At 38.3% G+C, this 125,119-nt stretch overlaps 8 protein-coding genes and 1 long non-coding RNA gene across 20 annotated transcripts; 4 read left to right on the top strand and 5 right to left on the bottom strand.

The window, feature by feature from the left end:
- Positions 1-7,104: 7,104 nt before the first annotated feature.
- LOC114358970 (uncharacterized) lies at positions 7,105-22,213 on the top strand (the record flags this gene model as incomplete). Its single annotated transcript, XM_028313176.1, has 12 exons — positions 7,105-7,248; positions 7,703-7,930; positions 8,188-9,584; positions 10,152-10,344; positions 10,843-10,916; positions 14,443-14,605; positions 15,604-15,750; positions 16,997-17,117; positions 18,097-18,228; positions 19,659-19,895; positions 20,413-20,560; positions 21,244-22,213. Coding segments are annotated over 12 exons (3,033 nt in total), but the record flags the coding sequence as incomplete, so codon positions are not given.
- Positions 22,214-22,820: 607 nt separating this feature from the next.
- On the bottom strand, positions 22,821-28,734 carry LOC114358972 (fanconi-associated nuclease 1). Its single transcript, XM_028313180.1, has 10 exons — positions 28,465-28,734; positions 28,087-28,285; positions 27,111-27,338; positions 26,810-26,932; positions 26,504-26,726; positions 26,170-26,366; positions 25,742-25,860; positions 25,245-25,496; positions 24,449-24,621; positions 22,821-23,506 (listed from the first exon to the last, which is right to left on the bottom strand). The coding sequence occupies exons 1-10, from the start codon at positions 28,637-28,639 to the stop codon at positions 23,357-23,359; spliced, it is 1,839 nt and encodes a 612-aa protein (XP_028168981.1). The 5' UTR covers positions 28,640-28,734; the 3' UTR covers positions 22,821-23,356.
- A 331-nt stretch (positions 28,735-29,065) lies between these two features.
- Positions 29,066-31,801, top strand: LOC114358973 (tctex1 domain-containing protein 1). Of its 4 annotated transcripts, XM_028313182.1 has the most exons (4): positions 29,066-29,992; positions 30,348-30,541; positions 31,366-31,458; positions 31,676-31,801. In XM_028313182.1, exons 1-4 carry the CDS (start codon positions 29,915-29,917, stop codon positions 31,746-31,748), a joined length of 438 nt encoding a protein of 145 aa, XP_028168983.1. In that variant the 5' UTR covers positions 29,066-29,914; the 3' UTR covers positions 31,749-31,801. The 4 variants fall into 4 exon arrangements, 3 of the variants coding, with proteins under 3 accessions (XP_028168983.1, XP_028168982.1, XP_028168984.1); XM_028313181.1 differs by lacking the exon at positions 31,676-31,801 and having other exon boundaries at positions 31,366-31,563; XM_028313183.1 differs by lacking the exons at positions 29,066-29,992; positions 31,676-31,801 and having other exon boundaries at positions 30,306-30,541; positions 31,366-31,563.
- A 1,703-nt stretch (positions 31,802-33,504) lies between these two features.
- On the bottom strand, positions 33,505-73,489 carry LOC114358975 (synaptic vesicle membrane protein VAT-1 homolog-like). The gene is made up of 9 exons (XM_028313186.1): positions 73,158-73,489; positions 53,656-53,785; positions 50,397-50,612; positions 46,294-46,445; positions 42,439-42,542; positions 41,914-41,969; positions 41,182-41,376; positions 37,085-37,331; positions 33,505-35,511 (listed from the first exon to the last, which is right to left on the bottom strand). Exons 1-9 carry the CDS (start codon positions 73,400-73,402, stop codon positions 35,486-35,488), a joined length of 1,371 nt encoding a protein of 456 aa, XP_028168987.1. The 5' UTR covers positions 73,403-73,489; the 3' UTR covers positions 33,505-35,485.
- Positions 73,490-74,621: 1,132 nt separating this feature from the next.
- Positions 74,622-84,289, bottom strand: LOC114358974 (putative ribosome-binding factor A, mitochondrial). Its single transcript, XM_028313184.1, has 6 exons — positions 84,035-84,289; positions 83,752-83,953; positions 83,064-83,232; positions 78,646-78,785; positions 77,501-77,758; positions 74,622-74,875 (listed from the first exon to the last, which is right to left on the bottom strand). The coding sequence occupies exons 1-6, from the start codon at positions 84,133-84,135 to the stop codon at positions 74,678-74,680; spliced, it is 1,068 nt and encodes a 355-aa protein (XP_028168985.1). The 5' UTR covers positions 84,136-84,289; the 3' UTR covers positions 74,622-74,677.
- A 199-nt stretch (positions 84,290-84,488) lies between these two features.
- On the top strand, positions 84,489-103,787 carry LOC114358967 (retinoblastoma-like protein 1). 4 transcript variants are annotated; one of them, XM_028313166.1, is made up of 18 exons: positions 84,489-84,742; positions 85,037-85,173; positions 85,493-85,699; positions 85,900-86,087; positions 86,232-86,392; positions 86,595-86,730; positions 86,999-87,087; positions 88,416-88,582; positions 89,804-90,014; positions 90,485-90,827; positions 90,907-91,020; positions 91,132-91,241; positions 92,782-92,961; positions 93,395-93,521; positions 93,609-93,706; positions 94,609-94,770; positions 95,888-96,045; positions 97,238-98,196. In XM_028313166.1, exons 1-17 carry the CDS (start codon positions 84,605-84,607, stop codon positions 96,041-96,043), a joined length of 2,724 nt encoding a protein of 907 aa, XP_028168967.1. In that variant the 5' UTR covers positions 84,489-84,604; the 3' UTR covers positions 96,044-96,045; positions 97,238-98,196. The 4 variants fall into 4 exon arrangements, with proteins under 4 accessions (XP_028168967.1, XP_028168968.1, XP_028168969.1 ...); XM_028313167.1 differs by having other exon boundaries at positions 84,490-84,742; positions 90,934-91,020; XM_028313168.1 differs by lacking the exons at positions 92,782-92,961; positions 93,395-93,521; positions 93,609-93,706; ... (1 more) ...; positions 95,888-96,045; positions 97,238-98,196 and adding exons at positions 102,604-102,783; positions 103,430-103,556; positions 103,639-103,787 and having other exon boundaries at positions 84,490-84,742.
- LOC114358969 (uncharacterized) lies at positions 91,625-92,335 on the top strand. The gene is made up of 2 exons (XR_003656404.1): positions 91,625-91,754; positions 92,266-92,335. It is a non-coding gene; the product is annotated as an uncharacterized LOC114358969 (long non-coding RNA).
- Sgf29 (SAGA-associated factor 29) lies at positions 100,189-111,536 on the bottom strand. 5 transcript variants are annotated; one of them, XM_028313174.1, is made up of 8 exons: positions 111,424-111,510; positions 111,097-111,264; positions 110,670-110,816; positions 110,403-110,528; positions 109,477-109,701; positions 104,977-105,112; positions 104,685-104,806; positions 100,193-100,415 (listed from the first exon to the last, which is right to left on the bottom strand). In XM_028313174.1, the coding sequence occupies exons 2-8, from the start codon at positions 111,133-111,135 to the stop codon at positions 100,323-100,325; spliced, it is 888 nt and encodes a 295-aa protein (XP_028168975.1). In that variant the 5' UTR covers positions 111,136-111,264; positions 111,424-111,510; the 3' UTR covers positions 100,193-100,322. The 5 variants fall into 5 exon arrangements, with proteins under 5 accessions (XP_028168976.1, XP_028168975.1, XP_028168974.1 ...); XM_028313173.1 differs by lacking the exon at positions 111,424-111,510 and adding an exon at positions 111,282-111,398 and having other exon boundaries at positions 111,097-111,205; XM_028313171.1 differs by having other exon boundaries at positions 100,194-100,415; positions 111,097-111,205; positions 111,424-111,536.
- Positions 111,537-114,546: 3,010 nt separating this feature from the next.
- On the bottom strand, positions 114,547-122,301 carry Pabp2 (poly(A) binding protein nuclear 1). Of its 2 annotated transcripts, none has more exons than XM_028313179.1 (7): positions 122,087-122,301; positions 121,832-121,983; positions 121,401-121,548; positions 120,137-120,269; positions 119,655-119,784; positions 117,790-117,929; positions 114,547-116,403 (listed from the first exon to the last, which is right to left on the bottom strand). In XM_028313179.1, the coding sequence occupies exons 2-7, from the start codon at positions 121,922-121,924 to the stop codon at positions 116,367-116,369; spliced, it is 681 nt and encodes a 226-aa protein (XP_028168980.1). In that variant the 5' UTR covers positions 121,925-121,983; positions 122,087-122,301; the 3' UTR covers positions 114,547-116,366. The 2 variants fall into 2 exon arrangements, with proteins under 2 accessions (XP_028168980.1, XP_028168979.1); XM_028313178.1 differs by lacking the exons at positions 119,655-119,784; positions 120,137-120,269 and adding exons at positions 118,593-118,722; positions 118,973-119,105.
- Between the last annotated feature and the right edge of the window lie 2,818 nt (positions 122,302-125,119).

The raw sequence follows: 125,119 nt of genomic DNA, 5'->3' as shown, positions 1-125,119 counted from the left end.
TTATTTTCTTTATCTTCCAATATGCCTCTAGTAGTACAAGCATGTGTATCTTCTATTTCTTCATCAAGTACCACCAATTCATATTGGATTTCTTCATTATTTATCAATTCCTGATCTTGCGTATTTTGAGTTGATTCCTCCTCTNCCGAATATTCGGCCGCCGAATATTCGGCGCTTCGGCCGACAGCGTTGCCGAATATTCGGTATTCGGTATTCGGCCAAATCACTATTCGTGGCAACTCTACAGTAAACATAACAATTTAAAAGGTTATGGAAAGGTAAAAAAAAACTGAAAACTATTTTGTCGTCAAACGATCTTGTTTTTTACGAATGTATTGAAAGATTTAATTAATAAATTACTCAAAATTGAATTTAAAGCTTTTAATGTTGTTACATGTCTGTGAGCGAGAGCGATTTTCATCGTATTCAGGATAACTACTACTTTTGTCTGAAACCTTGTATTTCTTGTTTTGATACGATGGGCAAGTTAGGGTTGACAGTTGCTGTACTGCTTCATGTTATTATTAACTAGCTGTTGCCCGCGGCTTCACCCGCGTGAAATTTATTTTGTCACATTATCGTCATAAATTATAGCCTGTGTGTTATTCTGAGTTATAATAAACAATAATATTGTAAAGTTTCATCAAAATCCGTTCAGTAGTATTTGCGTGAAAGAGTAACAAACATCCAGACATCCAAATTTTCGCATTTATAATTNAACGTTTTTTATCAGAGGTTTATAAGAGTGTTTTAAGCCTATCAAACGTTTTAGCTAATGTAGGTTTTAAACCTATATTAGCATTTTATTATGAATAAGACCGTTAAAATATTATCTCTAGGAACTTTTCTTGATTCCCTTTTTCAGGAATTATTTCAAACTCGGGGCGAACTGAATGTTTTTAATATTTTTAAGGACAGGATGTCTGTTGTTGTGAAACCCTATTTAATGCAAATAAATTATATTTGATTTGATTTGATTTGATTTGATTTGGGTATGCTAGAAATATTCGTTTAATAGGTCCATGGAAATTCCCTTGACTCTTTTTACGAAGAGAAAAATTAGAAAAAAATCCTAGAATCATTTCAAATAAGAAACAAATTTCAGAATAACAAATTACAGAATTTAGATATTTTTTAAAGGTAAGTACACGTCCACTGTCTGAATGCTGGCATTACACTCTCCTATGTTCTTCTCATTAATTTCGTTGCGGGTCCAGTGATGATTGACCTTCACTGGTTGGGTTTTTAGACAAGCTGTAGATCCTGGCTACACAGGAGTTGCAGCGGTGGGAACGAGAGGTGGGAATAGTCTCGAATGTGAAATCGTACAAAGAAAACTAAAATTTCGTGCCGTGCGTGCGGTGATTCCAGCGCTGGCCAAAAAGATATTTGGCTAAGCCAGCGGTTCCCAAACTTAGGTATTTTGTCTACTGCCCACTTTGAGAATAAATTATTTTGAGCGCCCCCATTAAATTTTCAAGAGTCAAATGCTCAGTCGGTGTCTAAGAGTCCTCCTAGTACATGATATTATAAATCGCCTCCCAAGCCTCTACACAATGCCCCGAGTTCTTCCGGGGTCTCTTAACGCCCCCCTTTATGCCTGCAGCGCCCACAAGGGGGCGTTATCGCCCACTTTGGGAAAGACTGATTTAGGTCCATGGAAATTCCCTTGACTCTTTTTACGAAGAGAAAAATTAGAAAAAAATCCTGGAATCATTTCAAATAAGTAACAAATTACAGAATTTAGATATTTTTTAAAGGTACACGTCCAGTGTCTGAATGCTGGCATTACACTCCTCCTTTGTTCTTCTCATTAATTTCGTTGCGAGTCCAGTGATGATTGACCTTCACTGGTTGGGTTTTTAGACAAGCTGTAGATCCTGGCTACACAGGAGTTGCAGCTGGGAACGAGAGGTGGGAATAGTCTCGAATGTGAAATCATACAAAGAAAACTAAAATCCGTTTCTTGCGTGCGGTGATTCCAGCGCGGGCCAAAAAGATATTTGGTTAAGCCAGCGGTTCCCAAACTTATTTTGTCTACTGCCCACTTTGAGAATAAATTCTTTTGAGCGCCCCCATTAAATTTTCAAGAGTCNCCCCCCCCCATGGGCATTTTCTCATTTCCGAAAGGAATTTAAAATGAAAAAGAAATATTTGACGAAAGAAAAGTTTTAAAATTAACAGGCATTAATTAAGCAATCTTATTTGCTAGATTTTAACGGGAACAGAAAATAGAATTAAATAATATATTGTAACACACACACACAGCATTATGAGTAGGTACTACCCTCAGGTACTACCCTCAGGTACTACCCTCAGGTACTACCTAACGCCCGTATTCACAAACATTACTATGAGGTGTCACAGTGCGCTTGGACGTATAGGGTGACACACGAACCATTTGACCATTTGCTGCGTCACTTAAGTAAGCAAGCATCGTTTGTGAATACGGGCGTAAGTAGGTATTTAATTTTGTGTTAAGTAGTGCCAAACAAGATAATGTTTTCTCCCATATTTTATTTTATTTATTTATACTTCAGCACACAAAGTAACAAATGCACTGTGGCCACGAGTCAACCACGGGTCATGCAGAAAGAGTAAGGCGGTGCAAAAAAAAATACATTTTTGATAATAAACCTACTTACATAAGATTACATAAAATAAATAACATAATACAAATAAATATAATAGACATACACATAAATACATAAAAATAATAATATTATAGATGTACACATCACTCATGTCTGAGATAGCGCGAAAATGGAGAAAAAAGGTCATTCCTTGAAATGTTTGCGCAGAGCCTTTTTGAAAGTAAATTTGGAAGAAGGTTTGCGTAATTTGGCCAGAAGGCCGTTCCAGAGCTGTACAGCGTATTTTCACGCTATATCGCTTCCCTTTACACCACCCCCCAAAACGTTGGTCCGAATGTTACACAGATGTTTGTAAAATAGTGTAAATCCACTAACGTTTCCACACTATTAAGATTTATATGCTTACTTGACCACAAACGGTGTTAATGGGACCATAGGCATCGAAATTAGACATTAAAATGCTACACAATAAAGTTAAGCGTAGAAGCCTCTGTCCAATAAGCCTAGTTAGTTTTCCCTCGATTTCGTACGCGTGGATCCCGTTTTACCCCCTAAGGAGTGGAGTTTCGTAAAATCCTTTCTTAGCGGATGCCTACGTCATAACATCTAACCTGCATGCCAAATTTCAGCCCGATCCGTCCATTGGTTTGGGCTGTGCGTTGGTTGATAGATCACTATGTCAGTCAGTCAGTCACCTTTAAGTTATATAGGTATATTTTAGATTAGCCTACTTTTAGTTGGCCGATAGTTGGGTCGGGCTGTTAATCAGTAAGGACATGGATGAAAGTGCGCACATTACACCGATTTGGTATCGGCTGATTCTTCATACAAATTAGAATCGGGCCCAACTATCGGCCAACAAAAAATCGGTGGTCTACGCATAGGCTTTAATGCGATAAAGTTCAACTCAAAACTCGATTAAATTAAATAAACAATTATGTTAAAATTGATGGAGAAATCGGTGAACATACAAATAAATGAATTTAAAACTTCTTCCTTTGTTTGAAGTTGATTTGAGAGCAATTACTGCCTTTTTAAACTAACTACTGAGAACCTCTGTCCTAAGGTGACAGCTTTGATAGGAAATTGTAGAGAGCCTACTGTCTGATTCTATATTATTCCACCTATAGGATTATTAATTCTAAATATTGAGACTATTTAGATATGGTATCGATATAATAAGAGAAAAGATTTGACTGTTTGTTTATAATGGTTCTGGAACTACTGGACCGATTGATCCTACAATATACAGTACGACGAAGTTTGCCTTGTGTTTTACAAATAAATAATCCAGCGTTCAGAAAAGAACCTTTTAAAAACAGTTTCTGCTTTAAAAGCATAAATAAACCCACCGCGAAAGCATTTTAATTTAATCTTTTATTTATTAAGTACTTTTTAGCCGTCGCCTTATCTCCTGTCAGTGACAACGTAGCGCCGAAAGAAAGCGCCGAATGCAATCTCCACATTTCAAGCATTAGCTTTGAAAGCGTCCATTAGGTGTTTTCATAGACAAACTAGAGCCATAGAGTTAGCAAGCTGAAGGGGCAATGGACAGGGCACATAGTACGCAGAACTGACGGCCGATGGGGCAGCAAGGTTCTGGAGTGGAGGCCTTACTGGAAAGCGCAGCGTAGGACACCCTGACGACCTCACAAAGGTAGCAGGAAGGCGCTGGATGCAGGCCGCTACCAAACGGCCATTGTGGAAATCATTGGGGGAGGCCTATGTTCAGCAGTGGACGTCCTAGGGCTGAAATGGTGATGATGATAAAGATGAGATAGAGTTTGGCAGTCTTCCAACAGGGAGAGAAGGCGGGAGATCGTGTGGAGAGCTGTATCAGCCTCTACAACCGACGTGAACGCTACGACGTGATCACGACCGCTCTACTAAGAACAAAACGACTAAGAAGTAGGTATAGCCAAAGTGCGAAGACAGTAAATAAAATTGGGACTTGGTAAAGGAGGTTCTGTTTTCTTTGGAACAGAAAAAATATAAGTTTTCAAGAATATGATATGGTTGTAGCTCTTGGTTGTAGTCTCCCAGGATTTCAATTTCCTGGGAAGTCGGAGTGGAAAATGGGAAAGATGGACCTACAGTAGTCCTGAGTTCCTGACTACACAAGAGTTGCAGTGTAGGGAACTCACTCTTTTTCATGTACTTATAAATCCACGAGAGACAAGCCGCGGATTCGTAGAAAAATTCCCATCACTTCTTTTAGTAAACTCAAATGTTTTTCATGCTATATCTTGTCAAATAGTACCCCGCATGTGGCGTCTATGTAAAAGTTAGTGGTCTGTATTCGATTCCATCGAATGTTTTCGCGGGAAACCTTAAAAACACATCAATTCTGGCGCAAAGACCCAGTTTAGATTCGATTCTGATAAAATTAGTTTCGCTAGAGTTGCTAGTTTGACAGTTAAAATGTTTGTGGCTTTCCAGAAAGTTTTCGAATGGATTTTAATTTTGGAGAGAATATTTCCGAGAAAGTAAAAAAACAAACCTCAATTGACTTCGGAGCCAATAATATAATTGGCTCGAACCAATAATATTAAAGCCAGAAGTAAGTATTTAAGCCATGAAAGCACAGAAGTAATATAATCCATGTAGGTTTTGGCAATTTTGTTAGGTGCTAAGTTATACGTATTAGTTATATCTATTCACGTTTTATATTTTTAGCCTAGGCGCAGTCGGGCTGTTAATCAGTATGGAGATGTATGAAAGTGCGCACATTATACCGATTTAGTATTGGCCGATTCTTCATACAAATTAAAATCGGGCCCAACTATCGGCCAACTAAAAGTCGGTGGTCTGCCCGTAGGCAAATCAATCCTTTTTGTTTGATCACCTATAAAAAACACCCTGTATATTGCACCCTTATCATTCATTTACATTGTAAATGTAACCTAACATGATAGCGTCACCTCAAAAACCTTATTCCAAATATTTGGAGCTGACCAGCAACACCGTGTCTCTCAAAAATATCTTCTAATCCCTATAAATAAAGTCTAAAGTCCGATATCAATATGAAATGACAGTTCTCGTGATATGTCACATAATTGAAATAGGTTCGGTAGGTTCATTTTCTATAGAAAACTATCAAATGAGTGGCCCTAATATAATATGACATGGTCTTAATAAATAACTTGCATATACACTCGCGAGCAAAAATATGGAATCACCATATTTGTTTCGAGCGATCACAAAAACTAAATAACTTATAGAATACAAATAAAAATGGTACCATTTTAAAGGTAATATTATAATCTTTAAATTGATACCACAGATACATCATACAATATAGTCATTCAGTTTTTAAGATCGCTTGGAACAAAACACAAGGGGGTGATTCCATACTTTTGCTCGTAATTAAGTATAGAAATAGAGTCTATTTTGCAACAAAAATGTAGAGCTGAAATGGTTTAATTACCTAGATTATTCAATTTACTGGATTTTCAGCTTGATTTTAAAATAAATACTATACATAAGACAGGAATTGTTAAAATACTACAAACAAATCGCTAAAAACATTTTACTTAATATAGGATTCTAGACTAGGTTTGTAAGGTTTCAAAATACGGATTATTAATAAAACCCCATTAAAACAGTACAGTCTTTTTTGATTTGTTGATCATCATCATCATTTTCAGCAACAGGACGTCCACTGCTGAACATAGGCCTCCCCCAATTATTTCCACATCGTTCGGTTAGTAGCGGCCTGCATCTAGCGCCTTCCTGCTACCTTTATGATTTTTTTTATGCCTTATACTAAATAAAAAATAAGTGAGGTTACTGCGTTTATGTCTACTACGTATCAAAGGACGATTTTGCGCGCGTTTTGAATGTCAATTCAAAGTTCTATTGTCTATAAAAGCGATGCGCGTGAGCAATACAACAAGCGAAAGTGACCGAAAATGAAGGTGATTACACGTTTGTGATTTGTGGCTGTGTGAATTTAAAGTTTTTTTTGGATGTGCTAATTTTGGGACTGCTGAGTTTGGTTGGAGCTGTGGCAATTTTTGGGATTTTTTTAGTTTGTGTTTTGTTAATTTGAAGGGCTTTACGATCCATAAATCCATTGGATACCTAAACTAACATAATTTACCATTTACCGATATTAAAATTTTGACTCTATATTTTGGTCTTAATTCGTGTAGGATAATATAAGTCAGACAAACTTTTATAATGCAAATTGTTTATTTGCATACTTTAAAAATTTATTCACATAATTTCAAATGAATGCCAAAAGAAATTAACAATTTTCCATGCCCTTTTGATTCAAAATAATAATGTAGTTTCAACACAAATAACTTTGTAATGTAAGCCAGTGGACCTTTATTTATACTTTAACCAGGCTTAATTTAATACCCAATGAAAATATCATTGGTTTTCAAACGTATATGTACCGATGTGGGAAACATATTATTATTATTATTTCCGCGGCTTGTCATAGCTTAATAAGGCCATCAAGGCAGTCTTTGTTAAACAATTAGGTAAATTTTGATGTCTGATAAAACAAGTGCTGACCCTGGTCTCTCCCCAGGAACTGTTGGCTGTGATACCACTCCTGCTGAGCGCAGTGTGGGCGGAGGCGCCCGCTCCCTACCCTCCCAGCGGGTTCAGACCTGCTGGTCCGGCTTTTGAGCTCCCTCAAAAGGTTAGTATTATGGAAATTGTCTACCTTTCTGTTATTTAATCACTGTGTGTAAGAAGTCAGTGTGCTAGTCAAAGTGTGCCAATCAAAGAGAGCCAGTCAAAGTGCACCAGTCAAAGTGCGCCAGTCAAAGAGAGCCAGTCAAAGGGCGCCAGTCAAAGCTTAGGGCGCCAGTCAAAGTGCACTCTAGTCAAAGTACGCCAGTCACACTCTATAGAAAAACACTGACTGAGCAAATAATTACCTAGTTTTATATCCACGTTAAAGAACTATCAAAATGTAATTCATTTTCTTCTAATTGAGTAAACCAATCAATTCACAGGCAGAATTTCATGTAGTTTTATAAACTGCGAAATAAGATTTCTATCTTCGAAATCATTAAAAGCCAATGATTTATCGAAAAACCGACACCACATTTCATATTTACCAGACACAATTGAAAGATCTCGTCTTCCAGAACATCCAGAAACAACAGCAAGAGTACCTACCACCAGTGGAACCCAGAAGGCCCCAACCCCCAAGCACTTCCTACGGCATCCCCGAAGAAGATGTCTCAGTCCAGGGCCTGCCTACCTTGGAACAGCAGCCAATCTTCCAGGTATCCCCGATCAATGGTCAGGAGTATGTTGGACAGAACTTCAACACCGATATTAGGAACTTAGACGACAGTTACAAGCAAGCGCAGGTCGGTTTCATGATTAAAACAATAGCATTTTCTTTCCCTTGGCATTTACACTACCTAGATAAGTAAATAATAGTATTTAGCAGAAACTAGATGCAATAAGCCGAAGATAGGGCAAAATGGAAGATAGGGTAAATGAGGCCTATGTCCAAAATGGGCTGGTATAAGTTAATAATGATGAAATAGATGATACAGCAGACATTCTTATTAAATCAGCTCCTCTTATTCTAAAAATTATTTGCGATTTCAATTTGTTACAGTACCAATACCAGCAAGAACAATACCGCGAATACGAAAGACAGAGACAGCTAGAAGCAGCTCAAGCAAGGAATCGGGCTAATCAGTTCACTACTCCTCAAGTCCCCAGACAATTCGCTACAGAAAGTTCTACCAGCACCACTGAACCGACCTCTACTGAATCTACCACTGAACTTGATCTCAATGAGGGAGAAACTCTAGATGACAAGAAAGCCGATGACAAAAAAGAAAAGGTCTCGGTTGAAGTAACAAAGCAGAAGATTCAAGAATACCCAGGAGAACTGTTCCTTAGTTCGTTAGCTCAGTTGCAACTTCAGCCCCAGTTTGTTCCTTTCCAACAATTCAGTCAGATCAGAGCACCTTTATACTACCAGCCAATTGAGCAGGAGCCTTCCCAAAAGCAAGTGGCTGGGTATGACGCGCAAACCCATTTTGCTGCTCTCCCGTCAGTTTTAGCTCAACAACAATATTTGCAGGGAATCCAAAGCCAAGGCTTCGCTGCACAGAACCCTGCACTGTTAGTCGCAAGTCAACAGGAGCCAGCTAACATTGGTTTTATTCCTCAAAACCCTCAACCGTTCATCAATAACCACTACCAGCCAATCGTCGCTCAGAATCCCCAAAGCTTCTCTCAAGGTCAACCTGTTGTGGTACAGCCACAGAATATTAACCAGGATCAGTATAATCAGCCCAAACAAGAAGCTGAAGAAGATGATGAGCAGAATACCCAACAGCAACCTCAATTTGTTTACCAACAAAGTTATCAACCGCAAGAAGTGGTCTACCAACCCCCTCAAGCACAACCCCAGGAACAGCAGAATGTATTCCTACCCCAGGCTCAACTAGTAAATTATCCAAACCCTCTTGTTCAGTATCAAAATCCTCAGCAAATAGCTCAACCTCAGAACAGTTATGCTCAACCCCAGTTTGTTAATCCTCAGCAATACCAAAACGGCTACGTCCAACAGCAGTTTGTGGACCAAAACCAATTCCAGAATGGTCAGCAGCAAGTGCAGATTCCCCAGCAAGCTTACCAAAACCCACAGCAATTCCAGAACGATCAGCAACAAGCGCAAATACCTCAGCAAGTGTACGTAGATCCGCAGCAATACCAAAACACTCAACAAGGTCAAATACCCCAGCAAATGTATTTGGCTCCACAACAATTCCAAAATCCTCAACAGCAGATACCTCAGCAAGTGTACCAGGGTCAGCAATTCATGATTGGTCAGCAGCAGCAAATACCTCAGTTCCAAGGACAGGACTCCCTGCAAAGTGGTCTTGACATCAACCAGCAAGGCAATGATGTAAACCAGAATGACAAAGAGGACTCTGATGATGAAAACAACGAGGATGATGGTGCCACATCAGTAGCAGTGGCTACGGCATTTGGTGCAAGGTCAGTGGAAACTCTATTGAATTTAAATGATCTAACCATGTTTTCGGTCACGTAACTAAAGGATATGTTAATGGGACACAACAAAGGTCTCGAATTAGCATTTGTGGACATGCATCGGTTGAACAATGATAATTATGAATCATCTTGTGCAGCCAATGATCAAATGTTCGATATGATAGATGTAATTTGATGTATTATTAGAATGTGTTCGTGATCTGATTCTCTAATATTGCCAGACATAAATAAGAAGTTTAATTTTGAAGTGAAATCTGAAATTGAGATTTGCATTAGGTACGCTATTCGATTGTATTCTTTAATTTAATATTGCAAGTTTTGCAAGATTGAACTTTTACTGTGCTTACCAACTAGCAAAATTTGTTAATATTTTAAAGAACCCTTATGCGCTTTTTACGATATCCACGGTAAAAGTGAGAGAGGTCCTAATTCTACTATGCTGGAACCAAAAGTACGTTTCAAATAGGAGTGACGATTTGGTAAATTAGAGAGGGTCGCGCTCCTGCAGTTAAGACCAAATGACCTGATAATCCAAGCCCTTCTTTTGTCCAGGACCCAGCCTCGCATGTTCACGAGGTACGGAGCACCAGTGCCAGTGCCGAGTCAGTCTGCCGACCCTCAAGCCCCCNTGATAATCCAAGCCCTTCTGTCCAGGACCCAGCCTCGCATGTTCACGAGGTACGGAGCACCAGTGCCAGTGCCGAGTCAGTCTGCCGACCCTCAAGCCCCCACCGACGCAGAGGAGGTTAGTATCTATGATGATGTACGGGACTATTCCCACCTCTCGTTCCCACCGCTGCAACCCCTGTGTAGCCAGGATCTACAGCTTGACCGCCAATAAAAACCCAACCAATGAAGGTCAAGTTGATGATAATGTAGTGGAATATGCTAAGTGAATCTGGAAACTCATGATTGAAACCGTTTGATTTGTCTTGACTTGCAATTTTCATACAATTCAAACTAAGCCTTCGTGTTCTACGTTTTAGAAGTCATATTTCATTCAAAGATTAAGATTGGGCACCTGCTTTAAAGTTTTGGCATGCAAGATAGTCTAGCATCAAACTGTGATATCTTCCCAATAGCAAAGCCGTTGGAAATTCCCACTAAGCACACGTCTTTTAAGTTGTATGGTCAGTTTGGTTACACAATAAATAAAGTTTTCCACTTGTTACCATTATATGAAAAACTGAAGTTATTTTCTTTGATGTAGGAACCTAATTAAAATAAATATTTATCTTTTTAGCAATCCGAAGACAATGGTTCCGTCGCAGTGGCTAACGCGTTTTCCTCTGGCAGAAGAAAAAGTGCTAAATTGAGGTAAGAAAACTTATTACGACCTAATTAAAAAAATATAACTTTGTGTGGGGTACTTACAAATACTGTAGTTAGTTTTAATCTGCCTAAAATCTTATGAGTGTAATTACATACAGGTTGACTATTAATATTAAAGGAAAGTTCGTCCTTATAATTTTAGTTTAATCTGCCTAAAATCATAAGAGTGTAATAAAATTACAATATAGGCTGGCTATTATTATAGGAAAGTTCGTCCTTAGTTAGATCGATCGATTTATCAATTTTATTCATAAGAACATGATGAGAAGACAAATTTCTCTATTATTATAGTTAGTACGCAAGATGCCGTAGTGTTGTTTTATTTTTTGTTTGTTCAATTAAAAAAACCGGTTTAGAAAAATATTTTCCTATCCAAACCAAGCTTTGAAAAACCGCAGTGCAAGCGACTAACGAATTTATTTTCGTTGCGGGAAAAAGCTAATATTTTACATCCGGAAAATTCCTTTGGGCGATTTAAATATTGAAGTAAGCTTCCAAGTTAGTGGGCAGAAGCTCGAAGCTCACACGCGGCCAAAAAAGCTTTCTTCGATCGTTAACTTCTGTCTGTGTATACTGGGTGTGGAAATAATTTTATAAACTTACGTTTTCCCGAAAATTATCCGAAATTTTTCTCGCCGTAAAAACCATCCTTGGACTTCAAAGAACATTATAAAAAAAGTTAAATTTTGGTCCAGGCGTTGTTGAGTTATGCGCTTACCCTACTTTTTGCGATTCATTTTTATTATAGGTATTATTAATATTAAATTCCATAAAACTCGAGTAACTAGTGTACTTTTTCTATTATCCCTGGTACCTATGGTATTTGAAAGCAAGAAAAAAATCTCGATAGTTAAAAATATACAGCTTTTTTTATGAAACCTTGGTAGAGTCAATATTACTTACCTAACACCCTGTATATGAATGGAGGTTAGCTATCTAAAATTGCAGAATATTTTTCCGAAACATTTCTATCGATGTAATAGTGATGCACGACTCATTGAAANACTGCGGCTTACCTTAGATAATTCAATATCCACATCATACTTACACCACTTATACACACATAATACCTAAATACCTATAGCAATAAAGATTTTAAACAGATCTCAAAATCGGAACATATTGTACAGCCTTACTTAATAAAACTTTAGAAGAAACTAGGATCAGTCAAGAGATTAAATGGATATACTTATTCAATAATATTTATCCATACTCTAACAACAACTTTAAGTCAATATGTAAGTAAGCCAATATTTTAACAGTTGCTTTGACATCTAAAGGAAAATCTCGTAACTATTTGTCCTTCAAGTTATTATTTTATTTATCAGCCGGTCTCAGTGATAATCTCATTATATCATTTGCCTACCTGCTATTTTTATCAATCTTATCTTTTTAATCCGCAAACACACCTTTTCTGCCGCAAACATTTTCATATGAATGTCAATTGGCACTAATATTGTTTACACCTATTTATGTATAAAATAGCTTTTCGCCCGCGGCTTCGTCCGCCTGAAATTAGACAAAATTCATTAGTCACAGAAAACCTTTATCGCGCGCGTCCCTGTTTCTAAAACCGGGATAAAAGCCCAGGACTCAACTATGTCTCATCAAAATCAGCTCAGTGGTTTAGGCGTGAAAGCGACACAGACAGACAGAGTTACTTTCGCGTTTATAATATGAGTAGGGAAAACAACCCAATTAAGTGTTGCTTCCCTTTGTCTGATAACATTCTTAGCTCCCGTTACTGTGAAGTTCACCAACCGACGTTATCGGGAATACTGGGCATGCATTAATTACTCAACTAACTTAATTACTCATACAACATTGGTTTCGTCACTCGATACGTCGCGTTTACATTTTCCAAAGAATTCGATTTCCCTGTTATTATTTGCCTGAAATGAAACCTGACACACGCAAATTCAGCTTTATACGTTATTTATAATACTACGTACGTCCAAATATGCTAAGGTGGCAACCTCAAAATTTTGAATTGCAGGTCTAAATCTAGAATGCACTATAAAATGGAACTGCATAATTGTAAAACACAACTAGAAACAATCAATTACACATCACAATATTATCCATCACTTGAATTGCATAATCAAGGATTTATTCTGAAAATAAACAATACCTGAGATTCGTAGTAACGGAGACTTTTTCTATAAAGCAATAAGTCCGGATATTACTAAAAATAAATATCAAGGACAACCTTTTTTTATAGCATGTCCTGTGAAACCAAAACCACAGAATAAATAATAGTAGTACCCCAAAACGTATGGCGACCTTATATTAAGCCATATCCGACGCCTTAGGTCGTAATTATAGTCCGTTAATAACTAACAACACAAAAAGGAAAATTGTGTATGTCATATTATGACAGTACACAAAGCGACATAATCTATATTTGAGTGCACTGGGTGACGAAAACGGACACTTTCTATTGTACTCGTATGGTAGAAAGTTTTAGTTGCGAATCTATATTTTATTATTATTATTTATTATGTATTTGGACAGTGTATCATCATTGTATTTCTTTAATCTTTAAGTTTTACAACATTCTAGTGTCTTAATTTCTCAAAATTTGAGTTTGAATATTCTAATGCACGGGTGAAATTTTTCCCCGTGACAAAATATCTCTCTTTTATACTTTTATTTAAAAAGGGAGACGTCGTAGTACTTATTCTTACCTATGGAGAGACATACTGTCAAAAGAAACCCATGCGCGCGCGCCTCATAGATTATTATCAATCTATGATAATTCAATCCGAATTTCCAATGTCAACTAATGAATATGGTAGAATGATAAAACGTAATTATTTCGCCATAATACAACACTGATGGCGCATTGTGCTTACATACTTAATTATCATGATGATAGCAATTTGCTTTATCAACAAAATTACTAGCATCGCGAAAAATATGTTATTTTGCGTTTTATGATATCCGCTTTGGTACTTTTTGAAATGACGGCTTTTTTCATGATATTAGTACAACTGGTGAAAAACAAACCTTTACCTACAACTTATAACAATTTCCTGATTAATATTGTACTTTATAACTAACACATCTCATATTATTTTGAGCATAATTAATATTCTTGTTAAAAATGTACAACAGTAACTATTTTCATGAAATAATATTTTCAAATAGTATTACATGCTTAGTCAAGTGTCTAGTTTACATGCTCTTTGGTTATAGAAACATGTAGATTGTTTTCAACAATTTTTAGAAATCTATCTTGGAATCCCTTTACCTGTCTTCAAATAGTACAGGTACACCACGTTGTAACTTATAGATCGTTTCATCCACGAAGACGCACTCCACCATTGTTCCGCTAATTTTTTAGTGTTATCGGTACACGCTAAATTATCCATGAGTGCACACGCACACTACAATAATGACGCTCTAATTGCTCGGATCAAACTCCCCGCACCCCGCGCTTCCGTCGACCAAAAAGTGGTGGGGCGTGTCTTCATGGATGAAATGATCTATAACCACCGTCAATTTTTAGAGACAACTTCTTATTCCTTAAATGTTTGTTCCCAGCCGTTCAGAACGAGAGAGACAGAATCAACTGCAGAAGGCCGTCGTACGAAGAACCAACGCAAGCCAACGGGCTGTCCGTCGTGTCGCTGCTCAACGCGGAACTTCTCAGCAGAAAGGTCATAGATGAGGTAATATCATTAATTTATGTTACCTCATAAACCCTCTTGACTAGTACTCATACTCATAAACCCTCTAGTCAAAGAGCCCGATTATCGAATAGTCTGTTTCATCTTCCAGCGACTTAAATTTTTTTTGTTATAATTCTTAAATGTTCCTTATCATTTATGTCATTAGTTCCGGTATTCTTCTTTAAACCTAGATTATTTTAAAGCTAGATCATTTTACGATATTAATGTGAATTACACGGGATAATAATCTGACTTATAGACCAGGGTGAGAGACATCCCTTATCATTTCGAGACTTTAAAGTTCGTATTAAAATTCGTGTCATTACAACAAAACATAAACCAAGTCTGATAATAAAATTGGTCTCATAAGACGGCTTAAAACCGTGTTTTGACTAGATTCAATATTCTGAAATTTTCCACTATTATTTACTACAAAGTCATTGACTGACGTGGCACTTCGTCGAGTCTATTTTTCTCGACTTTTTTTCAATTTCATATCGCAGCAGGACATGTCATCGCTAAATTCGGCGACGCGTCTAGCCATGTTAATCTGTATGACTTTTGACACCTCGTCGCACTTCCACCTATTGTAGACATACCATAATTACATTTAAAATAACTTACAACACCTCTTCTTCATCTTTTTACAAACGGCTTCGTCATTCTCCGTCTGCTGGTAAATTTATTTTTATTTTATTTTATTTATTACGGTATACGGTAATGAATTTTAATGTTTTTAGTTGAACTTGACTAATTTTTCATTTTTGAACTAAATATTTTCCTACCTACGTAAATCATATGCTGATACAATATTGTGGTGTCACTAAGGTAGCCGGGGATCGGGTTGGAAGATAAAAATCTACTTAAATAGTGTACATAATACAGTTACTTTTCTCTTGGCATAAACGATCAAACGCGGAGCTGAGTAACCGCAAGCGAAAAGGTGGAATATGTGCTTAAAAACTATACTTATTAGAACTCCTTTTCTCTTGGCACAGACGATAAACGTATCTGACGCGGAACTCAGCAACCGAAAGCTAGCGAAGATCAATGACGTGTGCGACTCCATCAAGCAGCAGCTACTGATCCTGGTCGAGTGGGCCAAGTACATCCCTGCCTTTACGGAGCTGCATCTAGATGACCAGGTGAGAATGTAGTCTTTATGTCGTTGTGATAGATGTTACTTTGCAATAAAAAGTATAATGTGATGTGTTGTTGACTGTACCATAATGATTGTAAAATAACCTTTACTGATTTTACTCATGGAGAGTGACGAAATTCACAGGGTAAATTGTGTAGTATTACGTCTAATCTCGGAGTGCAATGTACTGCGGAATTCGTGCCAAATTGAAATAATGTAATGTGCCAAAAGTACTAGAATGTTTATAAGAAGAAATTGTTTACATGGAAAAAGTGACTCATTTTAGTTGCCTAGTTTTTTAAACTGGAACGTTTTAAGACAAATATAAACAGTCATGTGTGTATTTTTCCGCCATTTCTCTGCACTGAGTTTGAACAAGCACTTAGCTATTGAGGAGCAGCCACCGTCCTCCTATCGTTCAAGGCACACGATCCATTTTGAAACGTGTCGCGATTATGCGGATTGCTCCCGTGCCGACTATTTGATTGTCGTCATCAACTATCGGTCAACTAAAAGTCTGTGTCTGCGGGGAGTCTAAGCCGTGTGTCGATATTACCAGGCTGCTCGCGTAGATATTTTGACTTTGCTAGATTGATGGACCGCTAAGTATGCACGAGCAAGCTCACATTTTTTTTACTTATTAAAGCCATATGCATATTCTTTATTACAATGAGTTAGGTATTACTTTGGTGTATCAAAGCTTGGTAGTTCCCATAGAGATATAGTAGAGAGATGGCAACTAATGCACTGGGTTCGAAACTCAGTGTCGCATTACAAATTCACGCACACAAAGTAATCAAAATATGTGCTCATTATCAACTGCGGTATCAGTACTCAACGTTCGAATAATCTTTAGTACTACGCAAGCAATGTATGACGTCAGTGCTGTCACGAGCAATGTGTTCTGTTTTTGGGCATATTGCTGCGACACCGGCCCCGCCCCCTTGTCACATCTCCCTTTAGTTACTGTGATCTGTGGTATAGTCTGGTCCGTGAGCACGTAGAATTTTGTCCAATGACCCCAAGCTACCCATCCTTATCGCTCGCGCGTAATTATGTTGCTGTCGCGCTCGCACACTCACTGCGGGCGCCCGTCGCACAGTCGCGACAGCATTATAATTCCGCGCGAGCGATAAGGATGGGTAGCTTGGGGTCATTGGATAAAATTCTACGTGCTCACGGACCAGGCTTTAGTTCCTTATTACAATGGCAGTAGCGTCTTGACATTAAAGTTTCCCTGTCGCCTGCAGGTGGCGTTGCTTCGCGCGCACGCGGGCGAGCACCTGCTGCTAGGCTGCGCGCGGCGCTCGCTGCACCTCAGCGACGTGCTGCTGCTCAGCAACAACTGCATCATCGCCAAGCACAACATCGGTCAGTAGTAGTATTCCCAGGAAAATAGCCTATACTTGACGCTCGGAGCAGGTAATGTGGGGCTCGAGGCCGCCGAACCCATTAGGCCTCAGCCTCGAACTTAGCGGGCGGCGGGGCGGCGGCGGCGGCGGCGCGGGAGCGGCAGGATCTTATGCGTAAAATCAAATAGACCGGTTCTCGAAAACAGCGGCGCCGGAGCGGGCAACGAGCGGGCAGCGGCGAGCGAGCGGGCAACGAGCGGGGAGCGCACTCCTTCTTTTGCCCACAATAAATCGAGCGTTAGGAATAAATTTGAATCGAAATAAAATTGTCGCCGTTGTTCAGACATTTCGTTTGCGAATAAAAACAAATATCTCGACAACACAACCCCGAACACAACACTTCGCCGCTAAAGCGCCGCGCGAGCTGCCCGCTTGTTTCGAGAACGGGTCTGCGTTGCCCGCCCCGCTCCCGCGCCGCCGCCGCTCCCGCCCCGCTGCCCGCTAAGTTCGAGGCTGAGGCCTTAAAGATCGCTTTCGTCAATGACTTGTGGTTGTGGTTGACGCCACGAGTACTACAAACGAACAAAATACCCTTCACGGTTATCCCACCCTCACTCAAGGAGGACCGATAGGATTAACCGAAACCACAGAGTAATAATACCGTTCGATGTCAGTATTCACTTAAGTTCTTTATAAAGGGGATTAAATCATATTTTAAAAAATATCTGCCAATGACATTCTTTGCATTTATTAAGCTAATAACTTTAACTCGGTCGGCCAGCAATAGATTATGGGTTGAAGCTAACCTGAGGCAGTTGATTTATTTAAATCGTATTTGATTTACGTTTAAGGTAAACTTTGCAACAGGATTTTCCTTTTATCTCACAAACTTTATCATTTTTTTATCTCGTGTACAGCTCACTAAAATGGGAACTCCCCACTCCCATGTTTGTGTATCATTTTCTCCTCAAATTCATCAAAGCAACTATTGTTTACAGACGGGCGAATGGACATCGACATCAGCATGATCGGCATGCGCGTGATGGACGAAATCGTGAAGCCTCTGCGCGAAATCGACATCGACGACACAGAGTTCGCGTGTCTCAAGGCCATCATATTCTTTGACCCCAGTAAGTGTTATATCACAGAATAATAATAAGTACTACGTACAGAAGTTTTACTTCGCGAAGGCATTTAAAAAAATGTATGCTCAATGTCATTAACAATATGGTGTAATTTAGCTTGTCTCAAGAGTCAAGCAACATTTTGTTGACAAACGTCAGTGATCGGTACTGCGCCGAAGCTATAGGGCTGACTTCGGTAAAATGATGTGACGTGAGGTACCAAACCGCAGAAAATGGCGGAGGAAATACATGATTTAGCATGAATTATCATGAATAATATTAACTACTTATTTACCTATCAGTGTCTTGAGGCAACTTAAAAAAGTACATTCTGTGTTTTTATTATTATTTAGGCAGTTAAATACTGCACAGTATTTAGTACACCATTTTCTTTATTTTTTTTTCCATCTTAAACAAGAATACGCGTGCGTGAGTCAATGTTCGCTCGTATGTGAGGCCTTGTCAAATAGTAATCCTGTAGGGGGCCATCTTGCGTGTTTTGTTTTCGATGTAAACTCGCGGAGATGAACAGACCTGATAAAACCAAGTTCTACAACGGGACTATTCCCACCTCTAGTTCCCACCGCTGGCTGTGTAGCCAGGATCTACAGCTTGACCGCCAATAAAAACCCAACCAGTGAAGGTCAAGTTTGTCCCGGGGGAAAGTTAAACTGTCATTGGACCCGCAACGAAATTAATCAGAACATATGAGGTGTTCGAAGTTAAGGTTCGACTTCTCTCCATTGCAAAGCGGACAGACAACAGTTCTACAGAATGATTGGGATTTCGCTTTTTCTGTGGCTCTTAAAATGCACTTATTATTCAAACCGATATTTACATACCTTCACGTGTCTTCAGTCAGCGAAAATCAGTGTATTTTTGCAAATTAGTTTTTTGTCTGTTTTTACCAAACGTTTTACGTCTTTGACCCGAAATTAGTTTAAATGTTTAATTAATAATACGTTTTTTGTGAGTTGCCTCTAGTAAAATATGTTAATAATTTGGTGCTATTTGACAAAAGGATTATTTTTAGCACGTTTCACACCACAATATTATTGTCTTCTACTATTATTTGTATTAACTAAGGTCACAACTCACAATCCACGTGTAAACTCAGCATATTATTAGCATATGCTTAATCAGAATGATAAAACAGATACTTTTAAAAGGCATACCTAATACGGTCAGTCATTTGCACGACGGACTGATCTGACATGGCTTAACATGGCCTCCGATGTCCGAATCATTATTGTATTTCTTTTTGGACATTAACAGCTTACTGTTCACTCTAGGACTTCACCGCATTGTCTGCATTTATAATGTTCCACCCACGTAGTTAGCAGGGCTAGTCTGGATTAAATCAAAAGTTCACACAGTTTATAAATCTCGTGGAATACAACTGAGCTACATTTCTAAGTAGACATTTCTCTCCGCAGACGCCAAAGGCCTGTCCCAGCCGCAAAAGATCAAACAACTCCGCTACCAAGTCCAAATCAACCTGGAGGACTACATCAGCGACCGGCAGTACGACGGCCGCGGCCGCTTCGGCGAGCTGCTGCTGTGTCTGCCGCCGCTTCAGAGCATCACGTGGCAGATGATCGAGCAGATACAGTTTGCCAAGCTGTTTGGAGTCGCGCACGTCGATAGTCTGCTGCAGGAGATGCTACTAGGAGGTGAGAATCTGACAAAATGTTAGTTAATATGAGTTGGACACGCCAGACGATCTAGCACGTTCCTGGATCGTCTGGTGTTGAACCGGGTATTTAATTTTCTCCACCAATATTGAGCCTGTCATTGAATGCCCAGAGAGATACGCGAGAGATAAGCGGTCTATGTACAGCAACGGTACATCAACCTAAACACTGGGATCTTATATGTATAGTATAACTACAGGGATATTTTGCAATAAAAATGTGTAGTTTGACGTGCTGTGGACTGTACGTCGCATAGCTTCATTCATAAATCCTTATCCAATTTACAGTGTTTTATGGATACTCTGTGATTTCAAAACACCATCGAACGTTTTCCAAAGAACTTTATGCAGACAATATCGTTTCAATGTCTAGGGCACAAAATTACCATCCAGTTTATTCATTCAAACATCAAAATAAGCCTTTTGGTTGTTCCGTTAAACGTCATCAGAATCCGCTACACCTCAATCTCCTAATTAATTAATATGTTGTCCCCCAGGTGCATCAACAGACACAGCCATGGAGAGCATGGAGGAAGCAGCGGCTCCGAGCGCGTCACCCTTGGGTGCGTCGCCGCCACTAGTACCGCATGTGCCGCTACCCGAAGGCTTCCTCGAGCCCGCGCCCTTCAAGCAAGAGCCCAACATGTGAGAACGCATTACTTTAACGCGATCGCACAACGCGGACTAACCTGGTTCAGGGACGGCTTTAGACACTGTGACGGGCTTTATTTTTATACTTGTAAAACTGTACGGAGAGTATGCAGGAGCCTGTAAACGATCAACTTTTGAGAGGAAAATTTTATTATTGCCATTTCTTTCATCGGTTCAACTATTCTCTATTTGTAACCAAAAAGATATAAGACTAACAAATATAAAAATGTCAAACTTATCATCCTAATACCTATTTATTTTGTTAATCGTTTACAAGGATATATTCGACTTCTTACCAACATGTAACAAATTAATATGAAGATGTGTCTTACTTGTTGTATTGTAAACACTACTTTGGTAGTGGCAATGGGGTAGCTTTCAAATACTATTTTTATCACCAAATAACTACATACGTAATGTGTACATAATCTTATTGATTGCACAGACAGACAATGAAAGACTTTGTATCCAGCACATTTGTGTACCTAACCGATTCAAAAACGAAATTCTAAATTATCACACTTTCTAATAGATCTCATTGAAACTAATTTATATTGCTTTTTATTAAAATGTGTTAACCGGTGTCCGGTGGTGATGGTTTTTATAATTATGGGTGGTTCTTTGGTTACGGAAAATAAAAACTGTGGTTATAATATCGTTTTCCTATCTGTAACCAGGAGTCCAGAGCCAACATCATTGAGGACCTCAGATATCACACTATTATAATGTAAGACAATCGATTCAGATAACATTGTTCGTCTTCATTGCAAAAACAATGCTGCTACCTTGAAATTAGGTATAAATTAAATAGTCAAAATTTGTCATAGCAGTGATATTTTGTTACCCTATTTATATGTAATGAAACATGCGTTTGAAGACCTTAACTTTGTATTTGCAACATTTTATAGCTTTTAGTAGGATTAACCAGAAGGTGCCCGTTATTTTAAGATAAATTTAATATAGGTGTAGGTGTTTACTACTTTGCCAAGAGACAAAATTATTTATAGAATGTTTACATTAAATTGTATTAGATGATAGACTTACCCGTAAAGTGCAATTAATTATGTAGGCTGTGTAACGTAATATTTTCTTATCAATATCTATAGCCCTGATGGGTTAATTGGTGTTTTGTAATATTTTTCATTTTTATAAAGTACTTTTTGAGTTTGTTTTTAATCTGGACAGGTTTAATTATGTTGTTTGTAATATTGTAAACAGGGAATGGATATTTATAAATATATTGTTGTATAGATGTTGATCATAACCCGTTATCACAGCTAACGTATATTACGATAATTATACATACATGATTGTAGACTGTATCTACATATTGTAGAATTTTATACTTAGGAATTTATTATATTATATACACGGTAGAGTCAATATTTACGAAGTTGTTTATATGAAATGCTCAATGTAAGTTCCCTTGCCAGTTATTTGGTATTTTAAAAATTAAATCGAGGTGAAAGTTTATTACATTAGACTACTAGTATGATTTTTGATTGGTTTGAGAAGTTGTATATTATTTTAATGTATAATTAGTAAGTGCCTTATATCCTACAGGTCGTAGGTTGGTGTATTGTTGATGTACATACAATGTTACGATTTTTAGTAGAATATATTTTAATAAATAATCTGTTACCAAAATATCTCTTTCCTTTACCAGAATCTACTAAAAAGACTACTTTAAAGAAGCTCAAAAGAAACGTATAAAATCAAGTAAAGAATATAATATTAAGATTACAAATAAGTAACATTTAAAAGTATCACTAAGAACAAATCGTAATTATCAAAGATCCATTAATCGCCTGGGCTCTGGTCGTGCGTGGATGGTTTCTGGGAGACATCTACGTAGCCTTTCCTCCTGTTACCTCTGTTCTTGCAGTAGAGGTAAAGCACCGATAGCGCCGACACCGCAGACATCGCCAGCAACGGGATATAGACGGGAAACATCACCATAGGCGCGCGTAGATACGCGATTAAAGAAGATTCTTTATCAATCTTAAAATATTCACCCCAATACTGTTTAGCAAGTTTATTTATCAAAAAATCGTGCAGTAACGTATGTCAAAGAAGTAATTCCTGTCTTTCAATTCATGTGACAAGGAAGAAATCCATAGAGGAATCAAGCATAGATTATCACAGCCTAATTTGGTTTACAAATGAGTTCATTAGGAAAGAATTTAAACTACTTAATTATTTACAAAAATATCATTTATTTGATAATCAATAATTATTCATCACTTATAATTACTCTACAAATAGCACCCAGTTTTGTCAAGTAAGACTTATTATAACGACTTAATTATTAGTAAGGCTATTTTTGCTGCAATACACTCAAACATTTAAATTATGTTAGTTACTTTAAAATTGATTTAAAATCAATCTTAATTATGTACGTACATAACATATTATTTCACCAAAAAAATGCACAGCTTAATGTGGCTTATGACTAATACATATAGCCGACATATATAGGAATCACAAAGTTCATGATCTGAATTAAACGTAATGACTACATCAAAATAGGATAAACTAAACTTTAGTAACATACAATTTGGAATTTTAAGATCCAACAAATATACTTTGGCACTTTAAAAACAACGACAGTCAAATATCTATCAGCAACTAAAATAGATTCTAAACGGCTACTGGTCTAAATACTAAAATTAGTAATACAGGCTTGAAACTTGAGTTTATTATCGTTTTATAACACCTCAAATGATTTGACTGAACACTTGTACTAAACAACAACATCTTGTTACGTATAATAATAATCACTATAATATATCAAGAGATGGACCTAGCTTTACACCTGGTGGTGTGAACGCCTACGTAACAGAATTCTGTGTCGATGCCGTTTTGTTGGAGATAGTGCATCCACTGGATTTGCTTCATCGATGGCCGGTCTGTGTCGCTTTTCACCTCGACGAACCTTATCTGAAATAATAAGGCGCATTTTCTTAGATTGATTAACCTATTTATTGGACTTATTCCTATTAAGGAGAGGTTGTGGTTGTCAATTAATGAATGTACACACGTACGAATTTGTGAGTACTACGCGTTGCACACGGCACTAAAATGCCGTTATCATGCCGATAATACCGTTTGCCTATAAACACCGATCGTTAGTTAGCTATTGTTCCCGCCAGGTCTCAAAATGTGTACTCATATCTATATATATAAAAGAAAGTCGTGTTAGTTACTCCACTTATAACTCAAGAACGGCTGAACCGATTTAGCTGAAAATTGTCAGGGAGGTAGTTTAGAGCCAGGAGAAGGACATAGGATACTTTTTATCCCGTTCGAAATAAAAAAAAAGTCTGCTTATTTATTGCCATTAAGGCGGAACAAAGTTCGCCGGGTCAGCTAGTTATTACTATTGTTGATTGTAAGCACTTAAAACTGCTAGTCTGCTACTCTTTTCAGACTATAAGCTTGTTTGACACGCCTCAGAATATTATGTGACAAATCCACGTCATACAAAGTGCCCCTCCCCCTCCCCATTTAGAAAGCTTATCTAATTTAAAAAATATATCTTAGAAAGCTATCTATTTCTAACTAGCTGACCCGGCGAACTCTGTTCCGCCTTAAAGGCAATAAATAAGCCATCGCAATTTTTCCTTATTTGCTCACCGTTTAGACCTACCCTGGACTTTGACAAACATTTCAAAACCAAAATCAGCTCAATCGGCCCAGCCGTTCTCGAGTTTTAATCAGAGTAACGAACAGCAATTCATTTTTATTTATACTATAGATAGATAGATAGATAATTTCTAACATTCGAAAGTTAAACTATTTATTTATTCTATTTTATTTCTTCGTTTCGAAAAAAACATACAGCTTAAATTTAACACAGATGACATATTAAAGGACCCTCACCTGGTTAGTCCTAGTGTTCCACAGCGTAAGGTCGGGGAATCCCGAATGCGCGTGTCGGTAGTCGCGCGCGAGTCGCCGGCATAACGCCGCCAGCGCGCCGCCGCCGAGGCACGTGACCACGCCGCACACTTGCTCCCACGACATGCTGTCGCGGCTGAGGCCCGAGTGCTCAGCTAAAGGAACAAATAGATATATTGCTTTAGTAAAAAATAAACTTTGTCCCATAACCCATTAATAATAAAAAATTACACCCTAGTTGAACACTGTTTTAAAGTGACGTTTAGTATGGAAATATCACTTTAAAACTGTGTTCAACTAGGATCTAACTTTTTATTAAGTGAATAATATATGGGACAATGTTCAGCGAGCGTATTGCGATGTCGTCTAAAGTCAAGATTCAATATTGGCACGACCCGTAATTGAATATGCGATTTGCACGATTAGATGGCAGGAGTTTTTCCTTTTAAATAGGTAACGCTTTAACATATTATGTGGTGCTACGACCTGCAGGCCTACTTCGAAACGCTGTTTAGTTTACGTAGTTTCGGGGCTGTCTGTCACCGTTGCTTACATTAGCATCTTGCTTTGAGTGAGAGGGACGGCAATATTCGAAACTTTGGATAACAATATGGTAACCCTGCTCTGTTTGTAAAACACTATATTTAAAGAACGTAAGGGTGAAACGAGTTAGGTAGATTACTATAACATAATTAATTATGTATAGTATAGACCTGCAGAGAAGGCAAACATAAGTACAGTCATTAGTGTTACTGCACCAAAACGATTATCTACTTACTTTCAGGTCTAGTACACCACTTCGACTGCATAATCCACAGCAACTCTTCGACCGAGGAGCGCTCTATCAACGACAGCCGCGCCTCTATCGACTCGCTCCTGTTCTTATAGAAGCTTTCGCAAAACAAATCCAGCGGCAATTTCTGGAAGCGAGTCAGGAACACGCCTACGCAACCGGGAGGCTTCCAGTATATAATATCCCAGAATAATAGGAAGAACATCGTCGTTATAATCCTGCCTTCCCAGTGCATACCTAAAAAACATAAAGATTATTTTCATACTTACTAATAACATTACTAATAACAATAAATAAATAAAAATTAAGCAATAACAACTTTACTAATCACTAGGGCGAAAAACCGGCTCTTAATTTTATAATTAGAAGCAACTAATCTTGTTAATCAAACTGTTTAGCACTTTATCTGCCTGATAGAAAAGCTGACTATCTAATCATGTTCAAAGACCATCAATATTCTAAATAAATACATTAAAGCTTACCATTTGTGAATTCGCCTTTATTTAAATATTCTGACAGGCAGTACTCTTCCACATCGTGAACGGTTCTCTCGCCAGACTGCCGCGTCTCAAACTTTAGTTTGCCTTTCTGCTGTGTTCGACTGAAATTAAAAGAGATTTATTAAAATAGATAAAATGAAATTTAAAATACTGTGATTGGCTGTGTTTTCAGAACGATTTGACAAAAACGACTCATTCAAATATTTTCGAACTCTAGCCATTGTGATTTGTGATACATGAAATAGGTACACAATATCACTATACAGGGTGATTGGGATACTCGATAACTCGACCTATTCCTTGAAAGTTGTTATACTTGAGGTCACTAAAGGTCGAGTATCCCTGTCACTCTGTATAAACATTTGATATACAGATACAGGCAGATTTAATTACAAGCTTTTTGCACTTACTCCATTGGCTGCTTGTAAATATGAACGCCGCGCAAGTTTTTCTCCAATATTTGTTCTTTACTAGCATAGTCTAGAAGTTCGCTCTTCATTTCTTGGTTTGCTGTGTGCTTTGCGACTAGTTTAGCGCGGGGTCGCATCACATCTTTGGCTTCTTCTGATAGGTTAGATCTGAATCCTTCTAATAATATTTCAGCCGCCTAAAATAATTATTTATACATAATCTCTCCAAGTAATGATTAAAAACTGCATATTACGCGGGCGAAGCCACGGGCAAAAGCTAGTGGATGAATATTATTTACAATTCAAGCATTTTCCTAAAGTATTACAAACTTACTTCTTCTTTTTGGTCACATTTTTGCAAAACCAAAGCCATCTCAGCATACCATTCTGCTTTCTTGTGTTGTCTGAATGAGTCCTGTGATATCAGCAACTGCAGTATTTCAAGAGCTGACTGATATTTCTTGTTTTTTTTGAGATCTTGGATGCCAGCTTCAAGAATTTTGATATACAAATTTAAAGGTGTATAACGTCTCAACCACTCTGGAATAGACTTTTGGCTGTAAATTAGAGTAATTTTACTTGTTAGTTATGATAAAGTCGCAATAAAACATTTTTTACTCACGAAACAAAGAATATTCACCGTTGTACTTCAATTTCACTTGTTCCTTTGTATACTTCAAGAGATTCTGTTGCAGTTTTGACTTTTTTGTCTAAAACATCTTCAATCAGGAATGCCTCATAAACATCAAAGGCCTTTACATAACTAAAAAAAAGATTAAATATTAATATAAAAGTAGGTGTGGATAATAACATAAGTCAGAGGTCAAAATGATAGGATGCAAATATTATTTATATGATGCAGGAATTTTGATTAAATACTCAATGATGCATTATGTACTTATCTTAATACATATGGCCATAATTATTTGTTTAATACCTACCTTTCAAACTCAGCTCTCTCTCTAAATACAACACTTGCGTCATCAAGCATGTCGTCCTCCACTGGATATGTCTCTCTGTTTATTTTGTCATACAGAAGTGTTAACTCTAAATTCTTTTCCCTTATTATGTTATAATTAATTCCAAGATACATCAGAATATACAACTTGTATATTGTTCTTCTTGCTACATCTGATAGTTTATAGCAAGGACCAGCCTTTGAGCTCATGCTGAAAGTGAATATTATACATCAAACATTGATTTACGTTGTCAAATTACATTTACGGCGCGCGCGCACGAGTGACTTTTGCTACCGTAACAGTATGTCTCTCTTTTTTTCTTTATAAAAGTGTAAAAGAAACAGATATACTGTCAAGGATAATACCAGGCCTGTTCATCTCCGCGAGTTTACATCGAAAACAAAACACGCACGATGGCCCACCTACAGGATACTATTCGACAAGGCCTCACATACGAGCGAACATTGACTCACGCACGCGTATTCTTATGTATGATGGAAGAAAATAAAGAAAATGGTGTACTAAATACTGTGCAGTATTTAACTGCCTAAATAATAATAAAAACACAGAATGTACTTTTATAAGTTGCCTCAAGACACTGAGAGGTAAATAAGTAGTTAATATTATTCATGATAACTCATGCTAAATCAGGCTAAATCATGTATTTCCTCCGCCATTTTCCGCAGTTTGGCACCTCACGTCACATCATTTTACCGAAGTCAGCCCTATAGCTTCGGCGCAGTGCCGATCACTGACGTTTGTCAACAAAATGGTGCTTGACTCTTTAGACAGGCTAAATTACACCATATTGTTAATGACATTGAGCATACATCTTTTTAAAGACCTTCGAGAAGTAAAACTTCTGTACGTAGTACTTATTATTATTCTGTGATAATACTGCCTCGGTGACAAGTCACCCGTGCACGCGCTCCCTATAGATAACATTTAAAACACTCACATTCTCAATACTCTTGAAGTATTGTTGTTAGTTTTGTTTGTGTTAAAAAAAGTAACAATACTTTTCTCTCTACTGTAACTCTTCAGCGATGCAATGGCACCCTGTTTAGAACTTATTTTGATTTTGAGTTCTTTACAGATTTGTTTCAACTCATCACCATTCAGCAAAGAAGTGTAGTCTTCAAAGGACAGACTGTTGCCTGAAAAAATATCAAAAATTAACGAATTTGAAATAAGATATTCTACAATCAACTATTTAACTTGTGCTAAGTGCCAATTAACAAACAGATCTAAAAAAATAAATAAATGAGAAATACAGGATTTCAAAATTCAATGATAAAAAGATGTATGATAAAAGGCTAATTACTTTTTAACTTACCATCTGAAGTCAGAAAGCCATTTTCTTCCAAAGACTGGAGCACCTCATGCAAGGTAGGATCATCAATTTCCTCATTTCCAGCAAGTATAAATTTGAGTTTTTCCTTCTTGTACCAGCCTTCTTTGTGCCAGTAGAGTCGGCATACCAGCCTCATGCCAGGTTTCACAACATGCATACATCTTAATAGCAAACTTTGAGACTCTTCGTCAAGTAAATGCCAAAGGGAGTTGTTATTCTTACACTTATTGACTATACTCAATAGAAATATGGCTGAAAATATTAAAAATAAATAAGATCTTTGTATTTGCTATTAGTCATATGTATCTGATTGCTTAGTTAATGAAAATAAATATTTACATATTGAATAAATAAAGATAACTTACTTTTATCATCCAGTCCTAAACAAGCATTGTGAAATAGTTCATCATTGTTTACTTCATCATCATTTTTAAGCAGCTGTTTCCTTACTGATACTTTTTTTTTAAACACAGCTCTTTTCTTATTTGGTGAAAAATATTTGTTTGCTGATGGAGGGCTTTGATATACTGAAGGTGCAGTAATGGTAGGTGTTTGTTGAGCTTTGGTAGGAGTTTGTGGTGAATAAATTATAGTATTCTGTGAAGAGTCCGTATCATTTCCATCACTCTTTTTGGGAGTTTCAAATTCGTTTTTTATGCTAATTTCATCTTCATATGTAAGCAAATTCACTATTCCATGCCCTTTTTTGTCATTATTTGCTATAAGCTTACTAGCAGCCTCCATATTTTGCACATCAATCAGTTCGTGTGCATTACGTTTTGGCGGTGTAATGTTATCACTTGTCTGACCTCTGAGATCGTCATCATCCTCGTCACTGCACAAATTTATGACCTCTCGATCGTTTTTATGAGGAGTCACTTTAGGAGCCTTGGACGGAGTAACAGATTTTCTTAAAGATAGATTACGTTTTTTACCAACTTTGGTTAGTTTATGATCACTATTCATGATAGATTTGCTCGGAAGTGGTGAAATAACACTTGATTTTGACTTGTTGAAATACACATCGAGCGAAAGTTGTTTACTCATGTTGCTTCACATTTATGAACTTGAATGAATTACTTTACCACCAAGTAATTGTCTAGCTAGAGACTGAGAAAAAGAGTAATTAAAAACACGTTTCGGTTAGTAAATAAAGTAATCGGTAAACTGCGGTAAACATAGCGCGTAAAACACACACAAACAGATACTGACTGACATTGACAGAACTTTGACAGTGACGTCTATGTTTTTAAAATTTTAAATTACGGCTTGGAGATAATGAATATAATCGTGTAAGTGACACTCCATGGACGCGAAGATAGTCCCCTTCTTTAATCTAGATGGCCACATTATTAATATAATAATTTCATAATTATAAAGTGAAATCAATACAATTTATTTGAGAATTTTGGAAGAAAAACTTCGAATAAAAATGTCCAAGGAATATAAAAGATTTTCAGTTTGTCGATTGAGTGAAATGGGCCGAAGAACTAGCAATAAAACTAAACCGGTGAATATATTAATTTTAAGTAAATAACATATTCCATAATAATCGAATTACTTTAAAAAGCCCTAAATTCTACCAAAAAAACACAAGTTACATGTTCCCACCCAGCGCCTTGTATACAGAGAATAGAGACCGAGGGTACCTACTTCTTGTATTAGCGTGTAAGACTGCTAAATTAGGACCAAACTTAGGTGTATTTGGAACAATAGGACCCATTGTCTCCTATTTTGTTAGCAAGTACACACTTAAACCTAGTCCGCAACTTTTTTTAGTAACCACTCTTTAATAAATATTGATCAAACTCTATCAAACTACTCACTACAACATGTCGGAAACTCAACCAGATACTACTAAACAGGTTCGGACTTATCAACCGACGTACCAATTGAATCCCAGAAAACGTTTTAGTGAAGAAAGAGTTCAAAAAATACTAAAAGAACTGGTAGACACCGAGCTAGCGGAAGCCGAATACAGTGAAAAGACTGTTCCTGATTTAACACTCAGCTTAACAGAAACTGTACGAAACGCCATAAAAGAAGAAAACTTTAACAGGTAAGTGTGACAGAATCTTCGCTTGACATAATTACGTCACATTATAATGTCAGAGTGCACTTCGTAAACAAATAATGCACAACGAAAAACGAAAAAGCCCTAGCTATAGAGTTATGCGCATCGCATAGTATTATAGCAGGGGCTCAGAAGACGAAAATGATGTACATATTACCATTCTTGGCTGGAATGTCCGCATTATCTTGTTTTTATTGTTATTGCTGCAGACGAAAGTGTTAGAAAATCAAACTAGTGAAATGGTGGGTTCTTTTTAAACTACTATGATGTACTACCTTTTTACAATAAATAATGACACACAAAACCTACGTGGACACGAACCAAAGTGGACATTGTGTCCAGGACACAATGTCCACTTTGGCCTCGAAATTTTCGGTAATGGTTAGTTGAACGCACGGACTAAATCAATAAATCCGGCACGAAGGACCATGGACATTTCGCGACCAGTGGGTGCCCTTAATTAATACCTGCTGGTTGAAAATTAAGTTAAGATTTTGCTGTAATGTAGTGTCTGTAACCGACTGAAGTCTTAACATAGATGGGTTACATGATAATAAAGATTCAGTAACATTCACTCTTATCATTCATAATTACTAAGAATACTTACATTATTACTAAAAGTCTTCTAAAAGACATAAGATGGGTTCTATTGAATCTTCATTATCACCAATCATTTTGCCTCCATCACCTACATGAGGGTATTTCTCCTGCGATACACTAAATGACCTATTGATGATAACGAACGAGTAATCACCAGATATTTACGCAAAGATCTTTTGAAAAATAACGATCATCGTCCATTTTTGCAGGTACCGGATAATAGTGGTGGTGACGATCGGCCAGCAGCGGCAGCAAGGCGTGCAGATGTTCCACTCGTTCCTGTGGGACCACGAGCGGGACATGTTCGTGACCACCAACTTCGAGAACCCGCACATATTCGCGAACGTCGTCGTCTACGGTGTCTATTTAGATTGATCATGGTCCAATAAATCATAACAGTACCTAACTATCGCAGCATTGATTTTATTCTATCGCTCCTAATGTAGGTAGTAAGTAGGAACTGCATTTCAAGGGTTCCAAGCCTTGTTCCACTCGTTCCTGGGACCACGAGCGGGACATGTTCGTGACCACCAACTTCGAGAACCCGCACATATTCGCGAACGTCGTCGTCTACGGTGTCTATTTAGATTGATCATGGTCCAATAAATCGTAACAGTAGGTAACTATCGCGGCATTAATTTTATTCTATCGCTTCTAATGTAAGTAGGAACTGCTCAACTGCATTTCAAGATTTTCAAGGGTTCCAAGCCTGTTCGACCACTAGCGGGACTGCATGTTAGTGTCCACTAAATTCTGGAAACTGGAACCGGCATTTCGCGAATGTCGTCATCTACGGTGTCTATTTAGATTAGGGATGTTGCGGATCCACTTTTTTCCACATCCGCGGATGCGGATGCGGATGCGGATGCGGATTTTAAGAGGCTCACATCCGCGGATGCGGATGCGGATGCGGATCTGTACAAAAAACTTAAGTGTTGGCTTAGTAGAGAAAGAAACACAGCCTTATTTATCATTTTTTATTTAATAATAAAGTAGAGAATGAATTACTTTTAGTATATAATTATTATATAACTTAATAATTAAATTTGAAAAACTGTCTTAAACTACACTTTTAGCTAAATTTTAGTTCATATGACAAATCTAAGATTTTGGATTCAAAATTCAGTTTACGCAACTCGTAGGAACGGCCCTTATTAAAGAAATTACAAGTTTTTAAATAGCTACCTATATAATTACCCAAAACTACTATAATATCATAAGGATAAATCAGCGATGTCAGACAATAATAAACGCCCGACTTAACAAAAAAAATATTGCATAAAATATAACTTACCGGCATCATTTTTTATTTTCTGTAGCTTTTCGTTATTTGCTTTTTCAAACAAAGCAAACTCCTTAGCGTGCATTGATTTCAAATGATTTATTAATGACGATGTTGTTCGGCCCTTTCGCGAATATGTTTTGTTACATATTTTACATTGCGATTTCTCCCGGTCGTTGTCCACAGGTTTGAAATACGTCCAAATTTCACTTTGCGTAGGTGTTGGCATAGTTCACTTATCCAAATAGTAAATAAAACTTTACTTAAGGTTCGTAATACGAATGAAGGTATTACGTATTATGTTAAATTGTTCTTAACAAAAACCACAATAAAATCAAACGTACGCTTCAGTTCTTGTCACTTGTCACAACTACTCACTAGTAATTACAACAAAACAATAGCAAGACGCGCCACCGTCACCGATTCACTGAGGTCCAAAAACAAAAATCATTGCTTTCCTATTGGTCAATCAACACATTCGGTTGACGCGCGCCACTCGCCGGGACTGCCCCTTTCTTTCTTGTCGCGACCTGCTACAAATCCGCATCCGCATCAGATCCTCGTCGATTTATGCGGATGCGGATGCGGATGCGAATGTCAAAATCAATGCGAATGTTCCGCATATGCGGATGCGGATGCGAATATTCGCAACATCCCTAATTTAGATTGATCATGGTCCAATAAATCGTAACAGTATGGTAACTTCAGTTTATTTTCTCACTCTTAACCTAACCTAATGTAGGTACTTAAGTAAGTAATCGCGGTCAAGAAACCTTGACAAGGGTTACAAGATCTTACTAAATATTTTTGGTGTGAATTATTTTTTACATTTCTTTAGTGATAGGTATGTTGTGTATTGTACTGTGACGTTTCATTCGTCTTGACTTGCAAGAATCAAAGGCCTAAGCATATTAAAAGAATCTCATCAAAATCTGTTCAAATGAACATGCAAGTAGTTCCTCAAAGACTGAGAAAGACTGGTTTCTAAATTATGTTTGCAACTGTGTGCGTGTGTACCTATGCTTTATGTTATGAGGGGAAGGGATGATAAAAAATAAAGACTCACTTAAGCATTTTTACAGATCATACATATTTATTTATCCATTTCATAGTATAGATATCACACTGGCCCGCCCTTATAAAAATAAATGTGTTAATACAATAACGACCCAGTCTGTGGAGCTGGCTGGCGTGACGGCGCGAGTTAACCCTCTTTCCTAGATATTTTAATATTGGCATCATTCGATACTAACCTACAACAATTTGGACACAATCACCAACGGCGCGGTCACCCCAGCTCTCAATCACTATTGAATTCCATCAAATATCCTTATAGAAGAAAATTCAGAGATAATTCTAAACCATTATACAGGTCGATATACACATGATTCAATAATATATGTTTACATTACAAGAAATTCGCACATATTTGACACACAAAGCGAAGGATTACCGATAAGGAGACTAAAATAGCTTTAAGATATTGGTCCGAGACACTGAAGCGAGTTGTATCCGCGCACAATACGAAACTAGCACCAAGCCACTGTACGAACAAAGCCGCGGCCGCCTCCTGAGTCCTGACTGGCAGGCGGGGGCGGCCATGCAACGGAACGCCGCGCGCGCGGCCGGCGCAAGCCATACGGACGCTGGACAGTGCACTCACGCTAACTATGCTCTCGCAAAATTGTTCAAAAAGGGTAAAATTTTTATAAAAATTCTAAAGAGTTAACCGAGTCAGCCATTCAGATAGAGCATAATTGCGTCAGCACAGAGTGGTTGAGCAGTGTTGGGGGAAGTGGAGTTTACTCCGGAGATCCGGACTACATTCAGCCTCTCAGAGTTACATTTTACATCCGCATGATATGTGTTACACAGATAAAACGTTAAAGTACTGGGTACATATACCTATAACCATACTGTACATATATGGCGGTAAAAGTTACTTACAACCTTACGAAAATTAAGAGTAGGTAAATATATACTAGGTATATCAAAAGAAATGCAGTGAATATTGGTATCAAAATATTATTCCTAATTATAAGTTGTGTGAAAGTGTACGTCGATTAGATATGTGATATTTGTGTAAAGATACATAAAAAAAGCTTTATACGAGACCTCGTTACATCGTTTGGTAATACAAAAATATTAGAAATATCCATAGATGATTCGATTACATGAGTTACAAGACCTTATAGGTAGCCACAAAATACTCGTCGATAGTGTTTCTACAGTCGCCCAGCCGGAGGCGACCCCGGCCGACTTTGAGCCTAGACGGACGATCTTCCGGTGCGTTTAAATAAATTCCGTGAACTCTTCTTAACTAGAAAATAATTTACAAAATCTCTAAGTATAAAAAATATAAAACAATCATATATTTTAGGCTCAAATTAAAAATAATATGTCATGTAAAGGCAGCATAAAAATACTTACCGCAAAACATCTAGCATACCTACCACAAAATATCACACGCAAGGATTCGATCGAGGGGCGCGGGCCCGGGGCGGGTGTGGTCTCGTGGGGCCAAATTTTAAACATTTACTAATAAAATATTAAAGCTTAACATACATAAAGATTAAGCATCTCTGCATCTTAGATATATAATAGCCATTCAAAATAACTGCAGATTAAAATATCTCATCTTAAAAATAAAGTCTTAAACGTTAAACTATAATAAAAGACTCGTAATTTCAGAAACGATACCTAACTTAGGCCAAACGTACAAAATAAAACTGTTTTAAAATTATAAAATTCATTGTTAATTTCGCTGTCGAAAATCGAATGTGGTTACCATAATTTATTTTTTCACGAAAAAAAAAATCAATGTGATAAACTAAGGACTAAACTAAGATGGCTACGACATGGTTCGATCGTAGCAGCCGGGTGGGTGTCGTGGTGAGATGAGATCGAACGACGTCGTATTCCGAGTAACGAAACGTAATGCGGCGGATGCGCGGCGCGGCCGCGGCACCTCTCTGTAAACAGCAGCTTCTCTCTAAAATATAATCAATTGGCGGTGGTTTGTCTGTTCAATCCTCGGCGGACGCAATTCAGCTAGACTCCTTCTCCTTCGACTCTGAAATTAAAATTCATACTTAATTGCAACATCCCAATGCACACATCTCATTACAATCTTTCATTTTCAGCTTAAAAAATCTCACTCTGAAAAAATAGACTCGCTAGCTATACTATAAAATGCCTTCTAAAATGCATCAATTATTTCAATACATAGATAAAATATGCACAAATAGAGCAAAATGCAATAAATACATGTATTATGCATTATTAGATAGATATAGTTACGTATTCAAATATATTTTTCAAAAAACTTATTGAATTAAAAGGGTAACTTCACGCGAAGATAATAGACCCGATACGTCTCATGACCAAGCTGGCTAAACGACTTAAACAGCCTTTAGAAAATGCTTTTAGATTTTACATTACTAAAGAAATTTAGTTTCAGATTCACTGGGCGAAAAGTCTATGACCAACACAGTAGGCACTGCGGCCTTTTTGAAAATTTCTGAGGCGTAGGCCAATAATTTTCCATACCAAACCACTAACATTTTATTAAATAACCCTCCTTCTGGCGCAGTCGGGTAATGAAATCAACACAGTTAATTTAATTTTATAAATGGCGGCGCAAATCGANTAAATGGATCATTGGTAAGGACGGGTGATTTGTGATCGAGGTGCTTAGTTTATAATTTTGCTGGTTTTGTGCAAAAATAATTGTAACAAACTAAACAAATACAAAGCTAAATATATACATGATTTAAACCTACACAATCGTTAATTAAGGCATCACGTCAATTAAATGTGTACTCAAATAAAATGCAATGAATGTGTATGTAGCCGCAATAAGTTTGCAGTGCTGGAACGCAATGATTAAATTCTAACAAATTGAGTACAATTAAAATGTTATACTATATGATTTAGGCCAGTGGACAACCGTGACGAGTGAAACTGAAAATAACGACGCTAATTACAATTACAATTTCTATAAAAGCAATTAGTCTAAAGGCTGCATATAATATAAATGTATCATTTCGTCGCCTATAAGCCGTCGATATAATAGCGTTTAGCCGTACGTGCGTGCGCAGTACAATTATAATAAACTAGGTGGCATGCTACATTTTCAAAATTTATCGCTATGGATCTGTAGAAGCGGACTCTTTCTACAAATTATAGAATCGTTTAGAAATTGAGAAAGTAATATTGATGTAACAGAATTGATACGGCTAATGATGCGATCAATACTGGTACGTTGTTTTATATAATAGTCTTAAATGTTCATTATATGTTATTAAATAAATAACATACCATCTAATTATTTATATAATACTGAAGATTTAACAAATTCTTTCATTTATTTCAAAGATTTTAAACTTTATATGAATATTAAGAAGAAAACAGTGATTTTTGCTATTAAAATCACGAAGTAGTTTTTTCCTACACGACTTTATTTACGATGTAAACTCACTAATATAATATGCGTCGATCAAAATGCACGTTCAGGATGCAATTACGCGCTCGTAGCATGCCCCTAATGAAGCAAAAATATGTAATAATGATACTTATGTTATAGATATTCGATGTGAAGCGGGAGCGCGTCTACACATGCCTGGTCATAAAAGTTCGAGACTGACCTTCGTCGCTGTTACCGTTAGTGAGCGGTTCTTCACCGTTCTTCTCACCATTTTCGGCGGGCTTCTTCTCTTCTTCCTTGGTTTCCTTGTCTTTCTTCTCCTCGGAGCTCTCCTTGGCGGGCTTCTTGTCCTTGCCGGCCTTGCCCTTGGCGGGCGTGGCGGGCTTCGGCTTGGGCTCCAGGGACGGGTCGAGGACCAACTTGCCGATGTTCTTGCGGTCGTGCATCTTTTGCATCGCTTCACCAACCTGCAAATGATGTTTGATGGTTAAATTATACATTTTTTACAACTAAAGATCCACAGTGTTAAAAGCTCTGTATGCTGTCGTCGGTAAAAACAATAGTAACCAAATAATTTAAGGATTAAAGTCACTTATAGAAAGTCACAAGTAATGCCGTAAAGAGATTATGGTGAAGCCTTTGTGCGATGCTCGCTGTTAAATAAAGTGAATAATAGACCTTACTTTAAGAAGATCAATTGTATGAAATAATCCAACTTAGCTAACGTATGGCCAACAGAGTACTATTACATGACAAAATATGTGACCTAAAAGATTAAATAAATGCGTGGAATTGTGGATAAAACTTTCCAATAATACCTACTTTAGGTAGACCAAAGATTAAAACGGTAGGTATGCAGAAGACGAGTTATGTCTTCGATTTAATTACTGACACCATTAATTTATTGTGTTACTTAATTATTATTTTATCACTACAATAACAACATTCCATTGTCCAAGCTCATAATAAGTTATGCCCTTCGGCATAATTTAACCGAACGAACGACTCTGTTGTGATACAAAGTTGCAGTGTGATAGCGAATTAAAGATACGACTTAATTATTTTGTTTGTCACTGAGATCACTTTAAAGAACGAATGTGCCTGTTAAGGGTTCGATAAGAAAAGGAAGACAAGGAGTCTTTGTTACTTCGTGGAATTGTCTTAATTCGTGATCCCTACTATCATAACAGGCACAATAACATGCTGTCTACTTACAAAAAAAGGGTCAAATGACTTTCAAACACGATCGTCTGTCATAATCAGTCACGCCGAATATGTTCGGTCGACGGAGGCTTGACCTGAGCACCGAGCACTTGTTAATATGGAAGATCGATCCATCCGTCATCATCACTCATGGCTCCACGCGTCAGCGGGTGCCACTATTTAATCATGAAGTGCGTACTGAATAGGGTGCAACCTATTGGGAGTTATTTGTTCTTATTTATCCAATGATTAAAGTCGAGTAGGGTCGAGAAGCGACTTGATCGTTTTCTCGGCTACTACCTACTCAGTTCTGGTATTATTTTATCAGTCTTACAAATCACCTAATTCAATAGCTTTAAGTTTACAACGCTGCAGATCTAATTACTACCTCTTCCAGCATCCAGGTGGAATATCTACACCAGCAACTTGAGCTGCCTCTTGGCTCACACAACTCTATTCATATAAATACTCAGTGCTGGAATAGCAAGTGACTTGTACTGCGGGATTTTTGCCTGTTTTCACCATCAATCCCAACATTTTTAAGTAACCCCTATGGTAACATATAACAGGAATTTTGTTTTCATATGGGTCACTTAAAAATTAGGAATTGATGGTGAAAACTGGCATTTGTCGACGAGCGATTTTTGAAACAGGAGGTGCCGCAGGTAGACAGCACCTAGGTTCTCGTTGCCTACGGGATGGTTACGGGATGCTGTCAGTACTCACGTGTCCTCCAGCGCCCAGGTGGAGTCGACGAGCGGCGCACGTAGTTAGCACGGCCGTGTTGGAACAGTAGGTGTTCCAGGTTCAAGCCAGTCAGGCTCCTGTCTCCTGCGGGATGTAGTCAGTACTCACGTCTTCCAGCGCCCAGGTGGAGTCGACCAGCGGCTTGACCTTGCCCTCAGCCCACAGCGCGAACACGGCGTCGACGGCGCGGCGCATGTAATCAGCGCGGCCGTGTTGGAACAGTAGGTGTTCCAGGTTCAAGCCAGTCAGGCTCCTGTCTTCTGCGGGATGCAGTCAGTACTCACGTCTTCCAGCGCCCAGGTGGAGTCGACGAGCGGCTTGACCTTGCCCTCAGCCCACAGCGCGAACACGGCGTCGACGGCGCGGCGCAAGTAGTCGGCGCGGCCTTGTTGGATCAGCAGGTGTCCCAGGTCCAAGCCAGTCAGGCTCCTGTCACCTGCGAGATGCAGTCAGTACTCACGTCCTCCAGCGCCCAGGTGGAATCAACCAGCGGCTTGACCTTGCCCTCAGCCCACAGCGCGAACACGGCGTCGACGGCGCGGCGCACGTAATCAGCGCGGCCGTTTCGGAACAGACGTGTCGTGGCTTCAACNAGGTGCTTCGACCTGGTTTCGCATTGTGAAGACATTTTATTACTTCCGTGCGGTACCAGGTCTAAAAACCTGGTATTAAGGTAGGTACATCATTGGATTCTATTTTAAGAATACATCATAGAAATATATTCATCACTTTCCTACACCGGACCCAATTGAAGTTATGCCTTTCGCACGACAAGGAAGACTATAATTTTCTTAGCCGCACGGTAAGCGAGACGTGCACAAGGTCTATAGACCTGGTTTCGCACTCAACGTGTTAAACAAACGCTCGTTCTCGTTATTCTAATGAACACTTCAAGTCATTTCCAAGAGCCCAAGAGGCTAATCAACGTAGATAAACTCTTTAATGGTCGTTAGAATGCTGAAAATGTTGGTTCCGCAATTCTGGTATTAAGATATGATAAGTGATCTTTTGGGCTGTTCTAAGAAGCGTAATCACTTACAGTGGTGAGTGCAGACAGAGAATTTATTGCATTCCAAGTATTTGTTAATGTTTGTCTAAACGATTATCTCTCAGTGCGTAACTGTAAAAGTGTTCAAGCTAAGTAGAGTTTAAGCTATAAGTAAACATTATTTTATTGGAATACTTTAGTAGGATGGACATAACGGACGAATGGGAAAACAACTGACTCGATCTTCAAAATTCTTGCAGCTAAAAAGACACCCAAAATCACTATAGATTAATTTGATATGTTGCAATTTTATTAAAAGTACTTTAGTTAGTGGGATGGACATAACGGATGGAGAAGACAAAATGGGAAAACTACTGATTCGATCTTAAAAATGTTTGCAGCTAAAAAGACACCCAAAATTATCATAAAGATTTAATCTCTAGCTACTTATTATATCTAGGACTTACCGTACAAGATGTACCGGCCCATGGGCTTGAGGAGCGAGTACCCACGGTTGCACTCCTCGCCGCAGAGGCAGTCCAGCACGATATCAACGCCATCAGCGGACACCCTGGGAAGAACAAAGTATGTTAGCGACATTTGGTTTAACCCTAGATAGCTAACCTTCCGGCGTACCCTGTTTAAGCTAACCATCCGTCGAAACGACGGGTATTAAAAAAACATTATTTTTTGGACGAAGTAATTTAAAAAATCTAAGTCTTTTTTACAGTTTGGTTCCTTCATATATTTGTGAATAAATGTGCATTATTTAAATTCACCTTATTTATTTATTTATTAAATTAAAATATTTTTTCCTAGACCTCTATAGAAATTGGAACATTTTGTAAGTAACCACTTGGACATGCAATATCAATGAAAATTTTAAATAAAATAATCGGTTTTTTGACTTAATATGGTATGTAAAAACATTTAAAGTAATAAAATCATAAAATATTTTTTTTTCTTTTTAGCGCAAGTGACACAAAAATCAACTTTATGTTTACCGCATATTTTGATATGATATAATGCTGATTTTTGTAATTTCCGAGGGATCAGTATTTGAAATAACTGACGAATCACGTTCCANGCCCACAGCGCGAACACGGCGTCGACGGCGCGGCGCAAGTAGTCGGCGCGGCCTTGTTGGATCAGCAGGTGTCCCAGGTCCAAGCCAGTCAGGCTCCTGTCACCTGTGGATGCAGTCAGTACTCACGTCTTCCAGCGCCCAGGTGGAGTCGACGAGCGGCTTGACCTTGCCCTCAGCCCACAGCGCGAACACGGCGTCGACGGCGCGGCGCACGTAGTATGTTGGAACAGAAGGTATTCCAGGTCCAAGCCAGTCAGGCTCCTGTCTCCTGTGGGATGCAGTCAGTACTCACGTCTTCCAGCGCCCAGGTGGAGTCGACGAGCGGCTTGACCTTGCCCTCAGCCCACAGCGCGAACACGGCGTCGACGGCGCGGCGCACGTAGTCGGCGCGGCCATGTTGGAACAGCAGGTGCCGTAAGTTCAGGCCGGCCAGGCTCTTGTTCTCGTCGAACAGCTTGATGGGAGACACCTTGTCCACTTGCCACCACTACACATAAGAAGAAAACATTCAACTTGCTGTTTTACAACTCGGTCAAGTAAACTGCGCACCTAGCAACCGTGACGTCACGTCGATGCTATGGTACGGGCGAGGGCGAACGTGGGGAGATGTGTCGCGAGATGTGTCGCGTGGGGAGATGGGTTGTACACGAAAGTTACCTAAGTAATGTAACTCCGTATTTTAGACTTAACAAAACCAGCACTTACTTTTCAATGACAATATTAGAAAAGAGATAAAGTTTTTGACATAAATATTATGAATATTAAAAGTGATGATTAAGAAAGTATAATTGGAATATGAATCAGAATTAGCTATTTTGGACCGGTTCCTAAAATACTCTACAAACAGTTAAGACGAATAGAATTCGGTAACATTCTTTACGTTCAGGAAGTCGTTATTGCGTACGAATTTATAGCCATCTTGATTTTTTCCAAGATAATCTTGTTACGTTTATAACCCTTTCATAGCTGCTAATGTTTTCGTTGAGCATCAGATAATAATATAATTAAAACATCATGTACTCACCGCACGCGCGGCGCTGAAGAAACTCTTCGTCTCGCCGGTCACGATGTTAGATGATCCTGCGATAAAATACTATTGTTTTGTACTGATATTTAAACAAACGCTCGTTCTCGTTATTCTGAGGAACACCTCAAGTCATTTCCAAGAGCCCAAGAGGCTAATCAACGCAGATAAACTCTTTAATGGTCGTTAGATTGCTGAAAATGTTGGTTCCGCAATTCTGGTATTAAGATATGATAAGTGATCTTTTGGGCTGTTCTAAGAAGCTTCACTTACAGTGGCGAGAGCGGAAAGAGAATTTATTGCATTCCAAGTATTTCTTAATGTTTGTCTAAACGATTATCTCTCAGTGCGTAACTGTAAAAGTGTTCAAGCTAAGTAGAGATTAAGCTATAAGTAAGTAAACATAATTTTAGAAAAAAAACTAGAGGACACAATGGAAAGACATCTATCTCAAATAATTCTCGATCCTCAAAACTGACACTATAAAGATTAATTTGATCTGTCGCAATTCTTTGTAAAACTTACCGTACAAGATGTACCGGCCCATGGGTTTGAGAAGCGAGTACCCACGGTTGCACTCCTCGCCACAGAGGCAGTCCAGCACAATATCAACGCCATCAGCGGACACCCTGAGAAGAATACGCATTGTTAACGACATTTTGTTCGACAGCTCCCGTAAGTGACCGATGCCAGCTTTGGGTTCAAACGACTAATACATGATGATATGGTCTACTACCCTCCTATACAGAAGAGTATAGTAGACTATACCATAGGCGCACATATCCAAAGATTAGAGGAGAGATGTTTGATGGATGCAGGGTATATGTTTTACTAGCTTTCCGCCCGCGGCTTCGCCCGCGTGGAATTTTGTCTGTCACAGAAAAACTTTAACGCGCGCGTCCTTGTTTCAAAAACCGGGATAAAAACTACCCTATGTACTTTCCCGGGACTCAAAATATCTCTATGCCAAATTTCATCAAAATCGGTTCAGTGGTTTAGGCGTGAAAGCGAGACAGGCAGTTAAATTTGCATTTATGATATTAGTATAGATTTTAAAGTGTAAATAACGACTCTTTTCTCGCCTCTCTGCTATGTTGCAATCCTGACCTTAAGTTGCCTACTTTCTTTCTTATTCTGCTAATGCTCCTAACCCGGTATTTTTCTATGTAATTTAAAACAACTAGGTAGGCTGCTTTAAAACCATTATTATAGCTATTCCATAAACCATCGTCCAACTTTACTCTGTATTGGAGACTAAGGTCCGTTCATGTATGACTTTAGTACATAACAACAACAGAAACACAATGGCGTGTATCATACTCGTACATTGTTGCGTTTAGCACAGGAAATGTAATACTTAAAGATGTTTTTGTTCCAGTGCAAACAAAAATACACGCGGCCATAAACTTTGGATTAAACACAAAATGGCCATAAAATAGTAGATTTCTATCTATAAATGTAATTGCTTAGAATGCACGTTTTATGTGCGTTTTATTGCTGTTAATATAATTATATTTATAAATTAAAGATCTCTTTTTCTTGTCAAAACTGTTCTATGAAATGAAAGAGTTCAACGCGCTTTAGTAGGTATTGTCGCATGAATCTAAGATGATTTGATAATTATTGTATAGCAATCTCAATGCATGAAGAGTATTCATATCTGAAATAGCGTGCTGTTACAAATTACATAATATAAATGAGTTACGTAAGAACGTGTGTTTATTTGTAATAAAGTTTGCAGCACTTCTCGTTACAATAAAATGGACATTACTAAAGCAATAGCTTCATCATCTTCGCTCGAGTAGTACATATCTGGCGCTGTATTTATTTACACTGAACTTGTGTGGCTCCGATGTTTACGTTCCGAAGATCTCACCAGATATAAAAATATCTTTGTCTATTTACGAGAATTAAATACCGCCGCTGTTACGAAGCAGCTGCCCTAAGGAGCGGGTTGTAAACTGAACAATTAACGTGTGCCGCGCCCAACTTAATTGGACCCTTACTTTAATCCTGCCATCCGACGACATATCTACGCAACGGGAGAGGAAAGGGGCTCCTCGTAAATTGGTGGTATTCGTATCACACGGATCGAGCTGCCTCTGAAATATGTAACTGTAATAACCACNGTTCAAGCCAGTCAGGCTCCTGTCTCCTGCGGGATGCAGTCAGTACTCACGTCTTCCAGCGCCCAGGTGGAGTCAACCAGCGGCTTGACCTTGCCCTCAGCCCACAGCGCGAACACGGCGTCGACGGCGCGGCGCACGTAGTCGGCGCGGCCATGTTGGAACAGCAGGTGCCGTAAGTTCAAGCCAGTCAGGCTCCTGTCTCCTGCGGGATGCAGTCAGTACTCACGTCTTCCAGCGCCCAGGTGGAGTCGACGAGCGGCTTGACCTTGCCCTCGGCCCACAGCGCGAACACGGCGTCGACGGCGCGGCGCACGTAGTCGGCGCGGCCATGTTGGAACAGCAGGTGCCGTAGGTTCAAGNAATTGCTTAGAATGCACGTTTTATGTGCGTTTTATTGCTGTTAATATAATTATATTTATAAATTAAAGATCTCTTTTTCTTGTCAAAACTGTTCTATGAAATGAAAGAGTTCAACGCGCTTTAGTAGGTATTGTCGCATGAATCTAAGATGATTTGATAATTATTGTATAGCAATCTCAATGCATGAAGAGTATTCATATCTGAAATAGCGTGCTGTTACAAATTACATAATATAAATGAGTTACGTAAGAACGTGTGTTTATTTGTAATAAAGTTTGCAGCACTTCTCGTTACAATAAAATGGACATTACTAAAGCAATAGCTTCATCATCTTCGCTCGAGTAGTACATATCTGGCGCTGTATTTATTTACACTGAACTTGTGTGGCTCCGATGTTTACGTTCCGAAGATCTCACCAGATATAAAAATATCTTTGTCTATTTACGAGAATTAAATACCGCCGCTGTTACGAAGCAGCTGCCCTAAGGAGCGGGTTGTAAACTGAACAATTAACGTGTGCCGCGCCCAACTTAATTGGACCCTTACTTTAATCCTGCCATCCGACGACATATCTACGCAACGGGAGAGGAAAGGGGCTCCTCATAAATTGGTGGTATTCGTATCACACGGATCGAGCTGCCTCTGAAATATGTAACTGTAATAACCACTAATTAACAAAGCTTGGGATTGGGAACAACTTTGTTTGCGCTCGGAGACAATGGGGGCAGATATGTACTTATTAACGTGTGAAGACCGCGTCCCGAATCCTGTTCCCCTTCAACGCGACTCGTATCATTAATAAAGTGTCGATAACATCGGCGCATTTATCACGCTATGTATTTTCGAATTTCAGCGCCGTTTTAACAGCATATTGCCATTTTATTAAGCGCTGGAGTGAGTTATGGAGTCATACGCTAATCGATATGTCTGAAAGTTCACAGAGAGAGCTGTAGGAGAGCGAGCGCGGATATTTACGGCGGCTATAATGTCAAATAAACGTTAACATTCACTAAAAGTCCCGCATTCTCAGCATCGCTCGCGTGGAGTATAAACAAAGGTATTAGCGAGCAGAGCGGAGGGCCACCGAGCGGGGGCTATATTTAGCTGCTCGTGATATCATGATTTCATCCCTTCATTTTTAGAACTTAACACGGCAGACCCGTTACAAATTATCTCGCCGTGACTCATAAACTTGCGTTCAAAGCATTCGAACTGACAAACATCGGGATTTATTTACTTGGGATAAAATAAAGCTCCATATTTCAATAACAATGTTAACTGAGACATCCGATAACCGATCGGGACTGGAGTAAAACCAAGTGTTTGTACGAGATAAGATTTTACGCGAAGTCTCTTTACGAAGAAATGTAGGTCGGTATATGTTTTCTTACAAGCAGATGTGTGTTGCATTTTGATGGTTTTGTTTTGTTTAAGTGAGATCATAATCATTTAAACACACATGCTAAAGCTCGTACTTATTCTGAAAAAAGTCCTACCCAATCCTACCTAACCCAAAGTACTGGATTCAAACTCAAGCACATAATAAATCCAATCACAATTCATGAGTAGATCAGTAAATATTCACTACTTTGCAATGGCGTCGTTTTCAAAATACAGTTACCTAGTTGTATGCTAGTCGCTATGGCCTGTTCTATTCCATATGGAAACCAGTAGCTTATCTAGACGTTGATATAGCGGCTAAGTCCTCATTGGATTCCCCGCTTAAAATAAATCTGAAAGTGTACTCATTTCTTAAAAACAGACCTAATGCTCGCTTAATAATACCCACCACTGAAGGGAGAGTTCGGGTTCGAGCTTCCTGCAAATCTGCTACCAGACTTCAGTAGGTTTTCCAATTTAGACCTAATCTGAAAGTGCATAAGGTACTCACTTCCGAACTTCGCTGGTGTAGTCGCTGCCCCTCTCGAGGAGATGGTCGATGTTGTTGTTGTTGGCCTTCAGGGCCTCATGCTTGCTCTTGGAGCAGACCCCGAACACCGTCACGTTGTCCACGGTCTTCGCCAACTGCGCCACGGCTTGGCCCTGAACAAAACATTGGTACATTAAAGACAAACCCAACACGTGCTTTGAATTTTTATCAAACTTACGCCCGTATTCACTAACGATACTTGCTTATATGAAGCAGCAAATCGAACGCACAACGTTAAATAGAGCTCTGTGATTGGTTCATGTGTCACCCTGTTTGTGAATACGGGCGTTAGACAATATTATTATGCAAATCAATCGTCAAATGTTTTACGAATAACCGGTTATCGTAATGATTCTTTGACAAATAAAAACTCAATTTGGGTGGACCTGCCTCAACAAAACATTTTCACATATTTTATCGTAAAGCTGTTTATTATGTCAATGTTTTGAGGAGAATTTATTATCGGAAACCATAATATTACACCTACCACTTCTGATAACACATCAATATGATAATACAAAACTGTTATAGATCGACTTTTATCCTGGGAATGCAATGCAATCATCAGGCTTTCAGTACGCCGTCTTGTATCTGCGATACAGACCTTAGCCTTTGAATAAAGTTAGCTTTAAGTCTAGATAACTAAGGATAATTACTAATAAGATATGAATATAAAATGCTTCTCCATCCATAGCAAATTAAGTAATTAGTTTGTTGGCTATCGCAATTTATGTCGCAGTCGCGTAGGCATTATCTAGCTAATTGCCTTTAGTCCGCACCTATGCTAGCTACGCCAGACTTTATTTATTGGATTCGAATTACGGGTCATCGACACGAAGGGTGACGTGACGTCAGCGGAACAAAAGATCGCTGAATAAATAGATTTTTCTCACCTAATTCAAAGCAACAATTAGACAGTTCTTTATTGTTTGCAGGCTCATTACGAAGCGCGCACCCATTCGTAGTTCGTACGAAGCTTAAATGCACTCTTCGTGCTTAGTAGGGTCAATGCTACTGCAAGTATTTTTAGCACTGTGTTACACATTGCACCGTACATGCACATTATCTGATGCCAAAATGATTCACTAATTACATGAAATTCATACTTTCCATAATAATGAGACAAGTTTAATCTTACGAGAAAACGATTTAAACCATTATGTAGAGTGAAGGTATTTATTACCAACCACAATTTAAAGATAAGTCATCCACTTATTCGAACAAAACTACTCATTAATCTCATACTGCAACATCTAATAACAGGATTATGCTGCGATTAAACTGTAAGCCAGTAATAAATCTAGTGCGATTTAATCTGCAAAGCTTCGGAAAGCTTCCGAGAAGCTAGCTACGGCTATTATAGTGTCTGGAATTGTTTCAATGAACAGGCCACTATAAGTAAGAATTGCTTTTTTTCTTACATAAATTAATAGGGGAGAGTTCGGTATATTGTACCGCCGGGTAAATTGTACCACCCTCTTATTTCGTAAAGTATTTATTGAATGTCTGTAATTGCAACACTCAGCGATACACAACTAAATTCAATTAATATCGGCCATGTGGTTTTTACCGTATTTTGAAAAGTATTTTTTCATTGTTTTCAAGTCACTTTTGACAATGCATGTTTAGTTTGTAATTTTGTTAAATTTAATCACAGGGTGTTTCTAATATATTATTTAGAAGCGTAAATTAGTGTGGATTACAATTATTTGAAACATTTTTCGGTATTTTTATGCTTTATCCTCCTGAGACCCAGACCCCTAAAAATTGTCGGATTGTCTTGAATTTTGGAAGGCAGGCTAAGTTTCATATGTACAACTAACAAAAAATGCGAAAAAAAATCTAGCCCCCCTACATACGCCAAAATGGGGGGTGTCACCAGTGACACTACGGGTTTCAAAGACATTAAAACGGGCTTGAATTAATTAATATTTTAATTACTTCAGGTGTGGTAAAATTGGTGTTTTTAGTTTCAAATTGATCTGCAATTGTTTAGAATCATAAGATTTACTTTTTAACAGCTTTTATTAAACTTGTTATTACAAACTTTAATTTAACTTGCAATAAATGTGTGAATGTATGTTTGAGTAAAATCTTGGAAGCTGAATTAGAGCTACTTCCTGTCAACCGATTGAGCTGAAATTTTCCATAGACATGTAACTCAGATGAGACTTCAATGTAATGAGGTCATGGAGCTGATCTGATGATGGAGACGGAAGGTAGCCATAGAAACTCTGTGACTAAACGATGTAACTCTGTCGAGTTTTGAGTCATTTGATTGGTATTGACAAGTACTCTGGTGTTGGATGATATCCAGGGTCTGATCTGAGGATGGAGCATCAATTTTTTCATCATCTGTCTCATGAAAGTTGCATAAAATTGACTTGACGTTACCATCAGACAATCCTAAAAAGGACCGTATTTCAAGTCACGAGTGCCCAAAGTGTCACCAGTGACACTCGAATTAATTGACGAAAATACTTATTACAATAGTTATATTTTGATAGTTTTATCGCATAATCTGAGAGATATATTACCGTAGCACACAGAAACCAGAAAACAATACCAAAAAACTTGTTTTAAATAATATTTTCTTTTCTTGTAATGTGTCATGACGGAGGTCGCGCGAATTCAAAATTTCAATTAATGTTTAGAAAATCAAAAACCCTTTCGTGCGAGGCATAGCAATTTTTTGGATATGTGACATATTCCAACGTTTCACACACTTTTATTAATTTTCATAAATACCAATAAATGGCGCTGTAAAAAAAATATATACTCAAGTGTCACGAGTGACACCGGGGGTCTCAGGAGGATATTTTTTACTGATTTTTTAAAAGCACTATCACCTAGTCGGCTAAATTGTACCACATCAAGTTGTATGGAACTTTACCAAAGGATTTTGATTTTTTTTTAGTAAATCATATTTTGAATTTATAATAGCGTAGTTATGTTTGACTAACAATAAATGAAAGCAAAAGACTGGCAAAGTAGATTAGATACAAGTGTGCGTTACGATAATTGGAATTATAAAACTTTTACTCAAAATCGTGATAACGTGTAAAACAATATCAATTGTCTATGTTATTAACTACTGTTCCTTTTCGTTATCTAATTTGTTAAGAATGTATCGTATAATATTTTGCCATAGTTTTTTTATAGGCTTGAAATTTATTGAAATCCAATTTAGTAACCCTGTGGTACAAATTAACGAACCGGTTGGCTAAATTGGACCGAAGCTCTGAACTCGTATTTTGTTGATTTGTGCTAAATATACAACAATTGTGTTGATTAATAGCTACGAAATAGTAAGTTGAATAATCTCTCTTTAATTATATACCATGAACATTAGCAAATACAAAAGAAAACTATGTGTAAAATGGGATTGAAAAAAACTGGTCCAAATTAGCGGACTCTCCCTTATTAACTACACTGACTATGTTAGCAATGTTAAGATTTTTTTTACTTAGCGAGCTAACTAACTAGCTATTCATCAGCAACACCTTATTACATAACTGAAGCAAAAGATTCTTGTTAGGCGGACCGATAACTTAATCCGTTTTCTTTGATATAGTTTGTCTAGTCTCTGGTGCACTTTCTGAAATGGACGTATCGATTCTTCAAATAAGCTCACTACGACATACATACGCATATTTTTATATTAAAAGTAAAAGTACCTAGAATCAACTAATATTAAGTTTGTGAAGATGGATGATGGTCGTGTCGAGTTACTCTTTTGCGCAAAAACTTTACAGCAGATAATTTTTCATAAAACAGATGGGCTGAAAGCTATTATGTAGATTTTTTCGATGAAAATAAGGTTTGAAGTTTGAAGATCTAGACACGCTGTAGCGTGACAAGCCAAGTTCAATAACACTTACCACGCCACCTCCGGCAGAGTGCACCAGTAGGCTCTTGCCCGGAGTAAGGTTGGCCATCTCGAACAACAGCAGGTAGGCCACCACGTAGTTGGTGGTCACGGCTACAGCGTCCAAGGCGCTCATAGCGACAGCGAACAGCTTAAGAGGCTAGCTAAGTCTACTAGATTGAGAGATAACACTTACCACGCCACCTCCAGCGGAGTGCACCAGTAGGCTCTTGCCGGGAGTAAGGTTGGCCATCTCGAACAGTAGCAGGTAGGCCACCACGTAGTTGGTGGTCACGGCTACAGCGTCCAAGGCGCTCATGCCAGAAGGCAGAGCATACACGTACTGAGCCGGCACGGAGACCAGCTCAGCCCATGCCTTGTACTCGGGCAGGGCCACGACTTGGTCGCCAACCTGTGGACAAAAAGGTACAATTTAGTTGGAACTACTAGTCAATGAGTTTTTATGCTTAACAGTTGGCATCACTGGCGATTGGCATGACCCCACTCTACAGTGATGTCAACTGGTGAGCGCTAAAACGACAGCCCTCACTGACATAGTTTTTGTGAGCAGTCTATGTGCGACTCTTCTCCTATAAATTTCTCCTCCATCTCCTCCTCATTTAAAAGTCAAAACTAAACCACGGAATAAGATTGACTCAACTGACTTTATTTATTACTTTTATGAAATGTTTCTAACTACTGAAATTCAAATTTTAGAGCAAACTGGGACAAAACGATCTCGATTTACAGGGATAAAGTATTTTAATGTACTTATATCTTGGAATTAGGTATAGTTAAATAGTGTCAACGACCTAATTCTATTCGTAATCATAAATAAATACTAACTAGCTGTAAATTACAATAACAAAGAAATAATGACAATTCAATCATATTACTATTAACATTTACGGGACTATTCCCACCTCTCGTTCCCACCACTGCAACTCCTGTGTAGCCAGGATCTACAGCTTGACCGCCACAAAAACCCAACCAATGAAGGTCAAGTTTGTCCCGGGGGAAAGTTAAACTGTCATTGGACCCGCAACGAAATTAATCAGAAGAACATAGGAGGAGTTCGAAATTAAGGTTCGACTTCCCTCCATTGCAAAGCGGATGACAGGTGACAAACAAAGGTTTAAAACCTTTAAGAAAAAGATTATGCACCACGGACAATAAATTAAATTAAGGGGGCCTATCTTATGAGCAATTAGCAACTACCTGCCAATAATATTTTTCACAAAATCGCTTAAAAGCACGGAAATTTTTCCTTGTCGCGACAAGATCGGTGTAATAAATTGCGGAAACAGATGTATGTTGTATTGAATTAAGCATTATATCACGTTCATGTTTCCAAAGATCACACTCCCACAAGATATGATGGGCAGACTGCTCATGACTGACATCATCAGTGGAACACTCGCAAAAAGGAGACGGAACTAGTTTGAATTCGTGAAGTTTATGTTTAAAGTTGCTATTAAGTACTATTAACATTTGTATTGTAATTTCCTTATTCAAATCGCGTAAACAATTTTTAATTTGTCGATAAAACTTAATTAGTTAGCTACGGCAATTGCGTATTCCAGACATCTAAAGAGACATAAAAAAAATAATGAAACAGAAAGAGCGAGCCGGTGGAAATTGCGGCGTTCGTCAGCATCCTCAATCTTTTTTATGGCTCCTGCCGCGTGCAAAAGTTTAATATGTATGACCACCCCCAGCCTCCCCTTGACTGATACACTTCGTCTCGTCACCCTTTATAGTCGTCGGCTTCAGGTTTCGTTACAAGAAAATCAAAATGTTTTACCTCTAAATAAATTGTACAATTTATAAGAAAGCTTGCGGAAAAAGGAGCGGTTCATTTTCCCACTATTCATTAAAACTTAATGTGAAAGTAATTTGTAACTTTTTAGATCTAAGTCAATAGTTTTATTATAGGTGTGAAAATCGGAAAAAGAAACACTTCCTCTGGATTTATTAACGGAAATGTATCTGAATGATCGTTAAAATTTAATAAGTGAGTTTAATGATCGATACAAAAGCCTGAGCGATCTGTAGTCATCATTTTTCAACTTCAATGTTATTAATCACGTTTCCGAAGACGGGAAAATGCTACCAAAAGTACAGATAAAAGATGTTACAAAACTATAATTAAGTTACTTATTGCAGTTAACTATATCGATTGAGGCTGCGTCCTGCTTCTTCATTAAGGAACAGTTCAATCATAATTAATTCATTTCCCCCAAGATAAACACCTAGTATTGCGTGCAACATGATCAATTACTGCATTATGCTTTGCCTAATGGTACACAATTAAAATAAATTAGGTCGTTAATTATTATTTTATTCACACATGTATTGTTTGTGTTATAATTAAAATAAACAGTGTTTTGTGTACAACAAGCTTAATGATTTACTCTTTTGTTTTTACCGTGTATTAAGCATGAGGTGCTGAATAAAAACTTTTTCTTTCTTTTTTCTTTAATGTAGAATGCAAATGTGAACTGCATGGTCGGTGGATGCGAAACCGCGGGTGATTTGTCTGTGGACGGAGTCACTTGGAAGCGCACTCAAGCGCAGCGTATCCTTTGACTCGGTCATGCTACGATAAAGCTTGGGGAGACTATTTTCTGGTAGATAGTTTCGGATACGTTACACTATTCTAAAGCGTCATTAAGTTGTTTGTATGGGATTCAGTTAACCGTTATCAGATTTCAAGCTTTCATTTCAAGAATTCAAACTTTCTGGAGCTATCTGTATGTGTTTTAGATAAATACCCGCTGTAGTATTTACAACGTAAGTTTCGCTAAGTAATAAGCCCTTTATTTGCAGGGTACTTTTCTGATAATACAGCCATCATTTCAGCCAGCAGCTGAAAATACTGCAAACTGTTGGACAAACAAAGCCCTCTCTCGAAGATCTCCTCAACGACCGGACCTACGCTGTCTGCAGCCAGCAAAACACATTACCTCCGCGAAAACAAGTAAAATACGGGAGCTGACGTACATCAATTTATCGATTACAAAAGTTAAGGTTAACGTATTACCTCAGCAATAAAAGGGGGGCTAAGTTGTATTACCACCACAAGGTGGACCGACGACCTCATAAAGGTAGCGGGAAGGCGCTGGATGCAGGCCGCCACCAACCGGTCATTGTGGAAATCATTGGAGGAGGCTTATATTCAGCAGTGGACGTCCTATGGCTGAAATTATGATGATGATGGAAAAGTTGAATAGACTAGAACAGGGGTTTCCAAACTCTGAAGCCTTGAGGACAAATATTTTTTTCGGTATGTTGCAAGGGCCATAACAAATTTAATTTTTCTGCCCACCTATGCAAACATAGGCTTAGTCTTAAGCTGTCGCGGGCCGGATTGATGGCAGTGACGGGCCGGACATGGCCCGCGGGCCGTAGTTTGGAGACCCCTGGACTAGAAGAAGATCTGAGGAATTCCTTACCTTGAAGTTGGTGACGCCCTCGCCGACCTGCTCGATCTCGCCGGCGCATTCGAAGCCGAGGATGAACGGGGTCTTGGGCGGCGAGTCGATGGCGCCCTGCCTCACGATCAGGTCTTGGAAGTTCAGGCCGCTGCAAGAAAACATTGGCATTTAGATTTCGAGATCATTGACACATCAGAAAGAAAGAAAGAAAGAAAGAAAAAACATTTATTTGGTACCAAAAAATTAAACAATAAGTACAATCAACTTAAAAAGCAAAATACATTGTACCAAATTGGTCTCTGCTCAGTATGAGGTCATAACGTACTGAAGAGCACGTTACGGCCACTGGTATTCTGCAGAAACCATGAAAGAGGGGTGCGTGGCCCACAGCGAACGTTACAACTTACTACAAAATTTGACAAATAGAAGAAAATAAGTAAGTGTGCATTAATTTGTGCTATTGAGCACCTTATAATTATGATGATAATCTAAGAAGATGCAATAAAGGTTTATGACTTAATAAATATGATTATAATATATGTTAAGGTATTTAAAATAAGTTTGAGAGAGAAAAGATAATATGAATAATAATATGTATTGAGTGTAATATCATTTACTTATAATGTTGGTATGTGCAGTTTATACATTTGGGCAGGTAGGTAGGTACTTTAAATATTCTTTTGGATAGATAGCAGATGTAGCTTGAATTTGACTTTGAAGGCTCTGACTGTGACACAGTTACGTATTGGTGGAGGAATGTTGTTCCAACATTTTGTTGCCAAGTACCTGAAGCTGCCACGAAAAGCGGCGGTTTTGTAAGGAGGACATATCAATCGATCTGTAATGCGTGATTGGCGTTGCGTGAATTTTAATTTGTTGAACAGATAGGGAGGACTCTCGTAATTTACTACTCCAAAGAGGAGGCTCGCGAAATGCATCACTCGCCGTGACTCCATGTTAAGGAGGTCACTTCTATTTAAATATGGGGTAATCTTTAAGTTTTGTTTTTATGAAGACAGAAACTTACACATCTATCAGAAAGCCTAGGTAGATACGGATTACAGAATATTACATTGTATGAGATTATTAGACAAAAACCTGGTAAATTAAAGTAGCCCAAATAAAGCATTTGACGTGGCAACAAAGTTTGAATAATTATGGCATTTTAATAAACGAGTTCTAAAGGACTTAGGTACACCAAACACATTGGCGCGATGGCGGCTAGATGTCTGCTTCAGACAGACGANACAGACAATTTTTTAGACGAGTCAAAGCAGTAGACACCTATTGATAGTTAAAATGTACATACTCCGTAAATAACTACAATCTGAATAAGTTACTATATTCTGAGTGATAGAGTCACAGAAAAGAAAAACCTGGGATTTACTGAGTCCAATTCAGTAAAAGCATTTTCCAATCGAGTAAACATAAAATGTATTAGAACATTGTTTAGCAAAGCGTAAAAACTGGTACAAAGAACGTGAGGTAATTTTATTTACCTACACTGTGAATATGGATTAAAACTCCCACGTCAAAGAATTTGCAAATAAAAATATATGTATATTTATTTTCTTCATTTTACTTTATGCAAGGTTTTCAGGACCAACCTTCTATTTTCATAGGAATGCAATATGAAAAGTATGAAATATCTTCTACCCATAATGCCAAAGCCACCTATTCTGATCCCATAAAATTCCTTCCAAGGGGCCTAATGTATGTGAATCGCTACATTCACAGAGGAAAACGATCAAAGCCATTATTTATGGCGGTTTATGATTCATAATATTTTATTACCCTCTGTAATAAAAGCTTACATTAATCGATTTACTACAAAAGAATACATGTAAGATTAGCATTTTATCAGACAGATAAATATGAATTAGTTGTTTCGCTAATTGTTTAAGCTAAAAAAACGGAATGTGCCTTGTTTAACGTTTACAAATTTACATTTTTAATTTCGAACAAGTTGTGGTTATGTGAACTGCACTGTTTTTTCATGTAACAATGTTTTTTTAAAACATTTGAACGTCGATAACGATTTGAAATTTTTAAAATAGTAAAACACGTATGCCTAAAATTACTCGTTGATGTCTTTACTACTACATCAATTACTATGATAGATACGTATCTGTTATCTTTCAATTCTGTTCTCGATTCCCATTCAAATCGTATTGAGTGATATGACGATGGCCAGATCCATTCCGATACGTCTAAACTACTCGTTACACTTCAAGGCTCGGCATAACTCAAGGTACGCGTTAATCAAACCAGATACCTAATTAAAGGAGTGGGGCAGGATGGAATGCGGCAGTCATTTGTTATTGCGCGATGAACACACGCATGGCCAGCATAAAGAATTTCATATTTAAATATTTAAACATGCTGATGTACCAATCAACATCAATAGGTACCCCATAACGCGGGCTGACGGCTGTCCATTGTTACGTACGACACATAATGGGAGCTTGATAATGTGGGTTAATTCGAAGCACTCGTCATGACGCCCGTTTGGTCAGTCTTCGCTTTTGTTTCGTCCGAAAAGCTCCGTTTACGAGGTCACCACCCATCTGGATGAATCGATATGAACATTCAATGGAACCGGCCATAAAGATAGCAGCAATATTATGTGTGTCGAAAACCAGATGTCTACGTTATGGCTACCAAAAAAATGCTACATCATTCCGATCCGATATAAGTGTGTATTTTTTATAGCAGGATTTTATCATTAACACAGAAATCGTATTTAAATAATGTTTACTAATGTGACCTGAATTTACTGTTCTAAAAATATTTTACGAATTAAAATTTTATAAAAACAGTCAGCCAAATCATTAAAAATCTACATATTTTAAAATACATTGATTGATTTCGTTAATTAATAATACTGACATGGCTTTTTGAAGACTGAATACTGACATGGCTTTTCGAAGTAATGAAATTACGATATGTTTAAAATAATGTAATAATGCTACATCAAAATTACTATAATGTACTAAAAGGAAAGTTACGCTTTTGTTGTAGGTACTGTAAATAAATAATCTTCATCATATTTAATTTTACATTGTTATTAAATACAAATGAGAGATACACACGCTACGCTACGAAAAAAAATTCGTAGTGTTACAGAATTTAAAGAATGCTACGACGACAGATTTGTGCATTGATAGTTGCTACAGCGTTACAGACGCGTTTTGATATTATCTACTAGGCGTAGTAGTAGCAACATTAATAGTAGTAGTACTACTACGAGTAGTAACATTAGTATCAGTAGTAAATATTCAAAGCTTGACGAGCACGAGAAACAAATGCAGGTGCAAATGCGTGTAATTACGCACTTAGGTGAGCTATGTAAATCGAGTGATGCAGAACGTGTGCGCGGTACAAAGCGGCGGTACCTACGCGCCGTAATCGATATTTTGCGATTGTCTCACCCCAAGTGTCGCATAATGAGTAGACTTATACGCACACAATAGCCATCGAGCATACACACACGTATGCCACGTCAGACTGTACATTTTTATTGCAAAACAGCACCCTATTACAACACTATTAGATGCCACAATGTTCAGCATGATATGCCGTATACAACAAGCTAAACTTGACTACGAAACCGCGTCTGTTGTAGTAAAATATTTGAAAAGGTTTACTGCGCAATTTTTTACGAGTTCCCGTTTGTGTGCAGATGTAAAAATGCCTTTAGATTTCGAAACAATCTATTTGTAATATCAATATTTTAAGTGATTTTATATGTATTTAAAACGTTATGTATTAAGCACTCGTATCGCACAAGTAATCAAACGTAAATTAAATTGTTTGATGCAAATTANTGTGTGTATGTGAGCGTTACGTACGTAGGTTAAGTACAGCGAATTTAACACCAGGCTGTCAATTAGTAGGCTCAAAAATTTGACAGAGAGGGTTCTCTATTTCCTATGTATTACTTTTCTCTATGGTACGCAGTTACGTACCACCATCGAGGTTCAAAACAAAACTTAACTTTCAATATCAGATTTCATCTAGAACATTTCGTTAATTAAAAATGATAGCGGTAATCCAATCTCCTTGCTAACTGTAATGCTTAATTTGAGATTCAGCGGAATAGTTAAACTTTGATTAAGACTTGGCGGGTTTTAACTTTTAATTTATTATCCTAATAGCCAGCATGATTATTGATGTCTGTGGCATTTGATACTGATATCATAACGGTTTTCGTTCCACTGTACGAATGATAGGGGTCCGGAGGATGGGAAACAAGCTTTTCAATTGATTCACAAGTGGTGCGACGAATTTTATTGTGTTTTTGAGAACAATCCCTGACTTGTCAATAGACGCTAACACAAAGCCAAAGAAGCTAGAAAGTTGAACTTATTAATCGTACTACCGTTTTAATAAGATGATTTGAATGTCAAAAGCTACCAAATTTCTTTTCACCAAGATGTACAAGAGTTAATAACTTTTAAGAGCTCTATGGAAGAGCGTGGAACAATTTGTTTATTGTTCAATCTTGGATTAGCTACTGTTGCTGAGGGATATTTTATAATGATTTATTATTTCGCAGATTTGGGCAGAAAATGTACTTTGGACTTTCTATGATGTTAACCGTAACGGTATATTAGCATCTCAACCAAACTTTTTCCAAATCGGAAAATACCAGTCCCCAATTTTAGCTGTTGGTCAAATCGTCAATTATTACGATTTAATCATCGATTTTTTCAGGTAAAGGCATTTATGTGTCATGTCCTTGCGCAACTGTGTTACACGATTTACGATATTGTATTGATTTACTAACACCAATAACCGACAATAAAATAATTACGATTTATTACACATTATCACGCGGGTGTCGTAAGAGGCGACTTAGGGACTACACATCAAACAGAGAATGGGCAGCAGCGCTCTCTGAAAAACATCAATCTTTTAAACTGCGATCTCCAACCCGCCTGCCTAGCGTGGAGATTATGGCAAAACCCTCCACTATAGTGGAGTAGGCTCATAGTCCAGCAGTGGACTGTAAAGGGCTGTTGATGACACATTATCAACTAATGAAAGGCTGAAAAATAACTAATTGTCGAATACTAACTATTAATTAACTCATTTCAAGTTAGCATGAATCGTCCGTTACCGTTACTTGACTACATACTTATAATTAGACGCGTGGAAAACTAGTTATTAAGTAACCACACTTCCGATCAACTTACGGGTAAACCCGTCTATGATCTACTACACTCAAATGTGGTAAGCAACATTTTGTGAAACTGTTTACCGCAGAGCACAACACACGTCAATCCGGCCGAATGGTTCTGAGAGCCCCATTACAACTAAACAAGGAAACGCCATCGAGGCTAAAACAAAGCCAAAAATACTCATAGTGCATACCTCAAATTCAACAAACGCATGAAAGCTGGAAAGCCCGCGCCTGTAATGCATCGACAGATCCGGTTTCAACTATGAAAACGCATTGCAAAGATTCTATTCTAAACAGACGTGCTGCTAAATATGTAAATATCATTTTAGGTTCTCTACCTTATGCGTATCGTGATGAAGAACTATCAGGGTTTTTGGGTAATATGGTAATAATAATTCCTCAATTATTGCAACATTTTTCAAATTAAGATTTATTATAATCACTGACACCTCCAACCTCCAAGTTTGTCTTGAAGATAATCTGTAAATCAAAATTATACGGTTCCGTTCGCCTATGTCTCTAATCTAACTCCTAATGCCTATCTATTTCATAGTTTCAATTATAATTAGCCACCCTTTAGTATTATTATGCCAATTCCGTTAATCAGGGATCGATTGAAATCAAATTGACCCGCTTTTCCAATCTAATTTAAACTATACCCTAAATAGCCGGGAATTCGAAACCCCCATCGGGTCGAGCATAATTTACAAACGGCTTAAATTGATTACACGCCCGATGTTTACAATACGTCGTACATTGTACTACATTTGAGAACTTCACATGAATCATAATGTACCATGCCTATTTGCTAAACAATTAAAACTATTACATTCCCATCTCCAATGTAGTCAATGAGTCATTAATTATAGTACAAACGCGAAAGACAAACTGCACGAGTAAGACAGGAATGTGAGTACACGACAATACACATCTGAATCTATGTAACGTATTAGGAGTATTAGGACCTTCGACATCTATACGATACCTATTATGACTCATCAAAATACCAATTGCATGTAACTACACGTAATCGAAAAATCATTACATTTAGACGGTTCGCGAGGGCCAGTGACGCGTGGCGTGGCAACACAAGTGCACAAGCGCATAATAACAACATAAGGGGTTGGATAACAAGAACTGCCGTCGATATAAACGTATTTGAACCTAGTAATTCTGAATAATTACACCGCATGGGAGTGGAATCGGTCGCCAGCCGCCACGGTGTCGCCCAACTTAGCGCCCGCATACGTTTTATTGGATAAATTGGGCGCGGGGTCTATCGTTTTATTGTGAAAAAAAGCTTTGTCCTACATTATCGAGGATCTCACCCGCGCCCATATTGCCGAGGGTCGGAATGTTAATCCGAGATTATCTGTGCCTGCAAGTCTCGTATCAAATTTTACGCACGCTACCTGACCGCTTACTTAACGCAGACTTGAATGGTTTCCTTTTACAATGGTTCGTAGAGCACGTCATGAGCAGGTAGCAGATTATTCCCGTTTCGTATTCCTTCTATATTCACTAACACGCTTCTATCAAACCCTTTGAAAGTCGAAGCAAAATCGTATCAGGTTACATTGGCTCGACTCTTTTTGAACCAATTTAAACATAATTAGTGAGTAAACTACGACAGTTTCGGGTTGCTGGGTAGCGATTCGCGTGTCTCTGGGCCCTTATGTCAAAGGCCTTGAGGTCGACAAACCGGCTGGTTTTCTGAAAGGCCACCATCCACCAAAAGACGTCAGCCCTGCCCTCATTCGGTTATCTTAATTGCTGGGCTCATTTTCTCAAAACTTCAAGATAAACGCCGTTAAGTATCGAACATTGTTATTGTTTAACACATAAATTAATATACACCTCTTTGAGTTGTTACAAACGAAGTGAGAATGCGTTTTTTAATCTGGATGCAATAACTTTAGAATGAAATAAACTTGTAAAGACGTCGAATTTGCCGAAATGCACGGATACATAATCAACCCCAACTTCGTGCTAATGCGATTAATGGATTAATGCGTTGCCTATAATTTCTATTCACGCAATTTAACACGTAGGCTGCCATGACAGTCACCGGTGACTGACAAACATACTACCTATTCGGGCCATGTCAGTCACTGGAGCCTGACACTGAAGCATCTAAATCAAACGACCGCAGTAGGCCGCCTGGCACGTTTAATGCGTTACTTCCTATTTTAAATGACTGACGTGGCCCCCAACAAAGTATGTTCAGCATGGCCTGCAACTCTTATACCTAAATAAAAATTAACACAGGTTTGAATGAAAATTTTAGTAGAAATGCGACAAATATTTGAAATTCTTAATAAAATCACAAGTTTACGATACATTTCAGAATAAATTATTAAACATAATTACTAAAATTATTATTTGTGTACAAAATTGAAACATTACAGACAAAAATGAGACTGATTAGGGCATTGAAGAGAGTAAGTTATAAGTTGCTGTCTTTCTCGACTTTACACGACCGAAATTTGACAGTTGACCGACAGCAGCCGGACAGAGCGATAGTATTCACGAGGGCTAAATCGAGGAAAGCGATGCAACACGGTAGTTCCCGCCAAAACGCAGAAGCGTGATTTTTTTTGTGCCTGACAAAATGCTTGACATGGCGCTGTGACTGAAATTTATACCATTCGGGCCGCGTCAGGCACGGGTGGCTGACAGATATTTTTATTGCTATATAATATCAATATAAATAGTAAAAAAATATTTTTTATCAATAACTATTCATTTCAAGCCATTATACATCGATTGGCAAAAAAATCAATTTTGGCGAATTAGTAAATTTACTTTGGCAGTCTACGTGTTAAATAACTTTCCGGTTTATTAAACAGCAGCCGAATGATATGTAGAGAATAATTTTGAATAAATTACACTACGGATTGCAGCCCGGCCCCCTCACGTGCGTATCTACAATTTAGAATGGGCATTTAAAACGAACGAGTGAATGAGTGAACACCCTCACTTCAGGGTAATTTTAAATTGCATCGGGGTTCGTGCTGTCGCGACCGATGGCGTCGCGACGGCGCGCCGAGGCCTCGCCCTGGCGGTATACCTACTAGCAGCACACGACTGGCTAACGACTATTTAGTGCTCAACTGCCATGTCGTAGACAAGTGAAATGAACCTTGCAATACCGATGAAAACAGGGGAAAGTATAAAACGATTCCATGAAATACACTGAATCACTGTTCACCCCACTGCGAAACAGGGGAAGTTTATTACCGATATTTTAGCAAGATTTGTACGAAGTTCTTTGGAAATTCAATTTGACTCAAATTACAATATCTCCGGTGAAACAATATCCTTCAAAACAATGGAAGCGGAATTTGGAGCTACAGAACTGGATTTTGGCTGAATTTCTTATTAAACCTTTGTCAAGGAACTTGCACAAGTCGAATATCGGACGTCACGTTCCATTGCGTTTCGGCGAAATGCCTCCACGCGCCGGCCGGTACACGCCACGGTAATTTGAATTTTGGACTTTCGATTTCAATGCGAAGTTTTTCAGGCGGGTCGAGCACTTTCCTTGACTACATAAACTGCTTCACCAGTTCATCAGTCTTCAAGTAAAGCGCTCATTGTAATGCGGAGAGTGTCCCGATATGAGTGTCTACTCTCATCCGCACGCGCGGCTCATGTTTCATGTGGGAGACGTGCTCGAGGATACAAGTGGAAAACGACTTCACTTACGACCATACTAAGGAAGTTAGAATATAAGTAACTCCTTAATCCTTAAAGCTCTGAAGAATAAATCACAAGTGAACATTCATTTCGTCGTTTCTGAAGTACCGGACAATAGACAATATTCAATAGGGATGTTTCCTGGGTCAAAAAGCAAGAGTTTTAATTAGTCCGTCAGTTAACTTATCAAAAATTTTTCTACACATATTTTTCACTTTTTCAAACTAATGAAAATTTAAAGAGATAAAGCGCGCCAAAGTTCATAAGAAGAGGCCCGTGACGTCAATGCTTGCATAAAAGTGCCGCACGTTATGACGTCGTGCGGAACTTCAACGCACCATAATTATGTAATTATTTGTTAGATTGACAAATAAAAATATATGTGTCCAATATTTTTTGATATTAAACATGACGGACTAAAAAAATTTTTTTAGGAAACTAGCCTATTACACACCTCTTAACATAGGTTGTTGGAATCAATATTGTTAACGGAAGCGTAAAATACAAAACGATCTTGCGAAATTCACAAAATCGTAAACTTTTTATAATTGGATCCAATTAGTAGAGCTAACGGCGTAGTCTTCAAATAACGTTTTATTTTACAGTCGGTGCTGGAACATTATGGAAAAAATATCGTTTCCTTTTGTTTCGCTGTGGAATTAATCGAGGTTAGGATTAAATGAGACGCTAAAAGGACTTTTTTCAGCCGAAGTATGAAAAATATTTCGATTTGGGTGTGTCAGAAAAAACATCAAACGTGTAACGAACTAACGATCTTCTAAACTAACGCAACAGTTGGGACTTGGGGGAATTTAATGGAAGCTACGTCATCAATTTTAACGAAGGATAAATGTCACTTTACAATTAAGTGTACAGTGGGTTATAAATAGAACAACGTCCTTTATGAATTCTTTCGTTGCATGTCTAGAACGCATGTGGCTTTGTGCCGCCTGGTTAATTGTGCTAGTATTTAATAATGTGACTCATGGAGCCATAGGCACAATACAATGTGGCTAAAAAAATTAATTCAACGCTAAAATTTAGATTTGAATCACCAAGATATTTTTTACTGTATGAAAACTCCTAGGCATTGTAGCTTTGAACTACTTCGGTACTTCAGAGGGCACAGACCGATGAGTCATGTCAGATACTATGACGGCTCGTAAAGTACACCCAGGGCAGACAACCCCTACTAGACTAGACAGTGGCATGGGGTGAATCAGGTAGCGGTTAATATAAAGAATTCACTCTTGTAGCGGAGTTTTGGGCTGACACTGTGTACCTAGGTGTAGGTTTGTTGTCGACACGATAAGAAGAAGAACATAAAGAATCAAAACGTTAGCTTTGGACGTCACTTCCCCACCCTGTATACGAAAATAGAACTACGTTATAGTTTATAGACAGTTCACCCAGTGTTGGAATGGAATTTCCTCATTCGCGCACTTTCTGATTCATTTGTATTCTACACTAACTCGTAGCGATGTGTATTGCGTAGATATTATGAACACCAAGACGGATAGACACAGGAAACTGCAGTTAACAACTTTATTGCGGTTGTTTGATGAATCAACTTCGAAGGCGTCACAAATGAATGGTTGATTAAAGTTCAATGTATTAACACTCATATTAGTAACAATTACAATAATAGAGTGAATACATAAGAAATGTTTTGTTGTTTTATCGAATTTCCTAGCTATAGATCAAACAATATAGAAACAAGCAACATCGTTAGAACGAAGAAAAATGTTACATCGTTGTGGTTGAGTAACATCAGAACGATTCAAACTCCGTCCTTTTTTTGACATAATTAAGTACGCTGGTAAAAAGGCACCGCAAGGAACCATAATCGCGTTTCTGGGAGAAAACAGCTTTAAAAGTATCTAATAAAGAAACATGATCGTCTTTATTTTAAACGAGCTTTCTAATGACACTGCCTAGATGGGGGTCCGTATTTCCACCCCTGTCTGCATATGAAGTGAGACCCCAAAAATGTTTTTGCAATTTGTTATCATCACTGTCTCTTGATAGCATCCTCTATTTACTGTCACGGAACCGTAAAATAAGGGAAGGTATAACGAACTTTCCATGCGCGTGAAGCGTTACGAAAACCCAACGAAATTATGCCTAATTCCCGGTATCCCTTTTTTCGACAACTTTGTCAACTAAGTTAAAAGTAATAATTCAAATAGCAGAATTTTTACATGTCGCGTGAATAAACGAATGGTGTTAGTATGTCAAACGATAGCGTGACGGAATTAAAGAATTCAGTAAGCACACTTTAACACTTTTTATAATCTTGATAGTGTTATAAATACACCTTACGTCCTTGAGTTTAAAATTATAGTACTAAACCTTTTATGTACGCAAACATAATTTACACTAAACGGCGTGCTTGAATAAGTCAGCTTTATTAGACGAAAAAGTAGAACAGCTTTAACCTTTCTGATATTTCATAAAGATAAACGACTTTACCTAAAGTACTTTACATAAACAACAATACCCAGCGGAGAAAAGTTCCTACTTTTTAAATTCAAAATTTGGCGTCTGAAACATAAAATTCGCTTTCTTTGAGATAGTTGAATGTCCTAAAGGTCATTGCAACGATTTGTATCAATGGTTCCAGAAAAGTTGGCATCCTACCAAGATTTTGGACGTAGTATTCTACCGTCTACACTTAAGGGTGCATTTCTTGTCTCTACCGGCAGGTAATATATTACACCAATTACAAAGTTTCGGTAGGTAGGTACTTCCATTTCATTTTCAACTTTAGTTATGACTTCCAGTCAACCAACCCAACTCCCTAGTCGAAAATATGAGTTCGCTGTTTGGCCCCCTCCATTGTCTGCGCTTCGGAATGTTCCCTTTTCTTTGCATTAAGCATGTGACGTCGAGTCAATCTGTTGCTTTTAGTACCCTACTTTAGCACCGCGTCCTGCCTTTGTCCGCTAGAGTTTAGGGAGCAACAATGCAGTTCCCTAAACGCGTGTTAATATCCGGCTAGCGGTCCGCGCGTATCATGAATACGAGTGTGGCCCGCGTGGCGACGCTATCGGCTTCCGATCTACCTGATGATGAGCCGGCCCGTCGCCAGCCGCGTGTGACTCCCATTTATTACATACTCACTTAATTATATAGACGTTCCATAGATACCATCGAACTTTGACACACGTAAATCGAATACTAAACTGTTTACTTTGTGCTGCAATTCAAACTCTACCTAAATAGCGAAACGTGAAAATAATACTAACGCATTCCAAGAATATAGATCACATAACAATGAGTGTCAAACAAAGCAAAATATTCCAAGGAAATACGGAATAAATATGCTGACAATGATTCAGATTCATGCAATGATTTATGTTTAATGTATGGTAGTCACTGAAGTATTGGTGCGTACATAAATGCGATTACAAGTCATTAGTCACAACGCATGCTAATGTTGAACTCGGTTCGTCATTCCTGGCTGTCATCCGCTTTAATTGTCCACTCAGGAAGTGAACTTGCATACCGTGGCCCGCTGGTGGCCGCGTCGGGTGACTGAACAACTTACTAATTCACTCTACACACCGGCCCCGACGACCCATTTGATGGGTGACGAGGACCGCGGCGAATTGACCAAAAACGCATGTCCGCCAAAGGTTTTTTAATATATTTATTTAAGCAGGTCTTCCTAAGATATTGTGTTAGGAATAATTTATAAATAAACCCTCCCCTTACAATTTCCACACAATTTTGTTCCACGCCTGCGGTTCCATTCCATGTCAAGCACTCAAGACTCAAATTGTACCGAGATACAAAGAGCACACAGAGCATTTTATGGCGCAACACCACAGATATAAAACAGACAAGAATCCGATTGATAACCGGGCAATTATCGCTTTCAAAGGCCAGCGGCACAACAATCTCTTATAATAGCCCTTGATTTTAAACTCAAGTCGCTTACTACTTTTCTCCGCAGTACCTATGTAAAAGCTCACGCGAACGAATACCGCTTTTTGCCTTCACTCCAATTTTCTTTCTTCTATTTTTAATGCAATCTTTTGTGCCATCATCATAACGGTTATGATTGGGAAATGAAAAAATCTCCAGCGTAGGAGTGTTAATGGCAAAAAAAGAAAACCAACGAACCCAATCTCTCTTTTCTCGTTACACACGCGAACAAAAGTTTCTGAGAAGAACAGAATCTGAAGCGTGGCCCACAATAACAGGAAAGTAAATGAAATGACATGAACGTTGAACGTAACTAAATAACGATAAACTGAAAGATTGTGTTCCTAATAATACTCGTAGATACCTTCTCGACGGTTCGAAGACATAAATCAATATTTGAGAAATAATATCATGTCAGGATAAAGAAAACAAATAAATGATAACATTGAGTTGTGTTCAAACTGAAATGTCTTCTACAAATGGTTGAAATTCTGACATTCAGTGAGCAAATTGACTGACGTGACGCATTTATCGATTTTTGAACAAAAAGATATCAACGTCGTCTGCGCATGAGCACACGACACCTATTTCTAGTCATAGAGGATGAGTTTAAAACTGCAGAAAAGAAATATTTCATCGTGTTTAAATACAATATAAAAGGTTAAGTTGACACGCAGCTTGTATCGTAGTTTGAAAAAGGATCGCATTTCCATATTCGCATGGAAGCAACCCGGGAAGAATTTACATACGAGGCGCTGTAACATGTTTATAAAACGGTTTCATAAGCTATAACTGTGCGGAATAATATGAACAAAACAGTGCCGGAAACTAACCTAACACCAGTCAAACCCTCGTACGGTGTGAACACATGCTGGCAACAAAAAACCAACGAGAGCGTGTGGGTATTATAATATGGAATCATACAGTGGCCGTCCCGAGACTTGCGGCGCAAAAAGTGAGGCACTTCGCGGCATCGGATACATATTAGGGAAGGGTGACCTTACTTTCGCCTATCTAAATATATAAAGGGATCTTTTTCTTTTTACTATCTTGCGCATACCTAAGTTGTAATACATTTTATGAATACCACACAACGATGGGGTCCTGTACCGCAAAAACTTTCTTGGACGATACTTTTATTTTTTTGTCAGAGTAGTCAACGACATTAGCGAATCATTCATTTGCTTATAAAAAGGATAAGTTTAATAACAGTCAGGATTTATAATTTTACATACACATTATTTGTTTTGTACACTACTTCAATCAAACACACAATATTTACAATGTTAAACTGCTTTTGATACGATATTAGCTTTAAGAAGATCCTGATCTTCTTGAACAATGACACGCTCAAGAGCATACTCAAGTGCTATCCATTTTTTAAGAAGCCACCTTTAACCTCAAGTGCCTGTTAAGCTGAAAGTGTTTGTAAAACAATTTTCTTCAGAGTTCTCGAGGAGTTGGTCAATCTCAGCTCGATTGCTCAACGTAGGTTTGCGGCGAAATTCTAATTGGATTTAATTTCATAATCAAATGCAACTGATGTCAACACCGAGTTGAAATCCTAGGTTTTAACGTAATCTATTCCAGCAGTTTTTACCTATTAAAAATACTAGCTTTTAAAACGCAAGTCTAAAACCATGAAATAAGTGTCCTACCGACTGGTATAGCAGTTTAATTTCAACAAATAATAATAACATAATACGCAATTTATATGGAATAGGGACACCAATCTTTTTAAAATTCAGGAGACATTCCTGATTATTGGCGCACGACTACCCGGGATCTTTAGGTGCTCATAAAGATGTTTTTGACTGGAGGTATATTACTGTTTATGCATAAATGAATAGAACCCATGAGTTTATTTTGCCCATCGAGTTCCGAAAATATATTTATTTTCATATTATCAGAAGAAAATCCATTAGGTCTCCCACACTTTTCTACTATCATTTCTCCACCCTAGATCAGAGAATTTATCAAAGTCACACGGTCGAAGGAATAAACGTCGGATATAAGTAACATACCAAAGAGGTTCCCCTCAATGAATTCCGCTAGGCGAGCGAGGAAGAAATCTAACACATGCTTTTATTCATTTATCGGAGAGCATGGTTAATGGGCACTGTAAAAAAACAAGCATTGGCGTCGAAAGACGTAGGGCCTGCGGAGATTGGTCGGGCGGGCGGCGGCGCGGTAGGGGACGCGCCGTATTGATCTGGCGCTCGGCGCACCCCCTCCCCCGCCCCGGCCAGACGGCTCACCCTCCCGGCTGCCGACGCACACCCCGAGCCGACACCCGGCCGTAACGCAACCACACCCCTTTTTCATGCGAGTCACGGGATTTTCCAATTCAATTTACCCACCGATCGAGAAAGCTTCCAATAGCCTACGAACTAATAAAATGATAAAACAAAGCGCAATCATTTGTATTTACCAGCCCGCATCTACAACGAGTCAGTTAAAATGAGATCCCAGATTATGGACGCATACGAAAGTAGTGTTTCCAAAAGGGCTGGACATTTCGGTGATTTGTAGCCTGTCATGCGTGTTTTATTTATCAAAAAGGATAAAAAGTGAAACATGTTTACTACCATATAGAGTGGCGACTTGATTCGATTATGGGCACAATAAGCGAAGGAGCATTTTGGTAAGTTCATTGACTCCGCGAACAATGTGCCCGCGGGCGGCGGGGCCACGCGAGCCCGCAGCATCTGCTGCGCGATAAAGGGTTTTATAGATACCACAATATCGGCACATGTGAGGCGGCTTCCGTCTAGCTAGAAGATTGCTACACCCTACAAAGACTGCTGAAAGATTTTCCACCACATTGTGAGTAGTTGTCTCGACAGTTGGAAACTTAACAAAAGAACATCATCTAAGTACACCAGTCATATCGGAAAACAATGCAGAAGAACTCCTAAGTCCTATGCCTCCTGATACTAAAAGTATTTAACGCACACGAAATGGTTTTCGTGTAATTAACCAATTTAAGTGAACATTAGTAGGAGTATCAGCACTCGGTATCACCCTCCTCGAACTGCTGAATTAATGTTAAACATTTTTCACATCCATATCAATGATAATTAATTTCTCAGATAAAGTTAATTAAACGTCAACAACAGGAGTCCCGTATTTAATAACCACACGTGTTATGTTCACAAAACAAACGTTTTTGTTATAATAGCACCATTTATCAAAAGTATAAAACAGCTGTGAGTCACTACCTGATACCGATAAAGGTCAATATTATCTACTAAATAGCTCTCCCTAGTTGCAGGGGTCCCGATCCCGAATGGAAGTCGGAAGTATAAAAAAATTGCGCACTACCGATATCAGTGTTTGTTTCGGTTGTTTTTGGATGAGTCAGCCAAGATAACCTTACTTGGGCTTACTCATGGACGTTTAGCCGACTGCAGTTACACATTTCAAGAATAAGGCGTGACGCATCACCGATACACTACTAATTACGATTGTTTAGATAAATACAGTGATAAAAAGCAAACTATTCCTTATTCCCTACATTAAAATAACGTTAGGAATGAACTTAAACATACGTCTGAGCCGTCAGCTCGTCAGCTTGCGGATGATTGATGGACGGACGACTGCATCTCACGGGTCACTCGAACGATAACACGCCACAAAAAATAAACCAACGGAATATCTTTTGTGTTGTTTATTAACGTCCCAGTATCAATAATAATATAATACGAATGTGAAACGTGATTTGGTCTCACTTTTTAGGCTCTTAGAAAGAGGGGCGATGAATTGATACCAATTTAACAAATAATTAGACAAGAATGAAGAAATAATAATTGAATTTGGATTGTGAATAAAATTTTAAAATGGTATTTTAATACGGCTCAAGTATATGAATGAAACATGAAATGCAAACTCGGAATATTAGACGTATGTATTATACAATATTCAGGTTATTTTAACTCAAAATGCAAGTACCAGAAAGGAGCAGTATTGCAATCGAGTCCACCCACTCGCTGCAGTCAGGTAGATACACCAGCGAGTTATACGAATCGAGTTAACTCAAGAACATAACTTTCTAGTGACTCATAGGAAGAGAGCTATCTCGCGCAGACGCTCTCAATAAGGAAGAGGGTAATAAACAAATTCATCTCTCCCATCTTATGTGGCTTCGGAGCCCATTAAAATGCACAATACTGCACTTTATACCATAGAGCCCGGTCTCTGTGCCCGAGGGGCACTCGCTATTTTTAGGTTTTAAATTGATACGCCAACAAAGTAAAGGATGTAAGCAATTAACACTCACTTTTACTACATAAAGAATGCCAGTAGCATCAGGAGAAAGCATAATACGAGTGCGCGATATCGAGTGAAGAGGTCCTTTGAATAATATAATCTAAATATTCATTACAACACAGTCCAGACGCCCGGCGCATACGGAAAAAAATCAAAATAAAACTATCACATTTCCCATCGTACGCTCATCTCCACATATAATTAAGCACTCTCTGAATAAAAAAGAAAGCCACTTATAAGAGGCGTGAGTACGTCGATTGTTCTCGGAATACGTCTCTTGCCGACACTGACTTGACCTAATTGAAAATAATTGTGCGTTATTCATTGGTCCGATCCTGAAGGCTTACAAAAACAAATCGGCCGAAGCAGAGCACGAAAGCACATCTGGGCCGGTACCGGAGCCCGAGCGCAGGCCTCATAATAGGATAGATTTCGGTCTGTAACTGTTACATATTATCATTAATTTAATAGCGCTATTAACAACAATCTCTTGTGCGCTATAAACCGATGAGAAGGGTGATCATTTGATAAATATTTGTTGCTTGTTGAACTAAAAGTTTTGTTTATAATTTAAACAAACTTATTCTTCTCTGGAATTAGGTTTTTTAACGTAATTGTCCCACTTAGTCCTACATAATACGTAAATATGGTCACCACAGTAACTTACCAACGTCTACGACATGAACAAATTATTTCAAACATTCAGAGAGCTTACATAACGAGTATTTAATTGTAGGTCAACACACTCCGGCCTATCAACTAGTTATGTATCTGGATCGTTACAACTTTTAAACGCGCTTCGCCTTGAACTTGAAATAGTAACAAGTCCCCGACTAGCTAGACGTACTCGCGGTATGTGGTATTATAAAAACTGCAGTTGAACGTTTAAATTAGGTATGATTTCAAATATGGAATAAACTGCTAAGATCATGGCCGAGGTTAATCCGCAGGCTACCACGGGTCGGGCTGGAGCTAGCGGCGGTGTGGGCGGAACTCACACGTTTTTGCGGTGCAAGACTAGAGAACTTGTATCTGGTACCGGTCGAGACCAGTCAGTTCATATTTTCGCGGCAGCTGGCGTCGAGTATGTCGCGGTCATTTACATAGTAAGCGATAAGCGCGCTATATTTAGCGCGTGGGGATGTGCCTGCGCACCTCTCGTTGCACCTACGCTCCGCCACCCTAGCCTCCCGAATGCATTCGAGGAATCTTCCATTTTTCATTGGAAATAAGCATCAAGTATGAGATCTTATTGAGAGTCCATTGTTTCGAATTATGAAATCAATTTCTAAGCTCGTACCTTTTTACGATTGCTTGATGATTTCAAGCAAGATCATCGAAAGAACCGCAACTAATTTGACATTGAACCAACAAAGACTGCAAGTCGCAACCAACCGCGTCGATTCGCAACCCTAATTACTGCTAACCGTAAGGATAACGAAGCAGATCTTTCACAGTTAAGACGTCGTTTTGTTAAGCCTCCGACCAACAGCAGTTAACGTTATTAACGAGAAAAGTGGCGGANGCGGATAATAACTCATGTGTCGTCGCAAGTAGCGTGTTGACTCGACTTGTCCGCTCGACTGCATTATCTGAAGCACTGGAGCGATAAAAACGAACAAAGAACAATGTCAGTCGGCGCTTAACTCCCTTTCGCACGAAGTCGCCGGGCTCCGGTTTCATATGACAAAATAACATCAATTTGTTTTAGCCGTCAATGCGGCAGCTACTGCGCGCTTGCGTGCAGCGTGCGTGAGCGCAGCTACTCGAGCATCCATCGAAAACGCATTTCCATATTCTATTGAATCCGTAATGATCTAGCGAAATCGATCGAGAAGAGAATGTAAACATACCTATGTATAAGCGAAAAGAGAGCTAAGACACGACACAGAGTGGCATCGTCGTTTTGGCGGTCGCCGAAGTGTAAATCCGCTCAGGGCGTGTCGCACGGCTGCCGAGTGCCGGTGGGTGCCAGTGTGCGTGCAGAATTTTCAATCGGCCGAGTGCATTAGCCGTGCATCTCGGAGGCGGCAAATGTTAATGAGCCTGCGACTCTCGCCGAGAGAAACGGGACTCGTCCTCGCCGGACACTAGGTGACTGGGTACACCCTACATCATGCAACTCGCCGCCCGTAAATTTCGCACTACTCTCACTGCTGCTGCGTCGGTGAAATTTATGCAACTTCAGTTAAAAAACCTAATTACCAACTGTAAGTTGTTAGATGATTCCAATTGAATCGGAATATCATGCAACTAGACGCAGAAATTTGAATTATTTATTTTTATATTTCATTCAGGACACCCTCAGGATTATTCAAATATGCCCAACCGTCAGACCTTTTTGCCGTATTCATACACGTTCAAGAAAATCGTTGAATAATTCGAAAAAAGTAAAAAAAAACTGAGGGTAAAAAATAAAATCAATAAAAGGACTCACCAAGCTTTGACTCGGATGAGGACCTCGCCTTCCCCAACGGTGGGCTCCGGTTTCTTCAGGATCTTCACGGTCTTGAGTCCGCCGAAGCCGGTGAGGACGACGGCGCGCATCTCCTTGGGCGGCGGAGTCTCCTTCTCCTCGGTGGCCTTCTCGGGGGTCTCCTCGGGCGGGGTCTCGGTGGTGCCGTTCTCGGTCGGGGTCTTCTCGGGCGCGGCGGCCGCGGGGGTGTCCGTGCTCTCCGTCATGGCTGGGCTGGTGCGGTCGGGGCGGCTGGCGCGAGGCGAGTGAGGCCGGCGGCAGCGGGCGCGTCGCGGGACGAATGAGCCGGCCGGGCGCGCGCCAGCCAGGGTGGGGACCCCGCGCCAGTGTTACCAACTTAGAGGTTTTCCCCCCAGATTTAGGGAGTAAATAAGTGAGATGGGATTTTTAGGGGTCTAACATTTTTAGGGGTAATTGTAGAGTTTTTTTTACTTTTAAATACTTATTATAATATTATTATTGATACTTTTTTTATTATATAAATATACAAATAAATGGTAGCCAAAAGAGACATTAATATTTATTTCTTGGCTTGAAATATTTCATGTATTAAATAATTTATTGGTTACAAATCTCATAATCACGCCTTTGAATGTCCGTTTTTTAAAGTTACGCTACCCCTGAAAGCGTAACTTTATAAAGCGTCTACGGTAAATATTTTTTAGGGGGAAAACTCAATAGCTAAGGCTATTTTAGGGGTTCTTGATACAACTTTAGGGATAAATATTTTTGAGAGTTGGTAGCACTGCCCCGCGCTCCCTCGCCCGCGAACAGGTGGCCACCGCCGGCCGGTTTCTGCCCTCGCACCCCTCGCCCCGCCGAATATTACACTACAAGGGACCTGGATTAACTTTATTACTCAGATGTCGATATAAAAAGCTATATTCGCTCCGACTACTCCGGCTCGCGCGTTGTGTAGCCTCCAGTCGATACCTCCCGAAACTGTACTTACCCTGAACGTGACTTGGCGTGAGATCGATAGGACGCCCGGTCTAGCATGCGTAGATACACGCGCTGCACGTCATATTGAAGTCTAGTTTATAGCTGTATGCGTTCCGCCGTTTCTAGATTTTGCACTTTCAAATCTACCCCATGCAAATTAAAGTTAATAATTTCAATATACCGGCATCATATCTGTTTAATTATAGCACTGACCTTTTTGATCGGAAAGTTAATGTAGTAAATATAAATCTTTCGTTGCACCGAGCGCACTGTTGAAGTGATAACAGTGTTTATAGGATAAAAATGAGGTTGTTAACTATCAACATGACCTTCGGGAGTTGCAACAACAAAACATAATAAATAATAATAAATTAGTACGACATGTGCGACAGCGGAACAGCGAAAACTGCGTCGAAAGTTCGAGTTCAATCGCGTCGCACTTCATTGTATGTAACATGTTCGGCTGAAAATAAAAAGCTCAAGTTAACATCATACATAATTTAATTCAACAACTAAACAGGACTAGATCAAAAGTAGTTTCAAACAGTTTTCTGGTCATCTTTGTGGTCTTGATTTAAGTTTGTTTCCTCATAATAGTAGTAGTCGTCGTCATCGTAGTAGTAATCATCATCTTCTTCGGAGTCGTACGTTGGATCGTCATCATCAGTGACAGTGGGCTGAAGGAGCCAATCCTCGCGGCCACTCCGCAGCTCTTTACGCAGTTTATTTTGAAGAATCTACAAAAAAAAACTTATATTACTGCTCGCATTGTACAAACAAATGGGTGCAGATAACCATCTTCACCCACAATTCACATAGCATTCCCCGCATTATTGTCGGGTGACGATTATGTGAGGAATGCCTCTCTTTAGACGACCCTATCTCATGCCCAGGATCGTGATAAATATATGAATGAGACACCACGCCAGAATAAATTAATTTAACCAATTTCTTTGCCGCGTTATACCTAATTATTTGATGTAACTAGATAAGTATAAGTGTTTTCTACTATGTCCTATCTTTTAAACATAATATTTAGTAGTGATCCATCATAGCAAGAGATCTAATCATCTAAGCACTGTTTAAAAAGGTGAAACTATTTCTAAAACTAACTTAGCCATCATAAAATTATTTTTAGTTTTATGCCCAGACTTGAAAAACTTACATTAAAACATTTCAATTTAAATATTTCTCTCACTGTCAAACTAACTTAGATCAATCTAATATATTCTAGAAAGTTGGAATGAATTGCTTGATCCATTTTATTAGTTTTAATAAATTCATTTACATTGAGTATCATTATTTAAATTACTGTCGATAAAGTAGATTCGCATGTTATTAAGAAAATTTTATTATATATGAAATGTGATATCGAGACTCAGACAATCGATNCAATCGATGGAATATTAACACGTTCGTGAACTCGATATTAACTCGACGATTTGGGGGCAGGCTTTTAAAATAAGAATAGTAATTGAAACAAAAGAAAGTAAGCAATCAAAACCGCTGCTAATAATTTGATTACAGAATCGTGATGAGATATCAAACTCTGATTTATTATAATTTCTAATACTAAGTTGACTGTGTCTTCCATATTTACCTACTTTTTTTTACTGTTATACTTTTTGTGTTTCAATCCGCGAGAGCCATAGAAGAAAGAAAAAAAAACTTTTTGTGACGTATTGTCACCATTGTAATGACGTCAGTACAGAAGAATTACAGCACAATTTTGCCTTATTTGTCATCATAAACCTACTAACCGTTTATCATCAGTTACCTAGATTATTTCATGTATGTACAAGAAATATTGAGTAGAGCCGACATGATTGCCGATAGCATAAAAATCAGGACTTAATTAAAGTAAATGATAACAGCCGAGCAATACGCTTAGATGTAAAAGTTATTGTCGCCATAAAAGCTGAGATATTACTACAATCCCCTCGTGTGGAGTACAGTCGAGCTCTAAATTGGCTATAATTAAACTATAGAACAATATCGGCAGGATAATTATAAAATTATGTACCGAATATTGTATATAATATTATTATGTTCCGCAATGATTTCAACAATTACAAACATTGTAATAATCAACCGTATTGTTTGTTAATATACTTACCAGTAAGATAATGTAAAATTAATTAAAACAAGAGAGAAACAAGAGAAGCGTTAACGAGTTACTACTCGTAACATATTTGTAGACACTACTCTAGCTAGATGAACAAACCATATGAATAGTAGGTATGCACTATGTTAATGAGGCTCAATGATTTCCGAATAGGACAAAAATAGGTAAAAAAAACTCACAATTATTATTCAATTCAATTAAAAAGAATTACCAATTTTTTGTCACTTGGTGTAGGGTCAAAGCAGCCAATGTTGAATGTGCATTCAGGAACTATCTCCGAAATTGTTGTTACAATCCGAACAATGTATTAAAACATAACAATACATCATTTGAAAAAAATAAGGGACAATGCGCCCGTTTATTCGGGCGAGTGTACATGCGGGCATTTGATTAAATCATGTTCACATATAACTTGTGCATTATCAGCGGTGCATTAGTGAATCAATGAGACCATTTCGCCGTACAAATTGTTACATATCTTGATCGATATGTAATAACGAACGTTGATAAACAATTACCCTGGATTGTTTTTCCATTGAATATGGTAGGGTATTGCAATTTGATATTAAGTGTTGACGTAACTTTTTAGTCGGCGATGTGCACTATTTGCGATTAAAAAATAATAGAAGGTTTTGAGTATGATTATCAGGCCACAGAAAAATATTAGTGCGACCACATGCTATGAAAAGTTAGTTGACCAAGAATAAAAAGGGATGAGTTCTACTAGATTAATATTTAAATGCTATGCTACTACCATGATAGGGAATAATGTTATTATATCCTATATCACAAAATTAGGTTTCCTTGATTTATCTATTTTGAATTTTGGCGTTTAAAGTTAAAAAATAATTGAGGAAATCCATCACTCTGTATTAACGACTGAATAATAAATAAACACTAAAATTATAAAGAGGATAGATTTGATTGTTTGTATTGAATAGGCTCCCGAAACTATTGAACGATTAGAAAAAAAAAATTCCATTAGAATCCCACAATATTTCTGTTGAACATAGGCGGTACGAAGTTCGCCGGGTCAGCTAGTAATAATAATAAGCGACATTAGCCCAATGTCGTCGGTTTCGTACTGGCCGAATCGAGATCCGAGGAATGCGGGTTCCGAACCCCGTCTCTGGACTATTGTGGTGGACCCAATCATAAGACAGACAAGCATTATTTAGCTTACCACCAGGGCTTAGCGGGTTAATTAAAAAAATCTTTAAAAAACAATGATATTCACCTGTCTTTTCAATAAGAAATCAGCTAGCTCCTGTTGCTGGTTACCCAAATCTGTGACGTCAGGTTTTGTGTCCGAAGTTCGATAAGATATGACTGGGTTGTTCACGTCGATATTGACCCACGCATCCCGACTCTTCTTCCTCGCAGCTAGGAGCCGATTCATGATCCTCGCGTGGTCCAGACCAAACACATTGTGCGTCATTTCAGGGATCGGATCATCGATGAAGGACATCTCTTCCTCAACCTGCTTTATTTTAGCCTAAAAACAACGTTGCGTATTTACAAAATGCGGACGTATTTACTAAATTATTCATAACTCCTCTCGTTACATATTCCCACTGACGTATTGCTTGAATCGAATTAGTATCCAGTAATAGAATTGGACTTTACCGTCGGTACATAGGTACATGGAAGTTTCAAACTTGGAATAGTTTGCGCCAAAGGTAAGGTAACTTAGTTACCGTACTAACTCATTTTTATACTATGTTACTACTAAATAGTTAAGTAATTACTAAATTAAACAATCTATAATATGCAAAATAATAATTATTCAATTCTGGCTCCAATTTTAGGTCAGTGTTTTCTTAAGCAAAAAGTTTTGGAATCCCCCCAGAGACCTAATAGCTTAAGAGACAATTTATAAGTCGTATAGCTGAGAGTCAAATAAGTTGTCTGCAATGGCAGATTGTTAAAATAAGATGTAAGTTACTCTGCTCTGTGCCAACGGCTCTTTATGGCGGAAACTTGTCATTCGCTAAAACAAATTAGCCACATGATTGCCAAAAACAATGGACCAGTACCACACGACACATTTTACTATGTATGCTAATTCAAAATGTCCATAGTATTTTTAGCGACGGACTTAGTTCAGTACACCTAGGTAGGTACATACTTGACTTATTTATGTGTTTGACATCAAAATTCAAGTCAAAATTATTGTGCCCATTTAGTTGATACATATTTTCTTATTAGCATAGATACTACAAATATGAACGTCTCCTGCTTGGCCAAGATTCGCGTCGTGATATAATTTTATCGATGATTTTAGACGACAAATGTATAGACTTATCGCGTAAAATCGATAAAATGAAGCATAGTTTCATTAAATGAAATGAAAAAAAAAATTACTTGACAGTTTACACTTACTTTCATTTCGGGCGATAGATTTTTGTTCAATGTGAAGTTGGTCTTGAGCAAATGCCCCATTTCAGTCGCTTCATAGTCCTCGCCATAGTCGGCTATTGCAAGGCGGCGGTCCAAATCTGCCACCAGCGCCTCTTGCTTATCTAAAAAAACCAAACGAATTAAGAACCTCCTCTTTGAAGTCAGTTAAAAATAGAAACGTTGATATAAAAGTATTATTGACGGCAACCGTCCTAGGTGATCGCTATAGAATTATAATCGTTATAGCTAATGCCCGCGAATTCGTCGGTGTAAGTAGCTAATTTTCAATTTTGATTTTATAATATTGTGAAGATTAGTGAAGCACCGTCCCCAGTAGGTCTCGCGTAAAGGACTAATAAAAATGTTCCTTCTTCCTGCTAAAATAATATTTTCTATGAACTGCGAGCCATAAACGACCGGGGCGCATAACGGTCGCAGTTTATATCAAACCCAGTCATGAAAATAGGGATTTTTCATCATGTCTGCATACTATTGCCATTGACCGCTAGACTTCTCTCGGATCAGTAATCTCAATATAGGCTCCCAAATTATGGAAATGGATGGTGTTTTTATATTATAGCCTAATGGTGGCGTCGCATTGCCGATGCAAAGGTAGTTCGATCCTGTCGACTGCTGGACTACTTATTGTGGTGGAACTCACACCTAACACTTGTGTTATATGTGTGTAATGTCGGCCGTTTGGTGTAGTGGTTCGAAACGGACTACTATTCCGGAGGTAGCGGGTTCGATTCCCGCACAGTACAAACATTTGTGTGCATGAACATATTTGTTTGTATTGGACTGGGTGTTTTCTATGTATAATAAGTATGTACCTATTTACAAAAAAAAGTATTTAAGTATGTTTATATCCGTTGTCTAGTACCTATAGTACCAGTGGCGGATTTACCAATAGGCCAAGTAGGCCAGTGCCTAGGGCGGCAGATTTAGAGGGGCGGCAAATTTAGCAAATTTTTTTTTACCGGAAAAAAAAATTATACGTATACAATACACAATCTATATATAAATAAACGATTAATAAACGCACTGTAACATATACACTCAGCGGCACGGAATTTGGCCCAAGCCTAAACACCCAGATATGAGGCCAAATAGGTGTTGTATGCCTTAGTTTCGTGTGACATGTTAACAGAACATTTGTTTTTGTTAATTTAAGAGGCTAGATTAATAAAAAAATGCGTCTGTTTAACTTTTTTGACTCTAGAAACGCATTTCGTTGTTGGAGCGTAAAGAGTACGGGTAAGATTAAATTCGATATTAAATGTTGTAAGGGTTTGGCGTTTTGTTTTTTGTTTTTAAATTAATCTTATCGTTATTATCGTTTTCATAATTTGATAATTATGCCCACTACTCCAGCTCAAGTTGCTCAAATAGTGTTGCTTAGAAGTCAAGGGCGTATGCAGCGGGAGATGGCTGAAACTTTCAATTTATGGCGTACAAACTTAAGATACACGTTAAAAAGGCATGACCAGACCGCCTTTTAAACAAGAAGACCAAAAAGTGAGGAATTAATGTGTAAATCAGCGCATGATGACCCGATTATCGTGCTTGCAATATCAAGAAATCGGGTTTTCACTACGTTTGAGATACGCCAACGTTTACAAACAGCAAGCCCAGTGAATGTCAGTAAGCACACAATAAGAAGAAGGATGGAGGATCATAACCTGCATACTCGAAGACCAGCTCGAGGACCAGAACTTCTCAGATACCTTCGCGAAGTGCGACGTAAGTTTTCTAGAGGACATGCAAATTGGACGCAAGGCTAATGGAGTAAAGTTCTATGGATCGATGATTGCAGAGTCACCTTAAGAGCTCCAGACGGCCGTGGAAGTGTATAGAGAAGGTGCGGAGAAGAGTTACTACGCAAACAGACAGTTTTCATAAAGAGTTTACTCCATTAGTCTAACGTCCAATTTGCATGTTCTCTAGAAAACGTAAGTCGCACTTNACAGATAAATCTTGCATGCTGCTTTTCATGTTACTACGTCACATTTTCAAAATCCGCGCGGATAATCGCTCCGAGCGGAAGAGTGCACTTTGAGCTTGAATATTTCAGTCATTTTTAAAGATATCAAAAAAATAAAAATACAGTATTCATTCTAATTTTTTGTAGTTTTTTTTGGCATCTTCAACAAAAATTGTGCGCCATGTCCATTCTGACGAACGCATTCCAAGATTTTGATGTATGTTGATCGAACATTGTAAGCGTCAAGGAAATCTCCTGGGCGATGAATTTAATAAAGGTAAATTTAAAAATAAATTACATTAAATTTTCTTTAAATTGCAATAGTTAAAGTTCTATAAAAATGTTCAGTTTTCGTTTCCTTGAATTTTTAAAAATGAATATTCTTCTGGGCCACCCTGTATTAACAAGCCTTGGTCTTTCTGTTTACCTTTATGTAGTTCTTAGCTAATTATACTGGATATAGCACTTCGCATGGCTCTGTGCACACCGGTGACAGATTGTTCAGGTGAGAGAAGCTTTTCTTGCTTAAAACGGGTTAAAAACTATCTACGATCTACTTTAGGTCAAGAAAAGCTTAATGCTTTATCTCTTTTGTGCATAGAGTCAGAACTTATGAAAAAGCTTTCTTACGACGATAATATCTCGCAAGAAAAAAATGTAAAACTTATTTGATCTCATTGTCTGTCACCATTAACTGGATTGTTAACATGTTATATTTTAATAGAAATTGTTTGTATTGTTTTTAAACTGTTAAGTGCAATAAAAAATATTTACCAAAAACAATGTTTACTGACCACACATTATTTTGTCTGTGTTCATATAGTGTAGGTATTTTAAGTCATGCCTTTCCCCACCTTATAATTAGTACATGCTGCTGTTTTTAGTTCAACATTAAACTCTTCAGTAGGTACATAGCGGGTTGCAATAATAATCTAGTAACTGACAGAAATATCATTAAGTTCACAATCATACTAATAACGGGATTAAACTAACGTACCTATTGAATTTCAAAAGTCAGTAGGGGCGGCAAAAACTGAATGGCCTACTAGCGGCAAATTTGTAAATCCGCCACTGTATAGTACAAGCTTTGCTTAGTTTGGGACTAGAAGCGCAGTGTAAAATGTCTAAGGATATTTATTTATTTATTATTATATTATATGCTTTCATATACGTAGATGATATTTTTTAGCTTCGAAACAATTACAATATTCGTAAGTCGTAGTTTGAGGTCGTACCAAGTTTATTGGACGATATAAAAGAGTACGGCTAAGTGATTGATCCAGTCTCGTGGGTGCGTCCAGAATTGATAGGAAATCACAGACGAGTATGCGCGCGCACTTGTCAGGCTGTCGGCGGCCCTAATCCGACTCCGCTTAATTAGATGGGAGAGAAATGGCGACGACTATTTTGCAATATGCTGAAAACTAACGACAGATCTGTATTTAGGTAGTAGGTAGTAGAACGAATTGTACGTATCAACCTTAGGTATCAACTCGAAAAAAAATTGTCCTACTGAAAAATTGTAGAATAATATTTTTTCATACGAAAGGTTTGTAATGACTAATCTAAATTGAATCGAGAACTTGTACCGTGCTTGTACTGTCCCCCTTAGACAAAGTAAGATAATAAGTATGAGACAGTTTAAAATTACGAGATCTAAATTCAATACGTCACAAGTGCTTCTTTATTTGGGGAAGACAACAGAGCTTATGGCTGTTTAAGGCCACATAATGACAACTCATAATTACCAAAATTACACAATGAAGCCCTCAACTCTAACAGATAATATGAGTTATCTGCAAATATATGACATTACTTTCTTCTACAACCAAGAGGCAAATATGATCTACCAATTAAAGCATATTGCTACCTTTTATTGCAAAAAAACCTAAATTAAAACCCCATCCCATTTAAAACTCAATTCTTATTTTTCTCCTCTCTGATCAATTCTTAGCAATAATTTTACTTTTAGTTTATGCCAATAAAATTTAACTACATATTAACCCAGGTCCAGGTTGATCAGACTAATAATATAGCACTGTAGGTAGTTTTGATGGTCAGAAATAAAGTTGATTTGATTGCAAGACTTTGTATAGCAGACCATGTAGTGTGAATTATGCATAGAAACTAAATAGTAACTACTGCCCCATTCATTCTCTGTTGCAGTACTGCAGAGGTTTACATACTACTAGAGGCTGAACAACCAGCCATAGAAATGTACTAGCTTTAAGAAAATCAAAATCCACATTTATCTTTAAAATTATCTCTGGTAATAAACTACCAGACTTAAAAAAAGCATATTGCTCATCANATTGATAACATTGGTATCATTTAAGTGTGCATTTTGTTTACATCATTGTAAGTTATTTGTATTCTGTTACTTAATCTATATTTCTGTATAGTAAATAATACTAACCCTTAACAAAAGTAATGTGTGGTACCACTCCCATGACCCTCAAAGTCGACAACTCATGCCTCAGCGCTCCTGAAACTTTCTTGAGTGCCAACTCTGTTTCCTCATCAGTAGAGTTGCCTTTGCAGACCCAGAAAACATTGACAGTTTGAAAATCTGGTGTCACAGTCACCTAGAAAAGGAATAACAGATGTAAAATAAGTGTTGCATCGCATACTTTTATATACTCAATTTCTTGCCTTAAAATCAAGGATAGCAGCAAAGATATTTCAATATTTAATTTTTAGTCAACTTTTTAGACTTGAAATAATCTGCTAGTGACAAGACAAGGCCCAAGGTCCGCATCTCTGCGGCGAACACGAGGCGAAAACTAGGCGGAAACGTTGCGCATCCGCGACGTCTCCACCGCGTCGCCGCTACGCTTCGAAACCGCCTGTAATCCGTCAGTGTGGTAGCTCACTAACAGTGCAGCCATCAGCAGTGTGACTCGTTGGGACAAAATATTTTAAAGAGATGTCCCATGGAGTAACGGTGTGACTGGATGGGAATTATTTTCCCAACGAGTAACAGGGTGTGCCTTGGTTTATTTCCACAGAGATCTGCTAAAGTTTATGGATCTAATACTTTTAAATTAAACATTGATTTCTTTTTAAATTACACATTGATTTCTTATTAAATTGCAATTTATCACCTTTGAAATTTCTATCCCTCTTCCTACAATGTCCATAGCCACAGTTCCCGTAGACATTATATCGGTTATCTGCTTCATAAACATCTTGTTCAGCATGGCTACTCTGCGTACTGCTCGTTTTCCAGGCTCATTTGTAGTCTTTGTCAAGCTCTTTACAGAAGGTAGTGCATTTTCTTCAAATCGTATACCTGGATACCATTGCCTGAAAGAAAATTCAAATTAACTCAAAACTTAACCTCTCTAAATTTTGAAATGAAATTAATTTAATGAAAGTGGAACTTACTTTTTGGTTTTTGGACTTATCATTTTGGTTAGCTTCAGACCTTGCTTTTTTAGGCTAAAAACTGTGCTGGTAACATGGTAAAATCGCCGAAAAGTCGTCATTTGGAATAGTAAAACAACTTCCTTCAAGTTTGCGTACTGTATAAGATTACTTTACTTTTTAGCCGTAACTGTTTACAAATAAACAAATTAACTCTTTAGAGCCGTAAATATATTTTCAAATCAAAGTAATCGCAAGAAAGAAAAACAAAACAAACGTTTGCAAACTTTTTACCAAAGACAAATTGTTTTGATAGTTTTGACATGTGCCACAGATAGATAATGCTATAAAATAATGCAACGGCTATTTACACTGATACATAGATTTTGTCTATGACTGAAATGAAAAGAATGTTGCAAAGTTGTTTCCAGCCTTATTCCATAGACAATTACAAATGGCGTGGGTGGATTCCCGCTTCCCGCCAAGAAGCTGTCAATTGTCAAAAAATCGAGGCAAGTTGCTTGGAAGTAGGGGTTATTTATTTTCTTTATTTTATTGTATTAGTAAAAATCAGTGATAAAAATTTTGACGATGGCGAAACCTGAAGAGAATGAAGAATATTGGATTGAAAAGATGAATGTGTTGTGCTCAGATTTGAATGTAGACCCTGCTGCTGCGAAAAAGTCTAAGGAATCATTTTTAGAAATTAAACGAAATTATACTTTGGATGTAAGTATTATAAATTAATTGAGTTCTTAAATGGTCTTTCAAACCGTACTTGCCAAGCTTAAATCTCTACCCGAGTTCTAAGATCAATCGTGGTATTTATTTGAATGTTTAGGGTTATTGTAAACAACCAGTTGTAATGGTATTTTAGTCCTATTGCTTTGTATTTAGAGCAACTGAAATGATTACATTTGACACCCAGAACGTAAAAACACTCAAAAAGTTAATATTTAACTAAATATTTATTCTTTTTTGTACCACAGTGTCTGCAATGTCTTAAGATGAACATGATTTCAGGGTGATTCTTTACATTGGATGGCTTGTGCTATGTACGTAGCGTGTCGAACATCGATGACTCCAACAGTCCAGTCGGGATCAGCTGTAGAGAGCAATTGTGTGAGCCTCACAAGGCTACTAAGACTATGCAACATAAGGTGTGTATCATTTCTAGCTGTTATGTGTGTTTTAAAGGCAGATGAGTCATAGAAAACATATTACTGATTACCTAATAGGCTGCTTTTAGCTCAGATATTTAATAACAATAGTTTGTCTGTTTAATTTATTCATTACTCTTCAAATTAAATATGATTATGATTGATGATGATATTTTGATAAGCCTAATTCTTATCTCTAGTTTTGCCAGATACCATATATTTGAGATGTGGCGTTGGTTTCTAATATTAAACTCTTAAGACATGTATTTTTTATCCTGCACTAGGAATAACAACAATATGGGCTTGTTTTTTTTTACAGTTTGATCCAGTTTTTCACAAAAATCAAGAATTGGATGGAAATGGCATCAATGCCAAATGATTTCAAAGAAAGGATTTCACGGTTGGAACACAAATTTGCAGTTTCAACTGTCTTGTTTAGGAACTTCCAACCTATGTTTCAAGAAATATTCTCTGGTTTGACCAATGAGACAATCAAATCAATGAATATCAAAAGTAAAAAACACAAGTAAGTATATTTTGTAACCCTTGTGTGACTAAAAAAAAAATAATATTAAAAAAGCAACTAAGACTGGCCCGGTTTCCACCAAGGCAGAGCAGAGAAATGTTTTGAATAACCAATCAGATTTCATTCATTATTGAGAATGAGTGGAAACAGGGCCTTGGGTTTTCTAAAATCTGGAATTTATAACATTGTTATTGTTTTAGATGGCAACCATGTTCAGCAAACGCACTGTTTGAGTTCACATGGTGCCTGTACATATGTGTGAAGGGAGAGTTCCAGAACTCCACAGACCTCGTGGATATGTATCACATGCTGCTTTCATGCCTGGACTTTGTGTTCTCCAATGCATTCATGGCCAGGCGGATTGACTTGATCAACCCAAGTTTTAAAGGTAATTTTTATAAAAACTAAGGCTGAGCCCCAATAGAGACTTTTCCATGTTGGTAAATGCTACAGGCACCTATCAGTTTCAACTGTAACACCTATCTTGAATAAATTTTAAATTTAAATAAAATTGTTAATATTATTTTGTTAGGATTACCAAGTGACTGGCTTCAAGACGAGTTTGAAGTGCCTAAGAAGCCCCCTTGCATCATGTCAACGCTGACTGAAATCAAGTCTGCGTTACCAGTTGAAGCGGCCGCAATGAAGGAATATAAATGGAAACCGGTCATCAAAGCTTTTTTTAAAAAAGGGGTATGTAACAAAGTAAATTAGAAACTTGGAGATATATTTTTAGATTCAAGTATAGATAGTTTCATCCACGATGACAGGCCCCACCAATTTTTGGTAGAGGGAACCGATAACATTCAAACGTTGCGGAAGAATGGTGGGGCGCGTATTGGTGGATGAAACGATCTTATATGACTACTTTTTTACTAACTTCTGTTTTTTACAGATCCTCAAGGGTAATAGTGACCAGCTCCTTGGACTCTTAGATGTAGCATACTTTGATACCAATCTGAAATCTTTGAACAATCTGTATGAAACTTATGTTCTGAGTGTTGGTGAATTCGATGAGAGAATATTTTTGGGTAAGCGATGAAACCTTTTTGTGACAAATATGGAAAAATAAAAAATAAATTTTGTTGTTTGTTTGACAAGTGGTGGTTTGACAACTAAATATTATTGAAACACTTGAAATTATTTATTTTCATTTTTTGAGTAGAAAAAAATGTCTCTCTTCTGTTTGAATCCTATTCTAACATGTTTAGTTGATTATGAAGGTTGGTTATTAATGAGATTGTCCTTATGTCTGTAAATTCTTTTGGATACATATAGAAATTAATTCTTATCTTCCAGGTGAACATGCAAATGAGCAGATTGGTACCAAGAGCAATCCTGCAGTATCCGGTGATGAGATATCGCAAGTTATTTCTACATTTGGACCTGTAAGTACTAAAATTATTTGATGTTGCAGTGCTCTTTCGACTCAGTATATCTCACTTTATTAGTCCAGAAAAACCAATCTTACTACATCTTTACGGTTATTTTTCCTTGTCATCATTATCATTCATCATTTAAGCCATAGGACATCCACTGCTGAACATAAGCCTCCCCCAATGTTTTCCATGTGGATCGATTGGTAGCGGCCTGCGTCCAGCGCTTCCCTGCTTGCTACGTTTATGATGTCGCCGGTCCACTTTATGAGTTATGGGTGGACGTCACACGCTGCGTTTTCCGGTACGCGGCCTCCATTCCAGAACCTGCTGCTCTATCGGCCCATTGCCACTTCAGCTTGCTAATCCGTCGGGCTATGTCAGCGACTTTAGTTCGTTTACGGATTTCCTCATTTCTGATTCGATCTCGTAAAGTAACACACGTTGTGAAAGAAAGAAACATTTATTACTATGAACATCACTTTCACATTAGGGCGTTAGTAGCGCGACTGCAGCGCGGCAACGGCGTTTTTATAATGTGAAGGCATGCATCCGCTGTCATATACTATGAAATTTTCGGCAGCGCTTCTGTCGCGCGTTTGTCGCGCTGCTAAATCGCGTAAATGTGAAAGCGGTCTTAGTGTGCAACTTAGGGCTTCTGTATTAGAGATGGGTTATACTAGGTAAATTTGATACTAGGTGCACCTATTCCTAGTATTTATTAATACTCGATCCAAATACCTATTCCACCTAGTACGTAGTAATTTAGCATACTTGACGCGACTAGTGCGGACTAATCCACGTAATAAGACTTTAAAATACATTTTTTTTAAAGATACAACCATAGTATTAATAATGCAATTTGAAATTGAATAATAATTCCTCCCTTCATACTTGAACAAGCATAGGACTGTCAACTTAAAAGTTGGCGTATTTAAAAGATATCAATTTCATAAAAATATTTACATATTTTTTCTTATTTACATGAATATGGTTTGACTACGTTTGTGTGCGTTTGCTTCGTCGCGCTCAAATTTGTTTGGTCAGACAGAGACGGAGTGAATAGGTAGGGTAGGGTAGTAGGTAGGTAACTAGGTGCGCTTAATACACGACTACGCATTACGCAATAATAACCTCTATTACTTTGATGGTAGGGTCGGAAATCGTGTAATTTATAAAATACTAGGTGGATCAAGTATTTTAAAAATTGGAATAGGTGCCGCCTAGTACTGTAAAATACCTAGTGTGTGGATCTGTTCTAGTAAATACGACTCATCTCTATTCCGTATAAGGCCTATTTTTCCATGTGATTGAGTGTAATGTATCTTGTATTCCCTCAGAGCGGGCGCGCGTGCCCCGACACGCCGCTGACGGGCCGGGGGTACCTGGGCGCGGCGCGTGAGGCGCTGACGCCGGTGTCGGAGGCGCACAACAGCCTGGCGCGCCTGGCCGCCTACACGCGACACGCCAGGCCCCAGCCCTCGGCGCACCTGCTGCGACTGTTCGCGTGAGTACAGCTGGTGCAGGACCTGATCAGACGCCGGTGTCGGAGGCGCACAACAGCCTGGCGCGCCTGGCCGCCTACACGCGACACGCCAGGCCCCAGCCCTCGGCGCACCTGCTGCGACTGTTCGCGTGAGTACAGCTGGTGCAGGACCTGATCAGACGCCGGTGTCGGAGGCGCACAACAGCCTGGCGCGCCTGGCCGCCTACACGCGACACGCCAGGCCCCAGCCCTCGGCGCACCTGCTGCGACTGTTCGCGTGAGTACAGCTGGTGCAGGACCTGATCAGACGCCGGTGTCGGAGGCGCACAACAGCCTGGCGCGCCTGGCCGCCTACACGCGACACGCCAGGCCCCAGCCCTCGGCGCACCTGCTGCGACTGTTCGCGTGAGTACAGCTGGTGCAGGACCTGATCAGACGCCGGTGTCGGAGGCGCACAACAGCCTGGCGCGCCTGGCCGCCTACACGCGACACGCCAGGCCCCAGCCCTCGGCGCACCTGCTGCGACTGTTCGCGTGAGTACAGCTGGTGCAGGACCTGATCAGACGCCGGTGTCGGAGGCGCACAACAGCCTGGCGCGCCTGGCCGCCTACACGCGACACGCCAGGCCCCAGCCCTCGGCGCACCTGCTGCGACTGTTCGCGTGAGTACAGCTGGTGCAGGACCTGATCAGACGCCGGTGTCGGAGGCGCACAACAGCCTGGCGCGCCTGGCCGCCTACACGCGACACGCCAGGCCCCAGCCCTCGGCGCACCTGCTGCGACTGTTCGCGTGAGTACTATAATGTAAAACAAAATTCTTGTTATGTGTTACCATAGGGGTCACTTAAAAATTAGGGATTGATGGTGAAAACGGGCATAAGCTTCGCTTCTGAGGAAAGGGGCCACAACCAGCGTTCGGTAGCCAGCACTAAAATATGGTGGCTGCCACTTGTGTTCAATGGCCGCCACTAGCGTTCGATGGCCGCGACTAGCGTACGGTGGCCGCCACTAGCGTTCGGTGGCCGCCACTAGCGTTCGGTGGCCGCCACTAGCGTTTAGTGTCCACCACGAGCGTTCATTGACCGCCAATAACTGTCTGTGGCAGCTTTGATTTGAACTGGAGGCTTAACACTGATGAGACTGACGCACTAGGCACTTAAGACGTCACTACTTAGAACACTCAGAGATTGTGGAAGAGGCACTTAGTGTTTTTGTGTTAATTGCATTTATGTTTATATTCCAGTGAATGTGGAGTCAACGAAGAAACCATCAACAACAATATAATTCAGCCATGCAATGGTTGGATGGAACAGTTCGCGAATAGCCTGAGGGAGTCCAACTGCAGTGAGCAGACCATTCAGTTCCGCTGTAACATGGTCACGTGCTTGTACTACAAAGTTTTCGAACATATCATTAGGGAGGAACACAGGAAAAAGCCACAAGTGTCATTACAAGTAAGTGTTATTTTCAAAATTTTTAACTAAATATTACACAACAAAATTTAAAGCATGCTATAATTCAGAAATTGAATTTTTTGACTACCATTTTGATAGCCACTATTTCTTGTCATAATTTTTCTTTGTTGTACTTTTCTGCACAAAATTGAAATTGAAGATTTTCTCACCCATAGATAGGGTTGCCAACTATACTGTTTTTCACTAAATTATACTTTTTACTGTTGAACAAAAATAAAGTATACAAAATACTGTTTTCAGCTAGCATCACTAGTATCCATAGATATTTTTAAAAGTAAATGCCCAACACCACATTTAAGTACGCGATGTAGAGCTATACTGTTTGTTTTTTTTAATACTGTCTGTTTTCCTTCTCCGACCTCTGATATACTTTATATTTTAAAAGAAAAGTTGGCAACCCTACCCATAGATGGCTATGTATGTTTACAAAATACTTTTTTCTCTTCCAGATGCTACTAACGCAAGAGACGTACCAACTCACAGTGTACGCGTGTTGTACAGAAGTGGTTTTACACGCGTACGGCGTGCACTCGCTTCGCTTTCCTCGCGTGCTCCAAATATACGGCCTTAGCGCCTTCCACTTCTATAAGATCATTGAGCTCGTAGTCCAAGCCGTCGTAGAAAAACTCAGCAGAGACGTCATCAAGCATCTGAACACAGTGGAAGAGGAAGTTCTAGAGTCACTGGTCTGGACCTCAGACAGCCCCCTGTGGGACCAACTGGCTAAATACCCTGTGCCTGCATCGACAGACGTCTACGTTCAAGAATCGCCCTTAAGTCGCCGGAATAATAGTCAGTATTCAGTGACATTATAACCAATTTGTATTTAAAAAAATATATTCCACAGATTGATCGTTCCTCACGTTTACAGATTCTATCCTGTCACTCGAATCTGCAGCTATAGATAGGTTTTTGTCTCCGATGGCTGATCAGACGAAGAGACAGCTGTTCAAAGACAATATCAAACCTGGGCAATCACTTTTAGGTAATTTTTCACAATACATCATTTCATTTTTCATCATTATGTTCCACCAATATTTGTATTTTTAGTTAATTGATAAAAATAACATACTAAAATGAAGTTACATGTTTTCAGCTGTAAAATCAGAACCAAATTCATCAGAACCGTCCACAAGTGCTTCCAATGGCGATCCTTCGCTTACTCCTAAGAAATCGAACAATTCACTAAATCTGTTCTTCAGAAAGGTAAGAATTGTGATATAATTTAAAAAGATAAACCCTTTTTATTTTTTCCAGTTGCTGTAGTAATTTTAAATAACTAATNGCCTAAATAATAATAGAAACACAGAATGTACTTTTTTTTAAGTTGCCTCAAGACTGAGAGGTAAATAAGTAGTTAATATTATTCATGATAAATCATGTATTTCCTCCGCCCTTTTCCGCAGTTTGGCACCTCACGTCACATCATTTTACCGAAGTCAGCCCTATAGCTTCGGCGCTGTGCCGATCACTGACGTTTGTCAACAAAATGGTGCTTGACTCTTGATACAGGCTAAACCATATTATTAATGACATTGAGCATACATTTTTTTAAATACCTTCGCGAAGTAAAACTTCTGTGCGTAGTACTTATTATTATTCTGTGACGATACGCTTGCGGGGCGCGGGCGGCGCGGCGCTCAAGCGGCCTCGCCTCGGCGCCGCCGGCGTCGCGCGCAAGCTGCACGGACTGATGACCGACCGCCAGGCTGTCTAGCGGTACGCACCACCTTATGATTTCACACCTCACGCTTGCTTGTACAATAGAACACACAGTTTTTTTTAACTTTATGGCTTAACTTTTAACCTCTTCAGCGCCACGTCAAATACAAAAGCCATCACTCTGACGCCATGCTTGATAAATTATGATATCAATATAATCATTGTATTCATTATTATTCAGTTTTAATACTCAATTAGCCTGTTACTGACATCATTTTTAAGGCGGATTAATCCGTCGTTGGCGGACAACCTGATGTACGGATGTATCCGTCATTGGCGTTGAAAAGGTTAAACCCTAACTTTATGTCTACGACACATCTACATACATGCATTACGAGAAAAGGATTTTTTTATGGCTATGCTATGCCTTTGGCAATATCAAGTTAAAAACGGGGAAACGGTAATTTAAGGAAAATTGTTATTAAATCTTCCTATTGGCCACCACTGGTGGACATTGAGAAGAAATTAGTTGCAACTCAATACTGATATTGGTTAATTTTTGTTTTAGGCACATCAAATCATTTACCACATGCGAGAAGCGAAGAAGTTCAATGAAGTTTTACAGAAGTCTTTTTAGTTTTTACCAAAAAAAAANTAAATAACTAATAGAACATCTATGTCAAAGAATCTGGGAATAATTTCATAACTCTAGCATACACAGCACTCGAGCATAGATTATGTCCTATGATTGGTCTAAATATTGAAATACAACTGATATAAAGCCTGAGATTAAATCGAGTTCTAAGCGATTATTCCCAGTTGCCCCAACAAGTGTCGCTGCTGTGTTTTATAGTCGTTTTGTAATGACGTTTTTCATAAGTGGTGGAGACTGGGTAATTTTTGTAAATAATTCCCATTTGCCCCCAGTGGCGGCACTCCGGGGGGCAACTGGGAATAACAGGTTTTAAACATCAATTAATTCTTTTAGCATTAAATCCACCTTTTGTTCGCTATTTGTGCGATAAAGTGTTTAAATAAAATAAATAAATAGAAGTAAAAGACTTACCTAAATCCGCCATTTCAGTTCTACAGCCTGGCAGTGGTGCGTATGAATGATTTGTGCGCGAGACTACGGCTGGCCGGCGACGAGCTCAAGCGAAAAATCTGGACGTGCCTCGAGCACGCGCTCATGAAGCAGTCGCAACTCATGCGCGACCGCCATCTTGACCAGATCCTCATGTGCACCGTCTACGTCGTTTGCAAGGTAATAACAATAAATAACCGGTCTACTGCGCCATCTATAGTCTGGTCCGGGAGCACGTAGAATTTTGTCCAATGACCCCTAGCTTATCGCTCGTAATTATGTTGCACTGCGGGTGCCAGTCGCACAGTCGCGACAGCAATATAATTACGCGCGAGCGATAAGGATGGGTAGCTAGGGGTCATTGGACAAAATTCTACATGCTCACGGACCGGGCTTTAGTCCCGAACTAAACAAAGCTTCTACAGTCAGCGTCAAATAGTTTGTGACACCCAAAAGTAGCCAATAAGTTCGCAACACGTCTTTGTTACAATTGGATTAAGGTTGTTTATCAAGTTTTTGGCCACTTTGGGTGTCATGAACTATTTGCCACTGTGTGTACTCGACAAACTTAAAATTTTGAGCTCTGTCTAAATCAAAATGTTATTCTTTCCAGGTATCAAATAACGCAAACAATCCTGTGGAAAGAACATTTGCAGAAATCATGAGATGTTACAGACAGAGACCTTTAGCTGATAATCATGTTTATAGATCTGTGTTAATCACCCCTGCGACTGAAGACAGTAAGTGTGATAATTTCAAATCAATATGTTGTTAATTATGTTTGTTTAGTTACAACTACATATTGTATCCAATAATATTTATTTCAGGCCCTGCAGAAAGAAGTGATTTAATCAAGTTTTACAATAAAGTTTATGTGCAATGTATGCAAGACTTCGCTCTTCGATTTGCTGGAAGACAAAAAGAGGTAAGTCTCTTATTGCTTCAATTAGGAAGCCAAATGGGATAAGAATGTCATGAAAAGCAATTTTGGTTAAATTGTAGCAAACTAGGTCTACTCATGAAGCATAGTACAATCCCCAAATATGAGACAAATCCATGTATCATCATCTTCTTATTTTAAAAGAATGCCAACAATTTCAATTTCACCCTGTATATTGGGGCTATATTGCATCAAACAGTCTATACAGGGTGAAATTGATCCAACACAAAAGACTGTTTGATGATGCCACAGTATTGAACCTGATGTGCCAATGTCACAACTTACAACTTTCATCAATTTTGCATTCGGACTTCGGATTCGAGGCAACAAGAGAAGTTTATTTAAAATTGAAGTGGCGTTCGTGTTACTTTTAGTTAGGCGTGACTTTTAAGGTGATGCCTTGCGAATATTGGACGTTTTAAAGAAGCGCAGAATTAGTTTTAATCGTACTTTTCTTATTACTTATGTTCTTATTTTGAAATATGTCATAGTTGACTAATAAATCTAGTGTCTGGTCGAAGCCGAAACATGAATGGAAACAATTTTCTAGATAGAAAAAAAATCCAAAGATGACCCTTCTATTACTCGGTTTTTCGTTTTATAAGCAGATAGGTTAATATTTCAATACCAAATTTTGTATATTGGTAAGGTAATAACATATTCTAAGTACTGGTCGAGTTATTTTCTTTATATAGTGTTTGGTTTTTCAATAAATACATGATTTCCGATTTTTGTAGCTTACGTTATTTTATTCCGCGCCGCGCGCGCTATTGCTGTCCCTTTCCTCGCACTGAGAAATCATATTTCTATCCCTCTGTGTGCGAGGCATTCAGTCGGCCGAAAACTTTTACGAGGTAGCGCCTTAACCAACTAAATTTTGGTACCAGGAGTGCTGCCTTTCCCCGCTGCCGGCCGGGCGCGGCGACGCGGCGTACTCGCCGGCCGGCCAGCGCGTGTCCGAGCGGCACCAGGTGTACGTCAAGCCGCTCACGTCGCCGCTGCCCGCCCACCACCACCTCACCTACCGCTTCAGCCGCAGCCCCGCCAAGGTAAGGCCGAGATCATAGCGATCTATAGTCTGGTCCGTGAGCACGTAGAATTTTGTCCAATGACCCCAAGCTACCCATCCTTATCGCTCGCGCGTAAGTCTAGGGTAAGTCCTTTACGCGGTATAACCGGAAAACCAAAAAGCGCCCCTTTCGGGGGCCCCCACCACTTAAGTACAACTCCGTCGAAGTCGAAAACCTAGGAGAGTCTTAATGGGCAACTAATGAAGCCATTAAAGCAATAAAATCTTTTGTAGGAATTATTTATTTGACCACTGACATTTTTTTTCTCTTGTTCAGTGTTTCTTTAAATTATTTAATGTTCAATACTCAATATTTTATTGCATCCATTATGTTCTTAAAATTAGAACATTATGGACCATTTAATTTATAAACTGCATGTACCTATTTTATATGTGACCTAAGTGTACCTATGAATGTTTATTCTATTTTTAAGCTTGTAAGCGCTTTGGACCTGCTCTGTAAGCTTACAAGTGTTTTGCATTAATAAATAAATAAATAAATAAATTTCCGATTTAAAATCTAATTTTACTGGCCTACTTTTTATGCATAAAACAAGATCCTGGCTACATAGGAGTTGCAGTGGAAAGTGTAGTGGGATAAGTCACTTAAAAGTAACTGACCGTACCGACTACCGATCGCTTCAACCGCAGCCCGGCCAAGGTACGGCATTGATTACCGGTTGTTCCCATTAGCCCCCTTGGCGTCGCTGGACTATTGTGGTGATCCCACTCGTAACACAATAGCTTACCACGAGGTATTAACGGGCTTAATATTCTTAAAATAATACCGGTTGTTCCCATTTGTCCCCACCTGGGGGCTCCTGGGAATGTATTTTCAAAAATGTCTCTGACTCTCTCGTTTGTACGATAGGTATTGTAAACCAAATATAAATTTTAATATCATAAAAGATGAGGGGAAATTGAAAGGGTGCGATTCCTATCGTGCTAATCTTATCTAAATAACGCGCGAGCGATAAGGATGGGTAGCTTGGGGTCATTGGACAAGATTCTACGTGCTCAGCGACTAGACTATAGTTGCTAATGTTTTTGCGAAGTTTTTATAAATTTTTTTTGAAATCAAATTATTTTACTCACAGGACCTGCACGCCATCAACACGATGGTATCTTGCGAGGTGGGCGGGCTGAAGCGCGGCGGCGGCGCGGGCGGCGCGGCGCTCAAGCGGCCCCGCCTCGGCGCCGCCGGCGTCGCGCGCAAGCTACACGGACTCATGACCGACCGCCAGGCTGTCTAGCGGTAAGCCTCACGATACCAGGCCTGTTCATCTCCGCGAGTTTACATCGAAAACATAACACGCACGATGGCCCACCTACAGGATACTATGCGACAAGGCCTCACATACGAGCGAACATTGACTCACGCACGCGTATTCTTGTGTATGATAGAAGAAAATAAAGAAAATGGTGTACTAATAAATACTGTGCAGTATTTAACTGCCTAAATAATAATAGAAGCACAGAATGTACTTTTTTTTAAGTTGCCTCAAGACTCTGAGAGGTAAATAAGTAGTTAATATTATTCATGATAAATCATGTATTTCCTCCTTTTCCGCAGTTTGACACCTCACGTCACATCATTTTACCGAAGTCAGCCCTATAGCTTCGGCGCTGTGCCGATCACTGACGTTTGTCAACAAAATGGTGCTTGACTCTTGATTCAGGCTAAATTACTCCATATTATTAATGACATTGAGCATACATTTTTTTAAATACCTTCGCGAAGTAAAACTTCTGTACGTAGTACTTATTATTATTCTGTGACGATACGTTTGCGGGGGGCGGGCGGCGCGGCGCTCAAGCGGCCTCGCCTCGGCGCCGCCGGCGTCGCGCGCAAGCTACACGGACTGATGACCGACCGCCAGGCTGTCTAGCGGTACGCACCACCTTATGATTCAGGCTTGATTTCCTCCTACGCTGACGTCGATCGCGTACATCGGTCGAGCGTACGAATAAACACAATGTTCTATGAAGCACCGCACTGCAACGCTGTCGTCAGCGGCAAATAATTTAATACTGACGACAGCGTTGCAGTGCGGTGCTTCATAGAACATTGTGTTTATTCGTGCGCTCGACCGATGTACGCGACCGACGTCAGCGTAGGAGGAAATCAAGCCTAACGTAAACTCATGGTAAGCACACTGATCGAGTTAACTACACATCTGGCAGCCGTGACGTCACATCGACGCTCTGGCACAGAAAAGGTGAACGCGGGGAGGTGCGCAGTTAGCACTTAGCACGATCGGGTTGTATTTGTATGTCAATAAAACATCCGGAATAAACTTCCCACAATATTTTCAACTTTATAAAAGTTTTGCATACAGACATTAGAGATTTTTTTTTTATTAAAACTTCCCATTGGCCACCACTGGTGGACATTGGGAAGAAATGAGTTGCAACTCAATACTGATATTGGTTAATTTTTGTTTTAGGCACATCAAATCATTTACCACATGCGAGAAGCGAAGAAGTTCAATGAAGTTTTACAGAAGTCTTTTTAGTTTTTACCAAAAAAAATCGTTCTCCGCTCTCTAGCCATATCGTTTTATTGTTCAATAACGTTGACGAATTATAAAAAAATCAATTTTATCTAAACCGACAAAGAAAAAGTAATAGAACTATTAAAACTTGTCACAATGGGAGAAACTCCTTGGACTGGTTCCAAGTAAATCATGAATTGGTGCTACATTTAACATGAATAATTTTATCAGTAGACAATATCCACGCTGATGTCACTGCATTCATAGAGCACATCCATTTTGATCTCATTTATTTGTTGAGTGTGAATAGTATTGATAATGCATAATTCGGTGGATACTGATATTTGATATTTGCGTGAAATATCTGCCTTACGAACTTTGAAAGCCTTCTTGTAGTTTGGAGACGAGAGGTGATGCAATGTTAAATATTAGTAAGCCCCTGTATGTACTAAGTTGCTCATTGGTTTTATAATTAAGATTTAAATTTATTAAATACTTTAGTTTCATGATTTTATATTGAAGCCATAGTTATGTTATCAATTAGCTGTATAACTGACTAAGATAAAAATATTATATTCCAAATTTATTATTGTATGTACATTATTGAGTACCAATACTTACAGTATAAGACAGACTTGACTGAGATTTGCCATAAAATATTTTTTAACTCAAATAAAACACAATATTGCATGTTTGACCATATTTAAGTTCCTTACAGTGTATATGACTCTTTATCTTTATCCTCCTTCGTTTGTGTTATCTTATTATTTTATTTACTATTAGTTTGTAAGTAATCGGAGAAAAGGATAAAATCAATTTGTTTTAACTTCCAATCAAAATTATATGACTGTATATTTCGTACATAACTAATGTATCATGTATTTTAATCTTAGAATAAACAAAAATTCCAATTTTCTTGTTTTTATTTCAATATTAGATTAGATGAATCATTCCCTGTGGTTAAAAGGAGCCCTATAATTTCATATTAGGAGGTGCATTATGCATACTAAATTTAATAATACCATGGACACAAACATATTACAGTCCGATGCATATACGCTATCTCGGAACAAAGCATGAGTCAATGCTCAGTACCTTCACAATATTAGATACTAGCTTTTGCCCGCGGCTTCACACGCGTGAAATTACGTTTGTCACAGATCGTCATAAATTATAGCCTATATTTTTATTCTGGGTTATAAACAATAATACTGTAAAGTTTCATCAAAATCCGTTCAGTAGTTTTTGCGTGAAAGAAGAGTAACATCCAAATTTTCGCAGTTATTAGTAGGATTATCATATCAGTAAGGCGAAGGAAAATCTGCGGACTCAGCACTCGCAGCAGTGCATAAGAGCTGAGGCGTGGGAGCGGCACGAGAGGGGTGACATTGACATAATAATATGACGTGATAGAACTTAATCTGAAGCAAACCTAACGTCTCGCTGATGTTTGTTAGAAAATCCCCTTCTTCAGAAACCTCGTTCTCACATTGACATAGGTACTTGCCTAGCTTTATAAATTTTTATAATGAAACTGATAACGGAAGCAAAGATGCATTTATGTAGGTTATCTCATTAAAATGAAAAACTATGCTTGATTATAATATCAATTCTTTATTCTTAAAAAGGTGTCGAGAACCATAGTGATCCAAATCATATTTTCATCTTTGAATACTGATTATGAATTATGCTCAAAACATGCCCAACTAGAGTTAGATCACTATGGTTAACTCTTCAGTTAGAACTAATTTTATGAATACATGGAACTACATTTATTACACTTAACTAACCTAGGAAACATATGCATTAGATAGTAGGTATAACATTAATAATTACCAGACCCGCTTTGAAAAATGTACATAATTGAATATTAGAATTATTATGTTACCTGTAAGGAATATAATAATATGTGGAAGTAATGTAACTATAAACAGCACAGATAAACACACAGGTAAAGATAGAGCAAATTGTAGCAACGCATGTTGAAAAATAACAGCAAGAAATTCCTGTGCCATTGTTTTTTAGAATGTTAAATACGTGATTTTCTTCATGCAAATGGTAGCTGATGATCAACTTTTAAAATGACAATTAGATCACTACGGTTTTAAGCCCTAGGATTCCTTCATGTTAGGCGTCTTGAGTCGGAGGTCAATAATTCATTTACAGTATCGCACATTGAAATACTTTTTACTTGCAGTTAGTGCGGTCTTGCAAACGCACAACTGACATGCTCAAAACGGTTAATTTAAAAGAACGTTAAAAAATTGAAGGTATAGTATACTATACAGGGTGGAAACGTTAAGTGATCTCACTCGATTATTTCTAAATTATTCAAGATATTGAAAAAGTCGTTACTGATCCTGAAAGTGCTTCATGAGCTTTTTCAAACGGTACCAATAATAGGTTACAGAATAAACTGGATCTATCTGAAAATTCAATGTTTCCAGCTTCCATACTAAATGTATGCCAGACACACAATATTAGAAGTGTATTTTTTTCATTGAATAATAAACTCTTAAAATAAACTCGTAAATTGTATTCTTATTTAAAATTATTCATGGAAAACATTGGTTTTAGGCTTTACTTGCTATAATATTGTCAAGAGATGAGTGTCATGACTGTGGTAGTACTAAATGTATGGAAGAAGGAAACATTGATTTTTTTGATAGATCTAGTTTATTCTGTAACCTAATATTGATACCATTGGATAGAGCTTGTGAAGCACTTTTAGAATCAGTAATCAGTTTTACGATATCATGTGTAGTTTTGAAAATAATGTGACTTTACCAAATGTATGGAAGCTGGAAACATTGAATTTTCGGATAGATCCAGTTTATTCTGTAACATATTATTAATACCGTTTGAAGAGCTCATGAAGCACTTTCAGGATCAGTAACTAGTTTTTTGATATCTTGTATAGTTTAGAAATAATCGAGTGAGATCACTTATCGTTTCCACCCTGTATAAGGACATAATGAATCTAGAGCATCTGTTGGTCGGCGGCGGGGCCGGGCGGCGGCGCGGGCGCGGCGCGGGGTCAGGTGGCGCGGCCCTTGCCCTCCTTGATGGCGATCACGTAGCGCTGCGCCACGCGCTCCGGCGGCGAGTACCCGTCCGCGTACGACGAGTCCTGACGACGAAAGAAAGATAGTTGGCTATTTATTTAAGGACAGCTAACAAGACTTATTAGACATGTTGACACCACAGTCAATTGACGTATGTACTTTTTAAAACTGTCAAAACGAAACTCTCCCATAGATTTTGTATGGCACTACAAGCAAGTGACGTCACTATTTTGTCAACCCAATTAAACTACTTTCAATTACAATTCGAACAAAAATCGAAATTTACAGGTAATTTAAAATAAATTAGGTTTTTAAGACCAGAATGAAGTCTTTTTAAAACAGTTGTGGTTTCGAATTATTGGGGTATAGTTCCAAAATACTGAACTGTCCTATCCATGACATTGACAGCGGGGCGCAACCATCAATACCGGATCGCTGGTTCCGATTTTTGCCATGTTATAAACCATATAGTTGAATGATGGTAGCGCCCCCCTGTCATTGAGTTTGATGGGACAGTTCAGCTTGGGTCATCTATATGGTGTCAAACTGTCTATTAACTGGAAAGAAACATTGAAAACAGTACATGCTTATAGTGTAGCCTTAATTAAAAGCTGCCACGACATGTGAGTAATTATATCCACATATCTACGAGGCCCACGCTATTTGTTCACGTTGATGCGAGTTGAGACAGTTGCGAGTCACAGCATCAATTTCATAGGATACTATACTAATGATCACTTGAATCGTAAAAAATCATATACACATAGGAATCCCTAATATTATTATTGTTTATAGCAAGCATTATCATGCATGTAAATTGCCATCTCTCAAATATGTTTTTGAATCAAATGGTTGGGGTGTTTGTACTGAATTGAAGCAATAAAAACTCATAAAAGACTCATATGGTCCCTCATACTCATTTATTTAGCAAGTAGGCTTTAAAAAAGCACTTTTACACATTCCAGTATTAACCCTACCACTGCACTGCTTCAGGACAATAAATGGGCCATTGCTGCAATCTTATAACGAAGACAGTATGGGCATAAGATTACGGATACTAACTTACCTCAAACAGCACTTCATAGGGGTCAGGTCAGCGGCATTAGCAGGCAGTCTGTTAACAACAGCTCTATAGAAGCAACGTAGTCTGTGGGTACAGCGCCATAACCACCGTTCCCTTGGGGAACAGCGCATGCTTCTTGGAGCGCTTTATAACGAAGCTAGTTTGGCTACAACTTACCTCAAACAAAACTTCATAGGGGTCAGCCGCATTAGCAGGCAGTCTGTTGACAACAGCTCTATAGAAGCACGTGGTCTGTGGGTACAGCGCCATAACCACCGTTCCCTTGGTGAACAGCGCATGCTTCTTGGAGCGCTTTATAACGAAGCTAGTTTGGCTGCAACTTACCTCAAACAACACTTCATAAGGGTCAGCGGCATTAGCAGGCAGTCTGTTGACAACAGCTCTATAGAAGCACGTGGTCTGTGGCTACAGCGCCATAACATCCCAACTAATATTATAAATGCGAAAGTAACTGTCTGTCTGTCTGTCTGTCTGTCTGTTACGCTTTCCCGCTTAAACCTCGCAACCGATTTTGATGAAATTTGGCATAGAGATAGTTTGAGTCCCGGGAAAGAACATAGGATAGTTTTTATCCCGGTTTTTGAAACAGGGACGCGCGCGATAAAGTTTTTCTGTGACAGACAAAATTCCACGCGGGCGAAGCCGCGGGCGGAAAGCTAGTAGAACATATATGTCAAAGAATCTGGGAATAATTTCATAACTCTAGCATACACAGCACTCGAGCATAGATTATGTCCTATGATTGGTCTAAATATTGAAATACAACTGATATAAAGCTTGAGATTAAATCGATTTCTAAGCGATTATTCCCAGTTGCCCCAACAAGTATCGCTGCTGTGTTTTATAGTCGTTTTGTAATGACGTTTTTCATAAGTGGTGGAGACTGGGTAATTTTTGTAAATAATTCCCATTTGCCCCCAGTGGCGGCACTCCGGGGGGCAACTGGGAATAACAGGTTTTAAACATCAATTCATTATTTTAGCATTAAATCCACCTTTTGTTCGCTATCTGTGCAATAAAGTGTTTAAATAAAATAAATAAATAGAAGCAAAACACTTAACTAATCCGCCCTTTCAGTTCTACAGCCTGTTGTTCGCTATTTGTGCGATAAAGTGTTTAAATAAAATAAATAAATAGAAGTAAAAGACTTACCTAATCCGCCATTTCAGTTCTACAGCCTGGCAGTGGTGCGTATGAATGACTTATGCGCGCGGCTACGGCTGGCCGGCGACGAGCTCAAGCGCAAAATTTGGACGTGCCTCGAGCACGCGCTCATGAAGCAGTCGCAGCTCATGCGCGACCGCCATCTTGACCAGATCCTCATGTGCACCGTCTACGTCGTTTGCAAGGTAATCTTCTTTTCAGTCAAATGACGTCCACTGCTGGACAAAGGCCTCCCCCAAGGTTTTCCACAATGAACGGTCCTGCGCTGCCCGCATCCAGGCTCATCCCGCGACCTTTACCAGATCGTCGGTCCACCTAGTAGGAGGCCTGCCACGCTACGTCTTCCAGCCCGTGGTCGCCACTCGAGAACTTTCCTGCCCCAACGGCCATCGTCTCTACGAGCTATGTGCCCCGCCCACTGCCACTTGATTTTAGCAATTCTGCGAGCTATATCGGTTACTTTGGTTCTCCTGTGGATCTCCTCATTTCTGATTCGATCACGCAGACATCATGCAAAACGTCGTTTGCAAGGTAATAACAATAAATAATCTGTCTACTGCGCCATCTAGTCCCGAACTAAACAAAGTTTGTAATAGACAAAATTATAGATCGTTTCTTTCGCCCACCATTCTTCCGCTAATATTTGAGTGTTATCGGTACACGCTAAATCATCCATGAGTGCACACGCACACTACAATAATGACGCCCGGATTGCTCGGATCAAACTCCCCGCACCCCGCGCTTCCCTCGGCCAAAAAGTGGTGGGGCGCGTCTTCGTGGATGAAACGATATACACTGAACTCTGTCTAAATCAAAATTATTTTTTTCCAGGTATCAAATAACGCAAACAATCCTGTGGAAAGAACATTTGCAGAAATCATGAGATGTTACAGACAGAGACCTTTAGCTGATAATCATGTTTATAGATCTGTGTTAATCACCCCTGCGACTGAAGACAGTGAGTGTGATAATTTCAAATTAATATGTTGTCTGTTTGTTTAGTTACAAGTATATTATGTAACCAATTGAATTTGTTTCAGGCCCTGCAGAAAGAAGTGATTTAATCAAGTTTTACAATAAAGTTTATGTGCAATGTATGCAAGACTTCGCTCTTAGATTTGCAGGAAGGCAAAAAGAGGTGAGTCCCTTTGAGCTATTAAAAAGTATTGCTTAAATCAAGAGGTCAAAAACGATAAGAATGTCATGAAAAACAATTTTGATTAAATTGTAGCAAAATGGCTCTACTCATAATACATAGTACACTCCCCAAATATGAGACAAATTCATGTATCATCATGAGTCTTTTAAAAGGATGTCAACAATTTCAATTTCACCCTGTATATTGGGGCTATTTTGCATCAAACAGTCTAAGGATGAAATTGATCAAACACAAAAGACTGATGATGCCACAGTGTTGATCCTGTTGTGCCAATGTCACAACTTTCATCAATTTTGTATTCGGACTTCGGATTCGATGCAACAAGTGATGTTTATTTAAAATTGAAGTGGCGTTCATGTTACTTTTAGTTAGGCGTGACTTTTAAGGTGATGCCTTGCGAATATTGGGCGTTTTAAAGAAGCGCAGAATTAGTTTTAATCGTACTTTTCTTATTACTTATGTTCTTATTTTGAAATATGTCATAGTTGACTAATAAATCTAGTGTCTGGTCGAAGCCGAAACATGAATGGAAANGAACAGCGCATGCTTCTTGGAGCGCTTTATAACGAAGCTAGTTTGGCTACAACTTACCTCAAACAACACTTCATAGGGGTCAGCGGCATTAGCAGGCAGTCTGTTGACAACAGCTCTATAGAAGCACGTGGTCTGTGGCTACAGCGCCATAACCACCGTTCCCTTGGGGAACAGCGCATGCTTCTTGGAGCGCTTTATAACGAAGCTAGTTTGGCTACAACTTACCTCAAACAACACTTCATAGGGGTCAGCCGCGTTAGCAGGCAGTCTATTGACAACAGCTCTATAGAAACACGTAGTCTGTGGGTACAGCGCCATAACCACCGCTCCTTTGGGGAACAAGGCATGCTTCTTGGAGCGCTTTATAACGAAGCTAGTTGGGCTACAACTTACCTCAAACAAAACTTCATAGGGGTCAGCGGCATTAGCAGGCAGTCTGTTAACAACAGCTCTATAAAAGCACGTGGTCTGTGGGTACAGCGCCATAACCACGGCTCCTTTAGGGAACAACGCATGTTCGTCGGTGCACTTTAAAACAAAGCTAGTTTGACCACACAACTTACCTCAAACAACACTTCATAGGGGTCAGCGGCATTAGCAGGCAGTCTGTTGACAACAGCTCTATAGAAGCACGTAGTCTGCGGGTATAGCGCCATAACCACGGCTCCTTTAGGGAACAACGCATGTTCGTCAGTACGCGGCGAGGCTCGCTGCAGCGGCAGCGGCACAACGCGGCGCTTGCTTAACACGTGGCGGTTCTTTTGCTCCTCGTCGATGTCGTCAACCTCGTACTTGCCTTGAGCCGGGAGCCAGCTCACGACCTGGTATGAACATTGTTATTGTATCAGCACATTAGAGTACACATTTTTAATAAAATAGCACTCACTACATCTAGTTAGAAAAATACAGTGATTAGTGTATAGCTTGATTTAATGTGGTCTGTCTGTACAAATCACTATTGAGCTTATTCTAGCCCTTCTATTCAGGCGAGGCGACAAGAGTTGAGCTCTTCTGCATTGCATCATCGGCATCTCAATGCCGATTCAAGCAAGGGTCGTTAGTTCGATCCCCATCGACCTTTATAAAGTTAGAGTTAGTAGTCACCAGACAACTTTAAAAATGTATGTAAATGTGTATAGAAGAACCAAACAGGGACTTGGAAAAAGGCCTTAGTAAATTGCAATCATATAAGCGCAGGATCAGTCGTTGTGGAAATCCGTCGCCTTTATCGAGCAGTGGACGGCATTAGGTTGAATGAAACGATGAATTATAAAAGGAAATGCATTTGAATGTGAAGGAGATGCTATAGTCCGGTCCAGGAGCACTAGAATTNGCGAATCTATGACTAATTATGTCACCCAAATAATAGAAAACGGGCAACGGCTAAGAGGAACAGGCTTTAAGATTTCGGATGAGTGGATTGGTGCATTGATGTTGGCGGGACTACCAGAAAGGTACGCTCCTATGCTTATGGCCATTGAACACTCAGGTATCGAAATAACCGCCGACATTATCAAAACGAAGCTGATGGACATGAGTGATGATGCAAGTACGTCTCCAGTATCCGAGAATGCATTATTAGCTAAAGGAACTCATAATCATAATTCTCGAGGGAAAAATAACAACGTCAACAAATACAGTTATGGCGGGAAACCACAAACGTCAACTGCGCAAACGTCAGAATCGAAAACTGTCAAAGTGATAAAATGCTACAATTGTAAACAAACCGGTCACTACAAAAACCAGTGTCCGAGCTTGGATAAGAACAAAAGAAAGCAATCCAACGCCTTTCAGTGCTATTTTTCTGACTGGAAGGTTCAACCAAAAGAGTTGGTACGTTGACAGCGGCGCCAGTAGACACATGACTGCGAGACCAGAATTGATCGTGAATGCATCACAGAAGTTACACACGAAGGAAATTATCATCGCAAACCAAACAAGTGTTCCAGTAACGTGCTCAGGAGATGTGAATATCGTGACTGTCGTGAACGATATTGAGTATGACATCACAGTTTCCAACGTATTGTGTGTACCAAACTTGACCACAAACTTGCTCTCTGTGAGTCAGTTGATTGAGAATGGCAACAGAGTGACTTTTGGAGAAGGTATTTGCTGTATCTACAATCAGCAGAATGAACTTGTTGGCCAAGCTGAGTTGATTGATGGTGTATACAGATTACATACTTTGGAAACAGAAGAGACAGCAGTAGCAGTGCCAGCAGTGATATCTAGCAGAACATGGCATAGACGCTTAGGACACCTTAACAGTGGCAGCCTTAACAAGATGAAACAGGCAGTAGATGGAATTTCATTTCCAGAAGATGCAAAGATTGCAAAGTCTGACTGCATTACTTGTTGTGAAGGCAAGCAAGCCAAACTNAATGATGTGGCTTTGCGCAAAAGAGAGATTTCAAGAAATTTAATTTATTTTAACAGTCTTACTTTCGTGGCCGAATACGCAATTCCCTTATAACAAGGCAGAGGCGGGGCAAGACCTAAATTTGATGTGGGCAAGACAGATTTCGCGAGGCCTTGTTCTGTGGCGACCTGAAGACGGATTTATATATAATGAAATAATAAAAAAAAGGGTCAAAGGTCTATACATTGACAGTTTCTGATTTCTTGATTCAGTGATTATTTTTAACCTTTAGCTACTGAGGTAGATTTAATTTCACGTAAACACTGACGTGGGGGCCTGGGAGGCCCGTACATATGTGTGCTTATATTTAAAAATATATAATCTTTTTAGGGGTTTATGTTTAATAATTATTAATAGTGGTTATATTTAAATACAACAAAACGATTTTTATCTAAATTATTTGTTAATAAGTACGTATTATTTCAATATTTAGAAAACATGTAGCATTTTTGGCAAAAATCTCATGAAATCATGATTCATAAAGTTATCATGAAAAATATTCATAAATTCAACAAATCAACTTAGAATCTTAATTTTCAATAGTCTTTTTAGCTAATGATATATCAGTAGTCCTAATATGAAATAGGGGGAAAAAAATGACACACATCAAATAGTGCGAATTAAACACAGTCTGGATAAACTTGCTTTGCTCAGTGAAGGAAGCCATACATGTTTTTAAAATGTAGATTTCATTTGAATGTTCAAAATACATGTATGGCACTTGGTTTCATCGTTTAAATCTTGATAGACAGGTATCATTTCCTAGCATAGGTGCCAAAAACTACTGTTCTTCTATTTTTCGTTAAATACTAGTTATTTTTACTTCCGAGATACCGCTTTCTCTCGGACGACATACTGTGGGCTCCGTATTATAGATTTTTTCAAATTATTTCAAGAAAAGACGACAACTAAATGAAAACTATAAACAAAAAAAGTTACGCCAATACTGAGGTGGGGGCCTGAGAGGCCCACAAGAAACTTTAAAATTAATTTACCTACTGAAATTGCGCGTGCAATCACGTGCACCGTTGTTGACAGCCTCAGCGCAATGAAACTCGAAGGTACTAAAAGATTCGGGTGTGTCGTGCACGTGGGAGAGGAGAAATTCAACAATTTGATTTTTGCAAGGCCTGAGAGGCCCCCACGTCAGTAGTTAAAGGTTAAAGGAATATTGCGCCAAAGAATAATGTTCGTCACTTAAAACCGTGTTGTTGCTTAATTTTGTGTCTGATTATGGCTGAATTTGTTTGGAAANCTGCTTTACAGAAGTGCCACCAGCAAAAAATTATCAAATCATTTAGATTACGTTTTTATGTGATTACTTCTTTTGTTTTTTTAGGAATGCCGCCAAAAAGCTTACAGAGAACGACTCAAAATGGATAAACATGATGGAACAAAAATAATTTTATTAAAATAGTATGAATGATTACTCCCTTATTTTATTTCTAACCCCTTAATATTACCCCGTATTTGGGTGCATACTTACAAATATTTCGAATTGAATAAATAAAGAGCATTCACAATATTTCGCCAATGTATAACAAGCCTTATGGCCTTACTATTTCGTTACTACCGTTTCGTTACGTACATTTTTTTTGAGAAATACTCAGTTGTGTTGAGTTGAGAGGTCAGATTATTAAAATAATAAAGCGAACATTTTATTTTTGAAATATATTTTAAAAATAATTAACATTACATATAACAATGAGAGGATGACATTGCAAGGTGGTGCCAGTCCAGTCTTAAATCCGTTGATATATGCTGCATCTGCCATCTTTTTGACTAAAAGATTCTTCTATCTCGCAGCTTAGACTTTTATAGATAATTCCTGGCAATAAGTGGTGACTGAGTTTGTTCCGGCGTTTCTTCTCAGCACTTGCCATATGTTTGTCTCGAAGCGCTGGTAGGGCCCAAAAGATAAGGAGACATGTAAAGTGCCCCATAAGGGCTACCTTTTCTTTTTTATTATTTTCTATTGACGTTCATAAGTGCCACTTGTGGTCTAAACTGAATAAATATTTTTGATTTTGATTTTGATTTTTTTTTTGATTTACTACAGACCTTAGACAGTATTTTTGTAAAAATTTTTACGCTAGAATTTTGTCCAATGACCCCAAGCTACCCATCCTTATCGCTCGCGCGTAATTATATTGCTGTCGCGACTGTGGGACGGGCGCCCGCAGTGATTGTGCGAGCGTGACAGCAACATATACTCAACATCAAATAAACCGCACCTTCCGCGACGCGAACTTTAACGATTTTCTTCTGACACAATCATGGTGCCCCAACAATATTGGTGTTATTTGAAAGCCCAATAAATATCCTTAAAGAAAAACACATTTAATTTCTCAATAAACATGTACCATAAATGTGACTTGAAAAAATACCTCACTTTGGGCCCACCTATGGGATCAATTAGACCAATTTTTATGGTTATAAAACCAAATAATGATCTCACGTGTCCTCTTTAACAGATGGATAGCGATTAATCCCAACTTAACAGTTTTATAGCCATAAAAGTTGGCTTTAGTGTAACTACCTATTTTTTGAAGAAGTGACTCTGGATCCTTCCCTAGACACATTTTTGCGGTAAAAACCTTTTCTTTAATGAAATGAAGGTTAGATCTAGGCTTATAAATGGTGCCAATATTGATGGGAAGTGGGGATGCATACGTTTGAAAATGCTTGTCGCGAGAGGTGCGATTTATTTGATGTCGAGTGTAATTACGTGCGAGACCAGACTAGTAATAAAACAGGAGCCCAAACCTCAGCCAAGATCCAGTTCTCCTCCTTATCAGACACTCTCACGAGTGCCGCAACTGCATCGCCCGGATGAGCAATATGGCCAGGGTCGGCCGGCACCGCGCCGCATAGTGCAGGCGCGCGCTCGCCCGCCCTTCCCACGTGGAGAGGTAACGTCTGTGCGGCGCTTAGAAGCATCTTCATTAGCGCGCCGCAACCGATGGTTTCTTTATTGCCCGCGTGACGCGCCTGGGAAGAGAGAAAGAAAGAAATAGAAATACCCTTATTTGACACAAAAATACTAATGAACAAATAAAAGAAAAGAATAAAAACTAATGCTAAACATGTCTGTAACATTATGAATATTCCATCTTTGTACAACTCCATGTTTAATGGCAAACAAAGATTCATCATCATCATCTCAGCCATAGGACGTCCACTGCTGAACATAGGCCTCCCCCAATGCTTTCCATGTTACCCGGTTGGTAGCGGCCTGATTATGATTATTTATTTATGGATGATGACATGAATAAGAATTTTTGAAATGGATAACACTTTTAAGCACACCACACTCTTAATAGCACATCTCTTAAACTTAAAGTAAGTGCAGCATTTATGTGTGCTCTGCTTCATAGCATTTAGTATATTCTACTTCTACTGACTACAATATTAGCATTTAATTATTTATTTATTTATTTATATTAAGAAGACCAGGGTTTACATAATTGATTAATTTACAATTAATAACACTTGATAACCACTTATAGGTCCCCACAGATAGAATTGTGGTGGATATTTAAAGAAATTATAAAAAACAGTATTATAATATTATAATTCATAACAATAGGCCACCTACTTGGTAATTCTGTACAGTTCCAAAATAAGTTTTATGTAACTTAAAACTGTACCAACAATACAAATTAATAAGGTAGACTTAGAATATAACATACTTGCATTCTTCTTTCATTCTTAATGGCTCTTATCTCATAAATCCGTGTGAGAGCCGCCCTGAGGAGTCTTTCTTCTTGTTCTGCTGCCGTCAGACCAGCCTTGTACAAGTTCTTTAATTGTTGTTGCTGTAAAGAAAAATTTAGAATAGTCTATATTAAAAGCATTTTGAATCATCAGATTTATTAATAAAAACAACATAGTCCCTGTATTTACTGGAAACAAAGTTAATGGTTATTATGGTTTCTTCATATCCATTTGAAAATTACCTGCTGGGAAGAACCAGAAGAGTCCTCTGCATTTGATGGTGATTCTGCTGCCTTTTCCGCCCGCAATATATTATCAATACATTGCTCATTGTGGCTCCTCTCTGTTTCTATATCGTATACCAGCCTATGCAAGCTCCGAAGACGTTCCTACAGAAATATTAAAGAATAAGCTTCACATTATCACATGATATAATACAAAGTTTTGCCCAGAATCATTGCTAGATAATTAGTATTATGGCTATCTTACTAGGCAAAAATAGAAATCTAAAATTCCATACAATTCCCAGGCTTAGATTAATAAAACCATTAATCTAAGTTCCCAGGGAAAAACAAGCTTTTACATGGGTAGCTAATATTTTAGTAGTAAGTGATTTAGAAAGAATCTAAAGGTAAAAGAATTTATTTCAATACAAAACTATAAATATACTTGAACTTGCTGGGCAGCAACATCAGCTGTAAGCGGCATTTTAGTTGGGTACAGCCGCCAGATACCTGGCTATCCTTATGACGTAGAACCAGCTCACCAACACGAATACCTGCAGACCGACAGCGGGAATCAAGAAGATATGAAGAAGTATAACCGAGTAATTATTATCTGAGAAAGTAACACACCATAATAGTTAAATTAAACCAAAACTTTAGACTACTTCTCATTTGAACTAAGTTATTCGTGTAAGTTTAATGACAAATTATTGTTGCTTAAAATAGCGCATCAAGAATATCACTAAATAGGTAGTTGATTAGAAATATTTACCAAAAAAATCCCACTGAATCGATTGCACAAAGTAAAACAAACATTAGAGTTTGACAGTTCTGACACAAACAAAAAAAATGGCAGGCTGGTGTAGTTTAACTACGCTTTCTAGACAATCGACTTTTATATGGCTAAAATTGAGTTGTAAAACCCCATAAGTATTTTTTGCTGTTTTGACGCGAATAGCTAAGAGGATCAAACAAACCACACCTATTTTAGGACATTGCCTAGAAAAAAAAAGCATGTTATTTTCTACCTGCTCTTGTACCTAAGGTACTGAACCTTCCATTATTGTATAGTTTTATTTTATTTATTATGTCTGGTGGTGTTTTATAGTGGTAGGTGAGTAAATTATTATATTATCTGCTGCCGACCGCCGGCGTGGCGGTCTTATGATATCTGCCTCTCTAAGCTCCTATTATACCTCTTGAACACGTTTTATTTTTGTATAGAGATATTTATTTCATAGACCAACAGTAGGGTGTCCCAGGCTAGTAGGGCGAAAATTTTTTTTAGATTTCCGGTACGCATACCCTTTAGTTTTTTTCTATTTGACCCTAGCAACTAAAAAATCAAATATTATTAGTATCGGGTAACTATAACCCGTGCCGACTTGACGTCAAACTTTTACCAAAAAGTTTGTAGGTATGAAGCTGTCTATATCCTATGATATTGTAGAACTTAACATTTGTTTAGTAAATACAACGCTGTTTTAGCTGCATATTATTTTAATTAAATATCTATTATTAAAAAGATGTTAATAATTCGTAAATTTTCTTTTGAAATATCGTTTTTACAGTCAGGATCCTGCCTTACTACCTGAAAGTGTTATTTTTAATAAATTAAAAATTTTATTGCTGTTGTTCCTACCAAAACTGGTCCATTAGAGGGAACTTTGAACCGGTAATTTGATGTTTTATAGCCCACCCTATTAAAAATATTCCTTTTTTTTTAGAACTGTGTAATTGCACTGATATGTTGGCTGAATGAAAATAATGCATTTACGAATAAAACAAACAAGTAATAATTAGAGATGGGTTTCCACCCGGGTAAAAACCCACATGAGGGTAAAAACCCAATAAAAACCCGTTTCATTCCACCCGTGGGTGTTTACACCGGGTGAAAACAAATAATTTTATAATTATTTCAATTGGTATCTTTTCTTTATTTTTATTGAATTTTTCTCATTTAAGTTTATTGATTAATAAGTAATAAGTCAAATTTAACACTAATATGCATTTATATCGTGACCAAATCATAAAATTGATCACGTTATGATGATGTGACCAATTATTTTATAAAATGGTGTTATTTCAAGAATCGTTGAACCGATTTAGAAGAAATTTAGTAGGAACACAATAATTTGTGATCATGGCAAGGACATGGAGGGGGGAGGGGGGGGGATGCCAAAGATGCCAAACTCTCTTTTTGATGATATTACGTTATTATAAAGTTACAAATAACTATACCAACTACAAAGTACTTCTGCTTAAAAACTTGAAATCGAACCGCCCTTCCGCCACTGTAACGCATTGTAACGTTTTTCAAGACCTCCTCTCCCCCCAGATTGCATTACGTAACACTAGAACGCCCCCTTAGCAACAAATACCACTTCTGACTTAAAAAAAAACGCTATTTTTGTTTTCACCCACCAGAATGGGTGATAATGGGTAAAAACCGGGTTTTTACCCAAATCACCCAGTTTTAACCCAATCGGGTGAAATGGGTTTTTACCCACTACCCATCTCTAGTAATAATAGGCACTTCGATACTTTACCTCCCGCGCGGCCAAGTAAAAAGTACTGACATTATCGATGCAAGTCGGCACGGGTTGCCGTGGTTCTAGGTATACAAAATTTTATATATTATTGTTTTGACACGATTCAAACATAATTAGAGGGTATGCGTTGAAAAAAAAAGACTGATTTTTTTGGGACACCCTAACCAACAGGGTATATTAATCATTAATACCAACACAAAAAAAAACTATAAATTCCATCTTGGAGTGGTCTACAAGTTTTTACTTAATTTTTTGCCCCTTACCTTATGTTTTCGTTATCGGCGGCCATTAACATGTAGGTACTTGAAATATATTCTTCCGCTCTTTCCTTCTTCTTATTTACCTTTGAAGGGTTAATTGTATTTGTGACTGTCTTGTTGGTTGTCCTAAAAATAAAATAAAATCTTTTTTTTCTGTTAATTTGATAATTTTGACTTACACCACTTTAGCTACCGACACAAACGTCATTATTTAAAAAATCCTTAGGCAATAAAACCCTCTCTTGAACGTGGCATTTCCTCTCTCTACCTAGTCTATGGATCTGCTTTGTGTCTATGGATTTAACGTAATAACGTTACTTTATTCCATACTAATATCGGTTCCATGCGCTTTTACCATGAGTCTTTACAGCACTCCTATTTCGAGTTTTCCTTTCCTATCCCAATAGTACTTTAACCTACCCTTTGGGAGGGTGTAAATGGAGCTGGGCTGGGATAACCGTAATACCCGTGATCCTGGAATCACTGGAATGTCTGTTTCCTGCTGTCCAAGCAAGCCTAAACCCATTTTGATACGGTTGAACTAATCACGTTTACCCTGCGTTTACTCACCCATTAACACACGTTTCCTCGAGTTTCATTGCCATGGAACGAGCATGAAAGTACCTACATAATGTTCCTAGTCTTGATGAAGACAGACGGCATACTTATGATCTTTCTCAGTATAGTGTTATGTGAAGTTTTATCATAGTCGAACTATTAAAAACATTTATGAATTAAATGATACTCAGAATCAAGGGTGTTATCATGATACCTAATATATCTTTTTACAGGATGTCCCAAAAAGAGCGTGCCAAACTAAGATGATAACACTGGATACTATTTAAACAAAAAAAACTTTTGGCACGCCCATTTTGGGACATCTTGTATAAAATGAACCGCGCTGTACCTACCTACCTTATGTTTGTCATTCAAACTATGGGAGAAATTATGGGAATCAATCAAATCAAACAATGTAAATTTTCTTAAAAGTATTTCTTAATTATTCTTATCAAACATTTTTTTACTTAGATAATTTCATTTTTTTATACTTTTGAACATGTTCTGCTGTATTTTTTTAGTGAAATCACTTGTAATTATAGTTATGGAAGGATACAAAGCACATCAATAGGTCTGAGCTACACCAAACATTTGTCATGTTGAAACATACAAGTAAAAACATCTTCCCACTGGGTGGATGACTTACTTATTACATGAGGAAATTAAATAAATTAAGTAAGAATAAAAACGTTATTCAAACTTCAACTTAATCAATTACAATCTTTGTTAGGTAGGAATATCTTACTGTCCTAAGTTCTAAAATAACTAATCGGTCGGTTTCTGGGATAACGACAGTCATTCCATGCTACGAACCAGTCGGAGGTACAATGCAATGAAGAAACATTTACGCGAGAATAGTCCAACTAAAATACTTATCCATTAATTCTAGATCAAAGCTGGTGCAGCCTTACTTTTGATTAATAAATTACATTACATCTATCTATCGTTGTAAAGGCGTGACAACACATGGCATATTTTTTTAATTCACGTTATTTGACTAATGCCAAATCTTTCACACAAACTTAAGCAATTTTATATTGGCTAAAAAGCCCTGTTTGTACAAAACATGCCATGTGGAAGTTGTACCTATATTACTACTATACTCATACGAATTAGTCAAAAAAAACTTGTTTGATTTAGCCATATAAAAAACAATATCGAATGATACAGGTAATAACAGGTTCCAAGTGTTTAAATCAATTCGAGCCCATTAAATCAAATTCTCTTGATATCTGATTATTTCACTCTTACTAATATTTGATTCAAAATTAAAATTTTAAGTAATTAGATAATGAACGGCAAATAATACGCCATCAAGTTTCAACAATGTCACTACTAGCTAAAAGAATCACATAGTATCAAGAAAGAATTATAAATAATACACTATGTAGTGTTTCCCTAAATTAATTCCATGGGTAGTTTAATAGAGCAATAGTCCAATATCAATCATTGGGATCGCTCCTTCATAGGGGTGGGTAATAATTATTTGTTAACATAATAATAAAACCAAATACATATAATACGTATTATCAGTAACAAGGGCATTATCAATTTGTTGCTTTACCATGTATATTGTATAAGCTATTCTTCTTAGTTATTTGGTCATCACATCAAACCGTAAAGTACAATTTCGTAAGGTGTTGGGTCGGCAAAAACTGAAACAAAGAGTTCACACCAAGTTTCTAAATTCTGGGAAAGAATTTCCATTCCGGGAAAATGATCTCTGAGTTAACTGTTTAAGTTTGTGCCAACTTGTCAACTGAACCTCTATTTTATATCCAAATATTACAGATCCATTTTGTGACGATTTAAAAATACACCGTTAATATCGAATTAAATTAAAATACTAAATTCAAAGTACACGTAAAATGTAATTTAAAAATTATATGAGACTGAATATAAAATAATACTTATTGTAATTAGAAATGCGGGATTCACAACGTTCCCGAGTACGCTACATCGATACAGATCGCAGCGCGACAGCTTCCGTCTGTTAAAAGGCTCGCTCAGGTCAAGCTAGCATCTCTAACGGGGAATCTTCCAATACTCGAACGGTATCAATTTACGCTTTACTCTTATATTATTAAAATTATTTAATATCGAAGGCTACCATTTAAAGATTTAGAATAATAATAACAGTGGAGTAGTCGATTTATTGCCTACAGAATTCATACACTTCAGTGTCTCGCCACATCGGAGCGGTCGACGTTAAAAATAAACAAACTTCATCATTAATCTTATCTACTCGGCGGAGTCTCCAGGGAGACGGGGTTACCTACACGGAGTCCCGGAGGCACAGTGGAGCGATGGCGGAGCGGCGCCGGCCCTCGCCCCGTCTACCGCACTCAGTACGGGACGTAATACGTGCCGCGCCTGTAACCTCTGCGAACAACGCAACGCCATTACTCACTGCGGAGGCGCCTCGACACGACTGACTTGCGAGTTAACGTGCAAAGGCGAGTTAAGTTCGTCTCGGTTTACCTTGAAGGCGACGGATGTTTAGTCAAATTTTCGACGACTCTTTTGTCTTCTTTAAATTTTTCTATGCGGACCTACCTTGCTTTTTTTTACGATCGTAGCACGTTTGCGGTCCATGGCCTTAACTCGACTGTGCCATATAACAAGCGTTGCGACAAAACGTTACACCCATAATAATAACACTACAGTTCCAATCATCATGCAGACGTGTAAGTTATATGTCAATATTATAAATAAGGATAGATAGGGTTGCTGTATTAAAATACATAGTTCTCCATTGCAAACTTTATTCAATATAATGTCTTATAATGCCTTCTTTTGATCAACATTACATGTTTGGAAATATATAAAAAGTTTGTAGAAAATATAATGACAATAGCCATGCACATACATTACTTATACAACACTACTTATGTACTTTTATTGTCTTTTGTCTATAACTATAAACAACCAAGGAATAATACATCAAAATATAAAGAATAAAATATGTACCATAAGCATTGCATGACTGGCAAGTGAACAAATTGTAGCTTAAATAAGAATGCAACTAAGTAAATCAAAGAAATAATAAGAACATGTACTATTAAATCTACAAATAAAAAATAAAACAATTTGGCAAATATCGGAAATGTATACAATAAGTTATTATCAAGAATTCTGAAGGTCTCATGCCACCTTACACCCAATATAGCGAAGCTAGCTCGCGCTAGTGTTCATGCTAATCTTAAATAGGAGGTAAACTCAAATTGGAGTAAGTGCATTCGATAAATAATCATGATCATTTTAATCATATTCATATTTTATTTTGACATATTGTTCGGTCCAGAAATGGCCATTGTTTTCATGTATGCAATGAATAATTGAGTTTCGAACTCAACTAACAAAACAAGATATACTTTTTAAAAGGCAATCCTAACAAGGGCAACAGATTTCATTTCAAGAGAGAAAACACATTTAGGCATTGAGATTTAAAACGTTTAATACATGGATCTAGTTTTCAACATTGGCAGAAAAAAATATAATAAGGCAGATGCAAAACAGAAAATATTGCGACATCGACTCAATAACACATTGCATACACAATAAAAACATGCCGATGTTTTAATTTTCAAGTCGCACATTCAGCGCTTCTGCGTTACATGAACAGAAAACTAAAAAAATGTACTACAACATTTAAAATGCACATCGGTGTGAGTGGAACATACACACAAGATTTGCGAGAGAGAGAGAGTATTGCAAATGTTTGTTTGTATGTGCAAGCCTATGGCGGAGTTCTAATATGGATTGTACCTGCCGCGTCGCACGGGCCGGTAGCCCGAGTAGTAGGGCGAGTAGCCGCCGCGGAAGCCGCGCCCGCGCCCGCCGCGCATCGTCCGAGGCGGCCGGTTCGTCGACGAGAGCCCAGGTTTGTTGGTGCGTTTTGGCATCACCTGAAAATCACAACATTATCTGATTATCTATATATATAAAAGAAAGTTGTGTTAGTTACTCCACTTAACTCAAGAACGGCTGAACCGATTTAGCTGAAAATTGTCCGGGAGGTAGTTTAGAGCCAGGAGAAGGACATAGGATACTTTTTATCCCGTTCGAAATTAAAAAAAAGTCTGCTTATTTATGACCATTAAGGCGGAACAAAGTTCGCCGGGTCAGCTAGTTAATAAATAAATGGCAATTTCTCGAGTGGCGACCACGGGCTGGAAGACATAGCGTGGGCAGGCCTCCTACTAGGTGGACCGACGATCTGGTATAGGTCGCGGGAAGAGCCTGGATGCGGGCAGCGCAGGACCGTTAATTGTGGAAAACCTTGGGGAACCTTTGTCCAGCAGTGGACGTCATTTGGCTGAAACGAACGAAATGGCAATTTGCAGCTGAAAAACATAGCTGATTTTTGTCTTCCACATCTATGTAACTGTTTGTGTGTTGAATTTTGTTAAAAGATCTATTTTTACAACATTAATATAACACGACTAAAAAGTTCATTAAGTCTGTAACCAGTGTTGTTACCTCAGTTGTTACAAGATTGCAAATTCTACACAAATCACACAATAGAAGAACGCTTTAAAAGTAATATTATCACTATAATTTATACAAACCTTAATCTGTCTTCCTCTAAATAATGATTCATCCATTGCCATTGCTGTTTGTACACTATCTTTGTCTCCAAACTCAATATAAGCGAAGCCTTTTGGATGTCCGTCAAATTTATTGCATAATATTGTAACCCTGTAAACAAATAAACATTCAATTACATCAATAATACAATGTTAGTGTATGTTAAATGAAAAGGATAAAAGACACAATGAAAAAAATTATATCACAGTAAAATACCTTTCTTACATTATTTAAAACTTATTCTTCTTCAGAACATGTCCATGTTAATAGTATGAATTTTAAAATTTAGTTTGAGATAAAACTCTCAAGGCAATTATTTTTTAATAAATAGAAATTCGCTATACAAATTAACAATACTGACCTATTAATAGATCCACAGCCATGGAAATGCTGTTCCAGTTCCTCAGCAGTAGCCCCGTAGTCCACATTTCCAACGTAAACTGATCTATTGTCCGCTTCTATCTTCTCTTCAATTGACATGTTCAATGGACTTGCTGTTTGAACAGATTAGCACTTATTTAGATCACAGCCCTTTTATATACAAGTAAAAACATACGGGTCGAATTGAGAACCTCCTCCTTTTTTTGAAGTCGGTTGAAAAGTCATTAAGTAATGAAGTCATTAATTAAGTGGGGATTAGTGAAGTGTTTTTTTAAGTGTGTAAATTAAGATTAAGTTCTGTAGTTTTAAAACTGAGAACTGCAGGCAAATAAATACCACAAAATGAAGTAATTAAGTAATTGATGGATATTAGTGAAGTGTTTTGCNTTGGCTGAAACGAACGAAATGGCCATTTGCAGCTGAAAAACATAGCTGATTTTTGTCTTCCACATCTATGTAACTGTTTGTGTGTTGAAAGATCTATTTTTACAACATTAATATAACACGACTAAAAAGTTCATTAAGTTTGTAACCAGTATTGTTACCTCAGTTGTTACAAGATTGCAAATTCTACACAAATCACACAATAGAAGAATGCTTTAAAAGTCTGTGAGATTTGTAATTTATACTAAATATTAATATTACTATCATTTTATACAAACCTTAATCTGTCTTCCTCTAAATAATGATTCATCCATTGCCATTGCTGTTTGTACACTATCTTTGTCTCCAAATTCAATATAAGCGAAGCCTTTTGGATGTCCGTCAAATTTATTGCATAATATTGTAACCCTGTAAACAAATAAAAATTTAATTACATCAATAATATAATGTTAGTGTATGTTAAATGAAAAGGCTAAAATACACAATGAAATCAAAATAATACCACAGTAAAATACCATTCTTACATTCTTTAAAACTTATTCTTCTTCAGAACATACATGTCCATGTAAATAGTATGAAATTTAAAATTTAGGTTGAGATGAAACTCTCAAGGCAATTATTTATTTATATTAGGGAAAGTAACAATTTTGATATACAGACAAATAATCGCACAAAAAATAGGACAGAAATCAGCAAAGTTTCCAAAGTTCATATTTAAATGAAATAGTTTTAATTCGTTATACAAATTAACAATACTGACCTATTAATAGATCCACAGCCATGGAAATGCTGTTCCAGTTCCTCAGCAGTAGCCCCGTAGTCCACATTTCCAACGTAAACTGATCTATTGTCCGCTTCTATCTTCTCTTCAATTGACATGTTCAGTGGACTTGCTGTTTGAACAGATTAGCACTTATTTAGATCACAGCCCTTTTATATACAAGTAAAAAGTCATAAAGTAATGAAGTCATTAATTAAGTGGGGATTAGTGAAGTGTTTTTTTAAGTGTGTAAATTAAGATTAAGTTCTGTAGATTTAAAACTGAGAACTGCAGGCAAATACCACAAAATGAAGTACTTAAGTAATTGATGAAGATTAGTGTAGTACTTTTCAAATGCATTAAGTGTAAATTAATTTTAAGTTCTGTAGATTTTAAAGTGAGAACTGTAGAGACATAAATACCACAAAATGAAGTAATTAAGTAATTGATAGAGATTAGTAAAGGAAGTGTTTTTCAATTAATTGCATTTAGTGTGTAAATTAATTTTAAGTTCTACAGATTTTAAAGTGAGAACTGTAGACAAATAAATACCACAAAATGAAGTAATTGATGAAGATTAGTGTAGTACTTTTCAATTGCAATAAGTGTGTAAATTAATTTTAAGTTCTGTAGATTTGAAACAGAGAACTGTAGATAGAGACATAAATACCTACCACAAAATTAAATGAAGTAATTAAGTAATTGATGGAGATTAGTGAAGTGTTTTGCAATTGCATTAGGTGTCTAATTTTAAGTTCTGTAGATTTGAAACAGAGAACTGTAGAGACATAAATACCACAAAATGAATTATTGAAGTAATTGATGGAGATTAGTGAAGAAATGTTTTTCAATTGCAATAAGTGTATAAATTAACATTAAGTTCTGAAAATTTAAAACCTAGAACTGTAGAGAAATAAATACCACAAACAAACTTTTATCATTAGGAGTCCTTATCTCTCATTTTGTCATGTTGATTATCTATATATATAAAAGAAAGTCGTGTTAGTTACTTCGCTTATAACTCAAGAACGGCTGAACCGATTTAGCTGAAAATTGTCAGGGAGGTAGTTTAGAGCCAGGAGAAGGACATAGGATACTTTTTATCCCGTTCGAAATTAAAAAAAAGTCTGCTTATTTATTGCCATTAAAGCGGAACAAAGTTCGCCGGGTCAGCTAGTTGAGTATAAACAAAAACATTTTTGTTTCACATTCAAAAATTATTCACTTTCACACATAAATGATTAAACATGTATGTAATACTTACTTAGTCCTGGAGGGCTTCCCATATTCATCTGCTTATCAACCTCAGTTTGCATTTGTTTGAGTTTTTCAGCCTCCTCTTCCATCTCTCGGACCCTGGCCTTAATCGCGGCCAGGTCTGGCACTTCGCTGCCTGCTGCTTCATCGCCACCCTACAGATAAATAACCGTTATGCCTCTGTTTATAACCTAACACCTAGTTTAGTAACAAACTTGTAAAATGATACAAACAATTAGGAACATTTTGAAGTTACTGGTGATGTAAACAATGCAACAGATTTTTATTTATTGTCAATACAATCACAATAAGATACAGAAACCGTATTCTTTACGTCAGCTAAAATACCACGACAATTGGCACATCAATTTCAGAATCAGATGTTTACTGTCGTGGTATTTTTCGCACTTAACGCAAATCTAGACAAATGGTACTCACTCCAAGGCTGCTATCCGTCATATTTAGGGAACCGTTGGTTCCGTCCAAGTGATTGTTATCAAGTGAATCTAAATAATCATCATTTTCTGCCATATCAACTTATCGACGCTACCATGAAATTCTGTTCCGAATATGGAAAAACACTTATGTTCCTAAAAGGTAGACGTTTTATTAGTAAATTAAACAAAAAATATACATAATTACAACAGTAATGAAGATACGATGCTTTGACAGAAAGCTACTCTTCTTCCTTACCTGCAGAGGTACCGGTAACCAAAATCTATTACGAAGATTGACCTACTTTTAAAATATAGCCGACACTATTCACTTTTGTACACACTAATTAATAACAAACAAATAAATTATGTTAGCGTCATAGCACTTCACTGATAATTCTGGATTTATTTTGAAGAAAACTGGAAAAATATCCCCAAACAACTATTTTTGACAACTGGTTGACAGATAAATCATAAACAAAACAAGAGACAAGAAACAAGTAAAAACTCTACAATTTTACTTGTCTATGGTATACACGAATGAAGCAAGGTTGCAAGGAGATTGGCGGGAACCTTGAAACAAGAAAGGCGCCCAATTGCAATTTATTTTGAAAAATTGTTTTAAAGAGTTAAATTTCGTCTTGTATCTTGTCTTGTGTTTGTATATAAGTTTGGTGGCAAAGTCAAGGATGGGAGGAAGTAAGAAGCGCAAAAAAGATCCTCATGACGGAGAGTCGCCGGTCGACACGTCCTCCGACACGGAAGACAACATGGAAAAATACCAGGTTTTTAAAGTATCGGGGTACTCAAGAAAGTACCCTGAAAACAGTCCAAAAAGCGAATTTATAGTTTTCCTCGCACATAAAGACGAAAAGCAGTTGTTCACTGACAAGGACCGACTTGCGATTTCACACTCGATTAGAAAACACTGTATAAATGGCATTTTACATCTAAAGCCTATAAATAAGTACAAAATTGGTATCACTTTCGATCTCTCGAATAATGCTAATGTGTTTATACAAAATAAAAAATTTATGGATGAACTGGGGTTGAAAGCTTCAATACCCGCTATAGATACCGAAGTTACGGGAGTCCTCAACTCAGTACCTATTGATCTCTCAAACAAAAGAATATTTTCTTTAATAGGCAGCTCCAGAAATGTTATACAGGTCAGGCGATTCATGCGTCGTGTGCGAAACGAGGGTGGTTCGGTCTCATATCAGCCTACTCAGACTGTCGCTGTTACCTTCGCATCGACAGAACTACCACAATACGTGTACCTTGACTCCTGGAGGCATGAGGTCAGTGTTTACGTCCCGCCAGTAAAGCAATGTTTGCATTGTCTCAAGTTTGGGCACATTGCCAAATATTGTAAGAATGCAGAAGTTTGCTCCGTCTGTACACAAAACCATAATTTTAAAAACTGCACAGAGGATCCCAAAAACGCCAAATGTAACAACTGCGGTGGTAACCACATCGCAATATCCAATACGTGTCCCCAAAAAAAACTTAAAATAGAAGAAAACAAAATTAGATCAAAAGCAACCAAATTTTCGGATTTATTTAATGAAAATTCATTCCCGCAATTAACAATGAGAAACATTGAAACACAAGTACAAAATTTGACTAAATCAGACTTTTTTATGACTATTCTAACCAATGCTATTACTAAAATCATAATTACTCAAAAAGACAAACCTATAAACTCTTCATCCATTATCCGGTGTTTGAAGTTTAAAAATCTAAGAAACTTTTTCTGAATTTTTTCAATTTTTTGTATGTAATAATCATATTGGGGATTCCATGCTTGCATGCATTTAATCACTATGTAATAACCTAAGCTGGTTGTATGCTAATGACAGTGTCAGTGTAGGCTGTATAGTTCTGTGTAGTTCTGTCTCAAGGGCTTTGGGAGGACACCGTCATTCAGGTTTTAGTGAGTATGTCCAACCTGCTGGTTCTCCCGGGCCAGTGGGTATGCAATTTTAATACTATTCCTGATGAAAAAAAAGGCTGTGTATATCAGTGTGTGTATTGATTTATAATTGTCACATTTACGTGTGTTGCAGTGCTGCTGTGCATCTTCAGCTACCTGGACGACCTCTCCTTGAGCGCGTGCGCGTGCGTGTGCGCGCGCTGGTGGCGCCTGGTGCGCGCGCGCGTGCCGCCGCCGCGCTGGGCCGCCTTCACGGCGCGCCGCTGGCCGCTGTACCGCCCGCTGCTCACCAACATCGACTGGCAAAAATTGTTTTAAAGAGTTAAATTTCGTCTTGTATCTTGTCTTGTGTTTGTATATAAGTTTGGTGGCAAAGTCAAGGATGGGAGGAAGTAAGAAGCGCAAAAAAGATCCTCATGACGGAGAGTCGCCGGTCGACACGTCCTCCGACACGGAAGACAACATGGAAAAATACCAGGTTTTTAAAGTATCGGGGTACTCAAGAAAGTACCCTGAAAACAGTCCAAAAAGCGAATTTATAGTTTTCCTCGCACATAAAGACGAAAAGCAGTTGTTCACTGACAAGGACCGACTTGCGATTTCACACTCGATTAGAAAACACTGTATAAATGGCATTTTACATCTAAAGCCTATAAATAAGTACAAAATTGGTATCACTTTCGATCTCTCGAATAATGCTAATGTGTTTATACAAAATAAAAAATTTATGGACGAACTGGGGTTGAAAGCTTCAATACCCGCTATAGATACCGAAGTTACGGGAGTCCTCAACTCAGTACCTATTGATCTCTCAAACAAAAGAATATTTTCTTTAATAGGCAGCTCCAGAAATGTTATACAGGTCAGGCGATTCATGCGTCGTGTGCGAAACGAGGGTGGTTCGGTCTCATATCAGCCTACTCAGACTGTCGCTGTTACCTTCGCATCGACAGAACTACCACAATACGTGTACCTTGACTCCTGGAGGCATGAGGTCAGTGTTTACGTCCCGCCAGTAAAGCAATGTTTGCATTGTCTCAAGTTTGGGCACATTGCCAAATATTGTAAGAATGCAGAAGTTTGCTCCGTCTGTACACAAAACCATAATTTTAAAAACTGCACAGAGGATCCCAAAAACGCCAAATGTAACAACTGCGGTGGTAACCACATCGCAATATCCAATACGTGTCCCCAAAAAAAACTTAAAATAGAAGAAAACAAAATTAGATCAAAAGCAACCAAATTTTCGGATTTATTTAATGAAAATTCATTCCCGCAATTAACAATGAGAAACATTGAAACACAAGTACAAAATTTGACTAAATCAGACTTTTTTATGACTATTCTAACCAATGC

Source organism: Ostrinia furnacalis, unplaced genomic scaffold, assembly GCF_004193835.3.
Source record: "Ostrinia furnacalis isolate ACB-3 unplaced genomic scaffold, ASM419383v2 OfSCF4158, whole genome shotgun sequence".
NCBI classification, from domain to species: Eukaryota; Metazoa; Arthropoda; class Insecta; order Lepidoptera; family Crambidae; genus Ostrinia; species Ostrinia furnacalis.
This window is presented reverse-complemented; position numbering and strand designations above follow the sequence as displayed.

Excerpts from the sequence above, each read along its gene's own strand:
- LOC114358972 (XM_028313180.1), bottom strand. The coding sequence starts at position 28,639 with ATGCATGTTGTGAAACCTGGCATGAGGCTGGTATGCCGACTCTACTGG. Across the intron at positions 26,727-26,809 it reads AGTGAAATTGAAGTACAACG|CCAAAAGTCTATTCCAGAGT; the intron begins GTGAATATTCTT and ends TCTAATTTACAG. Across the intron at positions 25,861-26,169 it reads ATTTACAAGCAGCCAATGGA|TCGAACACAGCAGAAAGGCA; the intron begins GTAAGTGCAAAA and ends TTTTAATTTCAG.
- LOC114358973 (XM_028313182.1), top strand. The coding sequence starts at position 29,915 with ATGTCCAAGGAATATAAAAGATTTTCAGTTTGTCGATTGAGTGAAATG. Across the intron at positions 30,542-31,365 it reads AAAGAAGAAAACTTTAACAG|GTACCGGATAATAGTGGTGG; the intron begins GTAAGTGTGACA and ends CCATTTTTGCAG. Across the intron at positions 31,459-31,675 it reads TGGGACCACGAGCGGGACAT|GTTCGTGACCACCAACTTCG; the intron begins GTTCGTGACCAC and ends CGAGCGGGACAT.
- LOC114358975 (XM_028313186.1), bottom strand. The coding sequence starts at position 73,402 with ATGACGGAGAGCACGGACACCCCCGCGGCCGCCGCGCCCGAGAAGACC. Across the intron at positions 53,786-73,157 it reads CTCATCCGAGTCAAAGCTTG|CGGCCTGAACTTCCAAGACC; the intron begins GTGAGTCCTTTT and ends GTTTTCTTGCAG. Across the intron at positions 50,613-53,655 it reads AGGGCGTCACCAACTTCAAG|GTTGGCGACCAAGTCGTGGC; the intron begins GTAAGGAATTCC and ends TTTTGTCCACAG.
- LOC114358974 (XM_028313184.1), bottom strand. The coding sequence starts at position 84,135 with ATGACGACTTTTCGGCGATTTTACCATGTTACCAGCACAGTTTTTAGC. Across the intron at positions 78,786-83,063 it reads ACACATTACTTTTGTTAAGG|ATAAGCAAGAGGCGCTGGTG; the intron begins GTTAGTATTATT and ends TGGTTTTTTTAG. Across the intron at positions 74,876-77,500 it reads ATTTCTTATTGAAAAGACAG|ATTCTTCAAAATAAACTGCG; the intron begins GTGAATATCATT and ends TTTTTTTTGTAG.
- LOC114358967 (XM_028313166.1), top strand. The coding sequence starts at position 84,605 with ATGGCGAAACCTGAAGAGAATGAAGAATATTGGATTGAAAAGATGAAT. Across the intron at positions 85,174-85,492 it reads CTAAGACTATGCAACATAAG|TTTGATCCAGTTTTTCACAA; the intron begins GTGTGTATCATT and ends TTTTTTTTACAG. Across the intron at positions 85,700-85,899 it reads ATCAAAAGTAAAAAACACAA|ATGGCAACCATGTTCAGCAA; the intron begins GTAAGTATATTT and ends TTATTGTTTTAG.
- Sgf29 (XM_028313172.1), bottom strand. The coding sequence starts at position 111,135 with ATGCCGCTTACAGCTGATGTTGCTGCCCAGCAAGTTCAA. Across the intron at positions 110,529-110,669 it reads CTTCTGGTTCTTCCCAGCAG|CAACAACAATTAAAGAACTT; the intron begins GTAATTTTCAAA and ends TTTTCTTTACAG. Across the intron at positions 109,702-110,402 it reads AGAATGAAAGAAGAATGCAA|GCGCGTCACGCGGGCAATAA; the intron begins GTATGTTATATT and ends CTCTCTTCCCAG.
- Pabp2 (XM_028313179.1), bottom strand. The coding sequence starts at position 121,924 with ATGGCAGAAAATGATGATTATTTAGATTCACTTGATAACAATCACTTG. Across the intron at positions 121,549-121,831 it reads TGACGGATAGCAGCCTTGGA|GGTGGCGATGAAGCAGCAGG; the intron begins GTGAGTACCATT and ends ATTTATCTGTAG. Across the intron at positions 120,270-121,400 it reads GGGAAGCCCTCCAGGACTAA|CAAGTCCACTGAACATGTCA; the intron begins GTAAGTATTACA and ends CTGTTCAAACAG.